Source organism: Parambassis ranga, chromosome 14 (assembly GCF_900634625.1).
Source record: "Parambassis ranga chromosome 14, fParRan2.1, whole genome shotgun sequence".
Classification (NCBI taxonomy): domain Eukaryota; kingdom Metazoa; phylum Chordata; class Actinopteri; family Ambassidae; genus Parambassis; species Parambassis ranga.
The window spans coordinates 17,679,185-17,805,149 of record NC_041034.1 but is presented as its reverse complement, the minus strand read 5'-3'; the positions used below and the strand labels follow the sequence as shown (position 1 = coordinate 17,805,149).

The window sequence follows — 125,965 nt, the reverse complement described above, 5'->3', positions numbered from 1 at the left end:
CATCATTAAGAGCTATTTATGTGTAAACCTGTTACACCAAAAGGTTTGACCACAAAACTGCAGTACAATCTCTCAGGAGCCAGTGGCTGTTCCATCTGCTGCCAGTATAGTAGTTCACAGTCGTATTTGTCACTTTGCATCAGACCCATCAAGTCGAAGGAAGAGCAGTGTTTGGGCTGCTCGGCCCTGTAGAATGGAGGTTTTGTATGGGTATACATCAGATGCAGGCTATGAGAAGTCTTCTCATTTCTGTGCACTTAAAGTTTGTGTTTACCAGCACAGGAGATGTGAATCCATACAACAGGCACTAATCAGAATCAGATCAGAATCAGAAATACTTTATTTATCCCCGAGGGGAAATTCTTGTTTGTTACAGACACATAGAATAAAAGTGAATTGGAAATATGAAACAGAAATATATAATAAATATCTAAATACCTAGACAGCATTTAATCCCTGAGTTGTTACCTAAAGAACATACTACTGTATAAACCTTTACATAGTAAAGAGCCTGACATGAATGTACCAGTGTGAATGGACAGTGTCTGAGTGACTGTTACAGTTCAGAGTTCAGTAGTTTGATTGAGACAGGCAGGAATGACTTCCTGTGTCTCTCAGTGGTGCATCGTGGGAGTCGGAGTCTGTTGCTGAACGAGCTCCTATAGCTGGTCAGCACAGTGTGGAGCGGTGGGAGGGACAGTCCAGTATGGCCTTTATTTTGGACAACATCCTCCTCTGACACACCTCTGTCAGAGAGTCCAGGTCCTCTCCTACAACATGGCCGCCCTTCCTGATGATTCTGTTGAGTCTGTTTATGTCCCTCACCCTCAGACTGCTTCCCCAGCAGACAACAGCATACATGATGGCACTGGCCACCACAGACTCATAAAACATCCTCATCATCGTCCTGCAGATGTTGACGGACCTCAGCTGCCTCAGAGAGTAGAGGCGACTCTGGCCCTTCCTGTAAACAGTGTCCACGTTCTTATTCCAGTCCAGTTGTCCAAGTACATTCCCAGGTATTTGTACTCCTCCACCACCTCCACACTGAGCCCTTTAATCTGGTAGGGGTCACTGGAGCCTTTGTCCTCCTCAGATCCACCACTAGTTCCCTTTGTCTTTGTCACATTGAGCAGTAGGTGGTTGCTCTCGCTCCAGGGTGACAAAGTTATCCACCACGGACCTGTACTCCCTCTCATCACCACCAGTGATACATCCAACCACTGCAGAGTCATCAGAGAATTTCTGGAGGTGGCAGGTCTCTGTGCAGTAGTTGAAAGTCTGTGGTATAGAGAGTGAAGAGGAAGGGAGAGAGGACGGTCCCCTGTGGAGCCCCGTGTGGCTGATCAGTCTGTCAGACATACAGCACTGTAGGCTACATACTGTGGTCTGCCAGTCAGATAGTTACTAGATACTTTTCTATTCTTATTTATGTCATTTTTTATCGATTATCCTTTCTGTTTGAGCCTCCTTTTCTTTCTCCTCTTTGAGTCCTCTTTCTCCTTCCTTCTGTGTTATTCTTCCTTTCTCATCCCATGTAATCCCTGTATATAATAACTTTATTAATTGATCCATTGTATGTTTATATTACCTGCCTCTTTACAGATAACTCATTGACTATTATTATATCACTATTAATATGTCATTGTTATTCATTAAGTTTACCATCACTGCTTACACACACCCCACACACACACACACACACACACACACACACACACACGGTCATTAAACGTTTAATCTTAAAACACACCAGTGATTTTATTATGTTACTACTAAAAAGTACTAAAGATATATATATATATATAAATATGTATAAATGAGCAAGTGTCTCAATGAAGAAAACACACATTGACAGTTGATCATTTAAATTACTTAGCATTCAGACATAATGTATTTGAGTAAAGCGCTTTATTTAAAGCATCAAAATACAACGTGTCACCATAGTGACGGGTCCCTATAAGTAGCCGGCCGCACTTTTGAACTTTATTCGCACCTGAGCTACAGACTGAAGCGCATCTACCGCCAACGTCCAGAGCAAGTGCTGTTCATCTGAGAGCTGTCGGCAGAGATTTCCACAGATCATCGTCTTCGTCGTCTGCAGGGAGGATGGATTCTCCCTGGGAGAAGTTCCTGATCACCTTAGGGTTCTTTACATTGACAGTGATGAGCCAAGATGGCGACCAGGCCGTTTTTTTGGAGAAATGCTAAAGTTCAGTTCTCTGCCTGTCTGCATGGAGACTCAGCGTGGTTAACCCGGTTTGAACATAAAAGCTTAGTTTACATGTTTTTGTTGTTTGTGCTGGATTACAGCATAAAAATGACGGATTTTGAAAAGTTAACTCTTTAGCAGAGTTTCCATGTCCTCAGAGTAACAGCTAGGTTTAGCTAAGAGCTAAGTTCAGTCAGCACAGATCATTTTGACACACAGAGCCGCACACAGAGACCTGAACAACATTCAGAATAATATGTGGATATAATGTTTATCATGTCATGTAGTCAGTGCAGTAATTATACATTCATACCATTCAAAACTGCAGCTCACTGTAAATGCTCCAAACATTGTGTGGTGGCCTCAGTTTATATGATCAATCACTTTGAGATGTTAGAATTTGTTGTTTATGTACAAATACTGAATAACAAACTAAACCTGGTCTGGATCAGAAGCTCTTTACAATAAATGCTCTGTTAGCATTCACAGTGAAAATAGGACTTCTGCTTGTTTTTGTGTCCTTAATGACTAAAAGGTGTCTTTGGTTTTTCCTTTTGTTTCCTTGCAGGTTGCATAGTGAAGGTCAATGAGTTGATCCTCACCAACTTAAGGAATCGACCTCTGACCAGGGCAGCCACCCAGTCCATGACTGAGACCATCCCCAGCCTGTACCACAACCTCGTCACAGGAAGCAGCTGCTTTCCCGTCATCCCTTTTGAGGGATTTGGAGCATCACAGCCGCTGGTCTACCCCTTTACCCTGGACCAGCGGCAGTACCAAAGGGAGAACACCCCTCCTGATCGGCTTATTGGGGGACCAGCTGCGGGCATTTTGCCGCCGCCTGCGGGAGCTGCTGTCAGGCCTATTGTGACAGCACGTCTCCCTGACAGGGTTGATGTGAGACTGCTGATGGGGGACAGGAGAAACTCTGTCCGTACATTGGAGGTGGATGGACTCACTGTCACCAGAGTCATCTCACTTGTGTACCTCAGTGATGGGACCAAGATGGAGAACCGGTGGAGGGTGACAGACTATGGTCCAGATGGCATTGTAGAGATGTCAGTCCTCTGCCGGTTCAAGAACCCACCCAGCACCAGGAGGAAGGCCGCGGAGACCAGCCCCGTTGGACCACCACCAAAACCCCTAAGACTGTGACACCACACACACACACACACACACATAGTTAAGTTGTTATTGCTGTTATTGTTTATCTGTTTTTATTTTCCTTAGATACTAATGGTATTGTATAGTAGACTTTAAGAAATAATTGTTATACTTGTTATTTATTTCACATTATTCCAGAAAATGTATGAACTGCTTCCTTTGTGTTTCTGCACTTTGTTTCTAGGAAAGAGGAGGAGGAGGAAGAAGAAGAAGAGGGGGCTGAGGAGGAGACACCATCTGCATTGTGAGTTATGATTATCAAGATTAATGTTTATTATTTTACATCGTTTACAAGAAGTTGTACCAAACACAGTTTTGTCTGTCTAACATTTGTCTTTCAGAAAGAGAGGAGACGTGAAGACCAGAAGAAAAGCCGTCAGGATGCATGGAGAGCCCTCTTCTTCAAAAAGATAAGTATCCATTCATCTGTGATGTTTTCATGTTCTCTACACATCAATAAGTCACATTATTAATGCTCTTTTTTAATTGTTTGTCTTGTAGAGAACGGGAAACAGAGACAGACCCAGAGAGACAGCCAGCATGTACAGTGAGCCCTCTTCTTCTAAGGATAAGTTCATATTTACAGAACATTCTGTATTTTATTAGCACATATTCACTGATGTCTTGTTATGTTCACCTCATTGATAATCACCTCATTTTCTTTCTTTCAGCAAGCAGGGCTGCAAAAGATAAGTACACATTTATTTCTATAATATTTACCCTGATCAATAATTCTCATGTTTCTACATGTTTGATGATGTTATTAACTGTTCTGTTCCTTCATCATCCTTTAGGGAGAACAGAGGCAGAAGCACACACCACCAACACAGATAAGTGCATTTATTTATTATTATAAGAACTCAGATAAGTAAGAAGTGTTTCCTATTGTGGAGGTCACTCATTAACTTATATTTCTTGTTCTTTTTTACAGAAACTCCAGCAGGGCTGCAAAAGATAAGTACACATTTATTTGTAGTGATTATCAGAAGCAATACATTTCAGTGTGGCATGTAACAATGGCAACACACGCCTATTCTATTTTATTCAATTCTATTCTTTATTCTCCTCAAGGCTGCAGCAGCATCATTGTTTACTGATGTAAAGATGCTACAAAAGTGAAATTACATTTCATCTATCATTGTCTAGTGGTTTTGTTGTAAACACATTTGTCATGTTGTTACATGAATATTGTAAACGCAAACGCAGGGACCACAAATGCCTGCAGAGAGTGGTGAAGACTGCGTCTAAGATCACCAGGACTCCTCTGCCCTCTCTGCAGAGCATCTACCAGTGCAGAGTCCACAGGAGAGCTGCCTCCATCATCAAGGACCGCACCCACCGCCAACAAGGTCCGTTCACTCTCCTCCCCTCAGGCCGGAGGTACAGGACTGTGAAGTGCAGGACCAGCAGACTCAGGAACTCTTTCTTCCCCTCTGCCATCAGACTTCTCAACAGCTGACAGGAGTCTGTACCAATGGACTGTACCCCGCACATACACACTGCCTGTTTACATGCTGTAACAGTAACTGCAATACTGTTTATCTGTTTATTTCTTTATGCACCTTAATATCATGTACAGTTGTTTACCTCTTGACAGTTTTTGCACTATGATTCATTCTCTGCTCAATTTGCACCACAGCTGATGTAGCACACATGCACATTTATGCACATTTACATGTATATAGCTTCATTTACTTCCATAGTTTATTTTTTGTGTACTTATTTGCACCTGTTTGCTCTTCAAATTGCTCTTTTGCAAATGATTCTACTTTGACTTCTTAAACCTTTATGGCATTCAATGTGAGCAGCACAGTAAGAATTTCATTGTACAGGGAAACCAGTTTCTATACTGTGCATATGACAATAAACACTTTGAATCTTGAATCTTGAATCTGTCTAGCTATTTCAAAAACACCACGCACTTCTACTCTATAATACTTTTAATTGACATTGTGGTTTGGCATGGGATTTTCTCCAACCCTCTATAAAGAAAAAAGTACATGTGGAGGTCTTGTCATTTTAATACGAGCCTGGTGCGCCCTCTGGTGGCTGGCCACACACACACACACACACACACGTCTATACAGGGGTTCGCTCCACTGTTTGCCACATGCAAGATGGCGGCGGCGGCGGCTCTGACAGTGACGACTGCGCCATCTACCAGCCGTCTTTGGGAAATACGTCAAATTTGCAATCAAACTTCTAGTTATATTTTTTTTTATTAACACCAAGATTGTCACTCTTTGACAGGACAGAGAACAAAAATGCCAAAAATGCTTCCATTAGCTGAAAAGACTGGAGTCAGGACAAAATAAAATACAGAGAGACTTTCTAAGTCCTGGGTTGTCCTCTGGACTCAGTAAAGGAGGCGGGTGATTGGTCAAGCCATTTAATCTTTATCTGTCTGTCGAGGCTGTGTAATTCATGTTCTCAGCCCTGTGAATCAGGCATCTTATTATGACTTATTATGAAGAATAATACTTATAATGGAACAATACAGATATAACATTAATAATAATCAGTTCATTAGTTAGAGAAATATATATTGTAACAAAACACAAACATTACAGACATTATTGATTATTGTGTGTATCATTGTGTTAACATTTAGATTTAGGTTTTTACCACACAAAAGTTACTGTAATGATGTGCAAGAAGAAAAAACATTGTTTAACTTATGAACACAATGAATACTGTCAAGTGTTTGAACTGGCCCTAAAGGTCATCAATAGAATCACTTTATATTATTGATTACTGTCTTCTGTGTTGGATCATCTGTAATATCTTCAGAATTCTTTGCTGCTCACAAAATTGATATCTCATACTTGTCTTCCTCCTGCAGAGACACAATTGAGCACATATTATCAATGATGAATGTGAAATGTGTCAGCGGGCACAGCCAAATATGTCATACCTCTTTGTCAGAGAAATCTAAGGCAGGTGTTCCAGTCTTTTTCATGTTGTTGCAGCTACTCTTATCTACGACCAGTAACGAAAGAAAACGTCCTCCTTCTTTCACAAGCATGATCACATCTTCCAGGTAGTGTTCCTCCACATTTTGTCCATTGACTTCAATCACTTCGTCACCCACAGCTAGTCCAGCACTCTGCGCAGGACCACCAAGAGCCACCTACAGAGGACAGGGAAAGCAAAATGTGTCCCTACATTTCAAAAATATAGCCATCTATGTGGATTGAAAACAACATTTCATCCCCACCTGACTGATGAAGGTCCTGGGTCTCTGTGCAACAAAGCCCAAGTTAAATCCAAACCCTAAAGGGCCTTTTTGGACAGTACAGATTCTTGGATTGCCTGGGCCATCAGCGGCCTTTGCTGGCAAGTGCACTTCCACAGGGGTGAGGACTCTGGTCTCTTCTTCTTCTTTCTCAGCAACATCCTCATCATCACAGAAGAGGAGAGGAGAGAGACCCAGCTGAAAAACATAAACAAAGGAAGGACAACATAAGAACTTACTCTTTTCCAGACAGATATGGCTTTTGATACCTGATGGTCACCTTGGTGTAAAACTCTAGTCCTAGAAAAGTGATGGTAGTGAGGGAGACTTGTTGTCCACTCAGTCTAACTCTGTCCACAATCTCCTTATGTTCCAGTGACTCCACTGACTCTCCATTGACCTCTAGAAGTAGCTCTCCATCTTGCATACCAGCCCTCTCTGCAGGACTGCCTCTTTCCATCTCACGCAGAACATGATCTATAGATCAAAAACACACCATCAGATCCAAACTAAAATCCAGAATGTTTGAGCATTGCTCTGTTTTTTCTCTTCTCACATGTGCGTCCTGATGGTGTCTTCTCCAGGCGAAGGAGGAAACCGTAGCCCTCAGGCCTGGAGACCAGGTGGAGTTTTCTGGCTCTATAAGGCAGGTTATATGGAACAGCCATGGTGGGCATGATGGGCATCCTCCTCTGCACGTAGTCCTTCTCACTCTCATTGTCAATCACTAGGACGGTGATGTTATCACCACATTTCTTTAGCTGAAACAAAATTATTAAAAGTTTTTTATTGTATGTAAGTATGGATGCAATGACTTCAGTTGAATCATTATATGTTTTTTCCTTAATATGTAAACAGTAAACTTGTAGGTGTAAAAGGAATACTACAGACCATTCTAGTGAGAGCAGAGTGGGTGAGATCGGACACCGTTGCTCCATTTATCCACACCAGGTGATCTCCTTTACGCACCCCTGCCTTTTCAGCTGCACCTCCTGTCACCAGGCTCACTGAGAAGCGACCTCTCTCTCCTACAGAGCAGAAACAGAAGGAGCAGAAAAACACTCCGCCTGGGACGTCTAACCTTGAACCTTGGACCTTTTGCGATTACTAGGAGTAAGTGTTACCTTCTATGGGTGTAAAGTGGATGCCCAGACCAGTGACAGGATCCCTGCTGATGTGGCAGAGTCTAGGAGGTTTGCAGCCCTTGTGGTTGTGGGCTTTGGCCAGACCTTGGAGGTCCTGACCTTGAGATACAGCCTGCTCATATCCCGCCCCATCCAACACTAACAAACATAACTGGTGTCCACTTAGCTTTATCTTCCTTGCCACCTGAATAATAAAGTTAGATCCAGTCAGAATCCCATGATGATGTTTAAGGCAGCTTCTGTTCTTTGAATAATGGAGCCTCATCTTACCTCAGAATGAGAAATATCATCAACAAAGCAGCTGTTAACTTCCAGAAGCCTGTCTCCGTCTTGAAGGCCACTCCGCTCTGCTACCCCGCCTGACGCCACATTCCTGATTATGTGTCCTTGACGCCCCCGTTCCACCCGCAGATTAAAGCCATAGCACTCCCATTCCTCACGTTTGAGAACGCAAAGGTGTGGGCTGGGTGTCAACTCAGAATCTGAACCAAGAGAGACAGAAAAGCACTCTGATGAGGGGCACACCTTCATCACGCTTTACTACACAGGTCAAAAGGAGGAGGAGGAGGAGGATGATACCTGCACCATCTGTGAGGACCATCACTGGGTTATCTATTCCCTCTTTAGGATTGAATGTAAACTTCCTGTAAAGGAAAAGATTAGAGACACTGTATTAAATGAAACAATCACTTTAATCAATTACACTTACAATCCATAGTGGACGGTAATTACACAACCACACCTATATTATCATGACAACAACAGTAATTATCTCTGCACAGTAGGCCTTATCTTGGGCCCAAAGTCTTAAGGATTGTTCTGTTCCAAAAGTCAAATATCTAAGCCAAGTCAAATGCATAATTTTCTAAAATAAACATCTTGTCAAGGTGTAAGCATGTTTAGATATATTTTAGAATGCATAAGCATTAATTCAGACTTACTCTGTCAAACCGATGACATCCACCAAACCTGGAAAACACAAATCAAAGTGAGTTAGTTACGAGTCAGTCTCACTCCGGATAATACTCAGCATCACACTGTTTTCCCAACACAATGCTGTCTGCATGATCTGCAACACTAATCAGACACTATGAATGTTAACTGTTAGTCATATCACACAGTATATTTATTTGAACTTACAGCTATGTGAACGCCTGCGTTGTTCTGTCTACCAGACAGTGAGAGTGAGTGAAGAGTGACTGTAACCATCAGCTGAGACACCATAAAAGAGGGTTTGACTTAACGTGATTATTATATCATTATCTTTAGTCTTTGTCCTCTCTGAAAGGGGAGGGAGCTAAATCAAAACTGTTAAAGGTGTAAGTCAAATGCCTTGTTTTTTAATGTTTAATTGCAACGTGATGTATTGCATCAACATAATAAAAACTGTGATTTTTTGTAAATACGCTTTTGCATTTAAATAAATAGCGCTGTAATGTAAAGGCATCCCTTGCAATTATTTGTATTCATCCTTTCCTTTCCTGCTGCCCGGTAGTTAATGGTGGGTGGTAGGGGTCCATTGTAGGCCGATTTGTTTCTTATTGTTATAAATGTTCAAAAATGTTAAATGTTCTCCTGTTCAAAAAGAAGAAAAAGTGTTTGCCCCGTGCCTCAGAAAATGTAATATTTTGCTAAAGTTTCTCTCAGCTTTCATTTGTGTATTCCAGATTTCTCATATCCCAGTTTGCCAACTCACTCTTTGTTATCAGCCAAACCAGCACCTCCAGAGTCTCATCTATTTACAATGATGCAATAGTGTTCTACATGTAACCATAACAGCTATTTGGAAGTATGAAAACATCTGGAGCTGACATATTGTGTCTTCTTATTTGCAACAGTACTTATCTGGTCCTCCATGCCACTGACACTGAGTCCTTTGTTGGTTTGTGACACAGTGTGAAATAAAAACATACTGTTATAATGAATGATGACTTATCAAAGCCTCTCTTAAACTATTTTCTCCCAATGGAAATTCAGCTCTAACATCACGCTCTCCTGAGCAGTGAATAAAACAGGCAGCTAATGGGTCACTGTTTGCTTTTCCCCATCGTAAACCTTCTTTTCTTAATGTTGTAGGACACGGAGGTCCTCCAGACACAAACCAACTGCTGAAGCTTGACTACTGTAACCTGTGCTATCTGTCCTGAAACATGAATGAACTGATTATTCATCACGTTTTTTCTTCTTGTGCTGAATATGTTCAGATGTGTTCAATATGTAAAATCATACTATCCATATTATATACATGTATTACATCCCTAGTCCCTAGTGCAGCAGTGAAGCATAAACGTAGCACAGTAAAATGAAACAATGACATGGACATAAGAAGTTTAGAGAATAATCAAAGAAAACATTTAAAGGTTTACCTCTACTGTGTCTCATGTTGTGTTTCTTTCCCATCCGACCACACTGACAGTCAGAGTTGAGGCACTGTATGTCCAAACATTTATTTTGGCCTCAGGGAGACTCCTCCCCCTTAGGGACACCAGGGTTAATGTTTGATCTGTGTGTGTGACATTTTGAACACACATAGGACAATATGTCAGTGTCCAAGAGCTGTGTTGCTGAAAGTAACTCTTTTTTTTACAAGATTAGTTCCAACACATCAATCTGTTCTGTTCTGACAGAAAGTTAAAACAACCTGTGCTTGTGTGTAGATAAGTGTGCCAACATCTGCAGAAAAGTTACACAAACAGCAATTTATTTAGCCCTATTGAAACCCTAGGGATTGTTATCATTTTCCCCCCTTTTTCCTCCCAAAGATCGCCGTTTCGGGGGCCTTAACCAGCTGAACCTGTTCTTCAACAGGTTTGATAGTCCACTCCCTGACCACCCTCCCCCTCCCTGTGATGCACCATTAACACCTGTCGATAACAACAATGTACCTCCTCCTCCTCCCCCTCCCCCCTAACCACACTAACCAGTCTCACCTCCCCATCAATAACATCACCCTGCCCCCCTTACCCCACCTCCCATTAACAACCCCCCACCCTCCCCCATCAGATCTCTCTCTCTGCTCTTCTGTGTCCACAGTTACCATCACCACTGAAGATGTGAGGAGGGAGTTCAGTCGCCTACGACCGGGAAAAGCTGCAGGACCGGACGGACTCAGCCCCAGAGTACTCAGGGACTGCGCCACACAGCTGTGTGGGGTCTTCCAGCACATCTTCTCCCTGAGTCTGAGCCTGATGACTGTCCCTGCCCTGTGGAAGACAACATGCCTTGTTCCTGTGCCCAAGACCAAACATCCAAGCACACACAGCGACTACAGACCAGTTGCTCTGACTTCACATGTGATGAAGTCTCTGGAGAGGCTGGTCCTGAAACACCTGCGTGCTGTTGTGGAACCATCGCTGGACCCCCTGCAGTTTGCTTACCAGCCCCGTATTGGAGTGGAGGACGCCATCATCTACCTGCTGCACAGAGCACACACCTACTTGGAGGAGGCAGGTAACACTGTTAGAATCATGTTCTTTGATTTTTCCAGTGCGTTTAACACCGTGCAGCCTGCCCTTTTGAATAGGAAGCTCCTGGACATGCAGGTAGAGACCCCACTGGTCACCTGGATCACTAACTATCTTACAGGTCGACCACAATTTGTGAGGCTGAGGAACACCGTCTCGGACACGATAGTGAGCAGCACGGGGGCACCCCAGGGCACGGTACTGTCTCCATTCCTGTTCACACTCTATACATCGGACTTCAGACACTGCTCACAGTCCTGCCACCTGCAGAAGTTCTCGGATGACTCTGCCATTGTGGGCTGTACCAGCAGAGGTCGGGAGGCGGAGTATATGAGTGTGGTGGACAGCTTTGTGGAGTGGTGCGGACAGAACCACCTGCAGCTGAATGTCACAAAGACAAGAGAGCTGGTGGTGGACTTCAGGAAGCACCAGACACTCCCAAACCCGGTCAGCATCAAGGGTACCAACGTGGACATTGTGGACAGCTACAAATACCTGGGTGTCCACATTGACCACAAACTGGACTGGCCCACAAACGCAGAGGCAATATACAGGAAGGGACAGAGTCGCCTGTATCTACTGAGGAGACTCAGGTCCTTTAACGTCTGCCAGACCATGCTGCAGATGTTTTACCACTCGGTGGTCTCCAGCGTCATCTTCTATGCTGTAGTGTGCTGGGGCAGCAGGATGAAGACGGCCGACACCAACAGACTCAACAAGCTCATTAGGAAGGCTGGATCGGTACTGGGAGTGGAGCTGGAGTCTGTGGTGGAGGTGACGGAGAGGAGGATACTGAGGAAACTCCTCAGTATTCGTAACAACACGTCTCACCCCCTGCACGACACACTGCTGTCCTACAGGAGCACATTCAGCAGTAGACTGAGACTACCGAGGAGCAGCACAGCCATCAGACTGTATAACTCCTCCCCTTTCTGTAGGGAGAAGCGCTAGATAATCATGTCAGGCATCACTGTCATTCCCTCCACTGGTCTATATTTATGTTTACTTAGCACCTTATATCTCCATATTGTATCCATGTATCATATATTGTGCTCATACTGCGTACTGTACTCTTATTTTGGATTATAGTGACACTTATACTCTTATACTCTGTACTTAACTGCATTTAATGTAACTTGATACCTCTGGCACAAGAATTTCCTTCGGGATTAATAAAGTTTTATCTTATCTTATCTTATCTTATCTCTTAACATGCCCCAAACTCACCAAACTTGGTAGAAAAATGCATTGGGCTGAAAAATGTTGAAATTTACTGACTTTTGAAGCGCACACGGGAAAATCGCTCTATAGCGCCCCCTAACGTGTAGCCCCTTTGTTTTAGCCTGGTACGTTGCCATGTCAACAGTCCACTGATGTCTTCAAAGGAGACAAGACACAAAATTTTCAGAAGTGTTACGGTGTGGTGGGGGCGACCATTCGCCATTACAAAGAATCACTGTATTTTCTGCAGTACCACCAACACACCATGCAATGTGGACAAAATCTTACAGTACTGCTATGGACCCGAGTCTGAACAGATGTTAATAGGATGATACCGTCACAGCGCCACCTACTGACAGCAAGAAAATTTCTGTTGTAAACATGTGTTTGTTGTACGTCTCTGGAAATGTGAGGAGAGGACTTAAATGTTACGCCAAGAGGAGAGCATAGGAGAGGAGACAGCGATGGCCCCGCGGATCGCAAGGTGTGCGATTTATGTGCTTTGCAAACTGGAAATGCAAGAATGAAAGAGAATTATGAGCTGCCCTGGTGGCATAATAGTTCAGGTAATTTTAAGATGCAGAGTTAGGTCACCAATACCATTCCTTAAAGAAAATATTTTATATATATTTTTATATGATATATTTATATATTATATACTCCACATAATTAAATATTAAATTTAAATCAGTGTGCCATTTGAGGCCTAATTTAAGCTCTGAAGTTTCTCATTTTCAGTTTCAGTCATCGTCCACTAGGTGGAAACAAAACACTAATAAAATACTATCAGTGCTGCAAGAAGTCCTACATAAATTTATAATTAATAACAGAAGATTATATTTGTTGTTCATCATTGATGACCAGCCAAGACATCGACAAGCACTAAAAACAAAGGCTTATTTTTGTTTGGAAAAATATGCTTCATTCCTTTTTTTTTGTAGATCTCAGGTTTTAGGACTATGACAGCAAAAGCATCCGAGCTTTGCGTCAGTTTTTACATGATGATGACGACAAAAGGATTTAACACGATTGATCCTGCCATAAAGTAGCATTGCTAACCAATGGCAACCTATAGGCTATTTCTGTGTGCATGGAAGAAGCAAAGGCCGACGCACAGTCAATTAGTAACTTCATCTGAACTGTCGTTCAAAGGTTAGACCACAATATACAGCATGTTATTAAATGTGTCAATGAAAATATAACAAGTCGAGAATATTTGTACAAGCATTACTCCACCAAATATTGTTACAGTATCTGTGAGATTAAGAGGTAAAAACTGATGGATCATGAAACTAAACCTGCTAAAGGACAGACAGATAAAACCACGAAAGGCAGGTGCATATAGTGTACTTTCCCCACTATCTGCTTTCTTAAAGTGAAGCAGGAGGACCGATTAGAAGGAAAGGAAAAGAAACAGGAAGAGCAGACGACCCAAAAGGATCTTTTCAATCCTTGTTCCGGATCCAAGTGTCAGTTCCTCTCAGTCATCCCCAATGGGATCCTCCCAGCCACAGCAAGACACAGAGCTCCCATCTGTGCCCAAATCCTTGCCAAAAACGCTGGAGTGTACTTGAGTTCAAAAATCTGTAAAGGAGACAGTTACCTTTTTTTACGCTTCATACATCTTACAAGCCTAAGCATGGCTGTTATTTCTGTGGACTTCTCTTGACACTCATTCAGCTGCAGGCGATGCTCCACACTACACGAGAGGTTTCTTATTACAGAATCTGAATGGAAAAAGACAAGGGCAAAGGCTGCAGATCTACAGTGCTGCCCCAGATTTTTCATTGAACCTGAGGCTAATTTCAGTCCCAGGGCCACTCTTTTAGCATGACACACATGGCCTCTGTGAGTGTCTGTGTCTTGTGTTTCCTTGGTCTGTGAATCCATGGCAACAGCAGCCTGAATGGTCTATTCAGGAGGCTACCACTACACTCTGCCCCTGAAGCTACCAGTAAACAAACAAACAGCTGGTTTGATCTAAATGTATGCCTAAATAACAACTACATTAGTAATGTTTATCAGACATTAAGGATTTGTGAGTGGCATCTCTAAAATTCAACTTGCACCCCTGTGTATAAATTATAAAAAAATGTCTTTATACAGATGATGCCATATTTTTTTCTGAAAGCTCTGGCCAAATCTTTTCAACCCAGATGTTGTCCAGCACAGCAGGAGCAGTGACCACATCATGAAGAATACAAAATTAATACAAAAGAATATGTGTTCTTACTACAGACTAACACAGCACAACATTATCAAGTTTTTGCAAGGATACGTTTTAAGGACATTTTCTTCATTCTGCATGCATCACAATGTGTGATTGGCTAATACCATGTACTCATTTTTCTGCAATATCTCTTTCTTCAGAAGCCACGAATGCTGGCTCATCAGAATGAGATGTATGCTAAAGGGTCAGTTCATTTCAATGGTGGCTTTCCCAGCATTCAGTTTTACATTGAGCAATAAGGTTACATCCTCTGCCAACAGAAATTGTGGATGTAAGAAAAAAGGAAATGAGTACTTGTGTGAACACTACACCCAACACATGTTGTATAATAGGCTATTGACCAAAACAATTACATTTGAATAAATGTATTATATCATGTGGGAAAACTACTGTTCATCGTTCTGTTTAACAAACATGATAATAAACATAGATTCCTACTGTAGCTGAATTTGCTACCTACTACCTATTATCTACCTGTGCCCTGAGAGCAATGCCTCACAGTGCAGTAGTATACAGTATACCATGCTGAATAATACATACAAAATGTGAAATGCAGTTCAACAATCGAAAATAAATAATTAAATAGAGCAATTTAATTCATGAAAAACTTGAATTTCTGGCTGAAATTCAGAGTGATCTGATTGGCTGAGAGGAACAAGTGTACAGCCACTGTGTTCCGCGTAGGAATGACGTTAATTTACAAAGACGAATGATGTGGCAAAATCAAAGGGCGAACAGAAAGAAGTAGTTCCCTTTTTACATCTATTTATGCATATTTATATATTTAAATATTGTAAAACCGTTTGGTATATTAAATATAATAACTAATATTGTAAATACACCTAGACATTGCAATTACACGGGGCAAAATGTACTTTTAAAAACTGGGACTACGTATCCATCCGCCTTATTGAGTGCACTTCCATTTCCGGGATGTTTTCTCTGCTGACCAACCTCCACCGCCATTGCAGGTCCAGGGAGTCGGTGTAGTGGCAGCCAGTCGTTAGCCAGTGGAAGACAGCAAGTAAACAATTAAGGGACACGTTTAAAAAGTACCATCACACCGACAGGACGTTTTAAACTAGGCTTAGAAATTAATTCACAATTGGACTTTAGACTAAAGGCTTCCTGGCTCGCCGGCTAGGATCTGAGAGCAGCAGCCGTAGTTTGTTAGCTTTAGTAGAAACCGGAGGAGACTGAGAGAGGAACCGCCATGGCTCAGATCCTGCCTATTCGCTTTCAGGAGCACCTGCAGGTAGGTGGATGAATGAATGGTGAAATTGTTTGAAAAAGTTCAGCCACAATCACTACGTGATTTGGTGTCGCTTACGAGACTTTCCTGAAACAAGTATGAGATTGCTAACAGGCTAAGTTAGCTTTTGCGAGCTATGCTAACTAGCTTGACAGGGTGGATGACGTTTATCCTAGCTAGCATTTAGCCTCTTCGCTAACGCTTTGAGTAGCCACCCTTGTTCATAACTGAAATAACAAAACTCTGCAATATAGTAACAGAGGCCATGTAAGTGATGCTATAAGGTTATACGCAAAAAATGAGTGCTACCATTTTTTACGTTTTATGAACCATGTCGACATTCTCCGTTAAAAGTGGTCGTTTTCTCGAAATACATACTGCTTTGGTTAGTAGCCGACTTACCTTCACTTTCAATGCTGTATAATAAATGTAAGGTTATGATGTTATAACGTCTACTGCCATTGCTGCATTGACCTAAGCGCCTCACCTGTTACAGCATAAAACCTTATAGCCAAATCAGGAATGAAAATATAGGAACCTTTACAGTTTTTTTTTAATTTGTATGATTTTCCACATATCGTAATGTATACATCGTCCTGTTTCTTTGAAAGCGATTATCCGAACTCAGCAGGATATCACGTTGTCTGGTTGTAGAAGGGGTCATGTGGTGTGTCAGATAACTATCCAGCTACCCATGTTAGATGACTTTGCCAATGTTGGCTGAGGCTCAAACATTTACTGCACAAGGACTTCTGTCTCTGTTTGAATCTGATTCTTTTAATCTGTGAGGTAAACTTTCCCATTGATATGGGGCAGCAAGAGAACCACTACCACACATTCTATACTACTTGTTGGGGCTTTCTTTGTTGTGTAATTTACCACACCTTTACTACAACACCAATAAACCTACTTGTTGGTCAGGTTAAGGAAGTTGGATTCAACACTGTATAAAAGATGTAATGTGCAAAACATAGTGTGTGACAAATGACACTTTACAGTCTTAATAAATTGTAAAATTTAGGCCCATGTTTTACATGTGATCCAGGTTGCTTGTGTCATTGTGTACAAGTACAATACAGCTTCATCTGTGCACAATACTGATTAATTTAATAGAAATATCACATCACATATTTTATTGTCTCTACCAATATTTCTTATTCGCTACTATTCTTATAACTGCCTTTCTGCCCACAGTACCTAAAACACATTTAAAGCCATAGAAAAACAAATAACTCCACCTTTTCATATTTTTGGTATTGACTTTGTACTATACTATCCATTCTTGTGACATCCCTTGTTTATACACCTCAGTCGAGAGGTCAAGGGTCAGGGTCACTACTGTTGGAGTTAATTGTAACTTTCATTGTGTTTCTTAGTAATTGTTCAGTAGGTTCAACATTTAAACTTAGGGCTTTTTGTTTGATTGTCCTGTTTCTTCCTGCTAGTTACAAACACTGATCCTTATTAAAGATTTTATGAGACTAGCTATTTGTTGAGGTATTGCTTTTTGTCAGAGCTGGTTGAAGCTTTGGTTCTTGTCAGATTTTTATTCTCTATAGCCAAAGTCACAGTTTAGTGCAACTGTGTTATTGCCCTCTTTCATTATATGACAGCAGTTGATGGGTTAATCTGTAGGCCTATCACAAGAGACTGGATGGAGGCTGAGCTTCACAAAACTCTGCAAAGGCCTTTTGTGCCCACAATTACAATGAGATTGTTATGAAATTATTTTTGTCTCCCTTGTTAAGTCCCTTTGATTGCAGGAGTGTGTGAACAGCCACTGCACTACAGATGTGGTGCATTAAGACTGAACTAATATTTTTTTCCTTTAGCCAAAAAAAGGCTTACAACTGTGCACTGACATCACACATCAGCATTGAGATTACAGTATCTGGTCATTTTGTATCTCTTATGCAGCTCAGACAGATATGTCAAGAAGAGGTCAGTATAGGATAAATGTCATTTTTACCTAAAACAGAATGCTGAATGTCAGGCGGTAAGGTAAGATGCCAGTACAGGAAGGAATTTTCTCTTCTCTCCTGTTTCCTGCCCTGCTGTCCCTCAATCTTTGCAGCTGCATGTCTGCTATCATCTAGTCAACCTGCATTGCTTGCATCTTTATAAATCATCTATTTATACAGTGCAATGTTGACCCCAGTAAAAGACATTAAATGGCTCGAGTGACATTTAAAATGCATTTATGTTAATGTGTCACACCTTTCTCTTACACAACATGGTGCATTAGGTTGGCATGCAGTCAACATTTGACACAGAATAAAATTGAAACCATTTTACTTTGGTGTGAAAATAATTTAACAGTAGGTGGATTGAGAATACCTAATGTTATAAATGACTGAGCACTGACCTGGTAGTTTATTGATTTAAATGTTATGACCCGAATCAGTCTCAGCTCCCTAAGACTTCTCAGTTTAAGCGTGGCCATCCCTTACCTGGGAATTGGCTGTGTCTAGTCTTTAAAAATGAGCCTTGAATCCCTTTTATGTAATGGCAACATTTTGCCCATGATCTGTTGACAAAGGATTTCCCTGCAAATAGTCATTCATAAGCAGTAAATGACAAGCCAAGTTCCCCTTTAGTTGCCAAAAGAAACACTGTTAAGGAAAACCCATTGCTAGTGTGGACACAACATATTATTTTATATACAAGTCCATAATTAGACATTACACCTAATCTACCTTCTTCTAGTCTTGGTGCAAAACATGACTTGAAGCTGTCAGATTTAGAAAGATTAATGATGAGAGTTCAATAACTAATGCACATAAATGTAGATTATTTCAGTCATGGCAATTTGAATTTCAGAAATAATGACTGTTGTGTAATCTGTAGGGATATTCATTGGAATAATTGTTGTGAGTAACTTTAAATTAGATGTTGTTGGTTAGAGAAAGTGTACTTCCCTGCAAAGTCTGGCAACACTGAGACTCTTATTCAGATTTAGGTTTCAGTGGTTTCATAGTAAATTTGATCTCTTCAGAGCAAACACTCATACATATATCTCTCCTGTTTGCCTTGGGGAGAGGTATTGGTTTATTGTGCCAAGCTCTTTAAATATCACTTACAAATGCCTATTGCACTTTGAACCATGCTAGTAAATGACCAGCTGATACCTCGTGACAGGCCGGTGAGACTACAAATCTGCTGAACACTTGACATTCTGCAGTTCTGTCTAAATGTAAGATAAGGTGGAAGAAGAAGGAAACTGCAGTCCCACAGCCATCTCAGCAGAAACTGACCGAGAGTGCAGATGGATGAGCCCCAGAAAAGTGCAGTCATTCCTTCCTTCTTTTCCCCCCTCTCTTTGTCGAACTGTAAATGCGGCTCTTTTGCTCCTCACCCCTGCGCTGGTCACATGTTCCCCACCAGTGGCCCATGGTAATGGAGGAGGCAGTACTGAGCAGACCTGTTGTTTCAGTCCTGCTAGACAATGGGTCCCTGGTTTCCTGTTGTGGAGCACTGCAATGAAGGGCTGCAAGCCTCAGCACATTACATAGCACATCCTTCCCTGCCCTGCCTTGAACTTTACATGTGCTAGGCATACACAGGGCTTTTTTCTGCTGAGCAAGACGTTGCTTTCCTATAAAGGAAGAACATGCAGGTTAAATCAACAGATGGGACTCCCTCAGGTCTTTCAGGAATAGTTCAAATCTGTTGGCTCATTTCTTATAGCAAGAAGCAATCTCCACAGTTATGAGTTAATGGCAAATCAAATTTGATCATGCCTCGTTACAAGACAGTTTTTGCATCTAGGTGCATTCATACAAAGGCAATCAGATGTATTACAAACAGGTGCAAAAGTGTGGTCTCAATTTTTGGGACCAAAGCAAATGTATATCTGGTGTAAGTAACTTCTGGGATTGCCTATGCTGACGAAAAAATGATAATGCAACATATTTTAGTATTAGTCATTTGTTCTCTCACTCCTTTTACTTCCTATTCCCAGATGCAAAGATCAAATAGGCTTGGATGTGAGCTAATGTCTGTTGTTTATTATTGATAGTATACAGTAACTGATAAAATGATTGTATGAATGTGTCAAGTTGTATCCTGTGTGTGAGGTCATTCCTGAGGTCAGTAGTAGATAATCTTTCCAACTTCACTAAATGGTGTGTAACTGCAGTAAATCCTTGTTGAAACGTCAAATAAGCCATCAATGCCTGATTCGGTTTTTCTGACATTGATATAGTTCCAGGGCATCCGTCCTGGCCACTGTTGTTACAGGGCAATTTTGTTCCCTCTCCCCTTGAGAGGACATCTCAGGGCATCAGGGCATTAAAGACACAGTGTTGCATGAGACATCTAAGCATGGTTCACTTGTGTCACCTGCCTCTTGCTAGCTGAGATTGACTGTGTTCATTAGTTTATATATGTATTTCTCATTTTAACTATAATTTACCAAAGCAATTCCTCTCCAAACACAGTGACTGGTATTATTTGGCTTTTACTCTTCCAATAAATAACTGTCCAATCTCTCCAGTGCTCTTTTTTTTGTTAATCTACTGTGGATAGATTGAAAGGTTTCACTCACTTTCGAGCCATCATCTAATCTAAAAGCCAGAGCCAGCTAGCCCACTGACTAAATGATTTTCCACATTGGTTGTAGTACTGCTGGTTTGACCCTCTTTCACCTAAATTCCTGCTCATTGATGTCACAGCAGCATTTGCATAGCAATGCCTTTTGTCAGGTCAAACTGTTAAATCTTCCATCCATGAAACATGTGTCTGTCCTTTCTTTCAAAACACGGAGTTAACATATTTTTTGACCATGTCGTTTTCCTGTTTAACAAATGGGCTTCCTGCTGATCCCAGAATAGCTGTCAGATGAGAGAAAAGGAGAAAGGATGCATGTAAATCTGTCTAGAATAGTATTGTGTAATTGTAGAGGAAACCTAACTTGGCCAACCATCCCAATTGGATTTGAGGTAGATTGTTGGAGAATTACTGTTGTTGGTTTTACTATAAAAACTTGAAATTCATGATTCACCAAATTTCACTTCCTTCCTGTCTCAATCCACAAGACTGTATAGCATCTCATCTCTGTCTCACAGATAACACTCTGGACTGATTGTTGAAAGTGGCAAATTTTACACATGGTTAATTTTTTAAATTTCCTTTGTTTTTTTGCAGATTTTTTTTTACCTCTTTAGACCTATGTATAGCATGCTGAGTGCCTGTACATTGCTGCTTTTATAGTGTTTAGTGGTAAACCATTGCTGTTACCTGGAAGCAGCCATATTCAGGGTCAGAAACATTCTCTCTACAGGCTGTTTGCATGTGTCTGGTGTTTGAACAAATGTTGTAGTACACAACAGTGTTAATTTTGTTGACGAATCATTTTCGTCATAGTTTTCGTTAACGACCTTTTTTTGCTGATAAAAACGAGACGATAACTAAATAAAAACTAACGCATGGTGCCAAAAACGAAGACGAAATGGATTGACACTTTCGTCAACGAATAAAAACGAGACGAAATTATTGATGGAGACGAGATCCAATCAGAGCAAATTTTGTTTGTGGAAAGGGAGGGACGAATCAGGAGACGGCGGCAGAGAGCCAATCAGAAGTGCTCTCTCTGTGTAAGGACGTTGCGCCGCGATGCTGGAAGAAGGCGTACTCATGCATGGTCACACAAAACAGGAGAACAGACACACAGACACGTTTAATTTCAAGACAATCAAGACGGTTTACAAACCGTGCGGAGCGACTATCAGCGGTAAAAACAATAAACCTGAAGCGACATTTGCAGACGAGTCATCTTAACTTCCGTTCAAAGATACACGTGACAAAATCTATAAATGAAGACACGGCTGCTGATGGTTTTACAGCATGCGACCTGTTTCTAAGTTGTCACTGAAGTGTTTTGCTGTAGTTATGGAGGATTCATGAAGAAGGTCATGACTGAACAGTGTATTCAGGGAGAGCAGCTCACTGTTCACTGCTGCTTTTGTGAAAAGGTCATAGCAATTAAATAAAGAGGTGTTTGATTCAAATAACACAAGTTAAAGCTGTGCCTGTTTTTATTGCACAATCAAACCTTAAATATTTCATGAAAAATATATATCATAGAATTTTAGTCGACTAAATCCACGGCAGATTTAGTCGACTAAAACTAGACTAAAACTTTAAAAATGTTGATGACTAAAACGTGACTAAAATCAAATGACATTTTAGTCACAAGACTAAAATAAAAACTAAATCCGAAATTGCACACACTGGTACACAAGGCTTCCGCACTGAACAATGGCGTTGATAAGAGGCATGGAAGCTTCAGTGACGTTACAGCTATGATGTCACTCATTTTAGCAAAATACACTGCTTCAGACCAGTCTTCAGTTCTTTCCTCAAAGCTAGTAGTGGCACTGTAAGGTCATTGAGTGGGAACCCGGTTACACACTGTTAAAAGAATGTGGGTGTGGTGGGGCTGTGCGGAGGGTGTGTCCTGTCATTGATAAAAGGTGCTCCCATTTCGTTGAGCAGTTCCTGGAACTGTGGTATGTGTGTGTTTGCTGATTAGAACTGAATGGCAAAATGTTGACAATGGAGGTACATTTTATTATTAGCCTTCCTTTAAATAAAAGGCCAAGTGGCTGTTTCTGACAAGGCTAGTTACTTCCAATTTTATTCAGTTCCTCTTGACATATAAAGCTCTGTGCCACAAGTGAGAGAGCTGCTGATGCTATCTATATGTATCGTACAACTGTCCTTCTAGGTGCTTGCAGAAGTACAGGAAGTTGCAAAAGCATAACAGGCCTATGGAAGTGTTTTTGGTAGTTTCATTTCCTTCAGGTTTACTTCATAACGTTGTTGCTTTTTGAAGATGGTTTGCCAGAAGACACTGGGATTTGTAATCTTGCAAATGTTTTTTTTACTTGAGCCAGAATCTTTGACACTTACACTTAGAGCTGCTTTGGCTCAGTGTCTTAATAGGTTCTGATGTGTCAGGGTTTGTGTAAGGCAGGCAGGAAGCCCTGTTTACAGTATTCGCAGGATGGTGCTCTGCTGCTGAAAATCAGATCACCACTTGCTTTAGGGCTTTAATTCTATGCAGGTAAATTGCTCTATGCAGGTCTTATTGCCTTGCATCTTATGTTTTGTTCTGTCAGGACACTAGCAAATCAGGGAAACTAAATCAACACTGCTTAACCCAGATATACTGTACTATGTTTTGTGTAATATGTTGCCCTGTTATTATGAATCTAATTAGATTTTATTTTTCAAGATAGAATATAGATTAATATGGCAAAAATTATCTAAGCGCATACTACACATACTACATCTATTGCAACATAATGTGTTTTGAGATGTCAGACTTTGCTAGTAGTCAGACTACAGTGTTGTGTAATATGGTTGTGGTTTCCTCTTTGGCCTGTACTTTGAGAACTTGGCACTGGATTAGCTCCCCACCCAGCTCCCAAACTGTTAAGACCACTCCACAGCACCATTGAGCTGCTCACTGAAACTGCAGGCTGGCTACGGTAGTGCAATGACACAACTTTCTTGTTGGACAGTATTGTTGTTTGGTCAGCTACAGGCATTTTGATTAATTTAACTGTTCATAGTCATTCTGTTAACTGTTACGCTCTGGACGTCTCAGAAACTGCAACACTGACGTTTATGCTCACCCCTTCATCCCAAGTTTTTGTAGCCCATGCCTGTTAAATCTCACCCATTCTCTGCTCCCTTTTCTGTGTGTTTTAGCTCCAAAACTTGGGAATCAATCCAGCCAACATAGGCTTCAGCACTCTGACCATGGAGTCTGATAAGTTCATCTGTGTCCGGGAGAAGGTGGGCGAGCAGACTCAGGTGGTGATCATTGACTTGGCCGACCCCAACACACCAGTCCGCAGGCCCATCTCAGCCGACAGCGCCATCATGAATCCAGCCAGCAAAGTCATTGCACTTAAAGGTATTTAATTATCTTGGAATTTAGAGAAGCCATAGTTCTCTAGAGTAGAGTGTAAGAAACACAGTAAAATAAAACTGTACTGCCAGTTTTTTTGTGTTGTAGTTTATCTTGCCACCTATAAGGGGCTTGTAGCTTCTGACATTGTTAAATATAGCAACGTTATCCATCTAATTATGTAAAAGTATTCTAAATTTTCATTTATTTATGTTTATACACATCTGGCTACTCTAATGTAAATTAGTTTTTATTGGCCAGCATGTGTGTTTTTTTTCTAAACATTGGTCCTGTAAATACTCAGAGTAGCATAATTTTATTCTCTTTGTCCAGCATCCATGATTGCTTTGACTTTTTTGTTGTTTTTGTTTTTGTCTTTTCTATGTTCTTTTTTGTCTTTACTGCTTTCTTATGTGTTTGCAGACGGTGAGTTGAAATTTAACTACTTCATTGTGGAAGTAAAATCCTGTTTTCAAGAGGCTGCAGCAGACTTTTCTGCTCTGAAGAAATCTACCTATTAATTGTTTTGATTAAATAACTGAAGCATTGCTCTAAGCTAAAGAGTATATTGTTTAAATTGAACTTTTCCACACCTGGCCCAGTGACAGTATTGTTTCATAAACAGGATTTAGCTTTCACAGACATACAGCTTGCTGCCATTCCATCATTTTTATGATGTATAAGTGATTTAGAACATGCTGTACATGTGACAGTAGTCTGGGGGGGGGTTATTTCATTTTAATTTACATTTCTTTTTCCGAAATTCATGTTTTCCTCCATCTTTGTGAATTGTGATTGCCCAAACCTGTTTCTCAGCTGTGTTTCAGCTAATGCCCTATAGGTTTTAATTTTAATGTAATTTTGCAATTATAAAATAACTAGTGGGTCCCCATACAAAGTCAAAATAAGTTTCTTGAAGATTCTCTAACTAGGAAGGGGTAGAAGTGATATGCTGATCATAATTTGTGAGGGTACTGTTGGTTTAATTTCATGTGATCCAGAAGGATCTGGAGACTGGGTCAAAAATAGACTTTGGAGGGTGACTAGTGGGCTTGTCAGTGTTGAAACGGCTGATTTAGAATGAGCAACGATTCTGTAGTATAGTCCAAGAAACCAACAGCATTGTGTGACCATCTGTTGTGTTTAGCTCTTTGCCTTTTCTTGTCAAACTAACAGATTTTTTATGACCCCAAAAGCTTGTATTGTAGGGTAAATTACCTCTCTGTGGTCATTTGTACTCTGTGAAGTGTTCAGATGTGAAGGTCTGGTTTTTGTTGGTTGTTCAGTACCTGTCTGTTCCCCTTTTGCATTGTAGGCATAGCGTAGACCCTTCCTCTGTGTTTTCACCCCGTCTTCCCTGTTCAGTCTACCATGATGCTCTTCAGTTGCCCTTATCATGTGACACAGTATAAGCCCTAACCTTTTCCTGTAACTGCATCTGATGGATGGACACAGTACACACACATACCTACAACTGCTAATCATGATTAAATAAAAAAATCCCTTTGCTTCTTCTTTGAAATTTGGCTGCTGCTGCAAGTATTCCATTTGCCACACTGCTTATTGTACATCCCATCACTTAGTGATGATGAAATAATCTTGACAGTTCTGCTAATGCATTGGTCTTTGCTTTCTCTCACTTTGTCAATGAGTATTGAATAATCAGCAAACAAGGAAGTCACACTGCTTTTTAATAAAGCTTTAGCTCACTAAATTAACCCAAACTAATAAAACAGAAAATGCAGGTGAGTGGATCTTTTTTATAACATTTAGTCTCTGATTATCCAGAGAGAGACAAAATTACATTTTTAAATTCAGTTGTAGATATTTAACCATAATCATTATTGGACACCTTTTTTTTACTATTATCTAAACATCTGAAATTGCTCAAAATGTACCCTTTGCTTTAAATTGGAGCTCCACATTAACTGTTCAAGTGTACTATGCCACTGTTGTACAGTGCCTCAGATGCAGATGTGTTAATCTTTTTTGGTTAGTTTTTTCTCGTCTATGCCCTATGTTTGCTTTGTTATTCTCTACGGAGGCTCTTCATTTGGTGGGGTTGGCCATGTGGTTGGACATTATACATAATGCATACAGAGTACATTTATCAAGCATATTTTAAGAACAGTTAAATACTGTGCTTATTATATGAAGGTACCTGCATGTATTTAACCTTTCACACTCACAGATCACAAGCAGCACCTACAACCTTCCTTGTCCCTTGGTTTCAAGCACTGTATCAACAATTACGGTGTAGACATTGGCAATAAGTTACCCTGTTAGGTGTAACACATGCAGTGTCCTCTATTCTCCATGCAGTGGCAATAGGCAAACTGCAATGATGTCTTTTTAATTATACCATTTGGGTTTAGAACTGGAAGTTATTTGCTTGAAGCGCACATAATTGACACAGTCACACATTATGTAGCTTCAGTAAATTGAGTGTGCATGCTCATCTCTATGCCACTCTCACTACACTTCACATGACACAATATCCGACTACAGCATGTACGCCATCCCCTGTCTATCAGTCATGGCATCGGTGCCTGATGACTATAATTTTTCAAGTTTGACATTTCTATCTCTTTTAAAATTTGGCGTTTCCTTTTCTGTTAATGTTTGTCTGTGTGAGTGTAGACACACAATGTAATGTTCTTTTGGGGCCTGGTTCCTGCCCTCTTTTCCCCCTGTTTAGCTGCCAAAACCCTTCAGATCTTTAACATTGAGATGAAGAGCAAGATGAAGGCCCACACCATGACGGACGATGTCACCTTCTGGAAGTGGATTTCTCTTAACACAGTTGCACTTGTGACGGACAATGCTGTGTACCACTGGAGCATGGAGGGTGACTCACAGCCTGTGAAAGTCTTTGACCGCCACTCCAGCCTGGCAGGCTGCCAGATCATCAACTACCGCACTGACGCCAAGCAGAAATGGTTGTTGCTCATCGGTATCTCAGCTCAGGTAATTTATTGTGCAACCGGATCAGTGGTTTACAGGGCTTTATCACAAGACGGTATCGGTATGGGTAAAGTCTTCTATGCATTTGTAACTAACCAGACATGATGCATTAAATTATTGTTCAGCATATCATTTTACTTATAACATGTTCTTTTTGTGCCTTTTTCAGCAAAATCGAGTGGTGGGAGCCATGCAGCTGTACTCTGTTGACAGAAAGGTTTCTCAGCCCATCGAAGGCCATGCTGCCAGCTTTGCCCAGTTCAAAATGGAAGGGAATGCGGAAGAGTCAACTCTGTTCTGCTTCGCTGTCAGAGGCCAGGCTGGAGGGAAGGTAACTGATATTCAGAACATAATGGGGACAATTTATTTAAAGCCATTATTATCATAACAAACTCCCCCAGGGTATCAACGTATGTATGAATTTATCATGAATCATTTGTGTCTTTGCCTCAGTTGCACATCATTGAAGTGGGAACCCCACCAACTGGTAATCAGCCATTTCCAAAGAAAGCAGTGGATGTCTTCTTCCCTCCAGAGGCCCAGAACGACTTCCCTGTGGCCATGCAGGTTAGCATAACTAAACACCTGGCTTTTGTCATTTCTGTAGGCTGTTGCAGGAAATGACCTCGTATTTAGTATTCTAAAATAAATTTGACTATAGATTTACATGACATTTTTGTTTGTTGACAGATAAGCTCCAAGCACGATGTGGTTTTCCTTATCACCAAATATGGCTACATCCATCTGTATGACTTGGAGACAGGTACCTGCATCTACATGAACCGCATTAGCGGAGAGACCATCTTTGTCACTGCTCCACATGAGGCCACCTCAGGCATTATCGGTGTCAACAGAAAAGGACAGGTAAGAATGTCAACCGGTGGTTGTCCTAACTGCTGAGGAAAAATAAGCTGATGTTTATTATGAATGCCGAGTCCTAATAAATACCAACCCAAAAGTAGAGAGAATGTATGCAATGAAACAAAACATTCTCAATGACTTCTTGTTGCACAGCCTCAAAAGAATCACTTTATTATATTGTACATCTTTGGTTTCATCAGCAGGCATGTGTCTACATTGTGACACAAGCACAACATCAACCATCAGTTGTTGCGAACGGGCAATGACCCAAAGCGTCTTGTTTGTCGTCATCAGGCAAGCTCAGACTGTGCCTGGAGGCATTATAAATATTCTAAGGTGTAGTGTGAGAGGGTTGTGTCTTGGCGCTTTTGTAAGGCAGAACCAGAGAGGAGAACTGGATACAGCCAGCTGATGAATAATGTTCCAGCCAGGCCACACACCACATGAATTATTGAGTGAAGGGAGGAAAGCTGATCTGAGGCAGTGGCGGATATTGCTGTATACTGGGGAAGCAAACGGCATGTGTGTGTGTGGTGGGTACACAAATACATACACGGAGACAAGGATCGGAGAGATAATAAGCTCTGTCTAGGGCTCTCAATACTAGTGAAGTCGGGTGGTTACAAACAAACCTGGTAATCTGATCATCACTACCACAATACATTTCATAGTGTTTCAGGGCTGAAGCAGCTTTTATTTTCTTTTACAAGTACCTTGTGAAGTTGTTAAATATCACAGCATTAAATGGTACCATAGGCATGTGCTTTCCTGCCCCCTCTTGAAAAAATAATCAATTGTATGGCAAGCTTACCCTTTGGTAAAGTGTTCAGCTGTAGAAGTCATGGAAAAAAATTGCAGTTTTTGCATCAGTCAGCTGTCTTGTCCATATAGCTGGGTATGTTCTGTATGAGGCCTGTCAGTGTTGTACTCTGGTAGGCGCAACACTGCTCTACACAAACCAGACGGGGAAAACAGTGAAAGTAGGTGAATGAAGAAGAGGGTAAAAGGCCCACCCCCCATCAGCACATGATGTGAAGTGAGAGGCACAGCCTGGTGCCCTCAATCCTCTTAGTACAGGTCTTCTCTTGCAATCAGCCTCCACTGTTTTTTCCTTGTCAGTGGAATAGCAGAGACCGTAATGTGTTGTACTGTGTGTGTGTTTACTTATCTGAGCCACTGAATCACTTGATGCTAGAGCTCAAGTGTCATCTGATGCTTAGTGCTGTCATGTTGAGAGTAGTTGTTCTGGCAGGTTGGTTGTGGTTTTTTTTCCGTCATGCTTTGATCAGTATACAGTATGTGACTTTTGTAAATAGTGATTTATTTATTTTGCTAAATATTTGACAGGGTTTTATTGTTCGTCAGGCAGTGGCTCACTGGATTTACTTTGCATTTAGACAGGTCAGGTCAGGTTTAGGTCAGTATCCAGTCTTGTCCCAGTCACATTTTTGTGTTTTTAATCTTAGATTTTTACATTTTTTTATCTCTTTTAGACATTGCAACTCCACAAAGAAACCCATTTTTACTCCTTTTGTGTATTCTTGAACTGACAGTAAGAATGAGATCTACTCACCCATATGAAAAGCTGGGGCACTGACCTGCTGTCCTTGCTTGTAGGGGGGCCAACATTAGCTGTATTTTTCCTTCAGACCCCCCTCCCCTTTCCTCCATCCTACTCTTTTCATCTGGCTTGTTTTTCCTCTGTTGCCAGAACCCTCACAAAGCCCTACTTTACGTTGACCCACCAATAAAACATTTGGATTCAGCATCCACGTCTCAAGGCCAGACAGTGTTTAGTGGAGTTTATTGCTGTTGTCCACTGTTATGTTTAACTGAGCTCACTGATGTTCTGGCACAAGATGCATATAAGGAGTGTGTTGATTGATACCAGTGTGTTCAAAGATGAGGTCTAGTGTTATGGGAAAAACAGTTCACTCACTTCTTGTAGATGTAACCTTATTGAGGAGTAACAGACATGAAAGCACCCGCATTAAAAGGTGTTTAGACAATACTTAGACCTTACAAGCATATCTTTCCTTACGTGTGGTCTCTAATGCACTGTACTGCAACATTTGTGTTTCTTTGTGACATAGGTGCTGTCTGTCTGTGTAGAAGAGGAAAACATCATTCCTTACATCACCAATGTGCTGCAGAATCCAGATCTTGCTCTCCGCTTAGCTGTTCGCAACAACCTCGCTGGGGCAGAAGAACTGTTTGCACGCAAGTTCAACAACCTGTTTGCTGCTGGCAATTACTCTGAGGCTGCTAAGGTTGCTGCTAATGCACCAAAGGTACATATTCTTTTATCATGGGTTTAACAAAAAGCTCTCTGAACAAAACGTCTTATAAACACCACTAGTTTCTGTGCCTTTTATCATTGTTTACTTCAGTTGACTTTTCCCTTCTCAGGGTATCCTGCGCACCCCAGACACCATCCGTCGCTTCCAGGGTGTTCCCACTCAGCCAGGACAGACCTCCCCTTTGCTCCAGTACTTTGGCATCCTGTTGGACCAGGGCCAGCTCAACAAGTTTGAGTCCCTGGAGCTTTGTAGGCCCGTCCTCCAGCAGGGACGAAAGCAGCTTCTAGAGAAGTGGCTGAAGGAAGACAAGGTATTGTAGATATCCTAAATCAAAGCATCTCTTCCTGAGCTGCCTGTTTATACAACTTGGCTATTATACAGGATAATGAGATATGTGAGGAATTTCTGATGTTTCCCTTAGCACTGGGTGGATCTAAGGGGCCTCAATAATAAATGAGGTGTGCATGAATGCATGTTCTTGTTTGTTATATGCACATTTACCACATATATTATGTACTTTTGTTATAACTTGGTTTAATTGTGAAGTTGTGAAGTTTTTTTAGAGTAAAATGTGAACAAGCAAATTAACTTAAAAGAAAACAAAGGAAAAAATACAGGAAAGTAAAGAGTATGTTTTCTTAAAAATTGTCTTGAATTTTTAAGTGCTAAAGTTACTTGTCCCACATTTTAGTTGGAGTGCTCAGAGGAACTGGGTGACCTAGTGAAGGCAGTGGATCCCACCTTGGCTCTCAGTGTCTATCTTAGGGCCAACGTTCCCAACAAGGTCATTCAGTGCTTTGCAGAGACTGGTCAGTTCCCCAAGATCGTCCTTTATGCTAAGAAGGTATGTCTGAGGTGTATGAGTCAAATGCACGTGTTGAGTTTTCACCTAAATGAATCCATTTGGACAAAGTCCCTAAATAAAAACGCACTCTCTTCCTCCTCCAGGTGGGCTACACTCCAGACTGGATTTTTCTGCTCAGAAATGTGATGCGCATCAACCCAGAACAAGGCTTGCAGTTTGCGCAGATGCTGGTCCAGGATGAAGAGCCATTGGCTGACATCACACAGGTTAGAGGAAGACAGGAAGTATTTTAAAATTACATGAAATATTTCCAAATCATAAACCAATTGAACCAAATTGTTGCTGTTCATTTGTTTATTGTTTATGTTTCTTTGAGGTTAACTCTTCCCAATAAAATGGACTGTCTCCTTGGATCTTAGAGATCTCAATCTGAAATTAATCAGCTGAACCTACACTTTCCTTGAACTCAGACATTAAAAATCGTTGTTGCACATGCTAACAACTGTGTATTGTAGCTTTCCTGTAATATAGGGAAGGAAAATCACCACTTCCTGTACTTCCTACAACTGCAAACTCTTTGCTCTGCAGATGTCAGTTGCTGACACATCTTTCTGTTTCCTAAAGTGCTGTGCTGGCAGGTATTACAAATTTTAACAATGCAGCACATTGCGTCAGAGGCTTTTCTTGGTTATTTGAAAAAGAAATGTGTTGCTTTCTTTAAGCTTTTGGAATAGGAGACCTTGGATTTCTTTAATCCTGTCTTTTGTAACCACTGGTGCAGCACAGACTGTGGTGTTGAGTTGATTTATAAGGAGAGGTGTAGTAAAAGGTCCATTACTGTAATATCTTATATAATACAAACGGTGTTTTAGTGGCTTTCCAAGTCTTTACCTCTGGGGTCTATGTCTGTACAGATTGTGGACGTATTCATGGAGTACAACCTGATCCAGCAGTGCACATCTTTCCTTTTGGATGCTCTGAAGAACAACAGACCCTCAGAAGGACCACTGCAGACTCGCCTGTTGGAGATGAACCTTATGCATGCTCCACAGGTGGACTTCTTTCTGTGTTTGTGTACATAGAATTAATTTACCAAAGGGACTATTCTGACACTCCTTGTAATGGTTGTAGGTGGCAGATGCTATCTTGGGCAATCAAATGTTCACAAACTACGATCGTGCCCACATTGCCCAGTTGTGTGAGAAGGCTGGCCTCCTGCAGAGGGCACTGGAGCACTACACCGACCTGTATGACATCAAGCGTGCAGTGGTGCACACACACCTGCTCAACCCAGAGGTAGAGGCAGAGGCTCCAGTCACATTGATTCTTGATTGTCAATTATATTAATAGAATCTATGGTAGAGTGAATAACATGTGACTTCTCTCCTCTCCAGTGGCTGGTGAACTTCTTTGGCTCTCTGTCAGTGGAAGACTCTCTGGAGTGCCTGAGGGCCATGCTCTCAGCAAACATCCGCCAGAACTTGCAAATTTGTGTCCAGGTGGCTTCAAAGTACCATGAACAGCTCACCACACAGTCTCTCACTGAGCTCTTTGAGTCTTTTAAAAGCTTTGAAGGTAAGATCACAATCTTCATAGTGGCATCCTCTGTCACTAGACATCACTGAGTTATAATTTTGACAGTACTCATGCCACGCTGTGAAGTTCATAGATACTGATGTTTACCTTGCACATATAAACCTGGCTCAGGTACGAAACAACATCGGCCTGTAAAAGTCATGCCATCATTCTCCCATGCAGTTACTTTTATGTTTTTCATGGCTTTTTTCAGTAAGAGTACATATAGAATTCTTCCCTTGCCTTCCTTTTGAGCCCTGTCCTCATATGCCTTGTGCTCCTGGATGCACAAGGCCCTCTTTTTTATTAACTTCTCTGCTTCACAATTATAATTTTGCCTGTGCCTGTACATTAGTGCTTATTCAGACATGAAGTTGACACATTCATATGTGGTGAAAGGAGTGCATTCTTGAAATGCGATAATGTTTTTTTTTGTTTGTTTTGTGCCATAGAGCAGTTTACGTCAAGTATTTTTATTCTTATACTAATAATCGAGTAATAATTTTACTGTCTATATGCAGTACTTGGACATCTCCCAACTATCAATTAGACAAGTAGGCCAGTGCAGACACAGGGCAATCAATAGATTGGAGAATGTGGAGAATGGCCTGGAGGTGAACTAATGCAGCTCATCTATTATTGCTGCAATGATAAGAGTGGAGAGGTTAAGTTGGCTAATTAAGGGAGAGAAAATCATCATGCAGATGTATTACCAAAACGTTTTGGAGGAGCCTGTAGACACTGGCCAATGTGTAGAGCTTTAAATACCTGTCTGTGTCCCTCAGGTTTGTTCTACTTCCTGGGATCTATTGTAAACTTCAGTCAGGATCCTGAGGTTCACTTCAAATACATCCAGGCTGCCTGCAAGACAGGCCAGATCAAAGAGGTGGAGAGGATCTGTAGAGAGAGCAACTGCTACGACCCTGAGCGTGTCAAGAACTTCCTCAAGGTAAAGTGATCATACACTGACATTTGGGAACTCGGTTTGTCTTCTAATTTAAGTTTTGGTGTTATTTTATCAGTCCCTAATATACTATATGACTCATTAAGAGTCTGTGAGTACTGTATGGTCCTGTAATAGGAACGGTTGGTGCAGCATGTTCTTGAATAATGATGATAAGGTTCACAATCCCAGTTTGTTAATCTTGTGGATGGCACCAGTGTTTCAGCAGTGCCAGTGCATTGTGGAACATAAAGCTAATGGCCAGCACTGCCTAGTGGTGGCATGAGGACTGGCAGCCTGTATGATTTAAAAAAAAAAACCAAAAAAAAAACCATTGGACTTTTAGAGTGCGCAGAGGTCATGTTGCATAATGTAAAAAACAGTTCTGTACCACTTAACCATCCTTTAGCCTTTCAGAAGCTAAACTATAAATACCTTCTTACAAAAACATCAGCCCTGTTGCACCAGGTTTGGTTGTTTGTAGCTTGCATAGTAGAAGTTTTTGAGGTTATGTTATGTGACTCTTTCCCTCTATTCTGTGTGATGGACAGGAAGCCAAACTCACTGATCAGCTGCCACTCATCATCGTCTGTGACCGCTTTGACTTTGTCCACGACCTGGTCCTCTACCTGTACCGCAACAACTTGCAGAAGTACATTGAGATCTATGTCCAGAAGGTAAGGGTTACTGCAGAAACTTTCAAATTACATTTATACTGCATACTTACTGCATACTTGCTTTACAGACAGCAGAGATTTATTATAAGCTTTCTGTTTAAGGTGAACCCAAGCCGTCTGCCTGTTGTGGTTGGTGGTCTCTTAGATGTGGACTGCTCTGAAGATGTCATCAAGAGCCTGATCCTGGTTGTCAGGGGACAGTTCTCCACGGATGAACTGGTTGCCGAGGTGGAAAAGAGGAACAGGTGCGTCCATCTAGATCTCTCTGTATGTTGCATTAAAAATATGTGATGAATGTTCTGACACTGAAATAATGTTTAAAAGGCATGATTTATGAGCTCATTGCATAAAACACATACTTAATATTTTCATCAATCAAATTAGCAGGAGAGTTGACTGCATATTTAATAAGCAGAACACATGTTGAGTGTTACGCCCATCATGCCTTACAGGTTAAAGCTGCTGCTCCCCTGGCTGGAATCTCGTATTCATGAAGGCTGTGAAGAGCCTGCTACCCACAATGCTCTGGCCAAGATCTACATCGACAGCAACAACAACCCTGAGCGCTTCCTCAGGGAAAACCCATACTATGACAGCCGTGTTGTGGGAAAGTACTGCGAGAAGAGAGACCCTCATCTGGCCTGTGTGGCCTATGAGAGAGGACAGTGTGACCAGGAGCTTATCAATGTGAGGATGACTTTTTGTCCACCTACACTTGTTGCACATTCCGATGGCCTAACTGAATCATAACGTTTTATAATATATAATTTTTTTATATCCTTTCCTCATTAGGTTTGCAATGAGAACTCCCTCTTCAAGAGCCTGTCTCGCTACCTGGTCCGACGCAAAGACCCTGAGCTGTGGGCCAGTGTGCTTCTTGAGAGCAACCCTTTCAGACGACCACTTATTGATCAGGTACAGTATACACACAGAAACTTTCTACTTATTCAGTACTGCTTCTCAGTGCCTCTATAAACCTCTGTTCCTTTACTTTGTACTCCCAGGTGGTGCAGACAGCACTATCAGAAACCCAGGACCCAGAGGAGGTTTCGATCACAGTCAAGGCTTTCATGACTGCCGATTTGCCCAACGAACTCATTGAGTTGCTAGAGAAGATTGTATTGGACAACTCTGTCTTCAGTGAACACAGGTGTTTAACAGTCACTTGTTCATATTTGGCTGTTTTGTGCACCGCTGAGTCATTTAAAAAACTTCAGAAAAGTTCCGAATGAATGTATTGAAGGTGTATTTTTCTCTTCCACACAGAAACCTACAGAACCTGCTGATCCTAACCGCAATCAAAGCTGACCGCACTCGTGTGATGGAGTACATCAGCAGGCTAGACAACTATGATGCTCCTGACATTGCAAACATTGCCATCAGCAATGAGCTTTTTGAGGAAGCTTTTGCCATCTTTAAGAAATTCGATGTCAACACCTCTGCCGTGCAGGTTTGCCATTACTCTTTAGCACTCAGACTAATACCTTATTGATTAAAGAAAGGTTGATCATTGGCTTTCTTTTCTTTAGGTGCTGATCGAGCACATTGGCAACTTGGACCGCGCCTATGAATTTGCAGAACGTTGTAATGAGCCAGCTGTGTGGAGCCAGCTGGCCAAGGCTCAGCTGCAGAAGGAGCTGGTTAAGGAGGCCATCGACTCCTACATCAAAGCTGATGACCCCTCTGCATATATGGAGGTAGTGCAGGCTGCTGATAAGAGCGGTAAGGAGACTTGTTGAGTCAGTCCCACTTTAATTGAAAGCAGTCAGTTACATTGTGTTGTGTAATAGGTGCTAGAGAAGTAATTACTGGAAGTGCAAACAATTAGCATAAACAGTTGTGATGGACTTCTGCATCTTATGATGTTTCAGGAAACTGGGAGGACTTGGTCAAATTCCTTCAGATGGCTCGTAAAAAGGCCCGTGAGTCCTATGTAGAGACGGAGCTGATCTTTGCCTTGGCCAAAACCAATCGCCTGGCTGAACTTGAAGAGTTCATCAATGGACCCAACAATGCTCACATCCAACAGGTTAGTCTTGTGCAACCTGACCCTATTTAACTGCCAGGCAAAAAAATGAAACATTTCCTTATTGTACTGTTGTTTCTCAGGTTGGTGATCGCTGCTACGATGAAAAAATGTATGAAGCAGCTAAACTGCTGTACAACAATGTCTCCAACTTCGGTCGCCTTGCTTCAACTCTGGTGCACCTCGGAGAGTACCAGGCTGCTGTGGATGGCGCTCGTAAAGCTAACAGCACCCGCACCTGGAAGGAGGTGTGCTTTGCCTGCGTGGATGGAAAGGAATTCAGGCTGGCCCAGATGTGTGGCCTCCACATTGTGGTGCATGCTGATGAGCTGGAGGAACTGATCAATTACTACCAAGTAAGAATATTTTAAAAAATCGTAATAGAGAGGAATGCAGTTGTTTACCATTAAATCTACAATTATTCTTTTGAGACATGCTACACATGCTTAATGTCATTCCTCCTTCTCAGGACCGTGGTTACTTTGAGGAGTTGATCACCATGCTGGAGGCTGCCCTGGGCCTGGAGCGTGCTCACATGGGGATGTTCACAGAGTTGGCCATCCTGTATTCCAAGTTCAAGCCGCAGAAGATGAGAGAACATCTGGAGCTCTTCTGGTCCAGAGTTAACATCCCAAAGGTTCTGAGAGCAGCGGAGCAGGCCCACTTGTGGGCTGAACTAGTCTTCCTATACGACAAGTATGAGGAGTTTGACAATGCCATTATCACCATGATGAACCACCCAACAGATGCCTGGAAAGAGGCCCAGTTCAAAGACATCATTACCAAGGTACAGTTTGTAATTAGTGTCAAAATAAAGTTTTTTTTTTAAAGGGTCCATTAGATTGACTTACTGCCCTATATCTGTATCTTGCATTTATTTGGTATTCTTTTAATAAACTTTTTTTCTGTACCTGTTACAGGTGGCCAACGTGGAGCTGTACTACAAAGCCATCCAGTTCTATCTGGAGTTCAAGCCCCTGTTACTGAATGATTTGCTCATAGTGCTTTCTCCCAGACTGGACCACTCACGTGCTGTCAACTTCTTCAGCAAGGTACACTTTAATGTCTTACATAATTCCAAAATGGCCCAGATATCTTGTGTGATACCTGACTGAGATAATGTCTGATTATGTTTCAGGTGAAACAGCTGCCTTTGGTCAAACCTTACCTCCGGTCGGTACAGAACCACAACAACAAATCAGTCAATGAAGCACTTAACAACCTCTTCATCACAGAGGAGGACTACCAGGTGAGCGCCTTTGCAGTAAAATCTGTTGATTGGAAATTTAATTGTTCTGTAATATAATATTTAATGTTTCTGTCCCTTTAGGCACTGAGAACATCAATAGATGCCTATGACAACTTTGATAACATCTCTCTGGCTCAGCGCTTGGAGAAGCATGAGCTGATTGAGTTCAGGAGGATTGCTGCCTACCTCTTCAAGGGCAACAACCGCTGGAAACAGAGTGTGGAGCTCTGCAAAAAGGACAAGCTCTATAAGGTGCATTTTCCATTTATCATTTACTATTAATTTGCATCAAAATCAACATTGATCTCTACAGTGTCTTACAATTGTTCAACCTCTCTATGCTGTGTCTCCCTGCAGGATGCTATGCAGTATGCATCAGAGTCCAAGGACATAGAGCTGGCAGAAGAGCTGCTGTCCTGGTTCCTACAGGAGGATAAGAAGGAGTGCTTTGCAGCCTGCCTGTTCACCTGCTATGACTTGCTGCGGCCTGACGTGGTGCTGGAGACCGCCTGGAGGCACAACATCATGGACTTTTCTATGCCATACTTCATTCAGGTCATGAGGGAGTACCTCAGCAAGGTGGGTCATCACCGCTCAGGCTGAAGTGACATGTTTGGCAAATGTCAGTGTGTCCTCATTAATAATATTCATAGCATTTTCCACAAAATGTCTGAAGATCAAGACTTTCCCCACACCCAGAAGTTAGCATTGCCATTTAACTTCATGAGGAAATATTTAACTCATCTTTGCTGCACCTCTTTTCTTTCAGGTTGATGCAGTTAAGGAACAGGTGAAAGTTAAAACCTCTGTTGTTGACCTAGCATTTAGCTTGAAAGATTGCAGCCTTGAGTGTGCATGGTTTTAGCTACATCACACAGTGCACTGTCACTTAGACACAATCCCTGATAGATCCATCAACCTGTCGGGCAACATTTAGTCCTGAGAAAGTGTAACTTTAGCTGTGTAAGGGTTTGGAAATGTTGTAATAACTTGTAATAGTTTCGAGAAAATGCACTTTACACAGTGACTATACCTGCTTACGTCAATTATTTTGTTTGACACAAGCACTGAAAGCAGAGAAGCTCAATAAGTACAGTAAATTATCATAAGGTGCATTTTCTCTGATAATGAAGCTGTATGTGTTCTAAATAATGTGTTTTGATGTCTTTGACCCAGCTGTTGAAAGACACATGTGTGAAATGTTAGTTGTGCCTGGCTCTCTGCAGAAGGCTTTGAACTATATCTAGCACTTGGCCCAAGAGTCACCTCCTCTCACCAAACTGCCGCTGACTGAGTGTCAGCAGCGTAACCAAGACAGTGTGGGACTGTCTGTTAACAGCAAATCAACATTTACTCTCTTTACGCTTGTTTCAATTTTGAAGAGTTGCTGTTAATGAAGGAGCATACTCAAGCTCAATGACATGCATTTATTTACAATGTGAACAAGTCCTTATGGCTTTAAACTATAAAAAGAACCTGCTTGCTGCTTCTTTTCCCCCAGGAACTGCTGTGCACATTATGCTTGTAATATAATGCTGCATCTGACTTGCTACCTTTATTTATAAAAAAAAAAAAGTATTTTTATTTTCTAAAGAACAGGGCTGTTGTTTCAGTCAATGTAACAGGGACACTAAAGTTTTTCTTGATTTTTTTTTTTTGTTGTTGTTTTTGTGGGAAACCAGTTTAAGTGATAAAAACGCTATTTTCAGTAGAAATGTTTGCACAGCAAATTCACTACAGATTGGTTTAAAAAATACTGCATGATTGTTTTAAGCTCTTAGAAGCCTGGAAGCCATGAAAGTGCCTTGTGCAGAGTAGTATAAACAGATGTTACCTCTGTAGTACATTAGCTTGTTTATAAAGCTACTTGGCATGTAGTTTAATGCATTTTGATTAATTCTCTTTTCTTGGTTTATGTAATCCCACACTGACTCCATGATGTTGAGTTCAGGGCTCTTGCTGTATGTTATGGTGCACTGTCCTATTTTTGCATGTCAGCATGTTTTTTGTTGAGAGCTATTGCTTGGTATTAAGTGCATGTGTTTCTCTCCATTGTAGGTAGATAAACTGGAAACCTCAGAGTCTCTAAGGAAAGAAGAGGAGCAGGCAACTGAGACGCAACCCATCGTCTATGGTAACAGTCATTCAGAGATGTCGGTCTCCTGTTCACTGTAATGAATATCAGATAGGGTAGTCTTTTCTTACATAGCAGCTCTGTTGTTCCCAAAATTATCCATGCTTCCCTTTGGTCATTCAAACAGCCAGACCAGTTACACGTCTGTCTTGCGTCTATAACAGGAACACCCCAGCTGATGCTCACAGCGGGCCCCAGTGTACCGGTGGCCCCTCAGCAACCTTACGGCTATGGGTACCAGGCACCTGCAGGATACGCTCAGCCAGCAGCCCAGCCAGGCTTCGGCTATGGCATGTAAACACCCCACCCCACCCTTTTCTCCGCATCCAGGCTGGAGCTACCATCCATCCATCTCCCGCAGTCCTTCACCAGACCATTGCTGTCTCTTTGCTCTCTACTTGGAGCAGAGGATAGTACTGACAAACTTTTTTTTTTTTTTTTTTTAACTTTCGTTTTCCACCCCTTTTTTAAACTGTCATGAAGGACTCAAGTTTTATTTCTGTTGTTAAAGTAAAAAAAAAATTGAATCACAAAGATTAATTTTCTCACATTCCGTATTGACTAGATTAATTTTTCTTATGTCTATTTTATTTGAATGGGAAATGGTTTATGTACAATGGGGGGTGGGCGTGTGGGAAGAGCTAGTCCTCTTCTCAGTTTAAAAAAGGTCTGTTGTGAAGCATCTGATTTGCACTCTGTAGTGAGAAGAAATTAATGTAGAACCTCTTCTTTTGATGTGTGTGAGCAGCTTCTTCTGTCCAACTGTAAAATGCATTTATTATATATTCAGACACAAAAACCGCTAATATGTTCTTCTATATTTGAACATGAGACTGCCGCTTTCATGACCACAGCCCTCAAACACTACGTTGTTCAGGTTATGTCCCTACTCTCACACTTTAGGGCCGTTTGTGGAAAGAAATCTAAGAGTATTTTACATACAATTTACAGGAAAGCATCATTCTTTCCCTTGAAGCCTATGCAGAACTCTCCAAACAAAAAGTTTCGTGGTCACTTTTCCATGTGCTTTTACATACAGCTCCAACATGGGAACATTCCACCTCAGGAGGGACTGCAGGCCTGTTTGTGTTCAACTAATGCTATGATTAGTTTCTGCTGGATATCGTTTTAAGTCACCGTTACTGAGCACGAGAGATATTTCAAACTTGATTCTCCTACCTGTCCCGGTGTGAGTCACCTTTTAGCCTTTTCAGTTGACTTGCTCATCCAAATCAGAAATGATATCGCAACACTTGTGGGAATTTGAAGTTTTTATCAAAGGCTTGTGTGTATAAAAGAAATCAATCATTAACTCCTTTGAAACTTATATTCTTATCTAAATTACTCACTTAAGATATTTGATTGTGCAAATAATCAGGATAATGAATGAAACAGCGGTTTTGTTTTCCACTTAAATAAAGGCTTCTTGTTTGTCAAGAATTGTATGATAGTATTTTACATGTAGTTTTGTAGTCCATCTGCCCAGTGGGGTTATTGCAATGAATGTAATGAGTATAACAAATCTAAGTCTAATAACAGACTTCTCCACTGGGAGATTATTCTAGGCACCGTTGGTTCAGGAGTTTGCCAGTTTCTAGTGCTGGACTAGATCATACTATAATTGTCCTTTGTACCATGAGTTGTAACAGCAAAGATGTAATATACAATATAAGATGTTGCACTAGTGCCCTCTGCTGGACATACTTCATAATGATGAAACAAGACACCAAATGTGCCTAAATCACAGACACTCAGAGTAAATGGCAGCATTTGGATAAAATATTCAATATTTCATGAAAAGGAAAACGCTTGTTTTTCAGCCACTGTGTGTTGAAATGCAAGTCTTGGAAGTCCCTAGCTTTATTTAAAATCCATACTAAATTGCTCGCTTAACACTCTAAAAAATCTGACTGAAAGGCACATCATAAGACCTAGAAAATGTCAGTGCTGTGGTTTTAATGACCGTTTTTAATAAGCAGTACACCTGTCGGACAACATTAAAGAACAGTCTTCATTACTGGTCAGACACTTGATGGAACAGACCATAAATACACTGAACTGAAGCATTACATCAAATGTTGTAGAAAAATACAAATTCATGGGAGTTCAGATTAATTTGTACTGCAAACCATTTTAACAGCCAAACGGTCCTACAGATGCAAATCACAACTCTAGTACAGCTTTAAGTCTCCAGTGACACTGTCAATTAGATCAGCAGGTCCTGGGCCGATACCCAGCACAGTGCGTGACCCAGGTGCAATTTGTGTCCTTCCTGCATCTTGGATCAGGCTGACAGGAAGCCCCACTTCTTTTGCATGACCCAGCAGATCAATCAGGGTGTCCTCATCAGGGGCCTTCACCACAACCTTGGGTTGGCCACAGTACTCCCACTGTTTAAGCAACTCGGGGTTCTTGCGTTGGACCTGTTTGTAAGCTGACACAGCAGCATGGGAGCACTGGGCAGCAACCTTTCCTTTTCCCATCTTCAGGTCATTTCGGACCACCAGAATCATCTTGAACTCGCCTCCTTCTCCCATCACACTTGCTTCACCTCCATTGTTCCCCAACGCTGTCGTCACAGTCTTGGAGGTCGTGCCAAGGCGGGATCGAAGGTGCCAACCAAGAAGGAGCCCACAGCCCAGGCCTGCAACTACACCCAAGCCCAGTGGACCATACAGCAAATCCATATTGGTAACCCTGCAGAATTTTCAACAGAAAGGTCACATATTAGAGAAGTAAAATGACAGGTTCAACTTGTAATCTCAAAGTTTCATCTTCCCAGTTGTCATGGAAATGTCTATGTACGTGTGTTGTGTTAATTCATTAACAGAAAACTTCATTGATTGATTGAGTGAAAAAACTGAGACTAATGATCATTCTTCAAAACACAACAGCTATTCATCTTGTAAACTTTAAGCAAAACTTAGTCTTCCACCGAAGAACTATGGTGTATGTTAGTATTAATTAGAAATGACACCAAAATATTTAAAAAAAACTATAATTTTTTGAAAAAAAACTTGAAGTTGACTTGTATGAAGTCAGCTTCCTCTGTGAGATGAACATTTTGATAGTTGAATGGCTGAAATCGGCCAATGTATGCTGAAGATACGCTGCGCCAAAATACTTACGGAAGAAGAAGATGGTGAAGAATAGTTTGATTGCCTAGCAGCGGCAAAATACATATACATGTAGTTGTATTAGCTTTTTAAAAATGTTGAGGAATGCCTGTTGCTACTTATTCTACATAAATCCCTGACTGATCTGCTGTTTGCTGATGTTAGCTAACGACAACTTCATGTGCTGAACGGTTAGCTAACCAACCATTCAATTTAGAATGAGTCGAGCTACCATTAGCTTCCCGAATTCAAACAAGCTCAGCTCAAATTACTACGTCAGCGCACTTGCTGTCACTTTCTTGACAGGCTGTTCAGACATTTACAGCCGTGAAGCAGATGTGAATTTCATGGTTATACAGATTCATACCTGTTATTCCGATCGACGCGCCGACAACATGGATGAAGTTTCATCGGCGTTTCTTACAGTCCCTTTGTGATGACGTCACAACTGCGCTGCGTAAAACAGCAGGGCCAGAGCGATGAACCTGCTCTTATCCGTGAGGGGCACAGTCAATCTTACTGTTCTCTGGCAAATATGTATCTCTCTACTAACTGTCCTATGCATGCAATAAATAAATAATTGCATTCATAAAATCTAGTGAGTTAAACCTAAATAATATAATAAATAGGCTAGAACTAAATAGCTACGAATGTAACTGTAACTGTAACTTGCTTTTAAAAATGCAAATCAGATAAATATGATAAGACCACTATAAGAGCTTTAAAGACTAGTAGAAGTGTTCAGTTTACATTGCGTGTTTTCGTTTTTAAATGAATGTGTATTTATTTTATATTTATATTTTATATTTTGACTCTGACGACAGAAGTGTAATAATTGAGCATAGTTTAATAATTCTAGAAGTAGATGCATTGATAAGAGTATAGACTGCCTGACATGAGAGGAGACATGCCACCTGTTGCACGTCTCTTTATTTCACTCTGTTTTTACAGACATCTTGGGATTATAATAGTCGAATACATTATGGACAGTAGTCTGACTGTACACCACAGAGAGTCCAATGTTGGACAGAAGGAGCAGAGGTGAGTGCTGTCACATCCTGTGGAAAAATGAGTTTCATTGTTTGAAGTTAAGTGCATGTGTTTAGGTTTATGTAGTTCACGAAATGTTGTGCTTCTTCATGAGCACAGAAATGATGGAGCGGCCCATCCCCTAGTTACTCAAACAGCTGCAAACATTCCTGGGCTTTGCTCCACTCGGCTCCTCTAAATCACCCTCTTCTTGGACTCCTGAGGCCAATAACACCTTCCTTCCCATCTCTGATTGAGCCAGACCAAACCTTACACAGTGGCAATACTGTCTAATCGGACTCAGTGGACCAGGAGTTACACCTGTGGACCTTCTTCTCAGGTCGTCTCACAGCAGCAGAGGAAAACTATGACGTTGGCAATCAGGAGTTGCTAAAAGTTAAAAATGGTCCCTGGAAGAGCAGAGGCATCGGCCCAAGGGTGCTGAGCAGTCTGGTAGTCTGCATTGATCATAAGAATAAGAAGAGGGAATGTTCAGCTTTTCCACATCATTGGTGTGGAGGAGGTAGAGTTTGGTATGTATGACAGGCAGAGGGAGACAGAGTTTAGGGTGCTTTTTTATGCTTTGGGTATAACTCAGAAATACTGGCCTCTTCGGGGGTCCACATAGGAGGGTGCAGACTGCTATTAATATACTGAAGGGAGCATGTCTTTGATTTGGTGGAAGGCCTGCAGGAGGTCAAAGGGGAAGGTCAGGTGGTTGATGGAGTCCAGACAGACTAGCATTATGAAGGCTGATACCTGCCAAAGTTGTAAAGTTGTACAGTAAACATGATTTAATGTGTGTTACCTGCTGCTGTTGATCATATGAGCAGTTTGCTGGTTTATTGTCATGCTAATGTACAACATGTGGAACATGACTCTTCCCTCTTTACATTGAGGAACATGCTCTGTGTTTGTGGAACATTTGACAGTTGTCATTGTTGTAAAATAAGGATTTTAGATCTGCAGCATGATATTTCAGATACAGTATTATACTCAGAGCACATATATTTCTGACTTCTTAGCTGTAAAAATGTAGATACACAGAATGTCTCACTTTTCCTGAGGGAGCTGATTGGTTTGTATTTTTTGTTCAAAAATATCTACATCATATTCTTCCAAACAGATTAACACATTCGGATGCTATTCATGATGCTGATGGTATGTTGAGGTGAAGATGCACAAATGGATTTCAAGCTTAATTTCAGGTGCTACCACAACATCTCAATATTAACAGCACCCTGCTTTGCTAACAATTGACAGTTTGCATACATGGATTGTAATAACATCAGAAAAAGTGGGTGTGCCTGGAACAAGGTGTTTATGCAGGAATTCATTCATATCCATCATGTTGCAGAGCTCATTTCATACCCTGCAGCAGGCCGTGCAGAACACAGAGGTCAATAGAGGGCAGCAATACCCCGAGTCTGAACTCACAGGATATCAATCAGGCTGATGTCATGGCTGACGACATACATGACTCCACGTGAGCTGCTCAGAAGTCGCTGGTATCTGGCATCCACAGAATTCAAACCTCAGTCTGTGTCAGGTTTCACCACTTATATAATACAATATATAAATGTATACAGAGTTATGGCTCCTGTGTGAACCCTGATGAATCACACTAGTCTACACTGTCCCTTCACACTGTCACTTCAGTACAGTCACTGTACAACGCTCCAGTCATGAGCCACCTGATGTCTGTTTGCACTGTTTACTTTCCATCTTGCACTACTTTGCACACTTGTACCAGCTCACTGATCCATGTGGTGCCTGTAACACTGTTACACTCATATCAGGGTCTATGTTGTGCCATCACAGCCATGACTCATGTTCTGTTCATTGTATGTCTTCTGACGTCATATGTCAATTTATAGCCTTATTTTTAGATTACATTGTTTTACTTTATCTTATATAATTTTATCTTATTTTATTTTAACCCATGCTTCTTAGTAAATGTTAATTGTTTTATGTTTTATGTATGCACTAATCACGAAGGCAAATTCCCAGTAAACCTGTGAGTGAAACCTCTTCACTTCCATGGCAATAAACACAAGTCTGATCTGACTGAAGGCATATGTGTTGTAACTAAATCTAAGATAAGATAAGATAAGATAAGATAAGATAAAAATCATCGATCGAAAACCAAAGGAAATTCTAGTGCCAGAGGTATCAAGTTACATTAAATACAGTAAATAAAGTGCAGAGTATAAGAGTATGTGAGTGTCACTAAAATCCAAATCAGAGTGCAGTACGCAGTATGAGCACAATATATGATGCATGGATACAAATATAGACCAGTGGAGGGAATGACATTGATGCCTGACATGATCATCTAGCTCTTCTCCCTACAGAAAGGGGAGGAGTTATACAGTCTGATGGCCACTGGCAGGAAGGACCTCCTGTGGCGTTTGGTGCGGCTCCTCGGTAGTCTAAGTCTAGTGCTGAAAGTGCTCCTGTAGGACAGCAGTGTGTCATGCAGGGGGTGAGACGTGTTGTTATGAACTGAGGAGTTTCCTCAGTATCCTGCTCTCCATCACCTCCACCACAGACAGGAATGGAGACAGTGCTGTGCCCTGGGGTGCCCCCGTGCTGCTCACTATCGTGTCCAAGACGGTGTTCCTCAGCCCTCTAATTGCTCACAAATCTAAGCTTAGAATCTGGGAATTCATAACATTATGTTCTACCTGTCTCATGCAAATGCTGATCTGCAGGTTCTACAATGTCTGTAAAGAATTTAAAAGTAAAGACTGGTTTGTAGAGGCTGCTAAACACAACGATGTAAATATCTAAATCATGCAGAGGTATTGACAGAACACAGTGTATGCATTAAATGTAATATATAACAATAAACTGTCTGCCCATGGTCCTTTGTTCTACTGTTGCTCCTCCTCCCCTGGTAGAAAGGCTGTTCACCTGAAGTTTCTTTTTCCAGTGTTGAGTTGCAGGTGGTGGCTGCTGATTGGACAGAAGACTGGTGCTGGACTTTAAATGGGTCTTTGCAACTTTTCTAGCTGGGAAAGGATCATGCTGCACTGGTGTGGGATTGATTGTATGTTGTGTGCTTTCTGTTGTGTTGCTACGTTTTTCTCCTGTTTGTGGGTCAATCATTCATGTGACATCACTGAAGGTTCATTCTACTCAAATACACTGTGTGTATTTAGAGCCCATCCCAAGAGCAGTACTTTGCTTTATTAGCACTAAGGCCAGATGAGCTGGACTACACCTTAAGACCTCTGTGGCCCCTCCAGACACAAGCTCACTGTTATGGAGTCGTCCCTTTACTACTTTTCTTCCCTGTTTATTTTACTACAGTCTACAAAAGAGTCTTCAGTGTGAATAAAGAGTCAAACCATCTTTTAAAACAGGCTTGTTTGTTGTAAATTCCAAGGGAAGGGTAAGGACGACATGTCGCTGAGCAACAAAATGAGACCTCAGCTTCAGTCATTTCACTAATCTACTTCATCCATCACACAACTGAACTGAGATCAGCCTCCAAATCTCCTGACCTGATGAACATGAACTGCTTCATGTCACAGTAACCAACTGTATCCGCAGAGAACTGCTGCTGCCTCCTTGTGATGTCACTAAGGTCATGTACTTGAGTCAGAAGGATAAGGGTTAGAAGTAAACCTCCCTGACTTTCTGATTAGCTGAGCAGAAGTTCTCATGATTAAAGACAGAGTTCAGTATCAGTTTACTTTACAATGGATGGACACATTATGGTGACACACTTTGTTTTCTCTCTGCCATACATTAGTGAATCCCTTCCAGTCTCTTCCAGGTGATGATCGTCACATAAATTAAACTGAGAATGTGTAAATGTCCAAATAAAATATTTAGAGCACTGAAACAGATAACCTTGATGACTATAAATGATGACAGATTGAATGTTGTGCAGTTAAATGTGATATTTACTGAGATTTTAGATTCTCTATCAATCAACCTGCACACGTTTCAGATGAGTGATGAGTCTGTATATCTTAAGAAGCAGTCTAACCTGTCTTTTAAATCCAACACTTCTGTTCCATTAACTGAATGACCTCCCAGCAGTTTCATCGTAACATTACATGTTAAGACCCAGTAAGATGTAAGTGATCCGGCCTCACAGTGCTATGATTTGCAGTTAGCTGTCAGAGGCTGACCTTTACCACAGCCATCAGCGATGTTGTGCACTTTTAAGTATAATTAGGGTCATATGCTGCAAGGTTGAGTAGTACATGACTACTACAAGGATGCCTTGTCTTCTTACTCCAACTGTACCGTCATAACAGGATCACGAGAGACATTCAGACAATTTCAAATCAGCTTTTGACCGGCAAGGAAAGAACAGTAGGAAGAAAGCTCTGAAATACTTTTCTCACTCTGACAAACAAACTCACAGTGACACACAGCTGAGGTCTTCTGTCTCTCTCATGACCTGAAAAAATGTGACTTTTTCACTTTGGGAGTACGCTGAGCTCTTTTTATGCCCAAATGCCATTCACTCTCTATGTGAAATCTATAGAGGGCTGAGAAGTGTTAGAAGTGCGCTCCAGGAAAGTGATCCACTTATTTATAGACATTTAATTAGACTGGCTCTCTGGAGATTTTACTAGGCAAATGATGAAATCTCTCCCTCTTCCTGTGTCTCTCTTCTGTTAGCCTAACCCCCCTTCCCCCCTCCCCCAGAAATTCTGTATCAGTACTCAATCCCTCACTGGCCCCCTTCACCACCACACCCTGCACTCAAGTATGATGCAGTTCATGGGTAGCTTACTGTTGCCCTACATTACCACTGGGGCTCTGCCACAGGTTTATACTTGAGCTCAAAAGCTCACTGTGGATCAGCTGAACGGTGAGTTTACTTTCTCTACATCATGCATTGCTGAAACACACTGCGGTGTCATATTGCATTTCATATTATTTCTTTGTTTTTACACTTTGTTTATATATAATCTCTCTCTCTCTCCAGTGTGTTTATCTCTGTTTGAAATTTGGTCATTGATTACAGCTTATTGAATGTCTCCTCCTGACGTGCGTGTGTGCACGCTGTGTTGAGTTTCTCATTGTCCCTCGCACTAGAGTTACTCAACAGGTCTGGGTTGTTTTGGCAGAAGTGATTGCGCAATCCAGTGCTGGAGCTGTGCTGTGCTACTGTGCCTCTCACAAGCAGAAGTGTTGTTATGAAACTGTTTACTAGGTAGTGAAGAATGCACTGAAATTTCAATAAAGATCAAATTAACTGCTGTGTAGAGGAAAGCACATGCTTGTACACTATCAGCATATTTTGCACAAATTGACCCATTTGGCACCAATTTAATATAATTAGGGTTGCTAACAGGATATTATACATTGACGCACTTTGTTGAACAATGCTTTGTTCTCCACATCGCAACAGGAGAAACGATAGGGTGTCAGTAAATTCTGTTGTGCATGAAGCTTTGGCAGCTTGTGTTTGTCCTTGAGATTTAAAAAGCTGTTTTGCAGTTCCTTGAGAAAGCTCAGAGTAGCTTTTTTCCAAAAGCTTTGCAGTCTTATTGTGTTAGAAGTTGTTGTTTTTTGTGTCTGTGTGACACTAACGTTTTATGAATCTGACTGCAAAGTATTTACAAGATAACACTGGACAATTAAACACACTCAGTGTACTTATGGCCTCGGATCCATGATGTTGAGCCTGAGTGTACCAGTGCTTTATATCAGTGCCGTGCAGCCTCAAAACACTGTGAGTGTGAGCGCGTGGAAACAGGAGACAGAGGCCCACACCTAGGGCACAGGATACAGGGATTAAGTTCTGAGAAAGAGAGAGTTTGTGTGTGTGTACATGTCTGTGTGAGAAACTGACAATTCCACCAGATGGTGAGCTGCGTACTTCAGCGTCAGAGTCCCCATCTCACTGCTCACTGATAGATTCCTGAGAGACCTGAGGCTCTGAAGTGAGGTGCTCACATGCCTGCAGCCATGAAGGTGATCTTCTTTGAGCCGATATAACAAGGATTCATAAACCTAAACATTGCCTAAGCCATTGCCTATACAAGAAAAATGAACACCCAGTATCAGCCCTGATGCTAATTAAAGTACTGGTTTGGTCATGCACAGGCCTCATTGGGTTACAAGTGATCTGAAAGATGCAGGAGCAGAGAAACACCAGCTCGTCAGCTGGTGTGTGGGAGCGTGACACGTTTGAGTGTTTATGGGTGCCGTGTGTTGCTGCACGTGAGCCTGTCCTGAATTTATATCTGTGTCTGATCTTTTATATCTGTGTCTGATCTGGCAAGCGGTGTGTCTGATGCTGTGCTAAACGCCCGCCTTTTGTCTCAGTAGGACTCCTAACAGGTGAACAACATGGCAGACATTAGAGCCCAAGGTGAACTTCCTCAGAGACGTCTTTGCGTCAAGAAAGAGCAAAATGGAGAGCTGACAGGTAAAGGTGTCTAACTCCATGCTATAATGGATTGACAGGATGTACTTTTTTTCTTGCAAAAGTTAATTCTTTCATGTGTTCTTCTATTACACCCTGTGTGGCTAGACACGGAGCTTCCTGTGGATGAGATGAAGCAGAGAGACAGGGAAGAGCGTGAAGGCCTGGTGTTGTGGAAGAAACCTCTTCTCACGCTCCACTACTTTGCTCTGGAATTGCTCAGCAGCCTTAAAGGATGGATATGGAGGTGAGGATTAAGGGTAGAACGCAACCTCCACCCATCAAAACACTTATCTGTTTCCGCAGAACTGCACTCACTCCCACGCAGGCAGGTGCTTCCTCTATTTTCCATTTGTTGAACCATGAATCCATGCTTTTAGTTGGTCTCAAGTCAAAACTAAATTTAAGCTTAAACAATAACATGTATAGTGAAGATATGAAAAAAAAACATCGTAAAATAAACAATTCGTAGTTCTGCCTGGCTGCCACCTCAGAGTTGATAGCATCTAAACAGTGTTTATTTATGGAGGTGTTACCGCTGCAGACACTCACAGGCAGACAGAGGATGTGGAGGTTGAGAAAAAAAATTCTATCATATTCTCCCCCATACACAAAAAGGCACAAACACCACCGGACAGGAGGTGACCTTGATTGTTTCAGTGCTATCACCCCACGGGCTCTCTTCCTCATAGTTTAGTCTTCATAAGAGGCATTTAATGTAGCACAAAATAATGTCAAATTATCTTTCTTTTTGCTCACTAGTCGTTCTTCTACCTACTTCCGAGGTATTTCCACCTCGCAGGCTACTATTACCTCACACAGACAAGACATCACCAGACTAGACTACGTCAGAGCTTGTCTTTCATACACCTAACAATGATTGTTGACATTAACAGCCTAGAAGAAGGTCAGAGTGTACTCTCAGGGAGGCCTCTGTGGTTAAGCGTGTCAGGACAACGTGTTTATTTTCTAAACTACAAGAGGATGTGGTGAGCCGCAAGCACCACGAGCAGTGTTCTGACTGAGAGGACCTGCTATTCACCGACACTCAAAACACATGGTGTTGTAACTGCTGCAGGGGCATACATGCAAGCAAGCACATCACGGCTCAGAGAAGTTTATCCTGCATGTTGTTAGAAGTGGTTTGTAATTTAAAGCATATGTTGAAGGAGTCCTCAGGACAACATACTGTCCAGTGTTTGTGGTCTGCACCTGTTTTTGTTAATATGTCAGTGTTTTGTGAATCAATTGGAGGATTGGGAAGGGCTACATGAGGGGCTTCCTGTTTGTAAGAGGTCAAAACCTGGGCACCTCTGGTTCTGTTGCCTTTAAAGGTGCAAATACATTAGCCTTTGAAAACCCTTTAAAAGATATGATTCCAGATAAAGAGCAGTTTTTCATACAGTGGATTATATCATCAATTTTTCCTGCAAGCTTTACTCCATCAATAACAAAGGTATTTTTTGTGTGGAAATCTTTTCTATACCAAGTTGCTGGTATTGTCAATTGTAAATAAATACATCGGGCATAATTAACCCTCATGCATTGTTCGCAAACACTACCCTAATGTGTTGTTCGGGGACAAAAACGTCCCCTAAATTTAACGGTTTTAAAAATATATTAGATAAATATTTTTTTGAAATTTTTTTGCATAGACCTTTTAATTAACTTCAGTTCTAATCAACAGTAGTGAAAAAATCATTTTCCCCCAGGATTTTAACCCTTTAATCACCAATTTTATAAGGGGTGGTGCTGAAAATTGAAAAAAAAAACACAAAATGGCTCATTTTTAATAGAAAAGGTGAATGTGGACTGGATTCTTTTGAACCTTTATTACAGTCTTGGTCATGTCAAACATCAGTAAAAAAATTGACTTGATTGCATTATTAGTTTTTGCACAGCACTGGATTTTCTTTTTTTCTCCCTAATGTGTTGTTCGGGGACAAAAACGTCCCCTAACTTTAACGGTTTTAAAAATATATTAGATAAATATATTTTTGAATTTTTTTTGCATAGACCTTTTCATTAACTTCAGTTCTAATCAACAGTAGTGAAAAAATCATTTTCCCCCAGGATTTTAACCCTTTAATCACCAATTTTATAAGGGGTGGTGCTGAAGATTGAAAAAAAAACACACAAAATGGCTCATTTTTAATAGAAAAGGTGAATGTGGACTGGATTCTTTTGAACCTTTATTACAGTCTTGGTCATGTCAAACATCAGTAAAAAAATTGACTTGATTGCATTATTAGTTTTTGCACAGCACTGGATTTTCTTTTTTTCTCCCTAATGTGTTGTTCGGGGACAAAAACGTCCCCTAACTTTAACGGTTTTAAAAATATATTAGATAAATATTTTTTTGAAATTTTTTTGCATAGACCTTTTAATTAACTTCAGTTCTAATCAACAGTAGTGAAAAAATCATTTTCCCCCAGGATTTTAACCCTTTAATCACCAATTTTATAAGGGGTGGTGCTGAAAATTGAAAAAAAAAACACACAAAATGGCTCATTTTTAATAGAAAAGGTGAATGTGGACTGGATTCTTTTGAACCTTTATTACAGTCTTGGTCATGTCAAACATCAGTAAAAAAATTGACTTTATTGCATTATTAGTTTTTGCACAGCACTGGATTTTCTTTTTTTCTCCCATTTTGTCCCATAGACTTACATTATAAACACACTTTTTTTGACTGCACAGCCATGGCACTACATAATCATGCATTCTTGATTGTTGGTGGTTTACCCTGTTGGTAGGAGGTAACATTTGTGATTTTTACAGTTAACAACTTAATTACCATATTAACCCTTTACCTGCAGGCCTGTGCTCATGTAGTGTAGTTTCTGGCTTGTATATGGAGTTATAGGGAGTATTTTAGCACATAATTGTGTGTCTACACACTGTGTGTGTATGTTAGAGAGGAAGAGAGCCATTTGCACACTGATCTTGTTGTCTGTGAGTACACACAACCACAGAGTCTTCATTGTAAACAAAAACAAAGAAAGTGTTGCTATGCACGTGTGGCCCTTTGATGTCTACAGGTGCAGACTAAACAAAACAAAAAGGCAAGTGGTCTTACATGTGACCTTGTGGTCATTTGATGGTGAGAAGAGCAGAAAGCAACATGAAGAGAGGATTCACTTGTGCACAATCTCTGGAAATGATTGTGCAGCCTGGCTCTATGAAGGGCCAGGCTGTGAAGCTGTGAAGGCTGCACAAGTAGATCCGTCACTTGTTCACAAGCGAATCCTTCATTCGTTCACAAGTGAATCCTTCACTCATGCACAGGTGAATCCTCTCTTCATGCTGCTTGCTGCTCTTGTCACCATTAAATGACCAGGAGGATGCATGCAAGTCCACTAGTGTTTTTGTTTTGTTTAGTCTGAACCTCTCAGCATCAAAGGGCCCGGCACTTACTTTTAGGGCTGCAACAAATTTACTTTACTTTACTTTACTAAACTACTTTTAATACTAATTTTAGTAGGGGACTAAACTGTAGATTAGATTTGGTTAGTCAATGATTATTTATTATGTTATCAAGTTATCTATCTATGGTGTCTATTTAGTAACATGCACATGTACGTATGGTCGTGTGGAGCGCAACACACCATGGAAAAGGGGCACTTAGACCTCACTTAGACTAATTCAGTGATCTCAACTGAGACACTAACCTAAAAGTAAAGTCACTCTACTGGAGGACGTGTTTTCCGAAAGCTAAAAAAAAAAAAAAAAACAGCTATTTTACCCATCCACAACTTCAGACGCCAGAACTCCTGGATGTTTTCATTTTACATGCTTATGCATTGCCGTTGTACGTCTGAATTAGGTACACTTCACTTACTTAGTAACTTTATTTTCCTGACTTTCCTTCCCTGACAGTGTGCAAATGGCTCTCTTCCTCTCTAACATACACACACAGTGTGTAGACACACAATTATGTGCTAAAATACTCCCTATAACTCCATATACTTAAGCCAGAAACTACAGTACATGAGCACAGGCCTGCAGGTAAAGGGTTAATATGGTAATTAAGTTGTTAACTGTAAAAATCACAAATGTTACCTCCTACCAACAGGGTAAACCACCAACAATCAAGAATGCATGATTATTTAGTGCCATGGCTGTGCAGTCAAAAAAAGTGTGTTTATAATGTAAGTCTATGGGACAAAATGGGAGAAAAAAAGAAAATCCAGTGCTGTGCAAAAACTAATAATGCAATAAAGTCAATTTTTTTACTGATGTTTGACATGACCAAGACTGTAATAAAGGTTCAAAAGAATCCAGTCCACATTCACCTTTTCTATTAAAAATGAGCCATTTTGTGTGTTTTTTTTTTCAATTTTCAGCACCACCCCTTATAAAATTGGTGATTAAAGGGTTAAAATCCTGGGGGAAAATGATTTTTTCACTACTGTTGATTAGAACTGAAGTTAATGAAAAGGTCTATGCAAAAAAATTCAAAAATATATTTATCTAATATATTTTTAAAACCGTTAAAGTTAGGGGACGTTTTTGTCCCCGAACAACACATTAGGGAGAAAAAAAAGAAAATCCAGTGCTGTGCAAAAACTAATAATGCAATCAAGTCAATTTTTTTACTGATGTTTGACATGACCAAGACTGTAATAAAGGTTCAAAAGAATCCAGTCCACATTCACCTTTTCTATTAAAAATGAGCCATTTTGTGTTTTTTTTTTTCAATTTTCAGCACCACCCCTTATAAAATTGGTGATTAAAGGGTTAAAATCCTGGGGGGAAATGATTTTTTCACTACTGTTGATTAGAACTGAAGTTAATTAAAAGGTCTATGCAAAAAAATTTCAAAAAAATATTTATCTAATATATTTTTAAAACCGTTAAAGTTAGGGGACGTTTTTGTCCCCGAACAACACATTAGGGGGTAAAATTTGCCCACAGTGTACCGTTGACCTATGAAAAATTTTAAAATCATATTAACAAAATTTATGTAAAATTAAGCTTATTGAGGAAAAATGATTCAATTTGTCCACATATTGACAAAGTTATGGCCAAAATAAACAGAAAAATTTCTCTCAGAGGACAAAAATGTCCCGAACAACGCATGAGGGTTAAACGCGTCATTTGTTTCCCCACGAGCATAATTTTATGCACCACAGGGAAAACCGTCACCTTTAATTAATGTAAATTTACTTGCACCTGTGACCTGCAATACAAAGTTGTAGGCGTTCAGGACAACAGTAAGTTAATAACAGAAACAGTTTTGTAATCGCAGCCAATAGCACCGAGGACTGTCATTAGCCTGCGTTAGCTTACTGCCAAACACTGGTTTCGAAAAGCTAACGAAAGATGCTAGCTTGAGCTAACTTTAGCAAAGCAAATAGAAGCTCTTTATATAAATATTAGTGTTAAAGGAGGAGACGGGGTAGTTTAATTTGTTAGCTGAACCTGTACGACATTTCAGTCTTCACATGTTTTTTTTAAGCCATTATATTTTTATTATATCATTTTAACAATATGTTGCTGTGTAAACGGTGAACGTACAAAGTGTCAACACTTCGATAATCAAACACCTTATTAGGAGCACCCCTTATATTTCATGCAGTTTAATACAACGACACTGCTATAAATTCAGCTTTTCACATAATGCAGTATGTTAAAGATTAGAGTGAAGGGTTTTGTATTGCATTAGATTCACATTGCTAGTGTTTGGTGATCCTGCTTTGTGTTGACTGCACTGTCCAGTGGACTCTCCATGAATATGAGACTGATAGAGTTGGATTGCACTAATGTCCTCGATAAAATGCCAGGTAACGGGTATGTACTGTATTTCCCACATCTCTTATCGACGTAAGTACATGGCATTCCACTTGATGAGGACTTTTCTCCATGGTAACTTGACTAGTTTCCAGTTTTTCATGCACCCAATGATTGCTGATCTTTCCCCCTCTACATTCATTATCTCTACTAACCATTTTCTTCCCACTTTGTTTTCTGTTCACCTTTCATTGACACTTGTGCTTATCCTTGTCCACTGTTGTTCTCTTCTTTTCCTTCAACTAGGCTCTGGCAGCAAAGACAGACTGTGTTTGGCCTGCTCATCCTCTTTATTCTCTTCTTCATTGCCTACCGTATTGAAGGAACACATCAGAAGGTGACCACATGTATAGTATATTTCATATGATAATAGTTCTTAAATCCTGTGAAGGGCCAATGTCTAAACTAAGTGTATAGACTGCTTTAGGCTGACAACAAAGATGAGCCACGGTAATGTTAGAAAATCATTTATTAGTTTGTCCACAGAGCTAACTGGCAAATTGGTAGAACGATGCTATTTATTAGACTAAACCAACACTTTTTTATTGTTTATGTTTTGCTTGCTGTGAGCTGTGTTATCTTGAAATCTTCTGCCAAAATCTTTTTTTCCAGTGTTGTACGCAAGTGTTGTGTAATCATTCTCAGTAACACGTAACAACTGCCCTTCCACTTCCCAGCAATATGCCAGCAAAGAGAGAGAGAGAGGGGAGTATGTGCTGTTTTTGTTTTGCTGGGTTTCCTGGGAAATGGAGTTTTCGGTCAGAGCCCCTCCACCCCCACTCCTTCCTTATTTCCCATAATCTATGCAGTCTGTGCTTCTTCCTGAAAACAACCTGCGTTGGCTTAGAGTAGATGCTAGTACATGTAAATGGAGTAATGGATGAAGAGTGGATGAACAGGAGGTACACAGGGAGAGATGGAGAGATCTTGGATTGCTTTACTTTACCAGTTGTGTAAGAGCTGCCACCAAAAAGAATAATGGTGCTGCTGTTCTTCTGTCACTGTGCTGAACACTCCTACCCTACGGCTTTGTCCTCTAAATTCAACAAAAACCTCTGCCTCAAACACACACAAACAACTCTCTCTCTCTCTCTCTCTCTCTCTCTCTCTCTCTCTCTGAGAGTGATTCCTCTCTCACTCTTTTCCTCTCCCCTCTCCCTTCTCTACCACTCACTTGCCCTCTCCCACCCTTTAAAGTGCCCTCTGCAGCACACTTTCATTCTCATACCTTCTCTCACTCTCTGTCTGTCCCTCCCTTCCTCACGCTGTGTACGCCCCCCCTTTCCTCACACTCTGTGCATGTGTCTCTGCCATGTGGTTGACCGTCCCTCTCTCTGGCCTCCACAGTATGTACGCTACATGGAGAAGAAGACGCTGTGGTGTGCCTACTGGGTCGGCCTGGGCATCCTCTCCTCTGTGGGTCTTGGCACCGGATTGCACACCTTTCTCCTTTACCTGGTGAGTAAAAGTTTTCATTGACTCTTCACGACAAGCTGCCTGCCACTTTCACCCTGCAGTTATTCACTTGTCTGTGCATGTCTATGATAGAGCTCTAAATCAGTTAATGGTGGTGCAGTGACGCAGATCATAAAAGGCTGTATTGATGCTGTTAAGTTGCTAAGGATTTAATAAGTGCACTGTTTTGAAGGCTCCTCATGTATTTGCACTTGCGTACGTGAGTGTGTTAGTATGGGTTTGTGTGCGCATGCATTTCAGAATGGGGCGGCGCTTTGGTAGCCACACTGTTTTGACAGGCAGTCCAGGAACAATCGCACTCACTGACCCCTTTGACTGAGTGCACATGAGGATAAAAACACTCTCCCTCCCCCTCTCTGAGTTCTTTCTCTTTCCTTTCTTACTACTCTCTTGCTCCCCACTGCGTTGTTCACTCTCACTTTCTCTGACACTCCCTCCCCTTGCTTTCCTTTTTGCGTATCTTCTCTGTCTACACTCCGTTATACTCTACCCTTTCCATCCCTGTTTGTTTCTGTTTAACCTCCAACACGCTTCATCTTTGAGTGTTTTTAGTTGGTATAGAGCATTGTGGGAGTATTAGGTCTACACTGCTGACCAGATCAGTGTCCCAAAACATCTGTCTGTATACACTGCTCCGAGTCCATCTGTCATCTGGGAGTCCACTGTCACACTCCCAGTGGTGCTGAACTGGAAACTTTGAAGTGTGTGTCCTCTATTCTGCTGTTTTTAAAAGCCAAACTCTGGCACTCCAGAATGTAATTTGAGAGTTTTTTCTAGTCTCCCTTAGTAGCTCAGCTCACTTTTGTAGGTGGGATGTCACCATCTAGTGACCGTGGATGCTACTGCAGATTGTGGTGTCATTGGGTTCATGGCAGAACTTGGTGCTCCTTGCTGGAGCTGTTGTGCATTTTGTGTACAGGTCAACTGTTATTGTTTCTTTTAAATGATGAGACTTTGTCAGATATTTTGGGTGTTAACTGATTTTGATAGATAATCCTATCATGTAGAGATTTAAAATACTTATACTGAATTTAATTTATCTAATTTCAAAGAATATGTTCAAGATGAAAGCTGCTTTAGCCTAATAGTGACCTAAAGTATTTGTGTATTTTTATCATAAACCATCTCAGGTGCAGTATCCACCGAATCTCTGAGCCTGAACCTAAGAAGCACAACAATCCACCTCTTCCCTTCTGTAGAGGGCATGGTTTGGATTGTTGTGATTTTGTAGGGTTCGGGGCCTTGAAAAGATATTTCTAATTTCTGACATTAAACATTTTAAAAATTTGTGTTGTACCTGAACACCAGAGACCTCAGGCAGCCAAGTTGCCTGTTTTTAGGAATTAGGACTGGGTCAATGATTGTAACTGGGTCAAACAAGTTCAGAACACTTGTGAAGATGCCTCCTCAAGTCTGCAGCTTGATCTTCCTGGAACCATTTTTCACCCAGCCTGCAAATATAAATAATGACAGAAATTAAAACGTAAATTAAGTCTGGGAATTCAAAAGCTCTTGATTTTCAAGTTTTGAATTAGTTGGACTAATTTTGGAGTTTTGAAAATGTATTCATAATAAATGATTAGTAATAATACTGGACATCTTGAACATCTTTTGTCAGCAAATTATTTAGAAAATAATTGGTAGAATCATAAATAATGAGAAATGAAACTAATGTGTAGTGCTGTCCCTATTAGGAAGAATAATATTGGTGCTTAGAAGAGCTGAACTAAAATTTGAATCCTAACATTAGTTGGTTCAAACTTTCCATATAGGAGGATTTGCAGAATTTATGGCCATGTACTTTAGACAAAATGTTTGCTGTCAGTAACTTAAAAATGTATTAGAAACAGACATAAGCCATGTCTTTGTAAATAAAACTTAATTTATAAATGGTTCCTAATCAAGTTTCTTAGTGAATTATCTTGTTTTTTATTTAGTCAGTAGGGGGTGCCACTGATCTTAAAATGTCAACAAACCTAAACACATGCATTGTTGTACAGATGCACAACTCTTGGTCTTCTGATGGCTTTAATAATATTTTATTCACATAAAGGCTACAGGTACAGCTGTATAATTATGTTTTTATTTGAAAATTGAAAAGCACAAATGCTGATTTAATGTTTTGCATGAGAGTTTGCCGTTAAAAATGACATCGGTTACAATTATATTATATATCAACAGCTCTTTAATGTGAATACTAACAGGTATAACATCCATTATGGACATATGGCCTTCCCCACCTTCCAGTTGTAATAATGTCTGTCCTGACTTCTTTTAAGGTGTTAATGTCATTAGCAAAATTCTCTCATGTAAAACATGTAATTGGCTTTGTGTCTATCAACAAAGTGTTGACATCATTGATCCAGGATGTCAGATAGATGTAAATGACCACACATCTCATATGAACAGCATGCTCTTTTATTGGCTGGTATGAAAAACTAAATAGTAACAATATTAACAGTACTGCAGAGTCACCAGCAGGGGATGGTACAGAGCCAGGAACATGCACACCATCCCAGTCAATGAAACCAGAGCAGTAGTGGCAGCCCTCCTGTTCCTTGACATGGACAATTTTTGCCCTCTTTCTCCTGGCTGTGTTTGCGTCCCACTGAGACCACGGGAGATCATTGTACGAGGTTCAGAACTAGTTAATAGTGAAAGATAAAATGCTGCAAGTCAGGCATAGAAAAGAAAAAAAAGGCACACTTGGAAGAAAATCAAGTGTATTTTATCCAGCTGCTCTGAGAGAGGAGGCAGTGGGTGGGTGCTTGCAATACAGACCATGAAAACAATAAACTCACGCAGGAACATTGAAAAGATCTCATTTCAGCAGGGGCTGCGGAGGCAAGGATCATTGGACACATGCACATATTCACATGCTGAAAGTCCTGCACCTGTGCTTGTAGCTGCCATAACAATCGTGAAGTTTACAATTGTGAGGGCACCAGCTTTCATCTTCTTCTAGGGTTTTTAAGTCTTCTGTTTTCCAGTGTCAATGGCGTAAGCGAGCAGAAGAGCAGTGACAAATAGTGCTCTGCATTAATCCTCTTTTAACAAAGAAGAGGTTAGCAGTGAGTGTAAGTCTTGAAAGCCAGGGAATGCTGTAAATATTTTAGAAGAGAGCTCATCTGAATCATCCACCATTAAATTACTTTCAGTAATGGCTGTTGCCATTAAGTCATTATGGGCAGCATGAAAATTGTTGTGCTCAACGTTAAATCAACAGAAACAAAGAATTAAAGTCATTATATTGTAGCTGCGCACGTTGCTGTTTACACAATACCATCTAGGGTTTCTTTTTTTCCTCTCCTTGCTGGCTTTAAGTGGTTTTATGAGTGAGAGGTGTACATGTTGTATCTTTCCCCAAGCATAAATGTCAGCACTCACTAGATAAAAAAAATTAGACCAAAAAAAAGTAATGTATTAACATATGACTAGTGGCTCACTGAACAACAAACAATTTGTAGTCTTCAAAAATATATTTATTTTCTTAAGTTAAAAAATTATAGGTTGCTTAGCCCGCTCCTCAGGCATTGTTGTTACTGTCACACTCACAGTTGCTTGGGTCCTTTTTTTCTGATGCTTTTATACAGTTAAGTGTAGTCTGCCCACATATTCACAGCATGCAGGTGAGGGAAAAGTTAAAGGAAGTCACATGATGGCAGAGTGTCTGACAAATGTGTGTGTGTGAGGTGCCCTCCACCTGACCCTGTTACAGGGATGAGCTTTTCTATAATCTAGAAGCAAACAATAGGGTCACCAGAAACCTTGTTGCTTTGTTTGAGTTATGACACACTCTGACCTGCCGTTTTTGTTGATGAGAGATCTGAACCGAGTGCTGATCAGATCTAGAGTGCTAAATTTAATCCGATTAGTGAGACGTTATCGTAGATATAACCATCTCAATGATAGTAAGTCAGAAATTTGACTCAGTATTTTACAATCATTCCTCTGTTGATCAAGGTGGAACGATACCTTGTATGCATGTTAGCCAGAACGTGAGTGACACATCAGGATCAAGTTCAGTAGTTCTTTGAAAAGCTGAAAAGCTACTCTTGACTCACTACTGACTGGCAGTAACGGATCTCTCACTTTAATCTGAACACCTCTTAAATTCAATTTGAGGCCTTTAATTTTTAACTACATCTAGATAACATGTCAGAACTTTATCGCCTGGATTTGATCCTCTCACTACTGAAGAGGCAGTATTACTTACATACCATAAAGATAGGAATGGGAATTGTATACTTGTTGTAGAGCTGCTGCTGTGAGGAATTGCTTAGATTTGAATTTAAATGCAAAATGGGCTTTTACTTCCTTTGGCCAAAAAAAGGAAAAAATATCTCACACAATTGCTTTCATTCATAATTTTTAAGTAATTCATTTATTCCCCATACAGTTAGAGACATGGATCTGGAAAAACATCTTGTGACTTACTCATCTTCACCAAACTCCTTGAAAGATGAATACCAGAGAGATGTGTAAATAGGAGCTCTGTGTGTGTGTCTGTGTCTATGCCTTGGAAGCCCCAGGAGTTCTGTTAATACCAAGTACAATAGCTATTTGGTCTGTAAGACGTGCACCCACACACACCCACACACACACACACACCCTACAGGAAGCAAGTCCCGTGCCAGAGTGGGCTTAGTGTGTAGCTTGCCTAGAATGGCATCAGCACCCTTCCCAGTATAAGCCAAACCTGACCAGACCAAACCAGAGTGCTGATGGCAGACTGCACGTGTTTAGGTTGGTTGAAGTGTAGTTCACCTATCGCACACAATAAACAATATGTGATGTGTCATGGATATGTATATCCTCTTATGTTAATAATTATTCCAGTATTTATTGTTTAGTCTGCTTTTATTTAGGTTTTACTGTGATTATAGGTTTTTCTTCTTTCATCAGTTTTTAAACCTTCTAGAAATTGATAAGAAATCCACATCTTCAGGCCCAGAAGTCCCATGTCAGGACTCCATACTGCTACCAAATGGTGGAATTTTGCAGCCATTTTTTTTCAGAGAGTGTGTGATTTTTGTTTTGTTTTTACCATATATATATTTGTGCATATACAGTGCTTCATGTTTTTTTTTTTTTTTTAAGTCTGGAGTCCTACATGTGATACTTGCTGTGCAATTTCAAAGCTAGGGCAAGGAACCAGTTTAGCCTAGCATTCAAGTTTACATTTGTTAGTTTACATTTATATGGTTAGTATAATGTGTTTGTTACAAACATGAATTGAAATACAAAACATTTAAATGTTACACAGTGTTATGTTACCGCACCTTAAGCACAGACCAAGTTGCATCTTGTGTTTTTAGTTTTTTGAACAAAAACCTTGTCAGTTATTTATAATAGTGGTTTGTGCAGGACTCAGTTTATTTACCATTGTTCAGTTTACTTTGGCACAGGGTGAGGTTATTTCATTTGCTCTGTCAAGTTTTGCATTTTATTTTAAATATAAGTCAGTTAAAAATTGTTAAGTCATATGTGGAAGCAGCTTGGAGCCGTCTCCCATAGTCTGCGTGCAAACACACATGCATGTGCATGTGTATGGACTTACCACCCACTTCTAAACACCGCTGCCCCTCCTCTCTGTCTCTGCTTCATCCTTGGTACTCTTACCTCCCTCAGAGATCCTGACCAGGGCTTGTTCATAACGAACTAACCTCTAATGTTTGTCCTACTTTGCCTCCAGCAGTCTCCCACTGTAAGAAGTGGTTAGCAGGTTATGCTAGCCTGACCATGTCTAATGTGCTTAAATGGCCCTTGACAACCACAGCAACCTGTTAATGACGGGACCATCCTGTGGCCGTGGTCACTGAGAACTGGTCAGTTTATGGTCACCCATTAATGTCTGGTTTGGGCTGCTCAAGCAAGAAGATTTGCCACTATAAACTAACAAGGATTTCACATCATGACTGGTGTCTAGGTCCATATCTGCTAGGGTTTCTGAACTGTAGACCCAAGGCCCAAAACAAATTTAGTTTTAAACATATAGAAATCCTATAGTAATATGAATGCAATGGGTTTTAAAAACCTGTTTGTTGAATGATAAAAATCCATTATAAATCCTCCACATCTCTGCATCCCTCCACAACCTGACGTCTGTTTCTATGTACAGAATTAAAATATGGATACTATGTCATGCTGTTTTTACTGTGAGACAAGGCTGAACAAACAAATATTACTGGAGTATAGGTGAACAAATTACCTGCAGATATTTGACTTCTTTGTTGACAGTTGATCACTGTATTGACAGCATGCTCTCTGACATGCTCTGCTCCATACTGGTGATATACGGTTTGCTACATGACAAACACACTCATACATTTTTTCAGCAGATTCAAACTTTGTGGCTCAGATATGTGTGGATGTACTACCTAGGAGTCAAGGGTTGGTTTCTACAGGCCACCACAGGAATGCCAGCAATTACATCTCCAGTATGGATCCTATTGTGTCAGTCAGAAGAACCTTATCAGTATTAATGTGTATTTTAGTGGGTGCAGACATCATCAGCATAAAAGTCAAAGGAGACACCACTAGGAGGTGGATTAGTGCACTGTAGGCATCACTATGACTTTGTTTATTGTAAACAGTGTAGAACAATGCCTCCTCAGAGAGCAATATTATCAATCATCTCAAATGTCCTCCAAGAACATGAGACATGGGGACATGAGTGTTTGTGTGCTTGTTTGTCCATATGTGTCATCAAGTCAGAACCAAAGTAACAGGGCAGGTACCTGGATTTTGTGGGTTGGGCTGCAGATTAATGTTGAGTCACCTGGATAACATGAGAGCACTGGACTTTTGTGTAATGTGAGATGCAGTGACAAAGCATTAGAGTGAGAGAAAGAGAGACTGGGAGAGAACAAGTACACTGAGTCACGCAACACACTGATGGCAGGTTATCCTTGCATGTTTGTTACACCCGCATTACCTCGGAGCAAAGACAAGAGGAATACATTTTCCTTAATGACTTTGTGCTTTGTTCAACAGACTCATTGTAAAAATACAAACCAATAAAATTCCAGCAGCCAATGAAAAAGAGAGGGTGGGGCACAGAAAACAGGGTCAGGAGACGACAGGAAGTAGCGGGAATATCAAAACAACGATCGATGCGTTGGGTTGACAAATCATAAAGTCTGTGATCCCAAATCAATCGCAGTTGTTAAGAGACTTGGTCGTCGCACAAACATCTGCTAATGTCAGCCTGTTAGTGTGTTCTAGTATTTTTAAAATCTGGAAGTTGTGCAGTGCCCCAGCTTTAGGGGAATCCAGTCTTACTGGATCACTGCCAAGTTTCTTGACTTCTCTCTCAAGGTCACCAAAGATTTTCCGATTAGTCCTCTGAGTCGGTGACCATGTGTGAATATCAGATATTTCTCTGTGGGAAATTATGGTTTTATTAGTTTTATTATCAGTATGTAAGTGTGCAGTTTACTTGGATTTGAGAGTGTAATCTGTGTCATCTGAATTGAGTGCATTATTCTGAAGACACTGCTGTTTCCTGTTGCCTCACACACCACTGTCCTGCCCTCCCACGTCCCATCATGTACTGTCCTGCTTCTTCCAACACAACTCCGGAAGCTGCAGCCCCACCCTAAGTTTGCCAGATTGATTTGGTGCTACATTGTGTAATGCCAAACTGCCTATGTGCGTCACAGGGAGCACCCTTCCTACACACATACACAAGGGTAAACACATGGAATAGACAGAGCACAAAGTGCCTTTTTACATTGCCCCACTTTATGAATCTGCCTTTATTTGCAGAGATCGTGCCAGTGTAACGGCCTTGTTTGATCATCTTTGCCGATTCATATCCGTTTAGATTGTTCAGGAACATGTTCTCACAGAGGAAATGCAGTATTACATGACCTTTTCTTTTTGACTGGCTCCCGTTCAGTATAAAATGTAATCAAACACTGTGTTCTCAGAAGTTTAAAATCAACTTTATTATAACAATGAGTCATAGAATGACCATTGGTCAATTGTATAAATAGTGTCCTTGTTCCTCCACTTTGATAACTAAATGTATGCCACAGGAATCACAGCTTTTACCAGGAACTGTTCTGCTTTATGTACTTGACTAGGTACAGGCAGTTCTCACAGTTCAACTTTTGCTTCGATCGAATCAAGAAGCTGAATTTTTCTTAGTGTGCCACATGAAATTAAAACTTTAAAACATTAATGAACTAAATCCATCCATAATGACTGAAACAAAGATTAAAGAAGTAAAGAAGCAATTAGGTTTAAAATAACAGAGATTCAGTTAGAGAAAATATTTTAAATGAGTAATACTGGCACTTTATTTCAACATTATTGAAACATGTTGAAATCCAGATTTCCCATCCTAATATTCATTTTGGTATTTCTTCATAATGATGTTTACTCGTGACTGTGTGGCATTCTGGATAATAAGACAACGTGTTTTAGGATTGGGCTCAAGAACAAAAACCTGGCAGATACCAGACATCCAACTGACACCTATGAATCTGTTTTCATGCTGGAAGCCTAATTGAAACAAGTAAATAAACAAGAGTCAGAATTGTAAACCAGAGGCAGGCCTTATTAAGGACAGTGGATCCTCAAGTATGCTAGCGTCTCTTACAACGGGAACAGTCAAATTAATTATTACGGTAAATTTATCTAAAGAATGCAACTCCTTTTCTTACTGTAATAATAAAGGCTGTCCTGTGGGTGAGGAGTGCACATGATTATATGTTATACATATCATTTGTGTGAGATTCTGGCTTAAACATCTGGTATTTTTCTAGCTTTCTATTTTCTATTTCACTGAGCATGTGCATAACCAGGTGTGTGTACATGTCACATAGTTATAATTTTAAAGCAGAAGAGACATTCATTTATAATGAAAAGTTGAAGAGTTCCCCTGACCCCTAACTTAGAACTTAGTTTATCAGTCATCTCAGGCAGTGAACTGTTTGACTCACTCTACACGCTTTCTTCCTATGTTAATAACGTAGGGGTCTTCCCGTGACTCAAAATACTTCCAACAGGTAGACTTACTCCCACTTAGTTTAATTTATCTTTTTTTCTTCATCTTCACTTTTGTCTGCCATTCTCTTTTTTGTGCCTGATTTCAGGGACCACACATTGCATCAGTCACTCTGGCAGCCTATGAATGTGGCTCTGTGGATTTCCCAGAACCACCCTATCCAGACCATATAGTCTGTCCCCAGCAGGAAGCAGCAACATCAGTCTCAGATACTGAGAAGGTGGGCGTGGAGACCATGGGGGGAGACGGGGCGGTTGGATCTCCAACACTCCAGGGAACCATCTCCCTCTGGACCATCATTTCAAAAGTCCGCCTAGAAGCTTGTATGTGGGTGAGTGACCGTTACCAATGTAAGTGGATACTGAGGATCAGAGCAGTTTAAGAATCTGCAAAATAAAGCTCATAACTTCATTTTGGTTGTAGTATGCAGTGACCTTGCACATTCACCACAGCTTTGACCAGTATTCACAGGGTGTATTCTTTAAAATATTGTTGCTGTCAGGTAGAAACCTCACTGTCCTAAATGCTAGTTTCAGAGGGGCTAAGAAAAACTTTCTTGTTTTCAACTTGACCACCATGCATTTTTTAATTTATCCAGTGGGTTTTCCAATGTGTCATTACACAGAGGGTGGTAGAAACATGAAATTAAACATAAAATTACCAAAATTGAAGGCTTTTAAAGATCAAGGGCAAGGTCATACTGTACATGCACAGAACTCCAAATTAGGTGCAAGTATCAGACTGATTTTTTTTGGTAATATGTTTAATGCTGTTTTATAAAGCAATGAAAAATCAACCTGCCCATTTCTACTATGTATGACCATTTAAATGGCTCTTCCCTGCACAATAATTCCAGTATCACTATCACATGGCAATATGGCTGCTTTTTGCAGTACCTCCACCAGTAAAAACATGATCTATTAATAATGCAAATTTGCATCACCACTGGGTGCAAATGTATTCATTGATAAGTCCGTTACTTGGAAACCCCCAGCTTCTTACAATGAATTTCCCCCAAGTAGCATCAATGGTTTAACACCTCAACCAACTGTACGGTTACTAAGAAAGATAAAATATTTTAAACCTTTGATCTTTTTTAGGCCCAGGAGAATCAGACGGAACATTTTGTCACTTTATAGTAAAAACATAAAAAAAGCTTCTAACTTCACAATGTCAGAGTTCCTTTTTGAAGTATTTGATTTGCTATGCCTTTGTCTAAACATTTTATGGCTAGGTATTTGTTTAAGCTCAGAATGGGACTCAGATGGTTTATCAATGAGTCACACACATCTCAGAATTACCATAAAGCCATTTCAGTGGCTTGTGTTACTGTTTCACACACACACACACACACACACACAGAACACAGGAAAATGCAACAGGTATGTGTCACATGGACACTTTTTTATCATAGTAAGGCAGAACTGACTAACATTATAAGACCTTATTCACAAACACCATTATGATGTGTTATTATTTGTTTCCCTTTTCTTCATAATGTGGAAGGTGCTAAGTTAAGGGGGGAAATACACAACCTCAGTTACTTCTTCAATACTGGTAATACAGGAACCTGCTCTCTTCTATAACTGACCTTTGGGCTTCCTTATTATTGTAGAATGTTAACTCTGCATGAATGCACACACATACACATATGTAACACAAACTTCTTGGTTTTTGATTTCTAACCATTCCCTCAGAACCTTTAGGTAGATTTCTCTAGTCTGTTGCTAAAATAATATCTACAATATAGCAAAAAATATAATAATATGGTTCTAACCTCTCCCCCTTTTTGGCTCCACCTGCTTGTAGCACTGTATAAGACACACCTTCTTAATTTATTCCTATTGTGTGCACATGTACAGTCGCACTAATCTTCACATAAAAAGCAGTTATTGGTTTTGTCTTTTTCTTTTTTCAAATACAAGTTACATGTCCTCCAGAAGCATCATGCTCTGAAGAGCGTTATCACAGTCTTCCCTTTGGATTCACAACCACTCATGCACTACTCTTGTAACCTCAGCCTGGCGTGGGCTAAGCAAAGGCTTGTCAACTCTACAGTTGGAGACACCTGTTGCGCCCACGGTTTCCAAGCACCCACGCCAACATTACCCCTCCTTCTGCCAGCCTCCAACCTTCTGGCTAGGCTGCTTATGAGACATGGGACATTCCCCTCCTCACAGCCACACCACTACCTCTCCTGTTCCTCCTCTCCCCTTTCTCTTTCACCTATCTCTTTGTTTCTTTCCTGCTCTCTCTTGAAACCTTTCTGTCCACTACTGAATGTCCTTAAGTGCCCCACTTCAAACACCAACACTGCAGGTGGACGTATTACATTGCCCCCTATACAAACATGCACAGCCGCATGCTCACAAACAGAGGCAGAACTATTGAATGGAGCAGCTGCCAGAGAGATTAAGACACATCTCCATTATGAAAAAAAACTGGCAGATTTCATCAAAGACTGCAGTGTTAACAAGAGAACAGGGTGTCCAGATTAAAGATGCAGTCTGCCAGGTTTGGGGATAGCACCGCCTCCTGAGAATGATTGTTTGGGCTTGTTGTTGCTGCCATGGTTGCTAACTACCCACTAATCATCCTCTGGCTCAGACATTCAACGACATACAACTAATGTGCCTGTGATTAGTTAGTTATGCTCTTCTGGGAGGGAGATTGAAACTGTGATTTGCTGTGATTTGTGTTTGTTCTACCTGAATATCAGTGCAGAATTGTCTTTTCTTTTTTTCATTGGTCTCTCCACTGCTAAGTGTTAGGGATGGGTTGAGGCTTGAAATCACCTTTTTGGCTTTTGTAATTGAAGCTTATGCAAACTATATCTTCTCGTCTGCCCTGCACCCATACTTGCTCCTTGTGCCTGGAAACATTAAAGTAATGAGCTGTGAGCAACTCCAAAAATGCTGCATTTCTTGGCGGCAGTTTTCATTGTGTTAATTAAGTCTGTAACCCTCCCCCCCCCCTCCCCCCCGACTCCCCCCAATCCTACCCCGTTCTCATGTTTTGGTGGATGAACTTGGTGAACCGACCGAAGTGCTGAGGATTTATTCCCCTCAAATCACTTCCGCCTTCTTCCTGTTAAACCCCCCTCAATCACACAGGCTTCAATGCTTTATGGCTACAAGCTCCTTTTGGCTGATGGATACTGATTTGAAGTTGGTCATGCAATGTGCTGTTTAGAGGTAGCGTATGGTTTTTCACCTACCCTGGGCCTGCATTTAATATATCAACAATCATTAAATAATGTGTAGGATTTTCACTCATTAATCCTTTCCGTTTTATTCCCACTAAGCGTTCTGATCACACAATCCTAGACGTCAAGCAGTGCAAGCTCCTTTGGATAGTGGATATTGATATATTTGTGCAGTTAACCCACCAGGCACTATGGTAACACACCTGTTTTAATGACCAGCAGATTGATACATATTTGACCTAATTGTATATATTCTTATACAGCAGACTTGTGTGCAGTACACAACTAAAAAAAATGCCCTAAATAACCTGTATTACTTATTCGCTTTGTGAAAGCATGTCACACAAAGTACTATAAACATGAACAACTGATCAACAGTAATTAAACCTATGTGTGTGTTTGTGTTTGTGCCTGTGTGAACAGGGGGCTGGGACAGCTATAGGTGAGCTACCGCCCTATTTCATGGCACGGGCGGCACGGCTCTCTGGTGCTGAACCTGATGATGAGGATTACCAGAAATTTGAGGACATGCTGGATCAGGCAGAGTCTGGACAGGTGACACATCTACATTGTCTTTAGTCCCTCATCTTCATCAGTCCCTGTTATTAAACCACTCACTGTCATATTCATATAGTCTTACTCTGCTAATCTTATAAATGTTTAAGATCTTTCTCTTTCACTTTTTTTCCACTTTTGTTTCCATTTTTTTATATGTCATTTCATGTCAAGTTATTTTCTTTTGGTACTATTATCAATTAATTAATTAATGAATCAATCAATTCTTCTGTTCCGGGTATTTTGTGAATTGGTTGCTGTTTCTCTAGACAAACATGGTCACAAGACAAATGTGGTTTGATGGATTTCCCAGACTTTATAACCAATTTGTGTGTGTTAGTGTGTGTATGTTGACCACTGACCAAACCCCACCTCAGTGTTTTGTGGTGCAGTGGGAATCAAGTGCTTTCACAACATTGTGATTAAGAGAACAGCAACGATGCAGTCTAGTAAAATGTTCCCAACATTTCCTGCCTTTCACGTAGAAATCCCCTGTAAAAAAATGTTCTCATATCAAACATCACTGCGAATGATTCAACAATGCCTAATTCCCCATTTAAATATTTATTTTCCAGTCTTCTCTTGTGATTATGAATCGAGGGGGAGGACTGAAGGAAAATTTGTGTGCGGTATGGGAAAGGCTTTTCATCAAACTTGTCCGTCCAGTGTTCATTCTCAGAAATGTTTTCTCTCTACTCCAGTGTGGCTCAAATAGTCAAGAGAGGTCAAGTGCAGTAAAAAGCAACAGCACCCATAAACTATCAAATAAGCTAATAAATTGTCAGATAGTGCCAAATTCTTCAGTAAATACATCCTCTATTGTTATAACTCCATACCTGTGGCTGAAAACATTATGTTTAAGGGTCCTATTGTTTTTAATGTATTTTTTTATTGAGAATTCATTAAGCAAATTCCATTTTAAGCTGTCAAAATGTTCATTTGAACTCAAGGATGAACCGATTTAATTGGCCAAACCTCTTTTAGGTTATTTGTGATTTCTGAAAGCCAAAGATCAATTTCACAGCTGAAGTCTTCACTACAACTTAACTGGTTAGTGCAAACAAACACAAAATGAATAAGTCTACCGTGTCAAGAATTTAAATAGAAGTTCTGTTTCTTCTGTTTTTATAGCACACACAGGATTAGTAGCAGCAGAGGCATAGTTTAGGCACTGTTGTCCTAGGTATCAGTAGAGAATTGTAGATACTTGCTGAAATTCCTATTTTTGATGTGTATAGTTATGTTTATGTAAGTGTTGCGTGTTTAAATACATGAACAACTTATTCCCAGCGCATAAATTGAAGTGACCTTTGGAGACACTAATACTGAAACAGATTCAAGGAAGTCACATCATTTTCTGGTAAGACGGCTCTATGCTGCAGGTTGACAACAGGTGGAGGTACAGTACCTCCCTTTAGCGTGTATTGCTACTAATGCTGTGGACAGCTCTGTAGGTTGGCATCAACATCAGCCTCAGAGTTCAGACCACATGGGAGAGTGCAGCTCTGACATCACTTAAAGATAAAAAGGTAATTCCCTCTAAACTAAAAGCAGAGGCTGTGAAGGAGTGTGACAAACAGGTGGTGTTGGAAAGAAGAGATTTTGTCGAAATGACCTTCTCAGCATCTAAGAATTCGGTGTGACGCAAGAGGAGCATCATCCGCTTGTTGCAGATCGGTGGATGCGCAGATTAGAAGTGACGTTGTGTGCTGCTGCCTCAGTACACAGCCAGGGTTGTGCTCTCTCTTGCTCGATGATGTTTCTTTTTCTGTCCTTCTGTTCGTATGCTCTTAGTCTTTCTCATAACTTGGTCTCACACTGTGTTGCGCTCTCTCTCTCTCTCTCTCTTTTTACCTCGTTCTTTGCTGTTTTTTGTCTCTCTGTCATGATATCTGGCAGCTGTTGGTGTATGTACTGTGAGCTTGTGTGATATTGGACAGCATCTGGAGGCATGTTGCTTGCACCAGCAAGGACCTGCCACATACGGAAACATTTTTCTCTCACCAGGGCTTTCACATGGATGTTCTTGGGATTCCCTGTTATGCTCAAGGAGATCCTGCAACACCTCTCTGATTTTCACTTGTCTGCCTTTTATCCTTTTTTACACCTTTTAAGGTAAATAGAGGTCTATTTGCTGTGGATTTGTACCTGAAAGCTGAAAATAAATACTAGTAGAGCAAAGTGGAAAAGGGGACTGGAATGGAGATACTGTGGTTATTGGTATTTGATCATTGCGTATTAGACCAGAAGTGGTTAAAGTTTGTCGTCAAGGATGTGACTCCCTTCGAACTTTACACAAACCATTTTTCCCTACACACACACACTGTCCACCCTGTGGCAGCAGAGCTGGATTGAGATGCTGACTTTGTCCTCTCCGCTCAAGTCACAGAGGTTAGTAGGTGCCAGCAGTTTGACTTAAACGCAGTGGTATTTCTCCCTGCCTGCACGTGCCAGCTTCCTGCCACAAGTGCACGTGATGCACAGCAGCAAAGAAGTCTTTTTTTTTTTTTTTCATTCATTCAACAGAGCTATTCAAGAATAATGAAGTCATGCCTTTTCTAATGGCTCCAGACACTGATGTCATGAATGCTTTTTTTCCCCTCTTAAATCTTTTTGCTCAATTCGGGAGCAGCACGTGCACTTCAGAAGAATCCTCTGTATCGACACAGACCGTCTCAGAAAATCATATGTGGATCATGTCCATGATTGCTTGTAACTCGATTAAGAAGTTATTTCCTGGCTGTGTTTATTTTTTCCTCTGGCATGGAAAGGGTTAACAGGCTGTGAATTCTTGATTGCCAACTCCCAGGATCGTATCTCCTGTAACTCAAATCAGGGCCATCTGCGCTGGGCGTATGCCTGCCTTCCCCCCTGGCCTACTGCACTCAAAGGCTCTCTGTGCTGTGGTTTGCCCAGCCCCGTCATGTGACTTCTCTGAAAGTGCCCCCTCCCTCCTCCTCCCTCTTTATTTCCAGTAAACTGTTTGAAAGGAGGGGGGTGAGTCAGAGTAAAACCAGCTTCCCTTTAACCACAGCTTGTTAAAGAATTTGTCAACGTGGACTCAGGGGTGCATTTGTATGTGTGTGCTTTTGTGTGTGCACGCACACTTATGGACAGATTTGAATGCGTATCTCTTTTCTTGAAAGGGGACTGTTGCTTCGGTGGCGTCAGAAGTCCTTAATCACTCCACTTCCTGTGCCAGACAGAGCGGGCGCGGGCTTGTCAGGAGTTAATGAGATGAACTTTAGCCGTCTTCATGTTGGGGGGGGGCTCACGATTGCTTTAGAGATGTGTGTCTTCTGTGTGAAAGACTTTCATTGAGAAAAAAAGAAAACACAGAGGGAGGGAAAGAAAAAAATGTGCGTGGGTGTTGACTTGTGTATAGGCTATGCATAGATTTTTCCTTGTCTGACACTTTAATTTTCCGCATGGAGCAGAGTGCCTTGTCGCTGGCTGCTTTATGTCTGTGTTTGAACTCTGTACCTCATCACAACTACTGAAGCACACCAAACATTCAGGGCTTTTTACACTAAAAAGTCAACAACTTGTGAGCAAATCCAAAATAAACTTAGAATAAAAATTAGCAACTGATCAGTATGTACAGCTCAACTATATCCATCCTGAACTTCAACATAGCACATCTTTAAACAACACCTTTCTTTTTCTTCTTCTAGTTTTACAGTAGCCATCTTGGTGGCATATGCCAGGTAATGTTAATCTGCACCCTGTTTCTCATTCATTATAAATTTTTCTGTTCTTTTTTTCTTTTTTGCTCTTGAGTTTATTCATTCAGACACAATTTAGCACCTGCAAAGGCTATATTTGCTTCTTCGCGTTAGGAAATGATCCATGAGACCATCACAATATGAGAAGAATGATTAAACCTGTAACAGTTTAAACTTGTATGTTGATACCTAAATATGTGAGGAAGAGTCCATGTGGGGTGATTATGAAGATTGCTGAGTAAACCACTAAGCCCAGCCCTAAAGGTCGGAGGAGGAGGAGGAGGATGGAGTGGGGGTGGAGGGGAGGGGGGATGCAGGGGCAGTCCTTGGCAAGCTGCCTAGCAAAGATGGTGATTTTCCATAAGCCGCCAACAACAGAGTCTGGATGTCTGAGCCCTAGCATCCAAGATAGACGCTTCCCTGATCTAGACAAGCCAAATAGAGAGAGATCAACATTAACATGTATAGTAACTCAGCTATACCAACTGTAGTAAATCATAGTGTTCATAGACACACATCCACTTACACCCTCCCCTCACCTCCTCAGGGACCCTTTGTTCACACTGCACTGATATTTTCATGCTCCCTCGCTGCATGAGCCAAGAACTGAAATACCTACCTAGCAAATATAAACAGTGCATGTGTCATGACGTCAGGTGAGTGGGATTCACAGGCACTGTGGCACTGATCGGTTCTGCAGGATTCTGTGTGTACTGTCAGGTGTCCCTGGTCCAGACACGGCCCTCAGTGGTTCAGCTGTAAACCGACCAACACACATTCTTTCCCTCCCTGTCTCCCACCAGCTCAGCAGCTCCCACACACATACAGTGTGCACACACACGGGGCAGGCTAGAATTAAAACTTTAGGGTTGTCCAAGCAGAAACCATCATGATTGGACATCAGTGGAGGCAGAAATTCAAATTGTGAACCAATAAGATTGTGTGTCCCTTTGCTCCCCCCACCACCACCTTATTAGGCGACCTCCCATGTCTCTCAAATTTCCTATCCGCTGGGTTGCACCCCATAAAAAATGTCATCAAGACTGCACAGAATTTGTTGACCATATTTGGTATGATCATGTATTACAAGCCCCCTCCTACACCCTTTTTTTAAAAAAAAGAACTAATATGTTTGAACAACTGAGGCCTTGCTTTTCATAAGTAAATAATTCTATTTTTGTTGTATTTTAATGTGATGAAAATACAACATCCAGTTCATTTTTCAGTTGTATTTGTATTATTATAGGTGAGAAAAAAATTGTAGACTCTGCAGAACTGCTCTTATTTGCACAGGGCATTGAGTCTTCATGAATATTAACTTAAAATAATTAAACACAGACCACTATTTTCCTAAGAACAGTACAGATACATTTAGGAAACATTTTGCAACTCAAAAACGTATAGAGAAATCTTATCAAATTTGTTTAGGGCAAACAAATGATTTTATAAATGTCTTAAGATGAATGTTTGCTTTAATATCAATATCAGCAGTCAGTCAGAGGAAAAAGACAGTGTGCCCTTGTGTGTTAAGTAATTCTGTTTCTTTGCATGAATATTGTGGTCACACATTTTTAATAAACCTAAAGGGAATGCTTTTAATATTAAACTTTTTTTTCGATCTATCCGTTATGTACAGATAAGTCACACAAACATAACAGATTAAGTAGCATATGTATGTTTAAAATGGTTTTTTTTAGGATAGCAGAATGTCAGGATAAATAAAGAACAAGCTTTAAGAATTTTATTTTTTAAAATATTTATTTAGATCCCTGTGAGGCAAAGGTGGCCAAATAAACTTAACTTTACTTAAATAATTTCTATTAAATTGTCAGTACCTAAAAATGACTCAGTTACTTGCAAACAAAGAATAATCTTACCTTGTTGTTGTCATAAAAATGCATCAATAGTTTACACAAACACACAATAAATAAATGACTAAAATAAAGCCCTATTCTGGCATATTTTGTACAGTCAACAGATCAAATTATCCACATTAAGGCCTAAAAAAACACATTGACCCTGCTAGAAAGTAACATGTTTAATGCATTTTGTTTTTTTGTCATTTGTTTTTACGCACACAGATAATTGTAGTTAATAGTTAGTAGGAAAAAAAAAGTGGCAAATCCAATATGGTTTGGAAGCAATCATTTTATCATTTACCTAGACTTCAAATGTATCATCAAACCACGTGAAAAGTGCTGCATGAAGAGGTTCCGCTGCATTCAGGATTCCCAGAAGTACTCAAAATAAAATCCAAAGTTTGTATTCCCAGAAAAGGTATATAGAGGAAAAAAATCTGTCATTGCTGTGAAAAGAGGCTTTTGTGGAGCTGTCAAGAGGGATAGGGCAAGAGCAGCAGAAAAAGTAAGAATTTGTGAGTCACTGGAATGACCAAAGTCTGTTGTCTTGTTCTCACATTCCCAGTGACAAAGGGATTAATAACTGGCACTAGAGGTAAGATACAGACGTGCTAAAACCAATATATTACTCTGCTGTAAGGCAGAAGTATGTGTACAGTAATTCTTTCAGAATGTGTAACAGGTGAACCAGTGCATTCTGCTGTGAAATTAAAGATATCTGTGTTGACAGGGGGGTATTGATGTGAGCGCAGGAGTAGATTTAATCCTGAAACCCTCCTTCTTTAACCAAGCATTTTAAAACATATATTAGCACTCTAAAAATGTGTTTAATGTTAGAGGAGTAAATGTTTTTTGTGATACACACATTTAACTTTTTCACTCACCAAGAGTTCTTCCTAAATTTTCACATTTGGTGGCAAAAGTGGAAAACAGATAATAAAAGAATTACAGATATTAAAAAAAATACAGGTTGAAGTGTTTTTTTCCTGATTTAAATCATTTAAAATAAGCACCTAAAGTTTGGAGGGTTAAGAAACACAGCTTTGATCTGGTGAGTGAAAATCAGTCTTCTGCAAAAGTCATTGAATTATATGTACTTCGAAGGTGTAGACGGACTGTCCTGTTGTCTATCCCATTTTAGAGGGTCTTATTGTTGTGTTTGCCAGCTGTGATCTTCTTCAGTAATTCACTCATTCTTTTTGTTGAGCTCACTTTGACAGGAGGTAGAAATTCTCCTGCCGCAACTGCTGCTGCTGCTGCTGCTGCTTTGCACTCATTTAGGAAGAAGCAGAAATTTCAATAAGATGTCATTCACTGATTTTTCGTTTCATTTGAACAGTCATGTGTTTTTAAAAATAAAATATGTTTTAATGTAATTACACAAACTGTACATTTTAGGGATCAAACACTCATAGAGAGTGTCAGACACATCCTATAAGCAGGTCTTTGATTCAAGATATTGTCCCATTTTAGGTTGTTGTCCTAAAATTTCTTGTTGTAATAGATTTCAAAACATTTCTTTAGGATCTCCTCAGAAATATTACAGCTGGGTACATACAGTTATTTTATAGAAATCTGTGAAATTCCCTTTGACATATAAGTACTATTTTCTCTGACTTGCTATCAACCAGTGTTTCAGCAGCCTAGTTGTCTGTTAAAATTAACTTGCTAATCAACCTGAAATTCACCAGAAACTATTTGTAAATTGTCATCTGAAATTGTCAGTTATCATTTAAACTGTTGCAAGAACTGTCAGAAAATGTGAGAACAGTGTGATATTCATCTGATAGAACCTTGAAAACAATAGAATAATTATTATTAATTTGAAATTTGCTGGTAAGTTAAGAGGTCTGAAAGGTGTGCTGTAAATTATTAAAATACAATAATGTTTGTTAGACACAGTACACAGTGTGTAATCAGTAAGTATGAAAGCCTCAACAAACAATTTACTCACACTTTTTTTTTCTTTTCAGGACTTTGCGTCCCAAGCAAAAGTAGCTGTCCAGAAAATCATCCAGAAAGTGGGATTCTTGGGGATATTAGCCTGTGCCTCTGTAAGTCTGTTCCCTTTTTGTTTTTAACTTCTTTTTTTTAACCTGCACTATGGCACTTGACTGATATTTGTCATATCTACTTCGAAAGAAAGTTGTGCAGCTTTAAAATGACATGGCCGTGATGAATTATTGCAAAAATTACATATGATAAAATGTATTTTTGTAAAGTATCAGATTTTGGTGTGATTAGTTGCTCTTTTCTGTTTTTCCAGTAAGTTTCAGATGCAAGTGACCCAGAAAAAACTAAATATATTCTGTTATCTAAGTGCATCTTAGCTTCCTCTGTTTTGTATGTCTCAAGGTGAATGTGTACACAAGTTCAATTGTGATCAACTATATTGTTTTCCTCAGATTCCCAATCCACTGTTCGATCTTGCTGGAATAACATGTGGACATTTTTTGGTCCCATTCTGGACATTCTTTGGTGCAACACTCATTGGGAAAGCTGTCATCAAGATGCACATTCAGGTGAGCTGTTAAGAACATATTCATGCAGGCAAGGCAAGGGCTAAACATCCCCCACTGTTGATATGTAAATATTAAGTATGTTCAAAAACAGTTTCACAAAATCAGTAGTGAAAGTAGTATCTGTTTTCTATTTTTTCTCATTTTGTTCGTACTGCAGTGAAAGCTGCGGACATTTTAATGCTAAATTCAGAGATGTGAATATATCTTTTATGTTTAGAGGGAGAGATGAATGAATAATGAATCACACTTTTACACGGCATCTCTGCACTCTAGTGCACTGGTAGAAAGGAGGCCATTTTGTGCAGCAGAACAAGGGGGAGTCAACCATTTTGTGATTGCAGCTGCAGCAGCCCCAGTACCATAGAATGCTACAGGAGACTGAGAACATACAGGAAGGAAAACGCTCCATGTCTGGAATAAGACGCTGCAGTTTAGAGACTTCGAACCGAAAATGTTTGCTCTAATCCTGGAAAAGACACAATTTGCATCCAGGAATTTGCAGTATGTCAGCAATTACCAAGGGCTTGGCTTTTTCTGTCTAAGCAAAAAAGAAGTTTGCTCATTGTGACACAGAGTGGGGTGAAAAGAAAATCACCTTTTCTTGTCTTACACAGAAAGCATTATCCTCAGCAAACTAAGAAATAAGGTGTGTGAACCTAGTGAGCTGATAAACATTGTCTGTGGGAGGTGATGGAGAAATTGAGAAGGACAGATGGGGGTGGGAGAAGGAGGGGGTTGCATGCATGGCAGGCACAATCACACACACACACACACACAGGACTAGATTACACCCAGGGGTCCCAGGGGTCCCCTACTGTCAGAGGTGTGTCCCTCTCTGTGTCACGGAAAGAAAAACTTCACCCACTTGTCAGAGCAGTCTCTCGTACTGCTCTGTTTCATTTTCTTCAAACTCAAGTTTTGCTTCTAATGCAAATGATTCAGTAATTTATAGAGTGTGAATAGAAAACAAGAAGCATTAGAAGAAAGCACACCAGAGAGCAGGTGACATTCTTCCTCATGGGCCAAGAGGGAACAAAAGGGGATTTTGAGGCTTGTGTTTTGTGTGTGTGTGTGGGCGTAAAAATATGAGCAGCCTCAGTGGTTCAAAGCAAGTGTTTTGATCCTGGCTTGTACCTGTACATCAGGTGTGTTCTCACCAGTCTCTAAGGAGAGATTTTTTTTTTTATTATTTTGTGCGGCCTCCTTTTAATGCCCAGTAAGCTTTCACGTCCACATGTGCTCTGTTGAATGATTAATATCTGCAGCTTCGTGACAAAACAGGTCACTTGAGGATCACAGGTGATGTCATGGATGTGTCAGACACATGTCACGGGAGAAACGGTATGAGAGGATTGTTGTGCTTGTCCGTTTTTTCAGAAAATCCTTCATCTAAGTCATCTAAAGCAGGATATTCTCACTCGCATGTTATTCTCAGTTCACTCATTGCCACTTGTTGCTCTCAATAATGAGCGATCCTTTCTGTAAATTATGCAATACTGATGTAATACTTCATCTTGTTAGTGTGTGTATTAAGGCGTATTACCAGGATGTGCGTAGTTCTCCTCAGCATTATCAGTTAACTGAAATGAGCGAGTCAAGACCATGTCACCATTAGTTTCCGAGCAGGCACATCTATGACATCTTAGTCAGCTTTAATCTTCCCATCCCTTCCTCCTTGCTTTGTGTGGAATGATAGATTAGTTGTCAGTGACTAAAAAGTTGCTTTGAGAAGGATTGTTTACTGCTCTTATTTTTCCTAGTCACACAAATCAAGGGACCCAAGGCCAGTCTTCTTTTAATGTTGTACATACTGGTTAGAAGTGTTGTTGGTGTTTTTTGTTTTGTTCTGTTCTGTTTAGTTTTTTTTTTTTGCAATATTGATAATGCACATCTCTGTTTAGCCTACATTATCACACATCTTCAGGCTTAAAAACCAAATGACAATATATGGCTGACCTGGATCATATGTTAATTAACCTTCGCATTAAATTACAATAATGTCCTAAAATATGTGTGCTGCAACTATTCAAATTTGAGTTCTATATTGACATCCGGTTATATTTATTTGTTAGAAGAGTCAAGTAATTTAATGAGCCTGTTGCTGTTATGTGAATTGTTTTATTTATCAAAATGCTGATTACATTATTAGAGAGAGATTATTAGAGATTAGATTATTAGAGATTAGAAAACTGTTGCTTAAGTTAGACAAATATTTTTAGACGGTTGATGTTATTTTCTAATTGAAACACATTTAAATAGAGTGAAATATTCATATGCAGGATGGCATTTTTATGGCTCTATCATTACATAAAATGGAAAATTCTAGATGTCTCATGTATCATTTTATACACTTTTCCCTGTAATTCAGCAGTATATATTTAGTGTCTTTGGAAACCTTGGGATAGAATTTAAAATAAGTTTCTGTGGGTTTGAACAATCCTTTTCTGCACAACATGAGTTTGTAATGATGGACCCGCTAAAAGCTCTGTTGGGTTTAGCCTTTCTAATGGCATGTTGAAGACAACCTACTGTAGATGTTGCTGGATCTGACCACAAATGGTAAAAACACAGCTTTGAATAAAAGAATACAATGACTTATAACAACTCACAGAGTAAGAATCTTGATCATTTTGATCAGTTAGCGTCTGCATGTTCCTGGCCCTCTCTCAAGAGCACACAGGGCTAAATTGAGGCAGAGTAGCTGCCTGTTTACCCCTTTTGTCCCAGTGACTAAGCAGGAATCGGACCGGACAGGAGCCGGATACAGACCTCCTCTGAAGCAATGACGCATCTCCTTTAATTCCTTTACTCCTCTGTCCATCTGTCCTTTAAGCACACTCTCCCTATTGATGACAGCCACTGTCATATGCTGACTGACTGTACGTTACTCATGGTACGTCATAGGGTCCAGGCCTTTTATTTCTTGCCCTCAGTAACAACATAGTTTTGCTCTTTATGGCTACCATTGGACCAACAGCCTTGGTCATGCAAGGCATGGGACTGGGCATAATGGGTGTGTGTATATGTGTGTGAGAGTGAGGGGGAGCTTAGGAAGTTCTGATAAAAGTATAATTAATTTTTTTGGCCTCGTTCAACACCCTAGCTGTGACCTCATAGTTCAGTATTTGACTCGTTCTCTCTCTCTGTCTTTGTTTGTTATACAGAAACTGTTTGTGATCATCACCTTCAGCAGGCACATTGTGGAGCAGATGATCGCCCTCATCGGGTGAGTAAACCTTGATGAGTCTGTGTGAGAGCTTGTGTGTGTGTGTGAGTGTGTGTACCATATCCTGGAACTGCAGCTACATATGTCAAAGGGTTAATGCAAACCTTAACAGTTGAGGGAACTTGGGTGGTCATGGGGCATTTAGGTAATTTATGTACCTTTGTGTGAACTCTGCCTCCTACTCCTCTTTCTCCTCTTTGTGACCCTGATAGAGGTCAAGCACAGACAAAAGTGGCTTTGAGTTAAACACGGTGAATTTTGACGAGGACCTGTTGCTTGTTCCAGGTTGAAATACTTTTTTTTTACACCTTTAAACAAAGTTTTTGTCATTTTTTGTTCCCATCTTTACTACACCGTCGTAGTCAACGTGGTGATTAATGGCTTAGATTTTTCCACTTGATGACTATGGGCATGAACATGTTCTGTCTGCCTCGCAGGACAGGATGAACTTTTGTCTCAGGAACCTCTCCAGGGCCTTATCTGGTATGATACACTGTTTAATTGGTTATTACCCACGTTCCACATCTCATAGGAAGCATCAGAGAGGTCAGTGGTGCATCAATAAGAAGCATCTTTTTGATGACTTACAGCCTTTTAGGTGTTTGTCATCCCGACACAATGTGCTATGTTGGAAGGAGAGTTTTTTTTTTTATCCCTGAATGTTGTTCTACTATTTACAAAGGGCCAGCAAAAAAAATAAATTAGTGTACTGAAGTTGTAGTAACTTGTGAAGAATTCACAAAACATTGTTTTTATTTGACATAATGACAATGAAAAACATAAAACAGACATAAAACCAGTGAAAAACTGGCAAAAGAATCACACCTGCCCATATAGCCCGTGCCTCTTGAAAATAAGGGCTCAGTGTTATAGAAGTTGAAAGCGCTGTGGCGTAGGGTGCGTGTGTGTTGATGGGTGCCATGATAGGTGTCCTTGTAGAGATGCCAGGGGCTGCAGCTGGAACCTGAAAAACACCTGGTGGTGGGAATGTCATTTATGATACAGCAATCGACACACAGATAGACTTTAATGCATTCCTGTACTTTTGGCCTCGGCCTCTTTCACACTTACACACAAACGTTGGTCTCAAACTTGTTGTGGTGAAATGAGGCAACAAGATTGCATCAGCTCACTTTTTTGTCATGTTTTCTTTTTGCTTTGTTTCTAAAATGAGTTCCAAGAATCTTAGCCAAGAAAGCTTTTTATTTTTAAAAACAAAATTAAAAAGGCTGCTGTCTGTCTCTCTGGATGTGTGTTTTGTCTTATAGAGTGCTTTAATTATATTGCCACAACATGAAATAGGGTGCTAATAAGGTATGATCTACTATATGGGTGCCGTCCTATGGAAGTCACTGTTCATTGAGCTGCATACTCAGATCGACAGATCATTGGTTATTGACAGGTTTCAGTCTGACTCACCTCCCGCTTCTTCACCAAAGGAAGTTTCCCTCACTACAGCTTGTCAACTGTCAGCTTCCTTCCTCTGTGAGGCCTTTCCACCTTCACCTCTCATTCTCTGCTGCTTTCACTCTCACTCTCAATCACACATCGCCTTATGAATGGGTGACAGGCTTTCAAGTTTAACCCTTTCCACACTGACAGACTCCAGTGTTAACTGTGCAGGTGCTTGAAAATAAATTTACTTTCAAGCCCCCACCAGCTTTGTACTTTTTACATTTGCATGCATGCACCAACTGCTCTGACTCAAGCATACACAGTTCATGACTGTTATTCAAACCTAGTTAAACCACAGCTCCACGTCATAATTCCTGATAACAATTTTATAGATTCTTCTGAAAATAACCAAAAACTTTCACCTTATTTAAAATGGTAGCGTAGCCATATTCATTATTTGTAATTATCCATTACAATAAGATTTAACAATATTATGGAAACAATTTTCAGTGATTACCAGATTTCTGTGTGATTTGTGATTTTGAGGCATGTCTGCAAAGATGTTATACATGCATGGTTGTGTAATTTTGTTTTTCAAAAATGATTAACAAAATTATCCTTATTTTAAGGGCTGTTTTTTCCCCAAATGCTTTAAGCAGCTTGTACACACTTATTAAATTTGTCTTTGACCTGATTGTTTTCTCTTGGTGAGTAAGGGGTAGTTTGTGTCAACATTGTGTAAGATTTGCGTTTTGATTTTATTTGCAAGGCTTTGGATTTTTCTTCAAACTTGTTGAATGGTGTTTGATTCTGTGGCAAAGGAAGTGACCGTTGTACGTTGGCTGTGGTGATTTCATTCTCACGTCACATAATACAGTGTATATCCTGCCTTTGACTCTTACATAGCTGATCTAGTTGGCATGTGCTAGAGTGCCAGGATAATGGCTCTAACCTGTGTGTGTAGTGCTTATAGGAGGTTTTTTTTCCTGAAGATACATTTTCAGTTATTATGTACACTGTATCATGAATAGTTAGTTATTTTAAGTTATGTTTTTATAAACATTAACTGAAGTTATATTATAAATCGCAAGTTATGCAATCTTTAATTTTTTGGACAGGTTGTGGGTGTGTGATTATTCTGCAATTGTGACAAAAATTCACACTTCAATATTTACTCACTGAGGAGAGGGTCACAAATTCTTCTAGTTATATTACATAAAATTGTGCACAATCACAAGAACTTTTAAAATATATATATGTGGCAATCATATGGTTACTTCTGTTTCTTTCTACTTTCTTATTACTCTTTTTGGGGCCAATACTCTATTACTTGAGTATAGTACTTAGTATTATATAGTATATATTATTGAGCACTGAATGTTAATGTGTACTGTGGAAACACAGATTTTCAGTAATTTTGTGCAAAGCATTTTAAGTTAAATCTAAATCTGTCAGCAGTAGTAGAATAAAAACAAAGATATTTTTGCTTTGACCTTCCACAACGTTTAAATAACAACCGTTCTTAAATGACTTTTTTGTTGATTACAAGAACTGATAACCAGGTCAGCTGGAGCTGTGTGTCTGATCAGACCTGTGACTAATGTGCAGATGTCTCCACTTTAGGCCAGCCGTGTGCAGTCATTGTCAAGTCAGAAAAACAGTCTGCAATCTCATATTGTTGATAATGTGAAACACGTATATGTCCGGGCTTCTTATGCTGTTAAGGTTTCTTAAAAAAGATTTCTTAAAAAAGTCACATCAGATCCTTAAAAATAGCTTAAAGGTAATAGTGTATTTATTATTATTATTTTTAACCATCATACAGTTTTTAGAATTTTTAATTATTCAGAGAAGCATTTTTTTCTTGTGTAAGCGAGGTTGATAACTAAACTAAAAGACTTTCTGAGACCATGCAAGGCCATGCTGGTACCCTCCATGTAACTCCAGGGAAGCAGATTTATCTTTTTTTTTCAGTGCCCAATCCTCCCTATTTTCCCATCTCTTATCTCAGCTGGGGCTTCATCAGCTGGCGAGGTGCTGATATACTGCAGGAAAAGCTCAAAATCACCCGCTGCATGCAGTAATGGAACAGGGAGCTTTCCTGTCTTTTGACATGTTGTCTGGGTTTCTAGTCTCCCTGTTTGATCTGTTATGAGTAACTGTGTTTTGTCTGAGTTGCTTACTCTGTGCCACTTCTGTATCAACCATTTTATTTTGATGATGTGAACAGGGAACAGAAGCCTTCCCCTCCTTAACAAGCTGTAGTGATGGAGCATGTTGGATGGCTTTGGCATTAAAGTATGTGTGAAGTATGTGCGCCTTTGAAGGATTCCTGTGTGCTAACACATTGTCAGTGGTGACTGTGTTAAGCTTCTGTTGAGAAGTTTGAGGCACTGTTGGTGTCATGGTAAGCATAAATAGAAACGGAAACAGATAAAAAATATTTGTTGATTTGGCATCCTCTGGCTTTGCAGTAGTATTTGAAATGACTCCTCTCAATAATCCGTCATCTTGATTAAGTTAGCTTTTTTCTGTGTCTTGTATAGAGCTTGACAGTCGTGTGTCAAGGGAGAGAGTATCAGTGTCAGACTCTTGAAGAGAAAGCCATTAACATGTGGAAAGGACAATTCAAGACCTGAAAAGGTTACCCAGTAGAAACCAGCATGCTGTATCCATGGGGGAATCCAGCACGTCTCCATAAGAATGCACCTATTTCCACGGGAGTCCATCTCTTAGGTGGGAGGCCATTACCAGTTCAATGGGCCTGCAGATGGCTGTTTCTGCCAAACAAGGCCTTCAGCCATGTGCTGCAGGCAGTCCTGCTCAGAGGGAGGCCAGAGAGAGACTGGGTAGGACAGTGGTTTTATAAAGTCCTCAGTGGATTATTCTAGAACATTCTTTTCAGATTTCAGCTACTGTAAATGCTGATGCTAACATTAGAGTAAGAATAAATCCAATAGCAGATATTGTGTATGTTTCCTTCTGTTCCAAAAAGATTTAATTAACTAACTATACACAGATACGGTGGTGGAGGCCTAGCTTTTATGTCACATGAATTTAAGTAATAGAACTTATATCAAGAAAGGTTTTTCTATTTATTCATATCATAAACAGTTGGGTATTCACAGTGTAGTGTGTGTCAAAGTAGTAGTATTAACTACTGAAATTTCAGGTGGGGAAAAAACTGCGGCTGCTGTTTTCCACTGAATTTCACCCATCTTGAGTGCACACTCTTAGCTAATAGAAACTAGGTTTGTGTGGTTTCACACTGAATGTGAGGTTGTCTGGGTTGAAGGTGAACAGTTGCATGCTCTTGTAAGATAATGAAAGCCACCTAGCATAGAGGGATTTTTCAATCAACATTTTGTATTTGTATGTGTGTATTGCACCTCAGCAGGCAGAAATGTGGAACATCGTTTTTTTCTTGAAGAATGGTAAAGTGTAGTTCTGTCACATTACTGCCCCTATAAATAGCCCTCTTTGAGCCAAAGTCTTCCCGTTAACCCAATATGCAGGAAGGGAGTATTTTTGATTCTATTAGTCACTGGTCGCTCTGGTCACCTGAGAAGCGCCCTGACAAAGATGGCATTGATCAGTCCTTCCTCTGCTTGCCCAAACACATTCAGAAGTCTTACATAGAGTGACAGGACCAGAGGTGAACAGGGTGAAGGATGGTGTGGCAGATCACAACCGACTCTCTTTTTATATGGTGTCATTAAGTTTAATGCGAGGCCCTGTAGGGCGCCCATTTCCTCATCTCCCCTCTCTCTCAGTTCTGATCAGCTCGACCCCCGGAACATAGTAACACAGTAACAGACAGAGAGGCTGGACTCTGAGCCAAAGGTCTTACTACAGCCATTTAGAATATTTCTTTTTCAAAAAGACTTGTTGTTCAGATCATGTACTGGAGGCCTATTTCTGTGGTTAATTTTACACCAAGTGACTCTGAAGGAGTACACATAGATCTGAATGTGGTGTGTGTGTGTGTGTAGAAAGACACAAAGAGGGACAGGTTAGATATGTGTTTCAGGTCTGGTGTCATATTATGTGCCTCTCAGGCACATTGTGTATCACAGGACTTCCTGCTTTATTCCTCCCTGATTCATTTGATTTGGTTCTCAGTCTCACACTCTGTGCCACATCACACATACTGCTTGCTCATCAAATCATTCCTCCACACACTCAGGCTATGAAGTTACTAATGTATTTATTCATAAGGATGGCATATGGCCATGTTGTTGTTTTAGGAAACAGTATGCAGTTGATTCCGTTTTAGACTGGTTCATTTATCAGGGGAGTACAGCATGACCTTCAGTGCTTAATCAGCAAGTGTATTGTTTTGTAAATCCTGTAAACATGGTAATGTGTGCTATAATTTCACCAGTTGTCATGAGGATGTGTGTGTCTGTCTGTGTTCTGTGAGAAGAGTCATCCCAGACAGGCCCTGACTCACAGGCCAGCTAGGCAGACGTCCGGACCCCTCTCACTCCCCACCCTGCTTCCATGCACCTTCGTTAAAGCAGGCCTATTGTCCCTCTCCATCCCTGTTTACAGCAACTGCAAGTAATGGAGCTGGGAAGTAGATAAAAATTAAAGATAATTTTTTGATGATTCTGTGAAAGTGGAAAAAGTGTAAAACTGCTCTGTTATAAAATTGTGAAAAATAAGAACCAAATTATCCAGTAGTGTAAAAACCAGAGCAACCACAGATGCATCGACACATAATTATTTTATTTTAGGTCAAGTAGAGAGCCCCCACTGAGAAATTCAATTAGAACAACAAAATACTTCACAAATCTTCAGACACAGCTGCTGTGTTGAATCACACACACACAGTAATGCAGCGTATTATAATGTAGTATTTATTTATTACTTTTTGTGTGTATTTTTTTGCTGTTGTTTGAGTACATTAAGGCGTGGTGTGTCCTACGGTTACACAGACATCAGGAACTTTCTTCTGCCTTTAAACCACAGCTTGGGCTGTATGTAAACCCAAAGAGTCCCCTAAACGTATCAGACAGTTTGTCAGTCACTTTTAAATACTGACTTACTGCATTTTTTTACTTTTGTATTTTTATTAGGTCTGCTTCCTTTCTTAAGGTTTCATTTCTCTTGTTTTTTTTAACACACACAGTAGCTACACATAGTATAGGGCATGTTGTGGTTGTGACGGTACACTGTAACCTATGTGGTTGTTTGTACAGCGTGTCACAGTGTGTAAGACATACCGCACAGGCTCCATACAGTCTTACAGTGTGCTGTATACACACATTACCTGTTGTTGTTCCTGACTAACCTGCTGTGCTGGATATGTGACATATATTACATTTATGGGACAGTAGAATTTCAAGCTTTCTCAAGTTATAATTTATTCCATGTCCCATTCATCTTCCACATACGTGACCCTGTTTCTTTGGTATGTTTCTTCCACTGATAATTATTTCACATGCTACCTGTGTTCATTTAACTTCTCATCTGTGTTTTAGTATTCTTGAGTTTCTGACTATGCACCAATCGTTCCCTTTTGAGACAAATTTAAATTGAAATACTGTAGGTGTGGACTCTAGGTTCCAACTAGGTCATAAGGTGTTCCTTGTAAAGAGAGGCCTAGACATTGTCCCATGGAAAACAACTTCACCATAGATTCCAAATAGCAGCTGTTTCACCAAACATGACATGGGAGGATGGAGACCTTCTGAGTAACCACCAATGCCCTACACGTCTTTTTCTTTGCTCCACTCTCTATTTCTAGACTGCCTGTTGCTGTTGCGCTACAAGTAGCAGTATGACTTGTCTGGATGTGTCTACAGTCACATCTGACTCATTGAACAACCCTCTTTTGCCAAAGGAAGGGTCCAGGCCTGGTTACCCAGTGACCCAGCAACTCCACACACCTCCTCCGCACCCACACCAAAAGGGTCTGTGTGGGCATGCAGACCTGAGCCTTGGGGGGGTCATAAGGGTAGGAGTGTGCTGTGTGGTTGTCTGGGAAGTGAGAAGAATAAGAGACTGCTATAATTGGTGCCCCTTGCTTTCCTGGCAGCTCTGTGGGTACCCAAGAGGCTAGCATGTGTCCATGCTTGTGTATATGTTGTACGTGCACACGTGTGTATAGGGTATGTGTGTGTGTGCTCACTGACACAGATGGCTGTGGAGCTGGGATGTGATAAACACCCTGGGCAGGGGGATCTCCGTCCAGGAGTGGGCTCCATGCTTTAGTGATGAAGTCATTGGGAAAAAGCCTTGTTGAACTGGAGGAGGAACAGACACGCACCCACAGGCAAACACACAGACAGATATTACTTACATTTGCACGTGAATCCAAAATTTTCCCGTCTCCTAAGTGAAACACACATTGAAACATTCCTCCTCCCCTAATTCCATTATTTCACTATTCCAACACTTGTAGCAGAAACAGTTTATCAAGCCGTGCATTGATAAAAAGAAATCCACTGTGAGTATTGCACAGAGGTGGTGAGGAGGTCCAGTTTTCAGTACCACAGTTCAGATCACCACCTAACCACACTGCATGTGCGTCTTGCCGTGTTGGTGCTGTTATGTTAGGTGTGAACTATGGCCCTGTGGAGCGTTGGGTAACACTAGTGATTGCCTAAGCCAGTTGTTGTGATGATGTCGTAACCCCCTGGACCTGGCCAGGGTTTGGCTGTCATGTGAGCCTTTGTTCTCTATCTTCCCCTGCGTGGGACGTCAGGGCACGTGTGTGTGCCTGCTGGTGTCATCTAATGTGTGTATGCCTCTGAGACTTCATTAGCATGAAGAACACAAAATAGTGAGTTTTATGAGTGTGTATCTGTGAGTGATCAAGGACCATTGGAGGTGGCAGCCTTCAGAAGGGGCAGACATGTCAAAGGTCAATTCTGACTCATGGCCTCTGGAATTTAGTTTTCACAAAATGAACACAGACGCCCCGGCCACACACCGCATACCAAGCAGGAAATTATAGTTCATTAAAAGATGGGAGATGGTGATCACAAATTAACCCTTTTTACGGCAATAATCAGGCCACAGGAAGCAGAGTAAAGTGGGGCTTTCCCTCTGTTTCCTTCTTTCACCAAAGGCTTTCGCATCCTCCTTCCCGAATACTGATCAAGCTATACTCTTTTATTTTCATACTTATTGACAGTTTTAATCACAGGTGGTTGCTCCTTTATTAAAGATAATAGGTACACCCTGTGTAGGACACACATGGAGGTTTAGGTACCAAAAAAAACTGCAATTTGTATCCAGTGGATGCTACATCGCACCTAGAACCTGTACACTGTGTTTCTCTTGTCCTTGCTAGAAAAGCAACATAAATGTTAGTGACCTTGTCTTTAAGATTTTTTTTTCTCTCCATCATCATCTCATCAGTGTACCCTGAAGATTTGTTTTTTTTTTTTAATATTATTTATTTCCCATGCCTGTAATGATAAAAGTACTTTACTATTTATTTAATTTATATACTATTTACAGGTTTTAATGGATATTGTGCTTTGCAGATTTAAAGCACTTTATAATTTTCATTGATGTTAAAATCCACTACAGGGAGCACTGTTGAATTCAACACACTGATGTAAAACCATCAAACAGTTTGATTCTCTTTCATATGGTTACGTTGCACAGATGGACTGTGTGACCGCATTAAGAAGTACTTGGAAAAGTGGAAAAAATGATTGGTTTAGTGGTAACGCAGGGTGGTGGTGTGCTTAGGGTTGTCCCATGTGTCTGAATGAGCTCTTCATCTTCAAAAATATGAAAATATTGATCAGATTGTCTTTGGGCCACTTTGAATGTCTTCTTGGAGGAAGTGGCTGTCCCCTCTTAAAATAAAGTCATTTGTACACTTCCATGTTTTGTGTGAACAAAGAAATGCAATGTATACTCTTTGTTTTAGAACAATATTTAATATATCTAGAGACCTACCATTAAAATTAAACTACTCAAAAAAAGTTTATCACACGTCACACTTCCATGCTTTTATCTGCAAAAGCAGAATTTTATGTATAACCCTTTAGTTATATTACGTGGTTTGAATGTGTGCTTGTATATTTTTTGCTTAGGACTGCTATATTCCATTCTGTTTAAATGATATATTAATTCAATCAGCTTAGTAAGTCAAATGTATTTGATAATAGCACATATCAGTCATTCATTCTTCATATCCACATATCTACGTACAGCCTTTGACAACCTTTCATGTTGATTCATAATGAATGATCACCTACCGCTGCTTATGTTTCAGAACATCTCTCACGTGCTTAAAGCATACTTATCATATGGATAATTAGTTACCCATATAGTGGAAATCATTTTATAACCCAGTAAGTGAAACACAGGGATGCTTTTGCAAAACTGCTGGAAGTAATTTAACTCAATTGAGAACCACTGTTATAAAGTTTGATAGGATCCACACATGCAGGGTTCTATGGTTGTAAAACCACCTACATTTTAAGACTTTTCATTATTATTATTATCCTCTTTAACCATTCCATATTTTTCTGTTTAGAGTGAAGTAAGTGAGAAAGAGCCACAGTTTATAGATCGTTTCTGGTCAGATAAACTGAGGTGTGTGTGTGTGTGTGGTGTGTGTGGTGTATTTTCCCCAAAAAATACTTTTAATAATACAAACTCACATTATGTCCATTTTATTTTTGGATACAGACAAGGAGCATTATCACATTAAACACACAAAATGAGAGAATGAAAAAGAAACGGATACACATTAGATGTAATTTACAGTCATGCAGTGCAATTATTTTATCTGATCAAATGGAATAAGAGGCATTTTATTTTAAGCCTGGTTATTTTCTGTTCTATACATTTAAAAACTACATTATGTCATGTACCATTAAAAATGTTAAAGAGTATGAATTAGAATTCATGTTTTTAAAAATCAAACCTTTGATATTCATGGTTTTCAAGGCCACTATGTTTTAAAGCTTCACATTGAGGGAAAAAGTACAAGCAAGCGAGTAAGTTTAGTTTTGCACTCATACCTAGCAGAGGATTTTATAAAGCTGTCTAATGCTTAGTAGCTGCTAACACTTCAGACCAGTCACGTCTCATTGCTTTTACACATTCAGTATCAGTATTTCCCTTTATTTACCAGCTTGACTTAGAAAATATACAACTTTCCAAACTTTTACAAACATTATACTCATGTTTTACAGCTCAGTATTTTATGTATTTAATGCATGCACCAGAGACACAGATTTGTCATTTGATTCCAGCTAACAGGAATTTAACTTCACTTGTCTAAACACACCAGGATCTTTAACACAGGTACTCACGGATAACAGGGAGCACACTTACAGTAAGAAGTCTTAAAATCCAACCAATTCTCAACACCTTCCTCAGAAAGTGAAAATATAGTCCCAAAAACACAAAATCACTTCTTTAATAGAAAGACCAGGAGACAGTCCTTGACCGCTGTGGCATTAAATTCTTGTTTTAGACTGCAAGCTTTGAAGCTTCTTTGTTGGTGGATTTGCTCAGGCTCATGACTCAGTATTGCTCATCGTGTAGGAGATGATTTGCCCGCCATTTCTGAAAACTGTTTTTCTCCTTCTTTGTTCCTGCCTGTTTACTTTTATCTGCTACAATCAGGTATTTCTTTGTGATTTCAAACAGTTCCTCTTTCTCTGTGAGCTTTTATTTGGCCTTTCACACACGTACACAGGTTTATATATTTTAAATTAGTTTGGAAAGTTTTTTTTTTTTAGAAGTGGGGGATGGGAATATGAGAGGCTTTGTTTCCCTCCAAAAAAAAAAATCCCAGCTTGATTTTTGATACCGTGTATCCTAACCATTTTCTATTGTAATTTCAAGCGTGATCCATCTGTTAGACTTCCTGTCTGCTTTATGTAGGATATCCATTCCCTGTTATAAAGTTAATCATTACTAAAAGGCTTCCTTGTTGTAAACTCAATCATTTAACACAATCTGTTTTCGTTCTCACCACCTCATAGGTGTGTGTGTATCTGTCTGTGGAGGTGGGGACGGAAATGACTCTCGTCTTTCAGAGAAAGTTATCAGCTATAAACTCAACCGTATGTGACCCGACGAGGTGCCCACACAAACCCGCTCTCAGAATCTTTGATGTGTGTCTGAGCTTTGAAGATGCCTAGCCAACGTGAACAAAAGACGTATAAGTGAAGCAGGAGGAATGTTTTCAGGCGACAATATTAGGGATGCCAATGACTGTGTGTACACAAAAGAGAATAAGTGAAGGTCTTTAGTATGTATTGGCTTACTGATTAATCTCTAACTCCAGCCTAGGGATGGGCCACTGATTCGCTGTTCTAGGGCATTCTCCTACGGCTTTTTTTTGTTGAGTGTGTGTGTGTGTGTGTAAGAGGGGAGGGAAAGAGGGGGGGTCCAGTAGTACTGCTTGTAGTTGGAGCCTAAATCTTGTAAAGGGTTTCCTAATATGGGCCGTCTTACAGGAGTGCCCTCCCCCTGTGGGCCATCCCCCCAGGTCTCAGCCAGTGATGACACAGCTTGGGTACGACTCACTTCCTCATTAATTGGCTGAAAGCAGTTCTTACAGGAACCGCTTGTGATAAATGTGAGAGTTCTGAGAAGTCATTCATTTCTCCTCGCTGCAGCGGCAGAGGAGGCACTGCAGGGGAGTTGAACGAGTTCACCGTTTGGTGTGTGTGTGTGAGAGAGAGGAAGCCGAGTATGTGTGTGAGCGGAGAGCAGAGGAGAGCGAAGCGGGAGAATGTGTGTGACTACTGCTGCCGCAGCGCCGTGTGAGGACCGGCCAACTTTATTTCTGCCGTTTTCTCTCTTCTAATTTTCTTATTTTTTTTCCTTTTTCTTTTTTTTTTTTAACTTTCATTTGTGTCAGAATTTGGCTATTTTTTGTCACTGTGTTACAGTCCGTCCTTTCTGTGTGTGAGTGTGTGTGTTTATATCTGTTTATTATGGGGATAAAGAGATTGCACTACGTCGCTCTCTCGGTCTTTCTCTCTTCTCGGGGAGAGGAAGCCGGTGAGACCGACACTGTACAGGAGATAGGACAGCATGCCTCCCTTTGTTGCTGCCCTTGGGCTGGTGAGTAACAATGATGTGATGTGATTTGTGCCCCACCACCCCACCCCACCCCACCCCACTCTGTCCCCCCTTCTTCCTCCCCCGTCTCCTCCTCGCCCCCCCCTCTTCTTCTCTGTTGTGGAAAACAGAGCTGTTCCACTGCTGGTGCGGCACTGCAGAAGCCCTTCAGGGAGTACTTGGAGGCCCAGAAGGCCAAGCTGCACCATCTCGCTGGAGAGGGGATCCCATCTGTAAGTACAGGGGCCTCAGCCCCCAGCTCACAGTCTCTATTCATTCATGTGTGTGTGCCAAGAAAAGAATGTGGCCCCCTTACTTTTGCCTCCTTTGCTCCTTCTCCCTCCACTTTTTTTGTCCCTTTCTTCTCTTTATCTAAGCTTCCCTTTATATCGCTGACCCATTTCCTTCGTGACACAATTCATTCTTTGCCACCTACCTTATTTGTGCTACTTGCTTTTAGTTCATTTTTCAAATATTCTATACACTTGTGTTTTTTTTTTTTACATTTTATCACACTTTAAGAGTAACTGATGGTGTTGTAGATTTGACCATAACCTGTGGTGGTTCAGTAAATTACAGATGCTTGTTTAGGGCCAGAATGACAGAGAAGGTTTGCACTGCGCTGGGCGGGCTTGGTGGGAGGGAGGAGAAAGAAGGGAGGAGAGGGGCCAGTGTGGGGTCTGGCTTTACTTGCTGTATTGAACTGTACTACTGTAGCGCAGGCCATGCTGACTCATGCTCCATCTTACCAATTGGGAGAGTGTGTGTAAGTGTGGTCACTCCCCTATGTGTCACACACACACACACTTGCACTCAATGCCCCGCCTGAACCCAGCACTAACTGTGGATCGGGGGTGCCCCCCCTCTGCCACTGACAATCCATCAAACCTCCCTGTCTAGAACAAAAAGAGCCAGTTGTAGCTGTAGCCTATTTCTCTTTGAAAGCCTTTTTCCCTCTCTTCTGTTTCTCACTCCCTCCTTTTTTCCTTTCTTGTTCAGAGTGATTCATTGAAAACATTTTTCCTTTTTTTATGTGCTTACTAGAAAAGGGAAGAAAAAAAAGGATAGACTTTGAGTTGCACAAGGACAGATTAAGGCATTTCTAGAACAATGTTCCTTTTTTCTTGTAACTTGAGCCTCTAGCAGTTACAGGAGAGAAGCAAGGCAATTTAACTTGGTGGAGGCAGGCTGCAGCCTGGGGTCAGTGGGGCCGTTAGGAGGGAGGACGGTGGGGGCTGCCGCGTGTTTTATTACCCCTGATCTCTATCTGTCCTGCACATGGAGCTGAATCCCCACCTAGCCTACAGCATCAGGAGCAGAGGGGAGAGTAGGGTGTGGGGTGAAGGGGGTTCGCCTGTGGCTTACTGACAGAGCTCCTCTCCTCTTTCTCTCTGTTCTCTCTGTGGTTCTTGGCAGGAGGAGAGCTGGCTGTCGTGGCTCTTTGAGAAGGTTGTGGTCATCATGGTATGTTTCTTTGTCTGCTCCATTGTCAACTCCATGGCTCAGAGCTACGCCAAGCGCAAGCAGCAGGAGAAGTACTCGGAGAGCAAGACGGAGTGAAGGCCAGCAAGGGAGCACGCTGGACTTTCAACTTCCGAAGGTTCTTTGCTTCTCCAAGCTACCACCACTCCTTTCCTCAAATCTGCTCTCCCTTGGCTGATACCCCACAATTATCCCAAGCAAAATATCAGCTCTCATCTGGTTTCTCTCTTGTTACTGTAGCAACATGTTTATGTTGAACTTGGACTTCTGTTTTCTTGTTTTCGAAGGCTTTGCATTTGGTAGTGATTTCCGCGATTGTTCTCTATAAGGTAGGTGTTTGCTAGTCTGTGCGTGTGTGTAAGTGGTTGTGTTGTTAAATCATCCATGTTGGTACTTTTACTAGCTCCAAAGCACGTGAGAAGAAGCTGCTAGGAATAATTCTCCTCAGTAAGGCCGTAAGCTGCGCTGAACTTTAAAATATGTCTATAAGAGTCACTTGAATTCACTTTATATGAACAAGCTAGGTTCGTTTGTATTTTGTAATACCAGTGAAAAGTTTAATAAGTTATTTGTTTGGAGTTTTGTCAGGTTAATATAATAAGACATTGTGTATTTATTGCTGTTTGTAGGATTGTTGTTCCTTATGGTCTGTGGTAAGTTAAGTAAATGGACTGTAAATGATGGTGTCCTCTAGATAGTTAAGAGCTGTAGAAAAGTTGATGTAGAGATAGTAAGGCGTGATTAATACTGTACATGGTGCTTTAGATGACGGCTTCTTTTGTGTTCGCACTAAAGCTCATCGTAGTAGTTTTGGATGAGAAATGATAAATCAGCCATGAATCACCCTGCTGGTCCCTTTGTCTGCCCTTATTGTTCTGCTTCCAGGAAGAGAGCGCATGAGTCAGCCTGGGGCTACTTTACCAGATGCAGCCATATATTGAATCAGATCTACAACTCTGTATGTGTGTGCCTGTGTGTGAGACGGAGAGTGAGACAGAGATGGAAGGTTACGTTGGCGTGGCTGCCACATTTGTTGCTCTCCCTTTTATCTTTTATGGATTAAAGCAGATTGTGCTCCCCTAATAGACAGGAGTCTGCCTGGAAGTCTTAGTGCAGCAGATAGTCGCTGTTCTCTCTTACTCAGACGCAGATATGTCACGATAAGTGGTCTTCTTTGTCTTCGAATGTCCATGGAGCTTTTTTTTTTGTACTTCTCTTTTTTCCTCTTAAGATGAGGACACCAAGCTCATGTTCGACCTGATATGAGCAGCTCTCAAAATAAACCTCTGCATTTTGTCCGATGAATGTTCATCTTTTGGCCTTTTTTTGCTCGTTGGATAACGTCAGCTGGTTCCCGATTTATGCAGTACCTTCCTTTTTTCCGTAATTGCCAGTGAAATGTGCTATTTTCTTCTCCCTCTCTGTACTGCTGCTGTGCTACGCTGGACTGAGCGCAGTGGGCGCTAGAGCAGGCACAAGCAGCAGGGGGAAAAAAAACCCTCAAGCGCACAGTGAAAAGCGTCTGTGCCGTTACCTCAGCTGAACCTTCGAATGAACTCGTTGCACTGCCCCAGTCACGGAGCCAGGAGACGAATCACTCGAGTAGATTCAAAACAGAGGGGTACTGTTGAGCGAGCTGAACCCTGCGTTCTGCAGCAGCTCTAGTCAGAACATTCACATCTCTCCTCTCTGCTGTCATGGTAAGTAGGATTAGGATTCTTTTTTTTTTCTCCCATTGTTGTCGTTTCTGTACATGCATATGTCTCAGACATGTCCGTCACTCTCTCGGCCTGTCAGATAGCTTATCAGACTGGTGTTGGCTGTTAAGATTGCAAGGCGACAACAGTCTGTAGGCTGTCTGACATTTCGGGCTCTTTCATCTGACCAGCATCCTGTTTTGTCCTCCTTCTGTTATTGTCATTGTTTCAGTTAGCATCAGTTCCCATTTAGAGGTGTGTGCTGCGATGTCACTTCCCTTTATCCCAACCGCTTGTGAAACACCGGAGATGTGGGTCTATTGTTTATTTCCTTCATGCTGATGTCTGTGAGGGTTTTTATGTGGCTTTATGTGAGGAACTGTGTTTTTGCATGTTAGCAAATGCAGATGTAGTGATGTCAGAAGTGTTCTTCGGTACACATTTCTGTGTGTGTGTGTATGTGTGTGTGTGTGTGAGAGAGAGAGAGAGAGATAGAGAGGCCCTTTCCTCTTGAATTTCCAGAGAATCCAGACAGTACACACCTTATTGCAACACATCACATTGTGACACCCAGCCCTAGGTATGGTACACGCAGTGCTCACCCAGCTCTCCCCTTCCCTTTCACACTTCCCTGTTCTGTTTTACTGAGAACTTTCTTCTGTTGCTCAATAGGCACTTTTTGTAGAAGGCTGCATTTCATTGGAACAACCCTCTTGAGGGGTGTTTTTCTAAGGGCCACAAATTGGTAATTATACCAAGTTGAAAATCATTGCTTGACCAGTGGATTCTGTTGCCACAAAGCCTCAGTTTTATTTTAGATTTCTTCTTTTTTTTCTAGAATAGAGCAAAAGGTTCAAACTTTTTCCTGGTCATTAAAGCAAAATCACTGGATAACACAGGAATGGTTCACTGGCTTAAAGAGTGTTTTTCTTGGCAGTTTCAGGATGTCCTGTTCCATAAGGGAGCCCCCTTTTGGCATGACTGTCTGAATATGTCTGTCTGTGTGTGTGCGTGTGTCTAAAAAATGTTGTTTATATATCTGTCTAAGTGCCTGTATTTCTTGTTTCATAGATGTCTGTATCTGGCCAATTTAAATGTGTATGCACTGTACGTTTTCCTCTGCTTTCATGATAAATAAAGATTTAAAAAGGAGATTGGTGTTTCTGTTCATTGTGTGATAAGTCTTGACCACACTGGGTCGGTGATGACCCTCAAGTCTCCAAAGAATCTCACATCAGCCAAGAAAGAGGGACAAGGAGGATACTGAGTCCATCACAACTCCGATTTCCCCGTCTTATGTTTCACATCCAAACAGTTATCACATTACTGATTTGCCCTCTCCACACTGACATCATCTCCATTTCAGATTCCAAGTAAAGCTTTTGCTGTGAGGTCTGAATTATAGCTACACATATGCTCCAGTCACAAATCTAAACTGTACTTGTCAAACAAAACATTGTGTTACTATATATTGCAAAAATATTTTTTAAGTATAAATGACAACTTGTGATGTAGAATAAATCAAAATGACGTCATGATTCTGCATGATAATGAATCAATAAGAACGTATGTGCTGTATGTTTTTGGACCTCACATCACTTCTCTGTTCTTACTAAATGAAAACAGGAACCTGACATTGGTGTGTGTGTGTGTGTGTGTAAACACAGCATGATCTTATGTCCTGAGGTCAGATGTGTGCCCTGTGCTGACTCCTGTCCTGTTCCCAGAGCAGCCACACCCAGCAGAACACTATGAAGATGACTAGTTCCACCCCACCCCGCCCTGCCCCGGGGCTCCGGCTGAAAACCCAACATGCAAATCCTGCCTGTCTAAACAGGCTTGGGGACTGATATTCAAATAATGACAGTGCTTTTGTTCTTCCTGTCTTTCTCCCTCTGATCTCTCCATATGCTGTACATATACCACAGTTCAACCCGGTGGTGCTGGTTTAATTTCTGGCAGAGTGCCCCCCCCCCCTTTCTACCTCCCTCACTGTCTCTCACTCCCCCCCCCCCTGTCAGCAGACTAACCACCGAGGGATGCTGAAATATCACTGACTTCATCCACCACCCACCCACCCACAAGCCCACTCTGCATTTGGTTATCCACTTAGTTCCTTTCACACTCTGTCTCATTACATTATGCTGACCACATGGAATTCTTTTCTTTCCTTTTTTTTATTCCCAATCACATTAAGATCCTTTGTTTTTGTAAGTAGCAGTCAGGGGGTCATATCAGACCACAGTGGAGTGAGCAGGCTGACTAAATTGTGCAGACAAAGATGCTTACCAGAGGAAAGCTGCAGTTCATGGGTCTGTCAGGTTGAATGAGGAAATACAAAGAATGAAAGCTCTGATTCTGTAAATTGCAACAAGGATTCTGGGATGCCAGTCAGTTTTAGAAGCCAATCGTGGTCCGATACGCAGTTACAACCTGTGATCTGAAGTCTCCAGATCATAAGCACTGAAATTAATTTTCAATGAAAAATCACATGTAATAGCTTGTAGAGAGAGAGAGAGATTATACTATATATTATAGCTGTCGGTGTGATCTTTGCTGCACACATCTTGGTGCATGCAGGTCATATTTGACTGATCCTGAAGTGACCTGTGCGTCAATGTGTGCTGGATATCTCCTATTCACACACTCATTTCAGCTCATGTGTGCACACAGAACTGCGGTTAGTGCAAAGCTCCAGCTCCAAAAGCCTTTGTTTCCTTTATTGTGGCTTTGGCATGTCAAGATCAAACAGGCTTATCAGCGGCTTCAGACCCATCATAACTCACTCCATCTGAGAGGAGTGTTATCATTGCTTCTCTGTTGAATCAGATCACATGGTCTGTTCAAAGTGATCGCGTGTCCCACTCAGCTTATCAACAGGCACTTGGCTGCCTTCTACCATTGATGATTTATAATCATTCAAATACAGTCATCCGAAAAACGTCACTGTGTAACAATGTGCTGTTTCGCAGATCGAATTTGATACAACAGAACACATCTCGCTGCGCTGAGCTAAACTAAATTATGTGTGGGTATTTTAACAGAGCATAGTTTGGCAGAAGCATCTGCTGTTCCTGCCCACACGGTGCCAACATGGCAGACAGCTTAATGGCTGATGCCAGGTGGCAATGACGGGGCACCGTGACGAAACACACACACACACACATGCATCCTTTGCTCCTCTGTACTTACAAACACCAGTGAAAACACTACAGGAAAACAGGTTGTATATAGTTTCAGTGTCATTTTTTAAAGGAATGAAAAAAAATGTCTAAAAATGAATCATTTTAATCTTTTTTTCTCTTTGTGCGTCTACGTGTCGTGACGAGATGAAGACGGCTCAATTCAAACCTGCATAATGGCTTTGTCATACCCCACGTTTGTGTTGTGGGACTTTTTTGCGAATGAAACTGCGTCATTCAGGTGTGTCATACACACAGAGGGGACGTCACTGATGTTGTGAGATTAGGAGACAAAGCATACCTGAGAGTAGAGTGGGCGTAAAGCTGAGTGGAAATGTAGCTCACACTTCTACACACAGACACAAAGTTACAAAACAACGCAGCCAGTTTGATGTGAGAATCTCTGAGTCAACCTCTGGAATGCTTGAAATCTGACAGTACGGACTCTCCTCCATAGTGGATTGTATCCTTGGGTGCTGAGAGCTGCTGCTGACATGATGCCCTCTGAGAAATATTACTTTAGGAATGTCTCACACTGCCTTCCAAGCATACCAGTGCTGCTAATGTGTGGTCTTCTCTTTCAGATGCAAATTAGGCGACACCAGAATGAAGTAGGACAAAAAAAAAGCAGTGGATAGCTGATCCTTGTAGGCGCACAGAGAACATGTCATATATTACGTATTGAGAAATGATGCAATTCTCCAGCTCTCCAGCAGTTTAATGCAGACACAAACCTGCTGGTGGCACCAGAGGAAGCTGGTGATCATCCATCCTGGATCACAGCTGTCAATGAGGCAGAGCCCAGATACACCAGAGTTCCTAATCACTAAAGGCAATATGCTTCTTCAGGGAACCACATATTTCAATAGTGGTTGTCATGGCAGGTTTTCAGGTTTTGATGCTGCTAAGTAGAAAAATCATAATCAACAAACCTCATCCTAACAACCTTTTAGATCGATACAGTCCCAGCTGTCAGTCCTACAGAACCAATGAAAAAATAACTACAAACAGAAGTCTGTCACACAGCACAGTACCCTCTCTGCCCAAATCCCAGCATCAAAACCACATGATATTACACTCGCACACTTAAGCTCCAACATTTATGCCAACCGGAGCTAAAATTAGTCCTGTCCCCCGTACCCTGCACGAGGCTTGTTTACAGCATGCTGCGTGGCTGTATGCAGCGTGCACATCAAACTGCAACAACAACCACAAAGAGCAAACAAAACCAGACTACACAACAAACGCACTGTGCTCCCACTTCATCTGGAGCAGCTTCACCTGAGAATCCAAATGTTTTATGCTCCAACTTATGATGTTATAACTTTAATAGTGAGTAATAGTCCAACAAATGCTCACGATTTTATAATGACAAATCTGCCTGGAAGTCCTCGGTTATTAAAAGGTACATCAGTGTCTGACTTTATCTCCTACTACAATCAGTATCTTGAGAGGAAATTCAATTTATTCAAGGAAATTAAACATTTATTTTCTGACCTCACTTTTCCTCCAAATATTCAGCGCTATGGAGGCTGGGAAAAGAACAATAAGTTCCCTTTTCTGGCAGAAAGTATGTCAACGTGAGTGCTGCTCTGTTTTATTTTGAAGCAAACATTGTGTGTGTGTGTTTTCCTCTTTACTGCAATATATTTCCATGTAGAAATTAACCATTTCTAAATCCTTTTTTTCTTAAAAATCACCTTTTGGAAAAAAACAAAAATAACTCTTTATATAACTTTAATTATGCACCTCTCCTGCTCACTCCACACTCCCACTCTGCACAGCTGACGGACGTGCTGTATACATTATGGCTGGCCCTGCAGGACCTGTGGCCTTTTCCACAAAACAAACACTGCATGTGGATGTTACAGGGGTTGCTTTACCAGATTCATGGATATCATAGATTTTCCACTGAGGCACAGTAAACTTTGCTGTCACTCCCTTTTTATTGTGGATGCTGCTGTTGGATCTCTGATCAGATGCTGACTTTGTGTCACTTACAGGCTGCTGTAGCTTCACTTAAAGGGGAGCACCTGCCATTGAAGCTGTCTGACAGTATGTAAAGGGCAAGTTGATGATCATAAAAACTCTGCTGCCATTCTCTCATGTTGTTGGTATTTACCGTGCACATAAAAACATTCAGGTTGTGACACAGCACTGCAGTAAACAGCAGGCGCAGAAAAATGAAGACGCTGACAGCTTGGAGCCGCAGCTTTTAATGAATGGCTTTCCATATTGACAAAGTCCAAACATGAGAACACAACGCAGTCAGTTGATATGCAAAGTGATTTCGAATGAACACAATACCGACCTCAAGTCATCACACAGACCCACAACAGAGCGCTGCGACTCTCTACAAGTGTCTAGTCTGTTCCTTTGTAAACATAAACAAAGCTAAACAAAACAGAGAACACACACAGAAAACATATTTTGTTACCCGCTGCAGCTGCTTTCCATCGCCGAGCAATCAAAGTAAAACAAACTATCAGATGGAAGGGAGGCAGCGCTCGCAGTAACGCCGGCCTGCAGGGGGCTTTCCTCTGCCTCCTGACAGGGCTTTCAGGCAAACCCTTCCACAATAAAAGACTCTGTGGTGAAGAGTGACCTTCTAACTCCTAAACTGTGGACATGCTGGAAAGTTTTTTTAAAAAAAAAATCTGTAATCATTGTCACTTTTACTTAAATATAGCAGAGGTCAGATGTAGTTTAGCTGTCTTTGAAGTGAACCGTCCCATCAGTGTTTATGTTGTGCTGCAGCTGGGACGTCCCGCTGACTGCTTTCACTGAGGGAGAGCAGCAGGAAGGGATTGCTGAAGATTAGATTTATTTAATATGCACTTAACAGGCTTTCCTGTTTACCCCTCCATCACTGTGAGCAATGGTGACATACCCAGTTGTTCTCAGTTTTAATTGAAACAATCCTGTACAGAAAATATAAAGTTTTATGACTGAAAAACCTCCTTGCTGTGCTGTTACAGCAGTTTGATGAGAGTGTGCACTGAAATGTACCTGTTCACCTCAAAATGTGCGACTCTGTGACGTCACCACAATCTAATTTGATCATATTCTGACAGATGCAGTGTGACATTACTCAACAGAAGTATAAAAGTGTAGTCCTTTTGAGTGGGAAAACAGCAACAACTCTCACTGTGCTTCTCTCTACAGGTACCATAAACATCACCGGGAGGTATTGAAAGTGTCAACAGTGCAGCGTCAGCACGCTGTTGTGCTGCCTCTGTGTGAGCGTTTGCTCTGCGTTATGGTGACTATCATTACTTTTTATTTAAGAAATCTACAGCACACAACGTCCCAGGCCACCAGGGGGAGCTACAAACCTTCATTCTTCATATAGAAACATATGTCTGGTGTTTTGTATGGATTTGGAATTGGCCTTCAATAGAACATACATGACACTGATAGAATTAGGATGTATCATAAATAGCTTTTACCCCCAGAAAAAAAAATATTTCCTTTTTCTTGCTGCCACCTACTGGTGAGAAAGGGGGGATTGAAGTTTGACCCTGCAGTGAATTACAGGGATATAATCTGATTATGGCTGGCTGGGTGGAGCCCACTACAGCTACAGAGATTTAACCTCTTTCAGCCTCAAATGGGCCTCTTTCACATCAGCACACATTTTGACTTGTCATAGCAGAAAGAGGCCACAGGTGCTACTAATAGCATTCAAATGTGCCAATGTGCACACAGCGCCAGGACACACATGATGACCAGACAGCAGTCACACCTGTATTTAGCAATATTTGGTTTGATTGCTGCAAGAACTCTTGTTCGTCACCCTCTTTCTTTCTTTGTTTTTATTCTTCTGTACGTTTTTTGGCGCAGCGTATCTTCAGCATACATTGACCGATTTCAGCCATTCAACTATAAAAATTTTTTCCAAAAAATTATAATTTTCCAAATATTAAGCAATTTCTGCTTCATTTTTAACATGGGAGTCTATGGAGGAGCCTTCAAAACCACCTTCAACTTTGACATGTAACTAGTTCCACAAACTGTTCAGACATCGTTCTGTTCTGGTCATGTGGGCTATTAAACTTGTATTCGGATTTGTTCAAATATGTTTCGTTTTCAAAATATTAATAAAAGTTTAAAAGCCATTTAACAGTGAAGTCTATGAGAAAGCAATGGTCATCTTCAAAATGTATCTCCTACAAATTTCAAGCCACAGACTCCATTTTAGTCTTAAAACGTTCACGAGCTGTTGCTCTATCAAACTTGTATTCAGAATTTTCTAATTCTGAATCATTTCCGCATGCCAGGCTCTCAAAGTTGGAGTGGTTTTTGGCCAGAGTGTGTATTGTGTGGAATTCTGAGGGCCAGAGTGGGTGATGTCATCACCTACAGTGCAGGAGGGGAAAAATTAAACCAGATTCTGTGTCTCTATCCTGCTACCACGTCTGCACCTTACATCTGGCTGAGATCATTTTTACACCATTCCGAAGGACAAATGGTTGCCTTTCTGATGGTGTGACTCTTGAAACCAAGAACCAAACCGTTTTGCCTGTAGAGCCAGCTGTTCGGGGGGAGTGCCGATCTTTTTCTCATTAAGAGCCCATATAAACGGACTGGAAAAGAGCAAACCTATTTTCTAACTCGCCACCATCTCCACATCTTTTAATGGATTAACATGAAATCACACACATTTGTAGAGCAAACGCTTGTGATGCTCACGGTTTTTACATTTTTTTTGACACAGTGCTTTGGTTTGGACACACAAAGCAGTTGTTCTGAGGGTGCAACCCCCATTAAAATACATGGGATCTGCCCTGAGAGGAGTAACAGCAGATTCACACAGGTATCTTAATTAGGGCTTATTAGGGCCAGCGATCGGGTCACTGAGGCCCCTGACTCATTGATACTTCTTGTGATACAAACTGGTATTACAAGACATGAGAGTGCAGGGCTAGCTGGTTAGCATGCTAATTCTTTGTCTTTGACATAATCCAAAAAAGTCTTTATTTAAATGTCCCCTAATCATTGAATGAAACTAACATGGAGCCCCTCTGATGGCGGATGAGTTCCTCTGTTGGGTCTGTGTTCCAGAGGACGCTGCAGATGGATATTAGGTCACTGTCTGTGTCCACTGTATTTGTGGTCATACATTTCCAGGGTCTGTGCCAGCACACTTCATTTTCCAAAACTCCACCAGCAGATGTACAGGTCGAACTTTGGTTGGTGGAAATCAAAACAAAGCTAAAAAAAGAGAAGACAAGCATAAAAAGAACTATTTACATTTGTCAGGTGGTGAACATGTCACTGCAAAATGTATGGATAGACATTTCCTGCTTGATAATAGATGAGTATAGTGTCCACAGTTTCCATTATTGTTAGCAGTATGATTCTCAACGGTAAGGACAACAAACAAGCCGGATTAGGATTCAAACCTACTCCAGCTGGATTGACTTTCTCCAGTGTGAACGGGGCCTCAGAGGCTATGGTAGGAAATCTTTCCTGTCCAACAGGAAATGACATCTGATATGATAAGACTCCATTCTTCCTGTTCTAGCGTCTCTTCACTGGCTCCCAGTGGACTCAAGAATACACTTCAAGATCCTTCTTCTAACCTACAAGGTTCTTCATGGACTTGCTCCATTGTATCTGCAGGACCTGATTGCACCATATGTTCCTAATAGGACACTCAGATCTCTGAGTGCAGCTTTACTTGTAGTTCCTAGGACTCATAGAAGTAGAATGGGAGGACGAGCTTTCAGCTATCAGGCACCGCTATTATGGAACCAGTTACCAATCTGGGTCCGAGAGGCAGACACTGCCTCCACCTTTAAGACTAGACTTAAAACTTTTCTGTTTAGTAAGGCGTACAGTTAGCCTTAGACCTAGTGTGTAGCACAGCTATGCTGCTCTAGGCCTATGCTGTCAGGGGCACAAACATGATCCACTGAGCAGTTTCCCTCTCACCCTCTAACCTCTCCTTTTCTCTCCTTAGTCTGGCTCACACTGGTCTCAAGACCTGGATGCTGACCTACAGTCCGGCCCGTGAAGTCTCTCTTGCTCTACGTTGTCGGGGGGCACAAACACGATCCTCTGAACACCCTCTGACCTCTCCTCCACTCTCCTTAGTCTGGATCATACTGGGTAATATCGTCTCATAACCTGTGTTTACTGTCTTCCTCGTAGTTCTGTACCTCGCTCTCGCTCTCTCTCTTTGCAGGTCTCAAGACCTGCACGCTGACCTGCAGTCTGGTCCCTGATCTCTCCTGTGCTCATCGACTTCACTAGCCCCTGCTGCTCATCTTTGCTACCAAATTACTATTCCTACTTATGGACCGACGATATATATACCGTAGATATCTATTACAATATAATCACTGTTTCATCTTGTTGTCATGTTTGCTCTGTACTGTATCATGTTTGTATCATGTTTGCTCCTCTTTCTCTCTCTCTCTCCCCCTCATCCTCTCTGACTAGCGGCAGGACTGGTTCCCCCTTAAGTTGACTGCTCAAGGTTTCTTCCTCTTAAAGGGAGTTTTTCCTTGCTACAGTGCTCTTAGGGGGGTTCCTGTGAAGCGCTTTGAGACAATGTCTGATTGTAATATGCGCTATATAAATAAAACTGAATTGAATTGAATTGAATTCCTGCAGTCATTACCTCCACATTAACCCTCTTCCTCCCTGTGTGTGCCCGTTTTAGGCAACAGTGCGCCAATCCACAGACACAGCAGATACATACAGAGAGCGGCTGTCCATCTGCAGACAGCAGCTGTGTTCCTGCATGTGTCCAGGCTGCCAGCCTTCACTGAAAACTCAGCTGATGTAGGGTTAGGAGGCAGCAACGAACAACTTACAGGCTGCATTGCAGTCCTGCTAATGGTAAACTACTCTAAACACACTGTCTGTTTCAACAACGCCAACATCCAAGAGAGGAGTCTATATGTAAAATCATCAGTGAGAAATAAGTCAGAGAGCCAAAACAGCCATGGAGGTGCTCCGTGTGGTCAGGCTGGATGTCCTCATGAAGCCACTGGTTTGGTGGCTTTGCATTGGAAAGGTGTCTTATTCTATGTAAAGGGATTTGTGAATGGTATGTTAATGCACAGCATGCAGTAGTAAGCTGCTGTAGTTAGATCAGGAGGTGTCTCTTGGCACGGTCCGTGTATGTTATGGCCATTCGAGTTCCATTTTTAAGTCAATAAACGAAAAACAGAAATGGACTTGTTTCCTGTTTTTCGTTTTAATATTATAAACGAGAAATGGCAACTAAGATAACGGCGGGTCCACACACACATTAAAGTCATTTTAATGACACTGCTCAAACAAAATAAAGGGAACACTTAAAGAACACAATGTAACTCCAAGTCAGTCACACTTCTGTGAAATCAGCCTGTCCAGTTAGGATCAACACTGGGGTTAGAGGGCAAGCAGCAGCAGGACCGCTACCTCCTCCTTTGAGCAAGGAGGAACACAAGGAGCACTGCCAGAGCCCTGCAACATGACCTCCAGCAGGCCACTAATATGCATGATTCTGCTCAAACTGTCAGAAACAGGCTCCATGAGGGTGGTATGAGGGCCCAACGTCCACAAGTGGGGCTTGTGCTTACAGCCCAACACCGTGCAGGGCGATTGGCATTTGCCAGAGGACACCAAGATTGGCAGATTCTCCATTGGTGCCCTGTGCTCTTCACAGATGAGAGCAGGTTCACACTGAGCACATGTGACAGACGTGACAGAGGCTGGAGACGCTGTGGAGAACGTTCTGCTGCCTGCAACATCCTCCAGCATGACTGGTTTGGTGGTGGGTCAGTACTGGTGTGGGGAGGCATTTCTTTGGAGGTCTGCACAGCCCTCCATGTGGTGGCCAGAGGTACCCTGACTGCCATTAGGTACCAGGATGAGATCCTCAGACCCATCGTGAGACCAGTGCAGTGCAGTGGGCCCTGGGTGCCTCATGTGGCTGAAGTGTGTCAGCAGTTCCTGCATGATGAGGCATTGATGCAATGGACTGGCCTGCCCGTTCCCCAGACCTGAATCCAATTCAGCACATCTGGGACATCATGTCTCGTTCCATCCACCACAGACTGTCCAGGAGTTGACTGATGCTTTAATCCAGGTCTGGGAGGAGATCCCTCAGGACAACATCCACCTCCTCATCAGAAACATGCCCAGGCGTTGTAGGGAGGTCAAACAGGCACGTGGAGGCCACACGCACTTCCGAGCCTCATTCTGACTTGTCTTGAGGAACTTCCACTCAAGTTGGATCAGCCTGTAATGTGATTTTCCACTTTTATTTTGAGTATGGTTCCAAATCCAGACCTCCATGGGTTAATAATTTAGATTTACATTGATCATTTTTATGTTATTTTGTTCTCAACATATTCCACTATGTAATGAATGAAGATTCTCAACTGGAATATTTCATTCATTGAGATCTAGGACGTGTTATTTTAGTGTTCCCTTTATTTGTTTGAGCAGTGTATTTACTGGAAACACGGTTAAGAATTTGAAAAGATGAACAGTATGAAGTCATGACCTTAAAGAATAGCCTGTGAATATACCATATGAAAAACTTAAACTTATAAGAAGCATATAATTATAAGAAGTGTGAATGTGGAAAAGTAGTATACAGCTGAAGGATGATCAATATGACAGCTTTAATGCTTAAAGTCTGATAAAGACTACAAATATGGCTGCTTTGTATGCTTGTGTGTACTTCTCCAGCAATTCAGAGCAATGCTTCAGCTGCAGCAATCAAACTTTTAAGACTTAACTTTTAAAATTATGCTTTTCTAGTAATATTTGTGATCAATCTAACATTATTTAATCAATTAGTTTAAGTGAAATGTTTACATAATAAAACAGCCATATTTTGCTGTGGCCTTATTGTAACACCTCTCATAATAGCAACAACAAAAAACAACAAAAAAACTCATTCTGATCATGGATCTATAAACTTAAAATAAAAATAAAGAAAATCTGGAAACTAAAATGTGGAAGGAAGTCTAACTTTTCTAACTGAACCATCCACACCGTTCAATCTGATCATTTGATTTTACATGATCACATTATGCCTGGCAGTGCAGGTGAAGAAAGTCAGCTCACATCCTGCCCTCTTACAATCATTAAAACATCAAATAATATTTTAGTTTTCCGGAAAGCAACTCGCCAAAAGCTTAACTTTTGTATAATAAATATATATATAAAGACTCGGGAAGGCTCATCCAAATGGTAAAAACAAAGAATTGGGACTGTATTTGCTCTAAACTATAAGATCTATATCTATGTGTTACGAGTAATTCTCTATAATATTCTGTGATGTGTGTGGATCCAGGCTGAGCGGGTAGTGCCGGTGGCCGACACTAGAGGCTTGGCGCTGCCGCTCGGCTGTGTTGTTTTGGTTAGCGGGAGGTTAGCCCATGCTTTCTGCTGTAGCCGGTTGTAACGGTGATGGCTCTCCCATGAGGCGGGGGAGCGGGGCTGTGTTTTCTGGTTAAGCGCAGAGTGAGGTGCCGTGGCCATGGCCGGGGTTTTCGACATCGATTTGGATCAACCGGATGAGAACGTCTCTGACGACGAACTCGAGGACGGGGTGAGTTTACGTTAACGTTGAGGCTAACGCCGCCGCTGTTAGCCTATTAGCTAGCACTTAGCAGCTCAGAGGCCTGTGTTGCTAACAGCCGCGTCCAAGTATCCATTATCGGACGTGTCCTCGTCTTCTCCTTTCCCGCGGATTCTGCTGGTATCCCGAATAACATGGACTGCGCCGTGACACCTTTCTACTGTTTAAATCGTATCTTAAAACAATTGCCAAGAATTAACCTAATTTCATCACCGACCTGGGATGAGTACAGAAATGAACAAAACTTTAAATGTTGGTCGCTGGCCAGTTGGCTAAAGTTGAAATGTCCCTCTCTCATAACAACAAGTTAAGCCATAAACGACATAATATGCGTAAAGAGAACATGTACCATTAAAAAATACGCCAGAAACTGTAACAAACACAGCGTAGAAAATAACACAACTTGTTTATTCACTGCAGCGGGCGTAGCTACGTGTCCGATAATAGAGGTAAGCGGGTGTGCATCGGCATTCGTGTGTGAGGGATGCAGTTGCCCTGCACCTAACTGTTTGTTAGTCACACATGTAGATAATGACAGTTATCTTTTCTTTTATTGTTGTGGTATTTGATTAGTGGTGTATCAACAAAAAGTCTGCGTGTAGTACTAACAACAGGCTGAAATCACTGTCAGTGCTAGCATAGCTAAAAGGACCGCACTGTTTGCTAGCTTGCCCACCGCAAAGTAACAACTTTGATGCTTTATTATGTATTTGCCAGAAAAGCTGGACAGCATTATTGCGTACATGTCAACTAGCTTGCTAATTAGTTAAAGTACAGCTGCCTGATAACTTTAGGCCACTGAGGCTAGCTGGCTAAATGAACCAACGCTGATAGTAAAACAATGTGTGTGTCTGTGTGTGTGTAAATAAATCAGGGTCGCTGCTAAATAACTGTCCTCGCTCACATTCCTGTGTGCTTCAGTCTGTCCTGTTGTCTCTTTTCAGGGTCAGCTCAGTGAATATATGGACCAGTGCGGTAGCTTTGACTTGTGAGTATAAGCAGTGCTGTAATTCACCGGTGCCAAACGCTTTTATTTTGGATGACTGGAATTTAGCATCAAGGACTTGTAAATAACTTTAACAGCTTCCCTGAAACTGTTTTCCGCTTAAAGCACTAACACAACTTAAGCTGATTAACTTTACTGCCCAACTATTAGGAAGGAGAGTAGGTGACATAAAGGCCAAACTGACTATTGCAGATTCCCCAGAACAGATCCACAGACACCGGCAGTCTGTTTAATGCCGGGTTGCACATTCATTTTACATTAAATGTGGTATCTTTCACATTATTATATCACTCCATTCACACTGTTCAGTGACCCAAGTACCGTGTAAAGCAGCATCCCCCTGTAATAAAAGGCTAGATACTTGGATAATGCTTTATTTAATGTAAGTTTTATCTCACTGCACTCGTTTGGGTCTATTTGTGTTAAAACATTAGGGAATCACTTAACATTTGTTCCACCGAAACAAAACTGTCATCATCCCCAGAGCCTTGATAGTGCTGTTGTGAGTCCTTCAATTTGTAAACACAAGTGTAAGTTTATTTGTTGTCTTACATTTGATTTATTTATGTTTTTGTTTTGTTTTGCCAGTAACATGGATGACTGTGAGAAGTTTGAAATTTCAGAGAACAGCGTGAACAAGGGAACAGAGCAGATCAGGCCCGAATGCTTTGAGCTGCTGAAGGTTTTGGGGAAAGGAGGCTATGGAAAGGTGAGCTATCTGAAACCCAAACTTACATTTCTACCACACTAAATGTTCCCTCATCTTTTATTTCCCTCCTTTGATCTAACATGAATATTTACTCACCTTGATTGATTTTTTTTCTGGGTCCGTATGTCTTTGAACTGTACTTAACGGTTTTCTGATATGTGGGAAATTACACTTTGCCTTTTTTGGCCTGGGACCTGCTATTACATTACCAGTGTGTGTGGGTGAGGATTTATCCGTTGTCCAATGGGTGGGGGATTTTTTTTAACACAGTGACTGGAAATGTAGTTTTGCCTGCTGGAAAATGTTCATTGTCATTGTTTAGGGCCGATTTAGTTCCCACAGATGTGTTCTTTTTGTTGGCCTGTAAGATCTGGTTTCTCTGGCCTGTACAATCTGGTGTCATTGACACATTTCCTTCTTTACCTTCATCAATATAAAATGCTCCTGTAACCACGCCTGCACCCCCTGGGTCTAATTTGTCTCGTTTTTATAACGTACATCATGTGTTTGTATGATTTGTTCTTGTTGTGCGATGGAGCTTTAGTAGTTATTTTGGAAAATGCATGACTTCATTTTACTTGTGGTTTTATGTATGATGACTAAGAAGTCATGTTCTGCAAACCTGGGAACTTCTTAGCATTACAAAGTAACATTGGATTTCTGCAACGCTGTGTCATTTGTTTGGATGTTCTCGTGTAGTTACAGAAGTATTTTAGCTTAGGTTTAAAGTTTTGAGAAGACTATATTCAACAGTTCTGCAGCAGCTCTTTAAACACTGTGACTTATGTATGGAGCTTCTCAGTCTTTCAGACCCTATGACAAACACTGTCACGACTTCTAGCAAGAGCAGCCATCTCATTATGAGCTCATTGTTTCTTCGTGGACATGTGGTCATTTTTAGATGCGGATACATTAATTAAAGTAATTATATCATCAGGAAATGTTGTTATATATTGCTGGGAAGAGTTAATTGGGGGCTGCATCTTCACTCTTGGTCATCAGTCTTGCTTTGATGATTATGACTGTGAAACAGGAAAAACTCTCCGTATGGGGTTAAGAGGTTCACCGTTTTTTATACTTGGTGAACCCCAAAGAAAGCCTTTAATAAAAGTCTCTGTGGATTCTGTTTGATGTGATGATTGTTTTTACAGGTATTTCAAGTTCGGAAGGTATCAGGTGCCACCTCTGGGAAGATATTTGCAATGAAAGTTTTAAAGAAGGTGAGTAAATCTCTTTAACTCCCTCTTGTTCTCAGTGAGTATTTTACTCACCAAAGGTGAGCCTAACTGCCCCCTACTGTACATACATTTCACATTTACTGCATGCCAGTGTGCGTGTTTTCTGGGGACACACCGGCACATTCAGCTAGCCTGAAACTAAGGACAGACCACCAAAAGACATCAGAAAGTTTCGCATGTAACCTTCTGTTCAGCTTGGCCTCCTCCCTACAGCTGACACGGAGTTAATGTCTGACTTTGCTTAAAAGCCAACTCAGATTCCCCGAAGCTTGAGGTTTTAGTTAATGACCGTGTTTATTGACTTAATGAGACTTTTAGCTACCATCCTGGCGTCCCGGTTCCTGCTGTGACTCTAGCTAATGCTGAAACTAGACAACAGTCAGTTTTTTTGCCCTAATAGTTTAACACCCTGGCTCACTGTGCTTTTGTGCCCTCCACCAGGCCATGATTGTGCGTAATGCAAAGGACACAGCACACACCAAAGCTGAGAGGAACATTCTAGAGGAAGTGAAGCATCCTTTCATCGTGGACCTCATCTATGCCTTCCAGACAGGGGGAAAGCTGTACCTCATTCTCGAGTATCTCAGCGGTCAGTTTAGCGACGCTTATACAAACACATCAAATACTGTAAATGGTCTTCCATCTATATTTTAGAAGCAGGGGATGTTTTGTGATGTGCATTTTTCCTTTTATATATGAAAAATTGTGGGTCTCTTTTCTAATTGTGTGTTTGAATGATGCTTTTGTATGTGCTGACTGCAGGTGGGGAGCTGTTTATGCAGCTGGAAAGAGAAGGCATCTTCATGGAGGACACAGCATGGTGAGTTAGCTTTGTTAGCTGTCCTGTGAAATAAGTGCAGTAAAGAGGTGGTTTGAGTTCTTTGACCCTTGTTGTCAAAGAACACCCCTGCTGTGTTTGATGGCATTGTTTGAGCTCCCTCCCTATTTCCGAACTATTTCCAAAGCTCGGACCTCTTAGCAAAACTCTAAGGGTTTTATCATGGTGGTTTTTGTTGAGTCATCATGTGCAGCATGGTGAGAAAATGCCCTGACAAATGCTTTTAAATGGACATACATCATCATCAAATAGAGGGGGAGGCTCAAGTCAAAAACAATTTGTTGTAGTAAAAACAGGCAGATATGTGACACAGTTTCTCAACCAGTATGAGGGACAAACACTGTTTTATAAACACAACCTGTAGATTCACAGGGTGATTACATGAGCCAGTCAGCTTAGCAAATAAGGGTGCGTAATATTCCTGGAAGAACCTCAGTGACTTTGAGAAATATCAGATCCTAATAACTTGGTGGACATGAGTGGGAAAGTGTACATGATCAGAAATCAGGTGTAATTTGTTATTAACAGCGTCTTGCTTTCATTTTTTTCTGTTGACAGTTTCTACCTGGCTGAGATCTCAATGGCTTTGGGTCATCTGCACCAGAAAGGCATCATCTATAGAGACCTAAAGCCTGAGAACATCATGCTTAATAACAACGGTACAGAAACCATGAAGTCTTCACACACATAATCTCTTTTTCCTAAATGCAAATAATCTGATAGTTAATCTGTCGTCTGGTCTCAGTGTAACCTGTGTCTTTACCTTGCAGGACATGTGAAGCTGACGGACTTCGGTCTATGCAAAGAGTCCATTCATGATGGAACTGTCACCCACACTTTCTGTGGCACAATCGAATACATGTATGACAAACGATTACCATGCAGTCCTTGTAGCTGTGTAGACAGTCAGACATATTTCCTTGTTCATAAACAGTGTCGTGTGTTTGCTGAATGGCTTTGTCGTCCTCCTCCCTCCCTCCCTCAGGGCTCCAGAGATTCTAATGAGGAGCGGACATAATCGAGCCGTGGACTGGTGGAGCCTGGGAGCTCTCATGTACGACATGCTGACAGGAGCAGTAAGTACACACCAATCAGTGCGACTGCTAATGCAAGCAGGACTGTTGCTGGAAGCTTTCCATGTAACTGAACTACTGTTTCTGTCCTGCTGCACTTTCTCAGCCACCGTTCACTGGTGAAAATCGGAAGAAGACAATTGACAAAATCCTGAAATGTAAACTCAGCCTTCCACCTTACCTCACACAAGAAGCCAGGGATCTCCTAAAAAAAGTGAGCTCCTCCTGCTCCTTGCTTCCCTCTTTTTGTCTCTACTAACATGTCTGGTAAGGCGTTAATACAGTTCTCATTTCTTTGCAGCTGCTGAAACGGAATGCCTCACTGCGACTCGGGGCTGGGCCAGGAGATGCTGCTGAAGTCCAGGTAAAGAACGTGTGAATAGTCCTGTTGGTGGTGATTAAATAGAGGCAGATATTTGACTAACTAACTGAGGAATAATCATGCCATGCTGTCATTGTCCTTCCAGGCCCACCCATTTTTCCGGCATATCAACTGGGATGACCTCCTTGCTCATAAAGTAGAGCCTCCATTTAAACCATTTCTGGTGAGTTGGTCTTCTGCACAGCAGCTTCCTCTGTGACCCGTCCCCGCATCGTGATTAACCGACCTGCTTCTTTCTGCAGCAATCGGCCGATGACGTCAGCCAGTTCGACTCCAAGTTCACCAGCCAGACTCCAGTGGACAGCCCTGATGACTCCACGCTCAGCGAAAGTGCCAATCAAGTCTTCCTGGTGGGTATCTAGCACCATACTGGCTCAGCCAACAAACTCATCAGCTTTGTTCTGTTGGATCCTGGTGTACAGTTTCAAGAGATTTTCATAACAAGTTATGTAATCCCAGTCACTCAAATGTAACATGATTCAAAGGACAAAGACTGGTTTATTTCGTGGCCATTCACTAAATATTTAAATGAAATTCTTGTTTGTCTCCTGTATATTTTTAAAAGTACACCAGTGTTTCTTGTTGGATTCATCAGTTTAGTGTTAAGAGTCCAAGCTTGTTTCCCATCTAAAGTGATCAGAATCCAAATTACTGTTGGTTGGTGCATGAAGGCAGATTACAGGGTGGTAGTGTGAGCTACACATGTGAAGGATAGCTCATTGTCTGAGGCCAGAGGTAAGTGTTGTTTTGTACTGTATGTGATGTTGCTGCATGTAATAGAGACAAAACAGTGTATTAACTCATCCCTCTTACTGTCTCTGTGTTTTCTGCACACAAACATACAAACAGAGGCCAGCTCTGGACATAATGTTTTTTATTTCCTTTTCAACAAGTAGGCCTTACGAGAATCAGCTAATGCATCCCAGCTGGTTCAGTCCTGTTGCTGTTCCTGGAATCTTCACTCACTGTTCCACCACATTGCATGATATGGTTTACTCAGTGTTTTTCATTGCTCATCATCAGCTGTGGGTTGTTTTTGGAAAGATGGTCTTTGAAGAGGTGGACTTAGATTTTTCTCTCTCTCCTTTTTTTTACACCCCACCATCCCCAGGGTTTCACATACGTAGCCCCATCTGTGCTTGAAAATGTCAAGGAGAAGTTCTCTTTTGAGCCAAAGGTCCGCTCACCGCGGAAGTTCCCTGGAAGCCCAAGAACACCTGTGAGGTAACAACATGTTGTTTTTCTTCTTACTTGAATTATTTTGGTCATTTACTGACTTTCCAAAACAAGTCCATCCCACACTTGATGAGTCATTTGCTGACCTTGTACTTTTTGTCTGCTCGGCTAAAACAAGCCATCATTTTCAGTGTATCTCGCTTTTTGCAGCTGCAAAGCTTTAGCCCCAGTGTGTTTTTTTTTGTCAAGTGGCTCAAAAGAATAACAGAAGTATCTCGTATCTCACAGTCCGGTGAAGTTTGCAGGAGGGGACTGTTGGCCCCGGGGACCCCCCCTCGCTGGCGGCCCATCCCTGCTGTCTGCTGGTAGCTCTGTGGACCAGCCCATGGAGGTGTCGGCCGTGGAGCAAATGGACACGAGTGGCAGCGGCACCTCGGAGGCCTCCGCACCGCTTCCCATCAGGCACCCCTCAGGCATCAATGCAGGGCCCTACAAAAAGCAGGCCTACCCTATGAATTCCAAGCGGCCCGAACATCTACGAATGAACCTATGACGCTCGGCTTGCCTGCGAACATTAGCTCTCTTTCAATTTCCCCTCCTCTTCCTTTTTTTTTATTGTTTTCTTTCCAAGAGACTTGTAGAAATTTTTAAAATATTGACTAACACTGTCAATGCCAATCACCAGCTCTTCCAGCAGCGCCTTCCTCTTGCTGGCCTCCCATTTCCTCCTGACTTGGCCTGCTGCAGATAATCAGCAGTTTCAGCCCTGTAGATATGTGATCAGTCAGCAGAGGTGTGAGAGAGGTGCTTTTCAATGAAAGTCGGTGTGATGGCTGAGTAATGCCAGCTGATGATGGGCTGAGGTAGCTTTGCTGTACTTGACTGGCATTATTATATGATTTATTGGTGCTCTTCTGTCTTCAAGTCTGGGCGATGTTACTCAATGTTTACGACTAGTTACCTCCGTCACACAGAGAGAGTTTGGTTACAAAGGTGGTTGTTACTCTCCTAGCATGCCAGGCTTTTTCATGATCAGCTTGTGATAAGAATGCGCAGGTTGCAACAAAGAACACAGTATTCCTTTGTGTTTGAGGGAAAGAATCATGTTGCCATTGATGGAAAAGCTATAAAAAGACTGAAGTGAAATTTCAGCTGAGAGCATCACTTCCACCACAATCAATACCAAATGCTGGCACTGCTTTAACTCGTCTGACTGGAATGTTTTGTGCAGGCGTCCTGTCCAGAAGCTCTGCTCGGTTTCTTTGTGTTGAATGTAAACAGACTCTAAAGGCCTTTTTTTGGTGTGTGTCTCACGTAAATTTTCTGCTCCTCCTCATTTTTAAACTCGTCTCATCACCACCGGCATGATTAGAGACCAACAAAGGATGACAACTCAAAATTTCCCAGAGCCAGATTGCTAACATGACCTTTTTTACTGGTGGCGCTAATGTCTTGCTTTGCATATGCTTTTCATGCGATTGCAGTAATGTGGCTCTCCGTTTTTAGATGGAGGATAAACTCAGAATTCGAATGGCCCATCCACTAAAATGCACAAGTGCTGTAGGAGCCGCTGAATAAAGCAATTCCATCCCGTCATGCCTAAAACAACCACACAGTCGACTGCAGATTCCCACAGCGCTCGTGAAATTTGAATGAATTCAAATGAGCGTTCGAACGGTTTATTGCTCCCCAAACAGCGAACTGACCAAAAGCACTCATTCAGAGGTGTTTAAACTAACAAGCCCTTGAAAACAACCTAAGAATTGCGTCACTGATTTTTTGACGGTTTAAATGTTTCAGTCATCTTTTTTTTTCCAAAATCACACTGACTGTTTTCTACATTGACGCTTTATGTATTTCCTTCGAGTTACTCTGTATTGGTTCTACAGGTGCGTCTTGTGTTTGCAGAGGGTCTATTTTACGGATCATTGTCAGGCCGATTGTCTACTTCTACCATTCCGGTACAACAACTGTGTTTAAGAGCAGTCACTCGACTTTTTACTCCACTTTCTTTGTTTATATTTATTTCAAGTGCCATTGTGGTTCCACTGCTTTGTCCACACTATGCAAACTGTATTTATTATGTAGTGTTATTTTGATAAGGCAGCAGAATGTCTGATTATTTGATTTGACTTCTTTTTATCATAATCATGTACAGTATACTTTTACCACAGAACATGTCTTACAACAACCTCAGATTCCAAAACTGGCCAAAATGTCTTACAGTATTTATTTTGGGGCACAGTGTCACATTCAGAGAGGGTTGCAGAAGATATTTAGATGTTGTAGACCTCTTCTTACTGAAAACTTGAACTTTGTTTTTTGCAGTGCTTAAAATAATGATGTGAAAATAAGTGCTGCAAAAATATTGGGAATGGCATTGTGCCTTTGCTGACAGAGTACATTATGTATGTATGTACAGTAACAGTGTGTGAAAGGCTGGGATTGATCTCTAATATTCACTTCCTGTTCTCTCTAGGATGTGCTTTTCTTTGCTGCACTAATTCATTGTGATGTGATCGTAGTGGGATTATGTGTATGCCTCTCAGTCTGTGGGAGGCTTGGTTGACTGAAAATGATTTTGCTTCTGTTCAGGTTTGCTTGAGAAGCATCCTTCACACTGAGATGTTTGAGAACAACCATCTTGTCGAGCCTCAGGTGGGAAACACGTCTTTTGAGCAGAAGGGATGTTTTAACCATGGTGGGCATTGATTAACATTAATTCTGTTAATGTGTCCTTCCTAGACCTACATGCTATGATGTATCATGTACATTACGAAGTCAAAATAAAAAAATAGATGACACATGCTATGTCTGAAGCATGTCACTGCCGCAGAACTACAGAAGAATTTAAAGACGCTTTAGGCAGCTCAGCATCATAAGAGTCAGACCTGTAATTCAAATGTCAAACTTTATTCAGTCTGTGGATCTAAATGGATAAAAATAATAGTGAAGTGATTCCATACATAAAATAGATGTTTCTCCCAGTCTTTGGTTTTTAACAAACATGGGGCTACATCAGCCCGATAGAAAAATAATTTGTGTTATCTCACAAGCTCGCCTGCATCTTTTTCATCAGTCATAGAAAAAATATTCTGAAGAAGCTGAAAGCAAAATGCAAACTGGTAATTCATCACACCCTGATCCTTTTTACTGCCCTGTCCATCTGTTGTGCCACCCGTCCAGCCTCACATTTATTTTCAAGCTAAATCCAAAATTTGCAAGTGCTCCTGAGCAGAGGCTCATTTCTACACATTAACTGGTTTTTACAAATAACACATTTACATAGAATGAAAAATGTTTGTTCAAATGTGAGATATAGGAAAACGGTTTAAAATACAATTATTATGTTTCCATAATAGGAATTCTGGCCCATCAGGTACATTAACATTAAAAAGGAGAATAAAAGGAAACCATCCCAAAGACAGAGGCAAAAAAAACACCAAATACTGGAGGACAGGAAAATAATCAATCTTGTGATACATAGGGATGCTGTATGTCCTTACTCATCTAGTCGTGCAATCAGCCCAGTCTTTAGCTGACTAATGAAACAGTGTGTACGACAATACTGGTCAGTGGGGTTTTATGGAGAAGAAAAAAAAATCACATAATACATACAAAATTATACCAATGTCCCACATCCAAAAGCTCCCACCTGCGCCTTATAAATCAATAAATCTGTAGGTGTGGAGACGTGGCACCGTCCCTCCATTTGTAGACCTTCTCTGTGATCACTGTGCGGCAGAGGGGGCAGCTCTTCTCCCGATTAAACCACAGAGCAATGCATTCATCACAGAATATGTGCTGCACAGCAGAGAAGAAAAAGCAATTTAGTGCTGCATGCTAATTTAGGCTTGCTTTGATTTAGATGCACTGAAATGGAATAGAGTATTCATAAATATGTTATACATATATAATCACTTGTAAATATAAATACCAAACACTTGGCATTCTAGTGGGCTATTTGTGTTTGCACATGTGCAACCTCACCACTAGAGGGTGCTAGATTGTACACACTGGTTCCCATGTTTTCATAACATTGCATAGTCAGATTACTCCTGCAGCACTAGTTGATGTTGGAACAGGTCCTGTAGAATTTAGGTGGTTTTACCTGACAGAGTAGAGCCCGGGGCTCCCTGTAATCTCCCTGACAGATGGGGCACACATCTCCAGCCTCGCTGCACTGACTCCTCGTGGCGGCTGTGCCTGTATGCTGAGAATTAAACAGAACAAACACAAATGATCAAAATCTTACAGTAGAGCTGATTACTGTCGCGATATAACGAACAGGTTGCTAACCACTGACCTCGCCTATAAGAAATATCCTCACAGTTTTCAGAAATGACGCACACTGTCCGTACAATCCTAAAAGCTGAATGGGTAAAAGAACAAATAATAATTGATTGTCAGAGTGAAGGGATGTGTGACATTACACAACAAAAATCTTGTGTGGCTTGTGGGATCATACCTTCAGTATGAGGTAGACTAAAGCCAGCAGGACCCCCAGTGTGAGTCCAGGGGCGCCGTCAGTCTCCTGGTATGTGACCAGGTAGCGGAACCACAGTGGAAGAGGTGCTATAGCCTGGTGGACTTGACCTAACTCTTCAGTAAGCATCAGCCACCGCCCCTGTGGACATTAACAAATTTTAACTACTGCCATGACACAGACTTACAATCCCAAAAGAAGAAATGTGCCTGTCATACCTGGGCTCTATAAGTCACCAGTGAGGAGGGCAGCAGCAGGATAAGGCACTTTATTCCCATAAAGAGGAACTTTATTATGAAGTTGGTGATGCCAACTGCCCATAGAATCTCCCAGAAACCCAGGGCTTCAATGGTTGGAGTGAAGAAGATGAGGCTAAGAGGAAGTTAATAATCAAGTTAAATACACTTTCCAAGCATAGCTGTTTTCTAGGTATACATGGACAGTATGAAGAAAAATGTAACTTATAATGAAAGAATTTAGACAATCATTTCACTAGTCACAGGAAAGATGATTAAGGCCTACCAATGGTAAAGTGTCTCAGTGACAAAGGTGTAGTAAAGCAGGAGGGTGGAGGAGATCAGGAAGAGTAGCAGCCATAAGCACTGCAGCTTTGAGTGACGATCCTAAACGTGCACACAAACAAAAGATCAAGATTTAAGACAACACTGAAGTTCATAAACTCACCATGGAGCTCAGTATGTGACTCACCTGAAGAAAGACTTGAGTTTGAATGTTTTTATTTACATATAAAAAAGTTGTGAAGAGGCCAATTCCAACAGCTAAACCTGGTAAATGAAGAGAGAGTTTGAGTTTATTAGGTTGTTTGGTCTTTACAGTGATGCAGTATTGCTGTTTGCTTAACTTGCCCTCACCAAGAGCGTGCTGGATGACCAGCTTAGCACACAGTATGATGAGGAAAGGAAGACTCTTTTGGAGCCAGCGGAAAAGACAGCGAAGCTCAGACAGGGAAGCGCTGGGTTCTCCTGAGTCCAGATCAGAGTCCGTTGGGTCAAGCTCCGGCTCTGAGTTTGAGTGGTGTTGTGGCCGACTGTGTCCATGTGAGTGGGAGTGGCTGTGGGAGTTGACTCTGGATCTCCTGGACGACGCCCCTCCACTTGAATCCCCAGGAGCTCCGGACATGTTTACCCGTACCTCGCTGCTGTCAGGGTTGGCAGCAACAGCACCAGGGACTGGTGTCCTAGTGAGAAGTTCTGTTTGCAGAGTTAGGGATAAACCATTGCCTGCATGATCACCCCGCTCACTTGAATTAGGCTGCATTACAGTAGGAGACTCCCTCAATTTTAGTGCTCTTCTGTATTCACTCCTGTGACACAAAAAGATGAAGTGAGCACTGCAGCGGTGATTACAGCTGCAATAATAACTTATGTAGATGTACAAACTGTAATGCACTTACTACTACACTGCTCAAAAAATAGAGGGAACACTTAAAGAACACAAGTCAGTCACACTTCCATGAAATCAGCCTGTCCAGTTAGGATCAACACTGACTGTGAATCAGTTTCAGCTGCTGTTGTGCAAATGGAACAGACAACAGGTGGAAATGAGGCAGTTATCAGGACAAGCCCTATAAAGGAGAGGTTCTGCAGGTGCTGACCACAGACCAGTTCTCTGCTCTCATCCTTTCTGCCTGATGTTTGCTCACTTTTGCGTTTTGTCAGTGCTCTCACCCCTAGAGGGAGCATGAGGCGGTGTCTACAACCCACACAAGTGGCTCAGGTAGTGCAGCTCATCCAGGGATGGCACATCAGTGAGAGCTGTGGCTCTTCACGTGTGATGTGATGTGATGTGATGTGCTCATGTGACATAATTTTGATTTACATTGATCATTTTTATGTTATTTTGTTCTCAACGTATTCCACCATGTAATGAATGATTTTCAAATGGAATATTTCATTTATCGAGATCTAGGAGGTGTTATTTTCGTGTTCCCTTGTTTTAGAGCAGTGTATATGGCCGTGCTGTTGATGTTAAATGACAATACGGCCATCCGACTTTATTTTAAATAACAAAATACATGATATTATAACTTGAACAGAACATAAACAGGTGCCAGACGGTATTTGTGGCACAGCTCTGATGAAAAATATGTTGCTGAGTTAGCTAAAGTTTTGTTTGCTGTTACCACAGTATTTGTTGATGAAGATTGTCAGTCATCCAGGTCATCATACGTAGAGAAATTGTTTTCCCCACCAAACAGTTAGAACTGATGAAGCTGCTTGGATGAGCAGCGAAACGTCTTCAAGGAAACTCTACAAGTCCAGACGCCTTGCTTCAATCTTCTCTACTTATCACAGTATTGCGCTAAACCTTCTAGGTCATTTGTTCACACCAGAATGATTAACATTAACCGTGAGCTACAGCAGTTATGTTAAATCGTTAAAGTAGCTCCATAACCGAGACAGTAACACACTGTTGTTTGTAAAACAGAACTAACCGCTAGCATTAGCAGCTGACAGATGTTTTCTATTAGGCCACACTGACGGCTGTTTACGCTTCAGCTCACCTGTCATTCTGCACCCGGAGTTTCATGGTAAGCAGTTGGTCCCCATCTAGCACAAAAAGTCAAATCGCCAAACGATACAAAAGAAAAAGAAACTAAAACAAAAACAAAACTAAGCTGTTAGCTTTCAGGCTAAGCCATAAGCCGCTCGTTCAGACATCTTGACGTTTTTTACGACAGTAGACGTCATACATTTCTTCTGTGGAATTTTTACGGCATAGCAAATGTAAAGCGATACAATTCCGCCACCTAGTGGACTATTTGAAAACAACACTCCCTCTAATAGACTTGTTAATTACAAGGTTACAGATTCACTTTGTTGTCTCTGGCTGGGTAAAGGTAAGGAATAACAACACTAACATTTCATCAAAAGTCTCTCTCTCTTTCTGTTTCAGTTGTCTGGTTCCGCGTGGAGGATGAACAACCCTGATCCTGGTCCTGAGCAGCCCTACTTCACACTCAGCTGCTGTGAGTATGACAGACTCACTACTTCTTGAAGCATGATGTCAGTGTTTAGCAGAACATTAAAGGTGTTTTTCCTAACAGGTGAAGTTTTGGTGGCTGGAACAACAAGACTCAGGGTTTCCATGACGACCAGATGAGAAGGATGGATGACCACAGGACCAGCTGGAGAGGAGTGGTGGCCTGTGTATCAGTGGGCTCTGTAAGTAACCCTCTCAATAAGACCAGAGAGGTGCTAACGGCTAACGGCTAAAGCTAGCAGCTCTGACTATGCTGATGATGTTTCTACAGCACCAGAGCAGTCCACCCAGCGAGTGAGGTGAGAATACTCCTACATCTCTGTCCTCTCCAGCCTCCAGCCACCAGGTGGGTGAGGAGTGTCACCACCCTGCCCATTTAGAGGAAGCTGTGTCTTTGTCTGCTTCTTCTGTGCTGGTGGCTCTGGGAAGCTCCCCACACACCTCCAGACACCAGCAGTCCATGAGGCCACATGTGGTGGGTTATCAGACTCTTCATGCTCCTCACATTTGTACTTCCTGTATTTGTGTGCAGGCTCCATGGACAGATGCTGTCCAGTGAAAGACGTGTGTTCTGGAACAAAGTCAGCAGAAGAAGAGAAACAGGAGCACGTCTGGACAGCATCGACCTTGTGCTGGCGTGTGGTGCAGTGGTTAGCACTGTGCCTCACAGGAAGGTCAGTAACAGCAGCTGTCAGCTGGCCTCTTCCTGTGTGGAGTTTACATGCTCTCCACGTGCCAGGTGGGTTTTCCCCCGGCTGCTCCGGTTTTCCCCCACAGTCCCATGCATGTTAGGTTGATTGATAGAGAATCTAAAATCTCAGTAAATATAACATTTAACTGCACAACATTTAATCTGCTATCATTTATAGTCATCAGTTATCTGTTTCAGTGCTCTAATTATTTTATTTGGTTCATCATATCACACATTCTCAGTTTAATTTATGTGATAATCATCACCTTGAAGAGTTTGGAAGGGATTCACTAATGTATGCACGGCCTGCCGCAGGGTATGAAATGAGCTCTGCAACATGATGAGTGTGACTGAATTCCTGCATGAACACCTTGTTCCAGACACACCCACTTTTTCTGATGTTATTACAATCCATGTGTACAAACTGTCGATTGTTAGCAAAGCACAGGCCCTGTTTCCTATTTGCTGACGTGTTTTTGAGATAGTTGAGCGTTGTAGGATGGACAGAGTCATTTTGCTATTTGAGCAGAAGCTACTGAGTTAGGAGGGGTTTGTGTTTTATACAAGGATAAAAATCAGCCATAAGAGGACAGATAATTATTGCTATTGGTGAAAAAATGAGTACATTCATTCTTACACAGAGAGCTAAGCAAACCAGACACCAGCGCAGTGCTATAAATGAGCCTTGACTGTTTCACTTCTGCTCTCTCTCACGTGTTTCTCGAGGTGGGGTAGAGGACCAAACTGTTTGAACAGAATCCTGTAGGACAGCTTCAACCTCACTCTCACCGGTGGTGTTGTGGCTGACTTGTGGCTTGCAGAATCTGCAGTGATGAGGATATGTGGTTCCCTTCCTGTAGTCAGACAGAGCGAGCCAAACTTACAATATGTATGCTGTTAATCTTGTTGTACTGCTCGGTGCCTCTGGGCCCCTGGCCAGCCATTTCTTTCTTCACAGCCATGTCTGCCTGCCTGCTTGGGCCCACCTGCAGCTTAGGGGCAACTGATATGATCTTTCACTGTTTAATAAGTGTGGAAATCAAAGCTGAAGAGGGGGGTAAAGTGCTATTGAACTCCCTGTAATCTCCTCTGTGACAGACCGTTTTATGGATTACACGCTGCACTTACAGCCCCTTCACTTCCTCCAGTGGGATTTAACTTCAAATATCAGAGCACATAAAATTAATCATTAGTGCTGGTAGAGATCTGAACCATCAAAGTACTGTGGTGTGTTCGCAAAGATTTTAAACTAGCTATAAGCTGCTGTCTCGGACATGTGCTTGTCAGAAAACTGTACTGAAATATGGACATTTTGACTGATACCCTCAAAAGAGTCTAAACCAGTTTCAAACATATGATGGTGATATAAACATTGTTTGAACATTACAGTCACTGCCTCACAGGATCTGAACCTCTGTGTAACACATTTTGACTGTTGTCCTTTTGACCTATTTCCATTAAAAGGGTTTTGTTTTCTCTAAAGTCTGCCTCGGCATGACTGCACACTGTACGTAGGAAGCCAGCCATTGTGGTGAAAGGAGGGTAATGTACTGCGGCTGTGAGAGCTGTTCCACAGCTCTGTCCCGCTCCCTGTAATTGTGTTATTGCACTATAGAATTGTCAGTGGAGTTGTTCTGCCCCAGTCAAGACATCTGAGCCAAGT

The 125,965-nt window shown here is 41.1% G+C and overlaps 5 protein-coding genes and 1 pseudogene across 10 annotated transcripts; 3 read left to right on the top strand and 3 right to left on the bottom strand.

Annotated features, from left to right (window-relative positions):
- Positions 1-5,749: 5,749 nt before the first annotated feature.
- Positions 5,750-10,201, bottom strand: nherf4b (NHERF family PDZ scaffold protein 4b). The gene is made up of 11 exons (XM_028421770.1): positions 10,123-10,201; positions 8,698-8,725; positions 8,336-8,400; positions 8,027-8,238; positions 7,736-7,940; positions 7,503-7,639; positions 7,168-7,372; positions 6,892-7,088; positions 6,594-6,809; positions 6,291-6,506; positions 5,750-6,212 (listed from the first exon to the last, which is right to left on the bottom strand). The coding sequence occupies exons 1-11, from the start codon at positions 10,154-10,156 to the stop codon at positions 6,180-6,182; spliced, it is 1,548 nt and encodes a 515-aa protein (XP_028277571.1). The 5' UTR covers positions 10,157-10,201; the 3' UTR covers positions 5,750-6,179.
- A 5,392-nt stretch (positions 10,202-15,593) lies between these two features.
- cltca (clathrin, heavy chain a (Hc)) lies at positions 15,594-40,815 on the top strand. 4 transcript variants are annotated; one of them, XM_028422350.1, is made up of 32 exons: positions 15,594-15,926; positions 23,640-23,847; positions 24,265-24,267; positions 26,540-26,808; positions 26,975-27,136; positions 27,259-27,372; positions 27,496-27,669; positions 29,760-29,957; positions 30,076-30,276; positions 30,658-30,810; positions 30,915-31,037; positions 31,686-31,823; positions 31,903-32,067; positions 32,166-32,346; positions 33,132-33,295; positions 33,841-33,966; positions 34,069-34,211; positions 34,419-34,653; positions 34,759-34,881; positions 34,971-35,116; positions 35,233-35,416; positions 35,496-35,688; positions 35,838-35,995; positions 36,076-36,348; positions 36,462-36,779; positions 36,913-37,044; positions 37,131-37,241; positions 37,323-37,493; positions 37,599-37,820; positions 38,011-38,031; positions 39,300-39,375; positions 39,540-40,815. In XM_028422350.1, exons 1-32 carry the CDS (start codon positions 15,885-15,887, stop codon positions 39,671-39,673), a joined length of 5,061 nt encoding a protein of 1,686 aa, XP_028278151.1. In that variant the 5' UTR covers positions 15,594-15,884; the 3' UTR covers positions 39,674-40,815. The 4 variants fall into 4 exon arrangements, with proteins under 4 accessions (XP_028278151.1, XP_028278152.1, XP_028278153.1 ...); XM_028422351.1 differs by lacking the exon at positions 24,265-24,267; XM_028422352.1 differs by lacking the exon at positions 38,011-38,031.
- Positions 40,816-41,314: 499 nt separating this feature from the next.
- On the bottom strand, positions 41,315-42,949 carry ptrh2 (peptidyl-tRNA hydrolase 2). Its single transcript, XM_028422354.1, has 2 exons — positions 42,859-42,949; positions 41,315-42,072 (listed from the first exon to the last, which is right to left on the bottom strand). Exons 1-2 carry the CDS (start codon positions 42,900-42,902, stop codon positions 41,547-41,549), a joined length of 570 nt encoding a protein of 189 aa, XP_028278155.1. The 5' UTR covers positions 42,903-42,949; the 3' UTR covers positions 41,315-41,546.
- A 5,276-nt stretch (positions 42,950-48,225) lies between these two features.
- LOC114446411 (vacuole membrane protein 1-like) lies at positions 48,226-98,078 on the top strand (annotated as a pseudogene).
- An 11,352-nt stretch (positions 98,079-109,430) lies between these two features.
- LOC114445772 (ribosomal protein S6 kinase beta-1-like) lies at positions 109,431-118,926 on the top strand. 2 transcript variants are annotated; one of them, XM_028420971.1, is made up of 16 exons: positions 109,431-109,670; positions 110,121-110,149; positions 110,645-110,688; positions 111,295-111,415; positions 112,567-112,635; positions 113,095-113,242; positions 113,416-113,473; positions 114,050-114,150; positions 114,262-114,352; positions 114,477-114,567; positions 114,671-114,778; positions 114,866-114,928; positions 115,032-115,109; positions 115,189-115,296; positions 116,058-116,170; positions 116,411-118,926. In XM_028420971.1, exons 3-16 carry the CDS (start codon positions 110,663-110,665, stop codon positions 116,673-116,675), a joined length of 1,440 nt encoding a protein of 479 aa, XP_028276772.1. In that variant the 5' UTR covers positions 109,431-109,670; positions 110,121-110,149; positions 110,645-110,662; the 3' UTR covers positions 116,676-118,926. The 2 variants fall into 2 exon arrangements, with proteins under 2 accessions (XP_028276772.1, XP_028276771.1); XM_028420970.1 differs by lacking the exon at positions 110,121-110,149.
- Positions 118,927-119,016: 90 nt separating this feature from the next.
- rnft1 (ring finger protein, transmembrane 1) lies at positions 119,017-123,298 on the bottom strand. 2 transcript variants are annotated; one of them, XM_028420972.1, is made up of 9 exons: positions 123,133-123,298; positions 121,481-121,932; positions 121,317-121,393; positions 121,131-121,231; positions 120,827-120,980; positions 120,591-120,749; positions 120,429-120,494; positions 120,234-120,335; positions 119,017-119,926 (listed from the first exon to the last, which is right to left on the bottom strand). In XM_028420972.1, the coding sequence occupies exons 1-9, from the start codon at positions 123,156-123,158 to the stop codon at positions 119,792-119,794; spliced, it is 1,272 nt and encodes a 423-aa protein (XP_028276773.1). In that variant the 5' UTR covers positions 123,159-123,298; the 3' UTR covers positions 119,017-119,791. The 2 variants fall into 2 exon arrangements, with proteins under 2 accessions (XP_028276773.1, XP_028276775.1); XM_028420974.1 differs by having other exon boundaries at positions 121,481-121,819.
- Between the last annotated feature and the right edge of the window lie 2,667 nt (positions 123,299-125,965).

What these genes read in the sequence shown, in the direction of transcription:
- nherf4b (XM_028421770.1), bottom strand. Translation starts at nt 10,156, where the DNA reads ATGGGAAAGAAACACAACATGAGACACAGTAGAG. An exon ending in CCACTTTACACCCATAGAAG is followed by an intron (nt 7,640 to 7,735) that starts GTAACACTTACT and finishes TCTGCTCTGTAG; the next exon opens with GAGAGAGAGGTCGCTTCTCA. An exon ending in TAGATTTCTCTGACAAAGAG is followed by an intron (nt 6,213 to 6,290) that starts GTATGACATATT and finishes GTGTCTCTGCAG; the next exon opens with GAGGAAGACAAGTATGAGAT.
- cltca (XM_028422350.1), top strand. Translation starts at nt 15,885, where the DNA reads ATGGCTCAGATCCTGCCTATTCGCTTTCAGGAGCACCTGCAG. An exon ending in AGTGGCTGAAGGAAGACAAG is followed by an intron (nt 30,277 to 30,657) that starts GTATTGTAGATA and finishes CCCACATTTTAG; the next exon opens with TTGGAGTGCTCAGAGGAACT. An exon ending in AAAAGGACAAGCTCTATAAG is followed by an intron (nt 37,494 to 37,598) that starts GTGCATTTTCCA and finishes GTCTCCCTGCAG; the next exon opens with GATGCTATGCAGTATGCATC.
- ptrh2 (XM_028422354.1), bottom strand. Translation starts at nt 42,902, where the DNA reads ATGAAACTTCATCCATGTTGTCGGCGCGTCGATCGGAATAACAG. An exon ending in CGCGTCGATCGGAATAACAG is followed by an intron (nt 42,073 to 42,858) that starts GTATGAATCTGT and finishes AAAATTCTGCAG; the next exon opens with GGTTACCAATATGGATTTGC.
- LOC114445772 (XM_028420970.1), top strand. Translation starts at nt 109,599, where the DNA reads ATGGCCGGGGTTTTCGACATCGATTTGGATCAACCGGATGAGAACGTC. An exon ending in CAATGAAAGTTTTAAAGAAG is followed by an intron (nt 112,636 to 113,094) that starts GTGAGTAAATCT and finishes GCCCTCCACCAG; the next exon opens with GCCATGATTGTGCGTAATGC. An exon ending in ACGACATGCTGACAGGAGCA is followed by an intron (nt 114,568 to 114,670) that starts GTAAGTACACAC and finishes GCACTTTCTCAG; the next exon opens with CCACCGTTCACTGGTGAAAA.
- rnft1 (XM_028420972.1), bottom strand. Translation starts at nt 123,158, where the DNA reads ATGAAACTCCGGGTGCAGAATGACAG. An exon ending in AAACTCAAGTCTTTCTTCAG is followed by an intron (nt 121,232 to 121,316) that starts GTGAGTCACATA and finishes GTGCACGTTTAG; the next exon opens with GATCGTCACTCAAAGCTGCA. An exon ending in ACTGAGACACTTTACCATTG is followed by an intron (nt 120,981 to 121,130) that starts GTAGGCCTTAAT and finishes ACTTCCTCTTAG; the next exon opens with CCTCATCTTCTTCACTCCAA.